The following is a 108,192-nucleotide window of genomic DNA, read 5'->3' on the forward strand; positions in this document are numbered from 1 at the left end:
TTGATTAGTCCCTATATCAGTAACCACGTACTGTATTACTGTTGATTAGTCCCTATATCAGTAACCACGTACTGTATTACTGTTGATTAGTCCCTATATCAGTAACCACGTACTGTATTACTGTTGATTAGTCCCTATATCAGTAACCACGTACTGTATTACTGTTGATTAGTCCCTATATCAGTAACCACGTACTGTATTACTGTTGATTAGTCCCTATATCAGTAACCACGTACTGTATTACTGTTGATTAGTCCCTATATCAGTAACCACGTACTGTATTACTGTTGATTAGTCCCTATATCAGTAACCACGTACTGTATTACTGTTGATTAGTCCCTATATCAGTAACCACGTACTGTATTACTGTTGATTAGTCCCTATATCAGTAACCACGTACTGTATTACTGTTGATTAGTCCCTATATCAGTAACCACGTACTGTATTACTGTTGATTAGTCCCTATATCAGTAACCACGTACTGTATTACTGTTGATTAGTCCCTATATCAGTAACCACGTACTGTATTACTGTTGATTAGTCCCTATATCAGTAACCACGTACTGTATTACTGTTGATTAGTCCCTATATCAGTAACCACGTACTGTATTACTGTTGATTAGTCCCTATATCAGTAACCACGTACTGTATTACTGTTGATTAGTCCCTATATCAGTAACCACGTACTGTATTACTGTTGATTAGTCCCTATATCAGTAACCACGTACTGTATTACTGTTGATTAGTCCCTATATCAGTAACCACGTACTGTATTACTGTTGATTAGTCCCTATATCAGTAACCACGTACTGTATTACTGTTGATTAGTCCCTATATCAGTAACCACGTACTGTATTACTGTTGATTAGTCCCTATATCAGTAGTCACGTACTGTATTACTGTTGATTAGTCCCTATATCAGTAACCACGTACTGTATTACTGTTGATTAGTCCCTATATCAGTAACCACGTACTGTATTACTGTTGATTAGTCCCTATATCAGTAACCACGTACTGTATTACTGTTCATTAGTCCCTATATCAGTAACCACGTACTGTATTACTGTTGATTAGTCCCTATATCAGTAACCACGTACTGTATTACTGTTGATTAGTCCCTATATCAGTAGTCACGTACTGTATTACTGTTGATTAGTCCCTATATCAGTAGTCACGTACTGTATTACTGTTGATTAGTCCCTATATCAGTAGTCACGTACTGTATTACTGTTGATTAGTCCCTATATCAGTAGTCACGTACTGTATTACTGTTGATTAGTCCCTATATCAGTAACCACGTACTGTATTACTGTTGATTAGTCCCTATATCAGTAGTCACGTACTGTAGTACTGTTGATTAGTCCCTATATCAGTAGTGACGTACTGTATTACTGTTGATTAGTCCCTATATCAGTAACCACGTACTGTATTACTGTTGATTAGTCCCTATATCAGTATAGTCCGGCAGAATGGTGCATATAACAGTAGAATTGTGGGTTTTGTAGTAAAAACATGAAACTTTGCATATAGGTAGGGCATTATGACTTGAATAAATTCAGATATGGGGCCAAGCTATTTTTTCCAAGATGGCCGCCAAAATCAAGATGGCTGCCAAATTCAATATGGCTGCCATATATATCTGGTAAATTTAAGATTTCGTCAAATCTATGCATACCTTTTACTTTTCTGACTACTAAATGAACAGAAATTAACAAACTTATTTCTTTATCAAACAATCATGTTAACAAGATAGCCACCAAATCCAAGATGGCCACCAAATTCAAGATGGCTGCCATATACCTGCCGAATGTTGAGTTTCATAAAGGGTATACAGATTTTGACCTTTTTTTTGTGAAACTCTTAGCTGTAATTAACAGAAAATTTGTAATGAAATAATCATGCTTACATTAAACCATATGGTATTTTAGGTATTATATAAGTGAAATATCATATACTAGGCACTATTTAAATCTTTAAAAAGAATTCATCAAATCAAAGTTAGACTGGAAAACATTAACACTTTTTCACAAAAACCCATTGTCCAAAAATCACATGGTAAAATGCCACGCTGAAGTTTACTTTTCATGGTCACATTCACCATCACACTTGCATAATGCAGTGCACTTGAGGTTGTTCCTTGCACATTTACAATGTCCTCTGCAGCCCCTGTCTGGGCTACATGCACATCGAATTAACTGGTGACAGGACTTCGATGCTTCAGGAAGTGTGGTCCATACAGGTTCCCATTCATGATCACGGTTTCTTGTCCATCCCCACTCACTAGGGCAGGGTAGGTCAGGCGAAGGTTTTAATGCTTGTCCCCAAACATATCCTGCTTGGTACACAGCTCTCTTTGTATGCTCCATCAGAGCTGCAGATGTTGGAGGCAAAACTTCCATTGTCCTGGCTTTCTTCGTAAATAAATCCTTGCGTGCTTCATTGATACACTGGCAGTTACTTTTGCGGTCATACATGAGGATAACAAACCGTTCGAGTACCTGTATGTTATCAGCTATTACATGCTCTCCTGGTGTGTCGCTTAATGCTAAAAATGTTGATGTTGCCTCGTCAAGCGCATTCCATATGTCCCATGCAGTTTTCTTTCCACAACCCAGCAGGAATGATGTTTGGTCACAACCTGTGAATGCATGGAAAACTGGTAATGCTGCTGATTTCTCCGGGCCCAATGATGAAGCTATCTGGTGTACTGGAATGTATCTGTAGTGTTTTCCTACCCCAAATGCTATCCAAAATTGCGTCAATTGTGGCATCTTTTGACACAAAGCAATGGCTATTGCTACTATATCAGTGTCAACAGTCCTCAAGAGCAGTCGTGTGTATCCTGCATGAACACAATCCGCTGCATGAAGCATCAAGCGGGTATCAGCTTCCTCTTGTGTGCAGGGAGAGAGCATTGTATTGTCATACTCAGTTGAGGACAACACATCTTCGTCACATGAAGTGATGATTATTTTATCACCATAGGATTTTTCAACTGACCGGTGAGCGAGGTATCGAAATAGCTCAGTTTTGTTGTCATCAATTCGAAGAAATGCCTCCCAATTGTTTGGTACCTTCGCTGAAGCTTCAACACGCCGTCTCACTCCTTTCCCTCTTTTACTCCTAGTACTCGATGTCAGACTATCATTGAGATACTTGTCCCACACGATGTCAATCCTATCTACATCGTCAAGTTGCTCTTGCATGTACTTCAAAAACACATCTCGTGAATATTCTTGAAATGTTGTTGCTACCCCAGGTTTTAGGATATTCACAATTGCAGCTCCATCGAACAACTTGGCATCAACATTTGGAAAGGTGTCATTTGATTTTCCATGCTTTTCAAGGCATGTGAGCAATGATGATTTAGAGCCTGACCGAATTGTACCATACTGGGATAACGCAGGGGGATAAGCCTGTTTTTCATGACAGAAGAATTCGTCGAGATCACATCCGCGTACCTGGCAGGAAACATATACATGTAGTTGTGAGAAAAGAGAGCAACTTTTCTTAAGAGAATTGATGTGTAGTTTGCTTTTATTAACATCTCGAGGTGGCGGGCATTTTAGTAATGCCAGTTTGTTTCTTTTTAAACAGGCAAAGATAGGTTCCGATTTTTGGATCAACCTCTTTTCTACAAACTCATCAAATTGTTCTTTTCCGAGCCTCTCAATGTTGCGCACCGTCGATACAACTTCTGCGTCTGCGATGTTTCTGCTATTCAGGATAACTAAGTCAGAACTTACTTCACAAAATGGGTTTCCCATTCTGCTCATTACATTCACGAGTGATGCCACTTGCTTTCGAAATGTGGTTTGAGCACATTTTGTTTGTTCATGATGACTAACAGATTCCAGATCCTGTGACCGCTGAGTCAATTCCTGTGACCTCTCAAATTCTTGTATAATTCTTGCAATCTCTGGTCCTGATACCATCCAGCGTAGCAGTTCCGATGTGTTTTCCGTAAGACCTACAGCACCACCATCACTTTTTACACATTTGTTGTTCTGTTCATGGGCCTGATCTAGTGCAATCGAGGAGAAGGCTTTCTGAGTTTTGCGTACGACAAATTTGCCGTCTTGGAATTCCCTTTCGATTGCTGGGTGCTTGATCGACAAAGACACCATGTCGCGAATATGGACGGGAAGCCATCGTGCATAATTGATGTGGTTCAGAGCAAAAAACCAAGGAGTGATTTTCATCAAAGCATCCTCGTATAACATAAAGTTTCCTGTACGTAAGGATTCAACAAATATCAGGATATACAACTCAAGCGCAAGGGTTATTTCCCAGTAATGAAATGTTGGGCTCTCAGAACTGCGCTTCACTCTCCAGGTTTCGAAGTCAAGATGACCCTCATCATTTTCTAGTTTGTACTCCATATATGCATTTTGCATCAGTATGTAAAGGCTACTTGCTGTTACCTGATGAGCATGACGTGTCCTGGACATGTGTGATGCCTTTAAGAATGATTCTGCAGTGCCAGCAGATGCCATCTCTGCTTCAACCAAAGCCTCAGTCCAGCCACTGTCCTCGAGCCAGTCTCCGATTTTCTTCAGAGCAGCCATCTCTATATGGAGGCCTCCAAACATGACCACAATTCTGTCTTCTCCGTGTGTGAGAGGGTAATTCCATTGGATTTTCTTGGCTAGAGTGAATAGAGGTTGGTCAAATGCTATAACAGGGGTCAAGCAGTTTAAATGATATGTTGAATCTTGAGCTATCAAATCACCCGAACTGAGCTTCCCCAGAATCCAGGTATCTTGTAATAAGGCAGCCGCCTGTCTAATGCGCTGGTCAACATTAAATGTTTCGACTTTATGTAAGTTCCCTGTTGATTCATCGCAGAAGAAACACTGTTTGTGTGATTTCTCTGTCGGCTTTGGAGATTCCGGTTTATGTAGTCTCCTCAGTTTCTGTGGGATGTTTTCCTTATCATTGTCATCACTGAATTCTCTTTCTTGCCGTATCCGTTGGAGCTTTGTGCCATTCAGCTGGTCCCTACATTTCTTATGGTATTTCGCACTGTGTATTGTTAAATTTCTTTCTATGCCATGTCCTGCCGCAAGCCTGTCAAAATTTATGTTTTCTGGCAAGGAGTTAAGTTCGTTGAATGCCTTCAAATGTTCTGCTATTGTCTTATATACATACCCAGTTTCAATGTCTTTTCTCTTTAGATTCAAAGGGCATCTTAGCGGCTCTTTTGTTGTTTGCTGACATAAACAGCATTTACCCCAGTCTATTTCCACTAATGATGATTGCTCAACTAATGCTGGAATCTCTCCTGGAAAAGAATCCACAGCTATTACCGATTTCCTTTTATCATTCATGTTTCATTTCCAGATGCTACGGATATACACAGCCCTGAAAAATAATGAAAAAATGCATGAAAAAACTTGGTTCGAAGTATAGCGGAACCTTTTAGTAGGATAGATTTTTGCCATGACACCAGAGAGGAGGGCAAAAGTTTTGAGAGAGGGAAATTTAAAGTTTATTCTACGTTTGAAATAAATTTTATGCATTATATATAATATATATGCACCATTTTTATACATTATACATGTAGATGTATTTTCAATCAATATCTGAAGGAATAGCTTTTTAAAATTATATAATTAAAATAAGGTACTTCAAATGTACTTGATGGTCAAAGTCTTCTTACTAGAAGCATTTCATTTCCATTTTCATATATTTTTTTTCTAGATACAAATACTTTTTGAAAAATATTGGATGATTTGTTTTAAGCATTAATTAAAGAGATTATAGAAAATAACTAGTTTAAATATTTGGTAATAATTACTTACTTCAAATAGATTTTCATCACGAACAGAATCTGGCTCATCATCCATTGTTTTCATCAATGTGTAGCATGAAAATAATGCCCGGTTATTTCTACCCTATCTCAAAATTGTTGTTTAACACACTATACTAATTCTTACCTTTTTTTTTCACTCTTCTTCTTTTCTTCTTCTTCTACTGGTTTATGGACAATATTTTTTAAATCACTCTGATGCAATTTATGTATTATTGTGCAATAGAACTATTTATATGGTGATAACTTCTATGGGAAAACACACTCGATATGTCATATTTGAAATGAAAAGATGACATTTAATACAAAATCTACAACAATAAGTAACAATGTGTACAAATATTTATTATGCATTTTTTTAGACATATACCATACATAACGAAGATGCAATAAGCAATATCTTACAGATTTATGAAAAATGGCGGCCATCTTGGATTTGGCGGCCATCTTGGATTTTTTTCATTGGCCCCATATCCAAAATCAATCAGTATATTACCGCTTACAATCATGCCAAGTTTCATGCTTTTACTGAAAATCCCACAATTATTTCACCATTCTGCTAGACTATATGTACTGTATTACTGTTGATTAGTCCCTATATCAGTAACCACGTACTGTATTACTGTTGATTAGTCCCTATATCAGTAGTCACGTACTGTATTACTGTTGATTAGTCCCTATATCAGTAACCACGTACTGTATTACTGTTGATTAGTCCCTATATCAGTAACCACGTACTGTATTACTGTTGATTAGTCCCTATATCAGTAACCACGTACTGTATTACTGTTGATTAGTCCCTATATCAGTAACCACGTACTGTATTACTGTTGATTAGTCCCTATATCAGTAACCACGTACTGTATTACTGTTGATTAGTCCCTATATCAGTAACCACGTACTGTATTACTGTTGATTAGTCCCTATATCAGTAACCACGTACTGTATTACTGTTGATTAGTCCCTATATCAGTAACCACGTACTGTATTACTGTTGATTAGTCCCTATATCAGTAACCACGTACTGTATTACTGTTGATTAGTCCCTATATCAGTAACCACGTACTGTATTACTGTTGATTAGTCCCTATATCAGTAACCACGTACTGTATTACTGTTGATTAGTCCCTATATCAGTAACCACGTACTGTATTACTGTTGATTAGTCCCTATATCAGTAACCACGTACTGTATTACTGTTGATTAGTCCCTATATCAGTAACCACGTACTGTATTACTGTTGATTAGTCCCTATATCAGTAACCACGTACTGTATTACTGTTGATTAGTCCCTATATCAGTAACCACGTACTGTATTACTGTTGATTAGTCCCTATATCAGTAGTCACGTACTGTATTACTGTTGATTAGTCCCTATATCAGTAACCACGTACTGTATTACTGTTGATTAGTCCCTATATCAGTAACCACGTACTGTATTACTGTTGATTAGTCCCTATATCAGTAACCACGTACTGTATTACTGTTGATTAGTCCCTATATCAGTAACCACGTACTGTATTACTGTTGATTAGTCCCTATATCAGTAACCACGTACTGTATTACTGTTGATTAGTCCCTATATCAGTAACCACGTACTGTATTACTGTTGATTAGTCCCTATATCAGTAACCACGTACTGTATTACTGTTGATTAGTCCCTATATCAGTAACCACGTACTGTATTACTGTTGATTAGTCCTTATATCAGTAAACCATACTGTATTACTGTTGATTAGTCCCTATATCAGTAACCACGTACTGTATTACTGTTGATTAGTCCCTATATCAGTAACCACGTACTGTATTACTGTTGATTAGTCCCTATATCAGTAACCACGTACTGTATTACTGTTGATTAGTCCCTATATCAGTAACACGTACTGTATTACTGTTGATTAGTCCCTATATCAGTAACCACGTACTGTATTACTGTTGATTAGTCCCTATATCAGTAACCACGTACTGTATTACTGTTGATTAGTCCCTATATCAGTAACCACGTACTGTATTACTGTTGATTAGTCCCTATATCAGTAACCACGTACTGTATTACTGTTGATTAGTCCCTATATCAGTAACCACGTACTGTATTACTGTTGATTAGTCCCTATATCAGTAACCACGTACTGTATTACTGTTGATTAGTCCCTATATCAGTAACCACGTACTGTATTACTGTTGATTAGTCCCTATATCAGTAACCACGTACTGTATTACTGTTGATTAGTCCCTATATCAGTAACCACGTACTGTATTACTGTTGATTAGTCCCTATATCAGTAACCACGTACTGTATTACTGTTGATTAGTCCCTATATCAGTAACCACGTACTGTATTACTGTTGATTAGTCCCTATATCAGTAACCACGTACTGTATTACTGTTGATTAGTCCCTATATCAGTAACCACGTACTGTATTACTGTTGATTAGTCCCTATATCAGTAACCACGTACTGTATTACTGTTGATTAGTCCCTATATCAGTAACCACGTACTGTATTACTGTTGATTAGTCCCTATATCAGTAACCACGTACTGTATTACTGTTGATTAGTCCCTATATCAGTAACCACGTACTGTATTACTGTTGATTAGTCCCTATATCAGTAACCACGTACTGTATTACTGTTGATTAGTCCCTATATCAGTAACCACGTACTGTATTACTGTTGATTAGTCCCTATATCAGTAACCACGTACTGTATTACTGTTGATTAGTCCCTATATCAGTAACCACGTACTGTATTACTGTTGATTAGTCCCTATATCAGTAACCACGTACTGTATTACTGTTGATTAGTCCCTATATCAGTAACCACGTACTGTATTACTGTTGATTAGTCCCTATATCAGTAACCACGTACTGTATTACTGTTGATTAGTCCCTATATCAGTAACCACGTACTGTATTACTGTTGATTAGTCCCTATATCAGTAACCACGTACTGTATTACTGTTGATTAGTCCCTATATCAGTAACCACGTACTGTATTACTGTTGATTAGTCCCTATATCAGTAACCACGTACTGTATTACTGTTGATTAGTCCCTATATCAGTAACCACGTACTGTATTACTGTTGATTAGTCCCTATATCAGTAACCACGTACTGTATTACTGTTGATTAGTCCCTATATCAGTAACCACGTACTGTATTACTGTTGATTAGTCCCTATATCAGTAACCACGTACTGTATTACTGTTGATTAGTCCCTATATCAGTAGCCACGTACTGTATTACTGTTGATTAGTCCCTATATCAGTAACACGTACTATATTACTGTTGATTAGTCCCTATATCAGTAACCACGTACTGTATTACTGTTGATTAGTCCCTATATCAGTAACCACGTACTGTATTACTGTTGATTAGTCCCTATATCAGTAACCACGTACTGTATTACTGTTGATTAGTCCCTATATCAGTAACCACGTACTGTATTACTGTTGATTAGTCCCTATATCAGTAACCACGTACTGTATTACTGTTGATTAGTCCCTATATCAGTAACCACGTACTGTATTACTGTTGATTAGTCCCTATATCAGTAACCACGTACTGTATTACTGTTGATTAGTCCCTATATCAGTAACCACGTACTGTATTACTGTTGATTAGTCCCTATATCAGTAACCACGTACTGTATTACTGTTGATTAGTCCCTATATCAGTAACCACGTACTGTATTACTGTTGATTAGTCCCTATATCAGTAACCACGTACTGTATTACTGTTGATTAGTCCCTATATCAGTAACCACGTACTGTATTACTGTTGATTAGTCCCTATATCAGTAACCACGTACTGTATTACTGTTGATTAGTCCCTATATCAGTAACACGTACTGTATTACTGTTGACTAGTCCCTATATCAGTAACCACGTACTGTATATTACTGTTAATTAGTCCCTATGATCAGTAAACCACGTACTGTATACTGTTGATTAGGTCCCTATATCATTAACCAAGTACGTTAATGTTGATTAGTCCCTCATCAGTAACCACCGTACTGTATACTGTTGATATTAATGAACATTTTAACGACTAATACTTAAAACAGTAAAAACGCTAAAACATAAGTCACCAAATATGAAAAATAAAATGGCAAGTCCATATACAATTAAAACTCGTAAGCACGCAGGTATAAACAACTAGTAAAGCTTTGTCTGACTCTGTGGCAGTATTTCTTACAGGTTAAACATAACTCAGCCTTACTATTGGGGTATGGAAGTCCCAGGAAACCAGTCGGACTTTCTCCAATCGTTGGTAGGATGTGACACAATTGTCTGTCCACAAACAGGAAATCGTCTTACCATGCTAAACTAGTATTAACCTTTGGAAAGTGCAGAATATTTAAATTTCTAAAGCAATTTGGAGAAGATCATTTGAAAACTCGAGCAGGACAACTAACATTTTATTTCTAGTTTACGCCGGAAAAAGTAGGTTTTGACCAATATAATAGGGTCGCCAGACGTTTTTTTTTGGTTTATACATAATTAAGCGTTGAGATCAGATTTCACGGTTTGAATCTCATTCTCTCACACGCTTAAACGGTATTCTAGAAGAAAAACTTACGTAGACTTTTATGACTTCTCTATGTTTTTATCTATGTACTCTGAAATGTATAGCCTGATTTGTTTGTTGTATTAACACGTATAAATAAAGATACTAAACATGGTGTGTCTATCCGGCCCCCGGGTGTGACTGAGTGGAGCCCATCAACATACCACCGTAGGATGAAATAAGGAACCACCATTAGCCGGAGGTTAGGTGCGTTTGAACAATGACTAACATGACACACTCGGAACTACTAAGGAGTTATGAGTCTTGATTGCTGACCGGTTCGCGACTTCCTTGTTTTTTTCTCGGGAAGTATTGACAATTTTTTTTCGGGAAGTATTGACAATTATTTTGACCGGTTCGCGACTTCCTTATTTTTTTGCTAGGGAAATATTGACAGTTATTTAATGTGTTTTTAGAAAGAGAACCAAACAACTTTGTGTGGAATAATATAAGCGACTTAATAAACATTGTAAAGAATTGCAAATATATTGGTTTACATATATATAAAGTATTGAATTATACAATATTGATGTTAATTTAGCAATGTTTGGAATATTACATTATATAAACTTGGTAAACAGTACAAAAGTGTTTATAAATATCAAACAATATACACAATAAACACACAGTGTACACAATTAACAAACAGTGTACACAATTAACAAACAGTGTACACAATTATCAAACAGTGTACACAATTATCAAACAGCGTAGACAGTTATCAAACAGCGTAGACAGTTATCAAACAGGGTAGACAGTTATCAAACAGTGTACACAATTATCAAACAGTGTACACAATTATCAAACAGTGTACACAATTATCAAACAGGGTACACAGTTATCAAACAGTGTACACAATTATCAAACAGTGTACACAATTATCAAACAGTGTACACAATTATCAAACAGTGTAAACAATTATCAAACAGTGTACACAATTATCAAACAGGGTACACAGTTATCAAACAGGGTAGACAGTTATCAAACAGTGTACACAATTATCAAACAGCGTAGACAGTTATCAAACAGTGTACACAATTATCAAACAGGGTACACAGTTATCAAACAGTGTACACAATTATCAAACAGTGTACACAATTATCAAACAGTGTAAACAATTATTAAACAGTGTACACAATTATCAAACAGGGTAGACAGTTATCAAACAGGGTAGACAGTTATCAAACAGGGTAGACAGTTATCAAACAGGGTAGACAGTTATCAAACAGCGTAGGCAGTTATCAAACAGGGTAGACAGTTATCAAACAGCGTAGGCAGTTATCAAACAGGGTAGACAGTTATCAAACAGGGTAGACAGTTATCAAACAGGGTAGACAGTTATCAAACAGCGTAGACAGTTATCAAACAGGGTACACAGTTATCAAACAGGGTACACAGTTATCAAACAGTGTACACAATTATCAAACAGGGTACACAGTTATCAAACAGCGTAGACAGTTATCAAACAGCGTAGGCAGTTATCAAACAGGGTACACAGTTATCAAACAGGGTACACAGTTATCAAACAGTGTACACAATTATCAAACAGGGTACACAGTTATCAAACAGCGTAGACAGTTATCAAACAGCGTAGGCAGTTATCAAACAGGGTACACAATTATCAAACAGGGTAGACAGTTATCAAACAGGGTAGACAGTTATCAAACAGCGTAGGCAGTTATCAAACAGTGTACACAATTATCAAACAGGGTACACAGTTATCAAACAGGGTAGACAGTTATCAAACAGCGTAGGCAGTTATCAAACAGGGTACACAGTTATCAAACAGTGTACACAATTATCAAACAGGGTACACAGTTATCAAACAGCGTAGACAGTTATCAAACAGGGTAGACAGTTATCAAACAGGGTAGACAGTTATCAAACAGCGTAGACAGTTATCAAACAGTGTACACAATTATCAAACAAAGTGTGAAATTATGTAGAATACATTTATACATCTACAAAACAATGTATACTCATACGTAACACAAATCTTACCTCGTATTATAGGTACGGTTGATATCAATTAAAATCGTTTTGCATAAAAATCACGAAAAAGTTTTCTTGAAACTACATTAACGGAAACAACAACTTTCCTACTATCCATAAAATACGTCCATTAAATCAGCATGTTGTATAATTTTCTAGCATAAATATATCAATAACAATATCAAAAACCTCATCCTTGTTACATAGAGAAACGACATAAATCACATACGGGGCAATGATTGTAATATTTCTTAACGTTCCACTAGTAGCCACAACCACTTAAGGCTGCAAACGGAAACTTAGATATCGACCCATGCTACATCCCTAGTAGCCAATGAAACCGATGAACGTTTTATAGTCTATAGCAAGATCTCGTCCCGTAACAATGTCTTCGATGTCCGTTGATATGCCTCGTGGTTGTATTGTCGCCATCCCGGTTCTCACGTTGAGAACGCGACATTAACTGGATTCGACCTGGAAACCCGATGAAGCAGAAGGCGTTTTTTTTTCTTCCGGAATGAACACTTGGAGGAAACAAAAGGCATATTTTAAATATGTTTCCTCGTGAAAGAGTCGGTGGGAAAATTGGTTTACAGTAAAAGTCTCTGGCAAGATAATTTGCGATAAAGTAAGGAAAAATATAATACAATACAAATTAATGTAAGTAAGCACGGTCTAGAAACCTATAATCTCCGAAAGTCTGGTTACCCTAACGACAAGTGTCTTGACTAAACTTCATCTGTATTCTGTCAATGATTATTCCCAAACAACACCGTAAGATATTGGCAGTATTATAAGTCATGTCGTGTTCCCAAACAATGTCAATACCATAAAATATTAGCTGTATATTGGCTGTGATTCCAACCAGTACTATGACATATCGGACGATGCTTTCCTCGGCACTGACGGACCGGACCATGTATTAATCTGATATTCTGAGAAAGTATTATCCCTGAAATGTTTGGTGATCCGAGATACATTTCGTTACCTATGTCACAGTTATAGTCCAATAGCACCATAAGTTAAACAGTATCCAAGGCAGACAGGATTTCCTAAGACCTGTTACTGTTGTCATTTCATGTCCGACAATACCATCTGGATGTGTTTTCAAGGTCAATCTGGTTCCACAAAGGCACGAATTAAACATACTACGACGAAACAACACCAGCATACGGAGTCCTGTTCGTGCTGGATTTTATTTGCACTCTCTACGTAAAATATGCTGGAGATCACGTGTAGAATCGGGATCACGTGTAGAATCGGGATCACGTGTAGAATCAAGATCATGTGTAGAATCGGGATCACGTGTAGAATCAAGTTCACGTGTAGAATCGGGATCACGTGTAGAATCAAGTTCACGTGTAGAATCAAGATCATGTGTAGAATCAGGATCATGTGTAGAATCAAGATCACGTGTAGAATCAGGACCACGTGTAGAATCGGCCATCATTTCCACTTCTGATCGAACATATATAATATACATATAGTTGGCAGCAGTGGATGTAATCACATTATCACAATATGCTGTTGAATATTTATAAACGTTAAGAGACTTCTCCAAGAGTTGGTCAGATAACAAAATCGTCGTCTTCTTCGATGTTAAGCAAGCGTACATGAAAGGGATGTGGGTCTGGACAACAAAATCTGAAACATATAGGTCTCTTGTTCTTCCTCCACATACAACAACAATATACACACGTGGAGAGGATGATAAAGAGAACTGCTGAGCTCACAATAATCACCGTCAGATAACGAAACGGCTGTGGACACGTGCATGAATAGTGCGCATCCTTACTATTGCAGTTCAGATTCGGTACGTTAGGTCCGTGACGGGACTGGACAACCCATACACTGTCCAGTGGCTGTCCATCTTTGACCTTCACTTGCTCGAAATAGAGATGGCTGGAATTGTACACGTGAAGACGTCCGAACGAATTTAGACTACCTTCGGCTGATGCAAAAGCTGACCATGGTCCTGTAATATCAAATTAACAGTGATTAGTGTATAGATTATGATATGTTTTATAACGCTTTCGTGGTAACGAAGATCGTACTCACTGGAGTAAAGAGTTTATGTTGCCATATCCTAAATTCACAGTATAACACAGATGTCGCAAACATTAATCATTGCCATTTTCATTGCTTACCTCTATCGCCCATAGGATCTGCTCCTTCGCCACTTCCGGCGGCACCGGAAATGATATGTACTGGGGCTTGTGGGTGATTGTAGTTCTTGGCAACCACTCTGTTCTTGTAAACGGGCCAAAGACGTTCATACGAATGCTCATGTGCTTGTAGTATTAGGTCAACGCCTTGTGCGTAAAACAGATCTTCAAGTCTGAAACAAGAAAATGAAATAGGTTACTTAATACGGCTAACACGAATTGTTATTAGTACAGGCCAAGAGCCTCTATTTCTACATCGATCACAATGTTACAGATACTTTACATACTGATATCACAATGTCCACTAGGTGTAATATCATGATAGACAATTTAAGGTTTTCTTCTAATCTGGGAGTTTCCTCTTCTTCTGCTGCAAGTTTCCATTTCAAACAAACCTGAAGTGACTCAGCCATCATATTCGTGATGTTGTATACTTGATTATCTCCCGTCATTCTTCGATACATCAGCGTGGGGAATTTACCGTTTAAACAGTTCAGTTTGGTTTGGTTTGGTTTATTTTGTTTAACGTTCTATTAACAGCTAAGGTCATTTAAGGACGACCTCCCGTGTGTGCGACATGCATGCGTGTTGTGAGTGCGTATGTGTGTTTTGGGAGGCTGCGGGATGTTCGTGTTAAGTCTCCTTGTGATAGGCCAGAACTTTCGCCGATTTATAGTGCTACCTCACTGAAGCATACTGCCGAAGGCGCCCAGCAGGACCCCCCACCCGGTCACATTATACTGACAACGGGCGAACCAGTCGTCCCACTCCTAATATGCTGAGCGCTAACTAACCCAAAGCCTTCCTCACAGGGGCGAACACTCAAATGAAGACCAAAAGTGAGGCATTGTCAAGGGAGACATTAGGAAGAAGAAAGTTGTTCAGAAAGAAGAGAAAAGATAAGATCCCAAATTTAGTCGCCTCTTACGATCATGCAATGGGGGCAGCAGGTACAATTCTTACGCCCTACCTGCAGGGCAGAAAAAAACAGTTCAGTATAAGTATTTTAAGCAGATAGAGCTTGTTCTGCGTTGGACATTTTTCATAGAAGATCTATACCATTTATTGGTTGGGGTTCCAGACAATGGCTGCGTTATCAGGTGTTGCCGGTCTACTGCTTTAAACAACATTTTAAACATGAATTCAATGTTCCTCTTATCAGACAAAGGTCGTAAAGTTCACATTATCCTTCTGAAATGATTACCACCGATTTTTCTCTCATCCAGATCCTGTCATATAGTTTCTTTTTTCGCCAGATTTCATAGAAGAACCTCGCACTTTGGTAGATGGAACATCAGTTACTATTTCTCTGACTCTTTGAAGCTTTTAGAAATCATTTTGAAGCATTGGTACAGCTTCATCGCTTCGTATATGATGGTATAATTTTGATATTTATCATATTTTGATAAGATGTTGTGATGTTTAAAAATTATCAAAATTATTTTTAGCACCTTCGTTTTAACTCGGATAAGAAACTGTCAGTTTTTACTAGGATGACGAATTGTTTGACCTATTCCAGTCTCAACTAAATTCTAACGTTTCTAAATTATTGACGCGGATATGTTCCTAACACGGAGTATGAGCACACGAACTCAAAATTATTTCAATTTACCGACGTAGAAAAGTACCCGGATGAAACCTGATCTCTGATGTGATTTAGATAATGTTTCACCATAACCTAAAAAAATAAATAAATTGTCTGTAACCTACCCATTTTTGACCAGATGACCGAATATCCGGCCAGTGCAATCGTCCACGTCGTGGTTTGAACAGTACATCGGTCTATGACCCATCGCGACTATCCATGGCTGTTTGTCTCTGTTTTGATTGGCTTTTATTAAATCCTCCAATAGCCAATAGAATTGCGTACACACATAGTAGGCGTTGTCAATGAAATAGACTTCCGAAGAGAAACTGGAACGAACAATATGGTCCATGTTATTCCTCACAATTTAGCATCACCTTTTTACGTATTATAACGTTTGAGTAAAACTTACATTACATTATTGGATAATCATATTTAAAATGTCCAGCAATAGAGTATCACTCATACACACTCCCACCCCTCTTAAACGATAAACATGACGTCATGCTCTAGAGTCGACTTACCTGATGAAATGGACAGGTCCTACATTGTAACTGTACCACAAACGGTCAAGGGGCATTGGCCAGCTGACACCCGGCATGGAGAATCGAGTCCGGTAGTGATGTAGACTATTGGTCAGTTCTGTATAGAACAATGGGAAAGATATAGTAAATAACGCCTATTCTAAGAGTTAGATTTTTTCTTATGTTTATTAAACATCTTAAATTTCTTTAAAAAGTCACCTTACACTCAGTTTAACCCCCTTACGGATGTCTATATGCCACACTCGGGCAGTTTGACCTCCTTTCGGTCTATAAGGAGGCCACACTCGGGCAGATTTACCTCCTGTCGGTCTATAAGGGGCCACACTCGGGCAGTTTGACCTCCTGTCGGTCTATAAGGAGGCCACACTCGGGCAGTTTGACCTCCTGTCGGTCTATAAGAAGGTCACGTTCGGACTGCGATCGTGATTCAGTTCCTCCTTTTATTTTTTTATAACCTAGAAAAATTCTTCAATAAAACACACAAATTATAATCTAAAACCGGTATGAAAAAAGATCCCTCCGATCATGTATGATTACTTTTAATATGATGTGTAAGTTTATGTTTCAACAAAATATCAGTAAGTTAATCATGACAATTTTTGACATTCACGTGTTTTAGAGATTTCGCCACACATTTCATTAACAGAATTCCATCCTAACTGGGAAGTAAAGACAGATCTATTGGCTACATGGGAGGTAACTCGGTAAGCCATGATGCCTTCTATTCTACTTGTCGATATAGGTGAGGGGACATAACCCATATTCTCGCTTCTTTATCGAAATATATATCGCTCATTCGATATCTATCCCCTAAAACTTCTCGCTGCTGTGTTACATTCTTTAAGCTGATGTTCGATAAATTCAATATAAATGAACTGCAAAGGATTTATTTGAAGAGCTATGCACCAGAAAAAGTGTGGATATCCATCATGAGCACGTATACTTTATAATATCGAGACATGATTTAGTTTTGTTATCCTTCGTACCGACAAAGAGGAGTCTCGTGTAATGCTCGTGTACTATTTAATTGTAATGTTGTTAAAGAAATTTACCGTGATTTCCGGGTGACGTCATGTATGGTACGCGAGCTGCTACTGGCTGGATCAGTTCCATGAAGTTGTCGCCATTCTACAAGAGAAAACATTTCCTGTGTGTTTATAAATGGAGACCAAATCCAGGATATAACCAGCCCAACTTTCGAGTTAGACTAAAATCGACTGTATCTGGAGGTACAACTATCGTCAAAATGACATGAAAGATTATTTCTGGAGGTACAATTATCGTCAAAATGACATCTAATATCTAATTCAAGAAATTTGAAAATTAAGATGCCCCGGGTCCTTGGGCGTGCCCCTTCGATATCTAACTAAGGGTGTTGATCCAGTGTCAGGACAGTAACACGAACTAGTTCACGAAACCTCCACAATAAAAGCTCTGAAAAATTAAAACACGACACACTTACCAAACCTCCGTCAGTCTCCATGTCGTAGGCAATATCACCTACGTGACAAATAGCGTCATATTTTTCTAATGCCACATCCTCTTTTAGAACTTCAACCGTTTTCCGGCCATGGTTGTACCCCATATCTCCGTAAACGAGGAACTTTACGGGTCGATCCTGTAGGCAAAGTAGGGAATCGATAATGAAACACAAAACAGAAGTCAGGGACAGGAATGGTCAATAATATATACAAAACGGAAGTCAGAGGCAAGAAAGGTCGTCAATAACATACAAAACAGAGGTCAGGGGCAAGAAAGGTCGTCAATAACATACAAACAGAAGTCAGAGGCAAGAAAGGGCGTCAATAGTGTACAAAACGGAAGTCAAGGGCAAGAAAAAGTGTCAATAATGTACAAAACGGAAGTCAGAGGCAAGAAAGGTCGTCAATAACATACAAAACAGAAGTCAGAGGCAAGAAAGGGCGTCAATAATGTACAAAACGAAGGTCAAGGATGAAAAGAGTGTCAATAGCATAAAAACGGAAGTCAGAGTAAAGAAAGGGCGTCAATAGTGTACAAAACGGAAGTCAAGGGCAAGAAAAAGTGTCAATAATGTACAAAACGGAAGTCGGGGTAAAGAAAGCGTGTTAATAATGTACAAAACGGAAGTCAGAGTAAAGAAAGCGTGTTAATAATGTACAAAACGGAATTCATGGACAAAAAAGAGTGTCAATAATGTACAAACCTAATTCCAAAGGCACAAAAAGGCGTCAATATTGTACAATGCGGAATTCAGAAAAAAAGGCAAGAGCGTCACTAATTTGCTGTACTAAGATCGGGTATTAATAAAAACAACACTTACAGGTGTCCGAGGTTGCGTCGTAAAGGTCCAATTCTCGCTCGTTTCGTTAGTACAGATCAGTTTATATGTGTAGCTTTGACGAGGTGACAGGCCCTGAAAAAAACACCAATTGATATCAAGTTCAAGTTCAAGTTCCATTTATTCCAGGGACCTATCGGCCCATAAGTGAAAATAACAACATGGTAATGCATAGATATACAATAAAACAGGTACATGGTCGGAGAGTGTTCAACATGATATTGTAAGCTTATACATCTCATTAGTTCAACAAAATAATATTTACCTATTAACTGTTTCTGTCCTTTTTCTAAAAGCTAAATGGATATCATTACTCAGACTGTCGTATTTGTCGGGGACCAAATAAACAAGGTCCATAGTGGTAAACCACATTTAAAAATAATTACGCGAAACAGACGAATGGATCATGATTATGGAAAGTATGTTCGTTTGTTTGATTTGATTTGAACATATTTTATTGTTTAGACACGATTGGATTGGGTACAAGTTTTTAATAACTAATAAAAGCCCTCTCCACAAATATGTACACGTATTACAAAATTTGTGATAGCGACACAATATACTTATGATGATTATAAAGAAAGGAAAGCAAAGAAGAATGACAGGGAGAAAGACAGATCTAGAGATCAAAGAATAAGATGAATGTTGGTACATTAGGATATACTTCAAATTAGGGTTCATAAACCATGAAAACAATATATATCTTTAAATACATTTAATTAAAACTAATCAAAATCTAACGCATGGCACATTCCAGCTACACATCCAATACACGTCACTTATCCATTGTCCACAAAAACACATTCCTTAAATCCTTCATCGGGTCACTCCTGAACTTTATAGGTTTCCTATTCATATACCATACATTAGAGGTTTATTATAAACTGTAAATGATATACGTAATATTAATATCAACAAAGTGTAGACATAGGTCAGATGTTTCTGGGTTATAGGACGGGATGGATATCCTGTCCCATTGTTAGTGTCCAGGTGATGTATACAGCTATGGTCGTAAGAGGATATGTGTTCAGGAGAACACCAACAGCCAGGGTTATTGGAGTACTGGCTGTATGTCCCCCCTGGACATTCGTACTCCAATAACCCTGGCTGTAGGTCTCCCCTGATGGACACCCGAGGGTTATTGGGGTACGGGTGTCAAGGGGAGACTTACAGTCAGGGTTATTGGAGTACGGGTGTCAAGGGGAGAACTACAGCCAGGGTTATTGGAGTACGGGTGTCAAGGGAAGACTTACAGTCAGGGTTATTGGGGTACGGGTGTCCAGAGGAGAACTACAGCCAGGGTTATTGGGGTACGGGTGTCAAGGGAAGACTTACAGTCAGGGTTATTGGAGTACGGGTGTCAAGGGGAGAACTACAGTCAGGGTTATTGGGGTACGGGTGTCCAGAGGAGAACTACAGCCAGGGTTATTGGGGTACGGGTGTCAAGGGAAGACTTACAGTCAGGGTTATTGGAGTACGGGTGTCAAGGGGAGAACTACAGCCAGGGTTATTGGAGTACGGGTGTCCAGGGGAGACCTACAGCCAGGGTTATTGGAGTACGGGTGTCCAGGGGTGACCTACAGCCAGGGTTATTGGAGTACGGGTGTCAAGGGAAGACTTACAGTCAGGGTTATTGGAGTACGGGTGTCAAGGGGAGAACTACAGCCAGGGTTATTGGAGTACGAGTGTCCAGGGGAGAACTACAGCCAGGGTTATTGGAGTACGGGTGTCCAGGGGAGACCTACAGCCAGGGTTATTGGAGAATGGACACTACCAGTACCATGGAAGGACGGGTGTCAAGGAGACACCTAAAGGTCAGTGCCATGGTAGACGGACGTCAATGACCTGAGTAAGGGGAGGACGGAACATACTCGCTCAAACGGAAAAGAGTTATTTCTCGATAACTCAATTGCGGATGTTGGTGACATGTCTTTAACGGAAGCTGGGATGAGTAGAAAGGATGTGATATTGGGGCTAGTTTCTGTTTCAAACATGTCAAACATCATATATGCTTGTGCTCTATATTGGTCAGTATAAAAAGTGTACATTAAGACGAACGAAAAAGAATGTTGTCTGTTATATATAAAAAAAACAACACCCAAACGACATTAATGGCTTAGAAACCTGACGAGGAACAAGTTCCAAACATCTGTGTTAAGTTTCATGACAATCTGAATTTATCGCGGTTACTAAAAAGGAATCGTTAGTCTAGGTTACAATCCAAGATCAATATACCTCGTGACCTTAATTTCTGAATTCCTGAAAGAACTTGATTAATATCGTCAAAATTCATCAAATTAAGTATTTTTCCTGATACAGATAAATGATGACGTATGAATTATGACACCGGAGTTCACAACGGAGTGCGTGTAACCGTGTCATTGACTAGGGTCATAAACATATTATCACCTATTCTACCATGTTTGCTATGCAACGCCAGTTTTGATTGGTTTAAAACCATGTATTATTTTCCAATAACCCACGCTCGTGCCAATAATACACGGTCGGGAGTCACGGCTGTAACAATTTTATATATCAAATATTCACCCATTTTATAAAAGGTTACCATAGCAGAGTGGGCTAATGGGTTAGTCTTACAATAAATTTTTATCACGACGCGAGTTCGAATCCTACGGAGGCCCCCCTTTCTTTTTCTTCTTTTTTCTTTCTTTTTTAATCCTTTTTTTATTTTCAAAATCAATGCTATATGATAGATGCTCTTGATCGTAGTACTGTATTGCCTGTATATTTCATCAACAAATAATGCAATACTCAAGAAATAAATTACAAGGTTTTCTCGGGGTTTCTTTGCTGTTTTTCTATTAGAAAGAGGTCGATCTCAGAACTAAACAGTACAGGGCAGAATAGAAATAATCAACTTTGACTCTTTTATTGTTGCAGGATATACAACGAGGACGAGGATATTTTGCAATTTTAATTAATAACTCAGGCCTGCGGCCTTCGTTATTAATTCAATTGCAAAATATCCTCGTCCTCGTTGTATATCCTGCAATAATACACGAATCATCGTTAATTATTTCTTAAATAACCAATAGAATGCTTAGTGTTCTGAGCTTGCATGCGAGGATTACTCCAGAAAGCTACTCACCAGCATTTCGGCCATGTGTATATATTTCATCGCTTTCCAATTGTCCGTAAGCAACTCTGATTGGCTGGCTTTTACGCGCATGCGTTCTTCATAAATTGCCCAATATTCCACATGACATACGACATCGTCATCGGTTGACCACGTGACTTTCATGACGTCAATCGTTGAGCCGAAGCTCAAGTGGATCTGAGAGATTTTCCCCAAAACGGGTCCAACTGTAAAATAGCAATAAAACATACCATTAGTAAGTTTCTCGGTTGAGGGTGGCTTTCTAAGAACTTATTTTCTTATATTTAATGTAAATACAATTATTTGAGTAATACCGACTTATATTTTCGTTGTTTTTTCACTTTGCTCTTACATCATAATTCCAATATTTTCTTAAAGTTTAGTTTTGCATATTTCTCAGGTTTCGTCAATGTTCCTTTATTCCTATGAATTAAAATCTCCTACAGTAAAGTATCACACAATTTAAGGAAAGACTCTTGGTAAGGAACCTTCTGAAAAACAGTGATGCATCTGTTATGTATCCTGATATTTAAACATGGCTTAATCAGTATCGACATCATAGACATCAGGAAAGTATAAATATATCTGTCATGGTGACGTAATCTTACAGAAAGTGAGTCACATGCCGCACCTTGACCATTTCCCTATTACTTCCGGGTCAGTTACAACTTAGCAGGTCAAGTGAGATGTTTGGAGAACGAAGTTTTAAACCGGTGTCTCAATCAACTTAAAACAAATGTGTGTTCGTCTGTACAAATGTTTAATAATTAAAAGCCTTTGTGATGTATAAAGGCATCGATTGCAATATGGCTCCCCTAGGTCTCCACGCCTATTTACCTTGCTGAAGATAATTATGAACAGGTTGCTTGCCATTGAACTGTTCTATCTCGTTGGTGACTTCACATATATGTATGTAAAACTATTGGTACGAGGCCATCTTATTTTCAAGTACTTGTGCTATATATACATTTTGTACTGTCATAAACCGGAACTACTTATTTTCTATAGCGGGACGACATCCGGAAGTGCGCGATGATTGACCTCTATATTCAATATCAACTTGAGTAGGTATTGTCCGCTGACTTACAATACTGATATATATATCAAAACGATCTATGCATAGATGTGCATAGCTATATAAACCTCTACTCAAACTTCGTGTACGACACCCGGCCTAACATTCGCGTGTAACAATACGTATACTAAGATTTCACGTTCATGTTGGTATATAGTTACTACTAGATCCATAGTCCCCGTCCACATTAGATTGGTGTTGCGATTCGCTCCTTTAGAAATAAACGGTTAAGATAAAAAAAAAAAAAAAAAAAAACACCTGCAGTTAAAACCATGAACAAGTTCATGTAATTTTGTATACAAAATTGAGGGCTTCATTTGAGCGCAATAAATCACCTTACACAGTCTTGTAATTTTTTCATGATGTTTGATTTATCGGAGAATTAAAGCAATCAATGTAAAACCTTTCTCGAATACTTCTCCGCGTTAGAGTATATAAAAAATCTAATTTTCAAGAGTTTAGCACAAATTTCAACAAGAATTTGATCTGAACTTTATAATGTACAACGAAAACATTCAAATCAGGGTAAACTATTTTTCTGTCCTAATTGTTTCATTTTTTTTATTTTAAAGAACTCATACATTTATATACACACACGTACATTGTCATACATGGTCGTGCACCAACATGCACAAACATTGTTGATGAAATACTATCGGAACGATTTCAATGTTATTCTATCATAACTATTACATTGTGATACTATCATAACTATTACATTGTGATACTATCATAACTATTACATTGTAATACTATCATAACTATTACATTGTGATACTGTCAGACTATTACATTGTGATACTATCATAACAATTACATTGTAATACTATCATAACTATTACATTGTAATACTATCATAACTATTACATTTTGATACTATCATAACTATTACATTATGATACTATCATAACTATTACATTGTTATTCTAAAAGAACTATTACATTGTTATTCTAACAGAACTATTACATTGTAATACTATCATAACTATTACATTGTGATACTATCATAACTATTACATTATGATACTATCATAACTATTACATTGTTATTTTAACAGAACTATTACAATGTAATACTATCATAACTATTACATTGTAATACTATCATAACTATTACATTGTGATACTATCATAACTATTACATTGTTATTCTAACAGAACTATTACATTGGAATACTATCATAACTATTACATTATGATACTATCATAACAATTACATTGTGATACTATCATATCTATTACATTGTGATACTATCATAACTATTACATTGTGATACTATCATAACTATTACATTGTGATACTGTCATAACTATTACATTGTAATACTATCATAACAATTACATTGTAATACTATCATAACAATTACATTGTAATACCATGACAACTATTACAATGTAATACCATGAGAACTATTACATTGTAATACTATCATAACTATTACATTGTAATACCATCAGAACTATAACATTGTAATTCCACCATAACAATTACATTGTAATACCATGAGAACTATCACATTGTAATACTATCATAACTATTACATTGTAATACCATCAGAACTATAACATTGTAATTCCACCATAACAATTACATTGTAATACCATGAGAACTATCACATTGTAATACTATCATAACTATTACATTGTAATACCATCAGAACTATAACATTGTAATTCCACCATAACAATTACATTGTAATACCACCAGTCCGAAGATAACCAAAAAATCTTTAAAATTTGAAAATGTAACTTCGACCCAAAGTGCGAAAATTAATTGCCGCAAACGACTATTAATACGAGCATGCACAGACAATTTAGTTCAAGAACAGAAACGAAAATGGCGCCCGCGGCTCCCGCGAAGGGTACCGGAATCGACCGAGGATAGCCAAATGCGAGTTAGCGATCAGCCAATGTGTCACTGAAATCGGAATCGGCGAGAAAGTGAGGACATGACAAGATAGCGAACGTCATAAAAGCTCGTATGAATATCGAACGAAGGAATGCCTCATTATAACGACATGAGTGACATTTGAACTAATCAGCCTATTTTGCTTTACGGTAAGATACATGTATATCTGTCGTTACCAAACGGTCACCTAAATGCACGTTTATACACAGCTATACATATTTGTCGGATTGAACTATTTCTAATCACAACTAAGACGTGATAAATATGGAAATATGTATTTATTTTCCAGCTAAAGGCAGTGGGAATGAATACTTGGATATTGATAAGATACCTTTGTGAGGGGAAAGCCATTTATTCCTGAATAGAATTATACTGCAGTCATGACGACAGGTTCACGACGAATGATGATATAAATACAACGTAAAGCCTCTCTAATTAAACCTTCTGGATTAATGAACACGAGTGTGCTTTTTAATGATGAAATTCATGATCCATGAAAGACTACGTATACTGTGAATACCGTATTGAACACCGATATAGACCGAAGATTCCTTTGAAACCGAAGCCATTAGAGGCCGAGTATATTGGTGTATACTAGGTATTTGGTCATTGACATGATATAATACATCATTGAATTATACATTGATTGGCCAGTACCCGATCACTGACGCGGATATGATAATAACGGCCGTCCTTGCTTGTTTTCTTTTGGCCGCAGTACAAGTCAATAAAATGTTTACCTATACAACGACAGTCGCGAACTCAATCACACTACTCCAATATAATATATAATTAAACAACGGGTTACTGGCAAATGGTGATGTGGTCCTATATTAAGGTTTGTTATTGATAGTAATTAGTGTTATAGGATCATAAATGACACCATCTGCTAAGACATGCATTATTAAGTATATTAAAATTCCATTAGTAAAATGAATGTTGTCACAAAATGAATCGTGACATCATTATAGTGGTCACATGATCTAATGGTGTTACAGTCCCACAACATCCATCTAATATTTAGGCCACGTATGCTGTTTTGAGTTTGTCAATAAAGTGCGCAGATTTGACTTGTTATTTAAGTTTCCTTCATTCGGTTTGTGCACGTGAAGTTCTTAGCACAGCTAAGGCAGTGTTGTCACAGTTAATTAAGTCGACGACGTCAAAACAGCGGTCACGTGTTCACAAGATGATATAACCTCATGACACATACTGTATCCTTCATGTGTTGAAATGTTCTAATTATAAATCAACATTGATTTTACGGACATGTTACCATAGAAAAGGGTTGTAAAAAGGACATACACGTGCATATATAGCACTTGAAAAATAATTAGTAATGGGCCTAGGTATAACTTCATCATACAGCTGATAATTAAATGACTTATTAAGCTCCAATGTGTGGACAGGCTGTATCCTTATGGCCGTACCTTGAGTAGATATACTGATGAAAGGGTACATCTTCACGGAATACAACACCTTTATAAAGGGAGGTAATGAAATGATGGATACGTTTTGACGCCAGGCTTGACATTCAAATGTCTTTGTCTGTATTTATATATGGCTTTGACAGAGCTACGGATACTCGTAGAGTATGTTACATATGGTAATATCCACTCGTACACCGGATATAGGTATCTCTGAGGAAAAATAAGGGCACACAGCTTGCAGCAGGTGGGGAAATCCCCAAATTACACATTTCTATTATGTGAAAACGAAACGTTACAACTTGGTTGCAATTGAATTCTATTGGTGTTCAACAAATAGATGTTGCACATTTGTTTTAAATTTATCAAACGAATTGTGCCCGATTCTTCGCAAATCAAAAGTAAGCACAGCCTTGTATCTTTCTATCTGAAAATGATCGTTTCACTAAAGCGTTTAATAACGTATTGGAAGATATATATTTGAAATACGTTTGAAAATTACTTATTCATAATCCTTTAATACACATTTACCCGGCTCACAGGTACACATATACAGCTATACATGGAAGTAACTATATCCGGTGTATGCGTGATTCACAATGATGTTCTTCCGGAATTAAGTCGAGTCAAGTAATTATTACTCATTGTCCGCTGATAAACATGCTAATAGACAATATATATTAAACCGATTGGTGTCCCTGCGTATTATACTCAGTGAACATCGAATATCCGGATTATGAGTGTTCACGGTTGAGATATGACTTTATCTCTTCCGGATGGAAGACATTGGGACAGCCATAAGAAGTAGAGGCATTTGTTAGAAAGTGAGACTATCGCGGCATGTTTAAGTAGTTGATACATTAAAAGGATATATGTATAACGGTATATCATGTGTAAAAAGTAGAGAGTTAAAAGGGATATATAGAGGATATCTAAGTGTCTTCAGTAATACAAAGTATATTTCACGAGTGGGGCTAATATTTTGATATTTTTTACGAGTGCGTATAACAAGTGAAAAATATCAAAATATTAGCCACATGAGTGAAATATTTTGGCATTACGGAAGATACTGTTAGATATTCTGTTTATTACATTATATAGCAAAATATACCGAGGCAGCTCAAGTCTCTTCCAGAATTCATTGCGGTCCCCTGTCAACGGCTCACAGATGTACGCCAAATCGTGACGTTATGTATTCTGTCTTGCATTATGACATCATATATCATAACATGACGGGGAGCTATATGCAAATCTTATTTTTTTGCAGTTGTCGTTTGTAAGCAGTGTTTTGATTGGTCAAATCAGAAAAAAGTGATATTTTTCACTAATGAAAAATATCAGAAAAAGTGATATTTTTCAATAGTGAAAAATATCATTTTTATAGAATGAATAATTTTCGATATTTCACTGGTACAAATGTGAAAAAAAACAACGATATGTCATGTGTAAGTATTAGAGTTAAAATGATATATAGAGGATATCTAACAGTGTCTTCAGTAATACCAAATATATTTCACGAGTGGGGCTAATATTTTGATATTTTTCACGAGTGCGCAGCATGAGTGAAAAATATCAAAATATTAGCCCCACGAGTGAAATATATTTGGTTTTACTGAAGACACTGTTAGATATTCTGTTTATTACATTTTGTATCAACAAAAACCCTACCCCGTATGCTAACTAGGACTACAGCGATAATTTGTAAACAAAAAAAGTAGTTTCCCCTGTCCAGGTGCTGACATATATGTCGGGCTTTCTGATTGGTCAATTATTTTGGTATTTTCTAATCATTAATTTGATTGGTCAAATCAGCAAAAGTGATATTTTTCACTAGTGAAAAATATGATATTCTTCACTAGTGAAAAATATCACTTTTATAGAATGAATAATTTTTGATATTTCACTGGTAAAAATGTAATAAATAACGGTATGTCATGCATGTCTGTCATTGGGAGATTGCACACGTTCAAATATTAAAAAAAAGTACATTGAAACGTCTTCTTTAGACAAACAAAACCTTTTAAACTGCATTTACTAACCTACTCTTTTTTCAATTCTATTATTAAATTTATGACCAAATTTATGATCTTTGTGTACAATAAAGACTCACCTTACGTCATTTTCAAATGTAAATTAAATGTCGCACGTTCAATTATGTCTAGATGATAATTGGTTTAGATATAAGTAGTTATGATAAACAACATTGGTATAAAATATCGGTAGTTGTTTATGACAACACAAATAAACATGGCATCACTAGAGAAATCTAACTACTGAAGGTTCGTGTGGTGTTCTATCTAATCTGAATATAGGTTGGTTATAATGAATGTCAACATTAAAATCATTAATACAGCTTATATTTACAGTAGGCTGATAAAAATCTGATGAACTGGTATAGAAAAACATAGATGTCAACAAAATATGACATATTGGGACCAATTTACTACTTAAAGGTGTCCTCGGGTCATGTCAGTCCGGCATACGGGTGTCCACTGTACATCACATAAGATAGATATGTATATAGAACCGGTATCAAATATCGCCCCCGGCCTGTGATCACCCAATCACCGACACATCTCATAAAATATATAGATGAACCAGGAAAAGGTGGGTCCAAAACGGTATTCAATGTAAATATTATTATATGATTTTATATGGGTATATCGAATGGTCATTTAAACCAAAACAGTTTACAAGGTTAACTATAAAAGTGGAATCTATTCAATATATTTCTGGAAGTTTTACTAAAAATAATTAAGACGCCCACTCTTCTTTGTTCCATCATACATGTTATAAAATTAATCAGTGTAAATACTGATCCTAAACCATGCAAGTATATAATGTAAGTAAATGTCGGGGTCGAACCCGAGAGAAGTGATGCATTGGGTTGAATTTAATTTCCAATTGACTTTCCGTAGAAAGACTGACCATCATTAGTTATACACGTAACGGGTGGTGAGATCCTATCAGGAAACAGTAGTTGATATATACCATCTAAACCAGAACCACCAAAGTACTGTTAATACTGTACAACACCACAGCAAGAAAAACAAGGCCCGGAATTAACCGGTATATTGAAATTTTCGGAATGTTAATAACATGTCTAAATACTGAGACCGATTCAGATACAAATATCACAGACTCACAAATTAGAAAAATAATGTTATCAACTGAAAGTAATATTATTATAATGGTACATATAGAACATGGTATTTTTAGTCTGCGCGTGTGTGTAGATGTCGATATGGTATATACATGTATGTATGTATGTCTGTACGTGAAACATATATATAACATAACCAGGATATATACATTTTGTGCCAATTTCAAGCACGTGTACCTTGGTATAATGTCACATTAATGACTTTTGCTAAACATGATAGATAAACCTACTTACCAGTACATACAAATAGAATCGTCACGATCGTCTCCTTCCTCATCGCTGTTTGTTATCTGCTTAACTGTCCTCGTATCCGGGTTTGCTGTATGATGTGGTCAGCGAAGGTGTGGGAGTGGTCACTCTGGACACCCCGGGGTCGCTCTCTATGCAGGCGACGTCTGTTGACGTGATATCACAGTGATGGCCAGACGATCAATCAAATACATAGTGATTACTTTTAAACGTATATGATGGAGTTATATAGTGGTCGGTCTAGTGGACAGGCAGGTGACAGTTCAACTCACCGTCACAAGGACATGATGAGGATTCTGTTGAATAATAAAAGACACCAGTTGGTGACTGACAGAGGGTCAGTGTTTTAATGAACACTGTACAGAATTCCAGAGTAAATCGATAACAGCAATCTTTTCACGTGTACGCTAATTAGCAGCTGTCATACACTGACCAGCGACCTGTCTCAGTCTCCTATAATACACAGTACGTGTACAGCGATAGATTCAGTTTCTAATTATCAGTCTCCAACCTTCACACAGTCATAACACACAGCACAATGATAATTCAGTCTCCAGCCTTCACACAGTCGTGACACACAGTTCAATGATAATTCACAGTCTCCAACCTTCACACAGTTGTAACACACAGTACAATGATAATTCACAGTCTCCAACCATCACAGTCGTAACACACAGTACAATGATAATTCACAGTCTCCAACCTTCACAGTCGTAACACACAATACAATGATAATTCACAGTCTCCAACCTTCACACAGTCATAACACACAGTACAATGATAATTCAGTCTCCAACCTTCACACAGTCATAACACACAGCACAATGATAATTCACAGTCTCCAACCTTCACAGTCGTAACACACAATACAATGATAATTCACAGTCTCCAACCTTCACACAGTCATAACACACAGTACAATGATAATTCACAGTCTCCAACCTTCACACAGTCATAACACACAGCACAATGATAATTCAGTCTCCAGCCTTCACACAGTCGTGACACACAGTACAATGATAATTCACAGTCTCCAACCTTCACAGTCGTAACACACAGTTCAATGATAATTCACAGTCTCCAACATTCACACAGTCGTAACACACAGTACAATGATAATTCACAGTCTCCAACCTTCACAGTCGTAACACACAGTACAATGATAATTCACAGTCTCCAACCTTCACACAGTCATAACACACAGTACAATGATAATTCACTGTCTCCAACTTTCACAGTCGTAACACACAATACAATGATAATTCACAGTCTCCAACCTTCACACAGTCGTAACACACAGTACAATGATAATTCACAGTCTCCAACCTTCACAGTCGTAACACACAGTACAATGATATTTCACAGTCCCCAACCTTCACACAGTCGTAACATACAGTACAGTGATAATTCACAGTCTCCAACCATCACAGACGTGACACACAGTACAATGATAATTCACAGTCTCCAACCTTCACAGTTATAATACTCAGTCCATTGACCATTCACAGTCTCTAGCTTCACACAGCCCAGTAACACAATATAATGATAATTCTCGTCCTCAAGTTTTAAAATATCAAATACGGTTATTTATAGTTACAGCTATCAGTATCCAAGAACACACAGTCTAATGAGGGTTGTTACGTTGTCCTTAGAGTTAGGTCCCCTCAACAGCGGGAAGTGAACGACTAATAGTTGTGTATAAAATAGACCTGATTAGGTGGAGGACGACTAACAGTTGTGTATAAAATAGATCTGACTAGGTGGAGGACGACTAACAGTTGTGTATAAAATAGACCTGACTAGGTGGAGGACGACTAATAGTTGTGTATAAAATAGACCTGACTAGGTGGAGGACGACTAATAGATGTGTATAAAATAGACCTGACTAGGTGGAGGACGACTAATAGATGTGTATAAAATAGACCTGACTAGGTGGAGGACGACTAACAGTTGTGTATAAAATAGACCTGACTAGGTGGAGGACGACTAATAGATGTGTATAAAATAGACCTGACTAGGTGGAGGACGACTAATAGATGTGTATAAAATAGACCTGACTAGGTGGAGGACGACTAATAGTTGTGTATAAAATAGACCTGACTAGGTGGAGGACTACTAACAGTTGTGTATAAAATAGACCTGACTCGGTGGAGGACGACTAATAGTTGTGTATAAAATAGACCTGACTAGGTGGAGGACGACTAATAGTTGTGTATAAAATAGACCTGACTCGGTGGAGGACGACTAACAGTTGTGTATAAAATAGACCTGACTAGGTGGAGGACGACTAACAGTTGTGTATAAAATAGACCTGACTAGGTGGAGGACGACTAATAGATGTGTATAAAATAGACCTGACTAGGTGGAGGACGACTAATAGTTGTGTATAAAATAGACCTGACTCGGTGGAGGACGACTAATAGTTGTGTATAAAATAGACCTGACTAGGTGGAGGACGACTAATAGTTGTGTATAAAATAGACCTGACTAGGTGGAGGACGACTAACAGTTGTGTATAAAATAGACCTGACTCGGTGGAGGACGACTAATAGTTGTGTATAAAATAGACCTGACTAGGTGGAGGACGACTAATAGTTGTGTATAAAATAGACCTGACTAGGTGGAGGACGACTAATAGTTGTGTATAAAATAGACCTGACTAGGTGGAGGACGACTAATAGTTGTGTATAAAATAGACGTGACTAGGTGGAGGACGACTAATAGATGTGTATAAAATAGACCTGACTAGGTGGAGGACGACTAATAGTTGTGTATAAAATAGACCTGACTAGGTGGAGGACGACTAATAGTTGTGTATAAAATAGACGTGACTAGGTGGAGGACGACTAATAGATGTGTATAAAATAGACCTGACTAGGTGGAGGACGACTAACAGTTGTGTATAAAATAGACGTGACTCGGTGGAGGACGACTAATAGATGTGTATAAAATAGACCTGACTAGGTGGAGGACGACTAATAGTTGTGTATAAAATAGACCTGACTAGGTGGAGGACGACTAATAGTTGTGTATAAAATAGACGTGACTAGGTGGAGGACGACTAACAGTTGTGTATAAAATAGACCTGACTAGGTGGAGGACGACTAACAGTTGTGTATAAAATAGACGTGACTAGGTGGAGGACGACTAATAGTTGTGTATAAAATAGACCTGACTAGGTGGAGGACGACTAATAGTTGTGTATAAAATAGACCTGACTAGGTGGAGGACGACTAACAGTTGTGTATAAAATAGACGTGACTAGGTGGAGGACGACTAATAGTTGTGTATAAAATAGACCTGACTAGGTGGAGGACGACTAATAGTTGTGTATAAAATAGACCTGACTAGGTGGAGGACGACTAATAGTTGTGTATAAAATAGACCTGACTAGGTGGAGGACGACTAACAGTTGTGTATAAAATAGACCTGACTAGGTGGAGGACGACTAATAGTTGTGTATAAAATAGACCTGACTAGGTGGAGGACGACTAATAGATGTGTATAAAATAGACCTGACTAGGTGGAGGACGACTAATAGTTGTGTATAAAATAGACCTGACTAGGTGGAGGACTACTAATAGTTGTGTATAAAATAGACCTGACTAGGTGGAGGACTATTGGTAATGTTGTTATCATAAACAAACGGGATTCAATAACTTATACTGTTATCTGGGATCTCACTCCGATAAACTGCTTTTTTACTTGCTAGGAAATGGAAGTCTAATCTCTGATATCTTACCGATATTGTTTGATACTTTTTTTCGGATTTAAAACTCTGTCCTGTTTATTATTTCCTTATTAAGTTCGCTTTAGAAACATACACTTAATCATTGGTATTGGAACGATTGCTTATGGTCGCAGACATTGTACCATATCTTTCAAAATAGAGATGTTTGCCACGTTCCAGTCATTTTAACATCTGTGTGTGATCTGTTTCTCCTGATCAAATGGTGACTTTCCAAAGATTGACAGATATATGTCCACGCAGAAATTGAATCATGAAACAATTAAAAAAAATTATAAGCGACTCTTGCTGAAAACAAAGTTGTATTTAATGGCAAAACGTATATTTACTGGTCTACAAGTCTACTAAGTATCCGTGTATATCATATATTATATATATTTACTAGTAAGTATCCGTGTATATTATATATGATAAATATTTACTAGTAAGTATCCGTGTATATTATCTATGATAAATATTTACTAGTAAATATCCGTGTATATTATATATGATAAATATTTACTAGTAAGTATCCGTGTATATTATATATGATAAATATTTACTAGTAAGTATCCGTGTATATTATCTATGATATATATTTACTACATGTAGTAAGTATCCGTGTATATTATCTATGATAAATATTTACTAGTAAGTATCCGTGTATATTATATATGATAGATATTTACTAGTATACTACTAAATATCCGTCTATATCATCTGTAATGTATATCTATAAATTGAAGCATACAAAGAATCCCTGACCTTTATAGACCAAGTCACTAAACACAAAACCATGAGGTCCTACATGGTACTAAAAAATATCATGAGGTCCTATATAATACCTCGAGGTACAACACAATACCATGGAGTCCTACACAATACTGCGAGATCCTGCACAATATCACAATATCCTACACAATACCGCGAGGTCCTACATAATACCGCGAGTCCTACATCATACTGCAATATCCTACACAATACCGCGAGTCCTACACAATACCGCAGAATCCCCTCAGAATAAAGCGAAGTCCTCCAAAATATCGCGATGCCCTACACAATACTGTATGGTCCTACACAACATCACAATACCGCGAGGCCCTAGACAACACATTAGGGTGGGGTCTTCCACCATACCGCGAGGTCCTGCACAATATCACAATATCCTACACAATACAACGAGGTCCTACACAATACCGCGGTGTCCTACACAATACCGCGAGGTCCTACACAATACCGCGGTGTCCTACACAATACCGCGGTGTCCTACACAATACCACGAGGTCCTACACGAGGTCCTACACAATACCGCGAGGTCCTACACAATACCGCGAGGTCCTACACAATACCGCGAGGTCCTACACAATACCGCGAGGTCCTACACAATACCACGAGGTCCTACACAATACCGCGGTGTCCTATACAATACCGCGAGGTCCTACACAATACCGCGAGGTCCTACACAATACCACGAGGTCCTACACAATACCGCGAGGTCCTACACAATACCACGAGGTCCTACACAATACCGCGAGGTCCTACACAATACCACGAGGTCCTACACAATACCGCGAGGTCCTACACAATACCGCGAGGTCCTACACAATACCACGAGTTCCTACACAATACCACGAGGTCCTACACAATACCACGAGGTCCTACACAATACCGCGAGGTCCTACACAATACCACGAGGTCCTACACAATACCGCGAGGTCCTACACAATACCGCGAGGTCCTACACAATACCACGATATTCTCCACCATACCGCGGTGTCCTACATAATACCGCGGTGTCCTACACAATACCGCGATGTCCTACACAGTATCGCGAGGTCCTACACAATACCGCGGTGTCCTACACAATATATCGATGTCCTACACAATACCGCGAGGTCCTTCACAGTACATGTATTGTGTTTTTCTTTTGATATTGATGTAGAAATTTTCTATAGAATTTGGTGATATAAAAAAAAAATTTGTGAATATTTTTGATTGATCATTTAAAAATAAATGCATTAATATGAAAATAAAAGTATATCAATTCAAATGGAATTACTCATAAGCATGCAAATAAAAGTTTACATGTTATATTGATGTTGAAATGAGCCTATATCAATAAAATACATGAAGACGCTGTCCACATCCATAGATTATCAGTACATAGGGTTGGGGTATTAAGGGACTTCGAATCCAACCGCAAAGGGTTCAAAACCACACCAACCACACGGAGGCTTTTTATTGGTCGAAATTGAGATAGTATTCGATTTGGATGAAAATTGGTATGTTGGGGTATTAGGTGAATAGGAATTTAACCGCAATGGTTCCATTGCAATAGCAACCACACAGAGACATCGGATTGGTCCAAATTTGTTGATATAAAGATATTTCAGTCATTAATATTGCCCTCGTGTTATTGTAATTAACGTTGCTGATTTGATGTTACTCGAGACTTTCTGATTTCAAAGAGATTGTACTATTCTTCAGGCACGTATTGTGTACAACAAGCTTAAGATAACAACAATAAATATTATATCACAATGCGCGGTTTATGTCGAAGACCCATACACGAATTTGATGACGGTGGTTGATTTTGGTTATGAATTCGATACAAAACACCTGCATTTGGTAGACCAGCCGTCATATTACACAGGGTTCAGATGTGTTGTATAATTCAGGACCAATTACATATAGCAATTAGCAGGGGATCATTAACGATGTCTCGTGCTGTACCGGAAGTATACTGTCTTGATTTATCGATCGACGAAGATTAGAAAAGTACACGATAATTAGCAATATTGATTAACGTGTGGACGACCATGTACATGGTGATACAGCCAGCTTGGTTACTTAGCTTTATCTACATTTACACGTGAGGTTATTACTTAGCTTTATCTACATTTACACGTGAGGTTATTACTTAGCTTTATCTACATTTACACGTGAAGTTATTACATGGATTAAAAAATAGTACTCATTAATATATAGTGTATGGAGACCTTGGTACAACTTCACTAGAAATTTCAGTAAAAACAAAAGTAATAACATATTGGTCACAGTTGACTCATTCTAGATTAAGTAAAATGAATATTAAACTGTATTAACTTCTTTGTTATTGTCATCATTTTGATGATAAACCTGTTCCTTACATAAGTTTTGTTAAACGTATTTTAAATAAATGTGGGATGAGTTACTTATGGGATATACAATATTCTTCTGAATGTAATCCAGTATGACTAAAACATGTTATTAATTATATATAAGTTAAGACTTTATGACCAGTACTTACAGAAATGGGAAAGTGTTGTACACAAGTCATCAAAAGCTATATGTTATAGAGATTTTTAAGGATAACTGTAATTTTGAAAATTATTTACATAGATACTTCAACTGATAAAGATTTTTTTGTTTTTTTGTCTGTTTTTTGTCTTTTTTGTTTTGTGTGTAAAATTCGTACAACTAATCAAAAATTCATTGTTAAAACTGGCAAATGGCACCAGATTGAGTATAAGGGAAGGAAATTGTACATTGTAATATATAGTCAACAAATTGGTGATGCATTTCATTATTTACTCGAATTATCTGCTCCAAGACCAAATATTAGTAAGTTTAACGAACTAATGAAAATGTGAACTTTTATCAGAATAATTAATAACATGATCTGTCCTCCTTGATAAAAATGAAAACGTTTTGTTTTGAAACAGTGCTGTGTATCAACTACGAACACTACTATAATTGTATAGAATATATTCGTAAATAGGGTTTTCTCCATACAGCATGTCAGTATGTGAAAAGAGAATAAATTAAAAGAATTTGAATTAGAATTTTGGTTGAGGTGCGACATGGATGTGTTTTAATACAGAAAATGAATAATGGCCATCTGTTGATAATGGGTATATATCCAAGATTACAACCAGCTTAAACTTTGACATTTTCTTATGTGTTTTCTGATATAATTTCAACTACAAACTTTGCTTCATATTGTTACGGTAAACTATATAAAGGTTCAGAGAGGGAAAATTATATGTCCTTGACCTTTTATCCGATTCCCTTATACATGTACAGGGTCATAGAGAGAAAATTTGTCCTTGACCTTTTACCCGATTCCTTTGACCTATGATTGTCATATTGTCAACAGAAACTGTTTACCTAATTAATATTACCCGATGGCCTGCACCTTTGGTCAAGCGACTCTGATAATGACCACGTTGCTAGCTTATATGATTTAGTTAGAGGGCTTCTTGTTTGGTTCCCAAAATCTTTATTTCAAAATAACATAACAAATTGTGTACCACATACTTGACCATGACCTTTGACTTGATGGCATGGCTAATCTTAACCTTGGCCTTTGACCCAAGCAGACGCAGACTTTCCACATCAAAATATTGAGTCTACGTCACGGATTGTTTTCGGCATAGCCGTCTAATTTTGTTTCAAATGACACATTAATAAAATCATATTCCTGATTCAAATGCAGTCTTATTATTACCAAAAATGATTCAAACTGATATAATTTTGTTATCGGTGCTTAAACGCATTAGTTCGTTGATTTATTTCACCAGCAGTATTACATTATAACCACCAGCATTAAAACTATGAGACTCTCTGTTTGCACTAGACTTAGTTCCTTTCACACGATGATGTTCCAGACAATCGCCATGTTTCCGGTTTTCAACATTTACATGTTTCCCCTTTGGATTCCGCAGCTCACTTCCTAAGGTTAACCCTCCCGCCACTCATAACGACACTTCATCACCTATAGTTGTTCTAAAATCTGTTTAATTAAACCTTTTGATCAATTTGAACTTTTTCGATGACTTATTATGTCAGACGGGGATTCGAACCTCCGAAATCAAGAAAGACTTTTAACCAACTAGATAAACTACCTAGCCGTCGGTTGTAACTTGGTCCAGTTCTTATATATACTGTAAATCACTTACATTTCGCGTGGTATTTATTTTCGTGTTAATAAGCGAGGAACGTCAATCGTGAATTCAAATCCTTCGCGATTATTTATACGACAATAACATGTGAACGGCGGCCAAGCTATCGGTTACCGATTAAGGAGGTTTTTTTTCAGATTCCATGACACTAATTGTTCAACATTCGCGATTTTAACATTATTTCGAGATCAGTGTTCGTGAAATTGTGTATTCGCGAATATGTCTGAAGAGGTAAGTTCGCGAAATCGAAGTGTTTTACAGTACATTTAAGGTCTTTGTTTAGGTATATCGTATGGTTATACTTACCTCCAAATACTGTTACATCACAAAATCAGTCACTACTAAAAACAATTAACACGTGTACAGTCAATTATCCATCTACACACGTGAGGTCATTATCAATAATCTCAATCAAGCAGGATTTCACCACTATACACAATACTCCACGAGAAAGCGTTAATATCTACACATATAGGTATACTATTGTTTCCGTCACTTGTCTGTGGAGTGTAGAAAACAAGCACAGCAGTCATATAATTCACGAATATTACAGCACCCTGTATAGGTATACACGTGTAAACTAATTATCAACAAGGCATACGAGTCCCCAGTCTCCCAGCGTTACACAACTCACGATCTTCACACTAAACCATACGGTTTCTCACGAATGAACATGTGACCGTACAAGACTGTTCTACTAAAACCATAATCGTGATGTATCAGTCAATTCAGAACAAATAACCATTTTAAAAATATTTTTTGATTTGCGTGAATCATATGATGTATGTACATTGTATATTTAAGGGCAGTGACGCAAACGATTTCTCACATACCTCTAGACATTTATAGTGATCGTAATGTATGCTACACATTATATTCAAATCCTGATTTATTATGGTAATGAAATAGAACACTTTTATAGTTAATAATCTAAAATTTAAACTTCCTGTGACGTCCGAATTTTTGGGAAATTGTAAATTTTTTTGGTAGAAAATATGTCAAATAATCAATTTATATCACATTTTGTTTGGATATATACTCCCCTCCTCGAATTTTCTTCAATGTAGTTTCATCTTTTGTTGAACTGGAATGCAGTTAATTGCCTTTGTGCTTATATTAAGAAGCTCTATCATTTCTGATGCAATACAATTTCGCCATCCTCATCGACTTCCTTTATAATGATAATACTTACCTTTTGGGATTTTTTTCGGTGTTATATTTTCTTCTTTCAATATATTTCCTCTTATTGATCCCTTTTGGCCCCGCCCCTCAGGCCCCCGGGGTTACGCCCTACCATTTGTACAATTTTGAATCGCCAGCTACAGAAATATATGAGCGATATCCATTGCTTGTTTACAGAGAAGAAGTCTTTTATATCAATTTAGCCAAATCAACACCCTTTTGGCCCCAACCCTAATGCCCCTGAGAGGTCAGCCCCACCATTTGTACAATTTTGAATCCCTACCATCCCAATATTGGATTCGCGCTTGCAACGGTTAATGGGACGGTTAAACAATTCCCAAACCAGACCATTGGGGGTGTTATGTTGTTGTTTTGTACTATCTCTCTGTAACCTTCTTTTAAATACAAATGGCGATATTTTTCTGTGTCATATCTACCAAGTTCAAAATTCGGTTATTTATGTAGCCTTTAGATTTTTAGTAAAGTGACAGCACCCAAATCCAAATCACCAAACAATCATTTTGTTCATTACAAATATTTCAAAAATAGAGGATGAAGACAGCAGATTAATTTATGGTTATACCAAAGTAGAACTAAAAATCCGAATTTTATAGTCCGAACCTCACTTATATTATATACAGATATTATAGAACAAAATTCCCTGGATTCAAAACTTTCTGTTAGTCACTTTAATCTGTGTAATTTATCGCGAGATTAGTTTCAAAAGCGTAAATCTACGGTCGGATTGATATACATCATATAATTATGTACTGTAGATACGGTAATGAAGTTCCGGCCTATAAACACACCATTATCACAGACACATTTTAATGTATATTTTCAAAGATGGCCTATTTTTTTAAAAGTCTATGTCTATTAGTTTTAGGCAAAATAAGAAACCGCTTGTTGCGTGTATTTAAATAGAACCCCATTACAGTTAAATGGTACCCAATCTAGAGTGATCATTGAGTGTACATCCTCTGGCCCGACGACAACCATATAGGGACTTGGAATAGATACCAATCGCATTATCTCGGGGAAATTTCCCCGAGACGTTGCGATTTGGGGGTTTCCTTGAAAAGCCATGACCTTTACCGTTGGAATGTGACACATGACAGCAACGACAGTGTCTAGTCATGGTACACATCATAGGCTAGTTCCGACCAAATCTCACACACACATAGAATTGAGCGGGGACACATCAGTGATGTTTCCCAACCCCACTCGGAACACCTCGGCCGAGTCATGTTAGATGACCGTAGAGAATCGGCCGAGGTGTTCCGAGTGTCCCAACCCCTCATAAATTATAATTATGGCCAATGAGTTAAGGAGATGCACCAACATTTTATTTTGAAAGTGGTTAAGTGCGACCTTTGACCTTGACCGATGACAAACAAAACCTGATCAGAATTCCATGAAGCTATATTATTTGTAAATATTATCAAAATATGTCCATGTTCAAAGGTGGCCAAATGTAACCTTTGACCAAGAAGTTTAGTCAAAACTCTGGATATAGTACTAGTATATTACTTCACAACAGTGCCTGATTGTTGTCATTCAATATCATGATGTGCAGAAACCAAGTAAGCTAATATCGAGAGACATTAAAACGTAATGTATATCAACTAACAGTTACGAAAAGTGGCGAGAATCCCGAAATAAATATTTACGTGGTGTTAACTGTGATTCATCTATTTTTGTGATGTTACAGTAACACATACTGAATCTCAGCATTTCGAAATTCCCTTTTTTAAATTTCATTTTTATTATAATCCCTATCGTATTACCGTTAACATATCTAACTACTCATCACCCCAGTCCTACATCATGTAACGTATTCAGGGTGTTAGTATTTGTCTGGTCAGTATTTTGGTACCTCAGTAATTTGTGACAGATTAGAACCAGAAGTTACAGCCAGATTTACGTCCTACAAATGTGTTGTTATGGAGACGAAACCAATGTAAATAATTTGGTGTTGTGAATGGCTCGTTCATCAACTAAATGTATCGCATTTTTAAAAGGTTTTGAGTAGACTGTTTTGATTACATCCAAATCCAGAATTATAATAATAGCTATCATAAATCACGTGTACACACTTTCTATCGTCCCAGTCGTGACTATATCTCGTCTTTAATGATTCGACGTTACTACCATACCAACACCTGGCCGGTAGTTGTTCAAATAAAAAGGCATAATCTACCTCTAAGGCCAGAAGTAACAAAGTATGCGCGATATGCTTGAGTGACGGCAAACAAATTTGTTCGATATTTGATATACATTTAACTTGATTTGTTAAATAATTATAAAACAATCCATATGATTGTATGAGCCCTCCCTTGTTGGCCAAGATGGGTTCGCTCAGATGTACTTGTTTCACGAAACTGCAATGTCCGGAGAAAACAGTATACGAATAACGCGACTATTAACGACGGTGTTACGACTAACAACGATGGCTCACGACGAATACAGTATACGAATAACGTGACTAGTAACGGCGGTGTTACGACTAACAACGGTGGCTCATGACGAATACAGTATACGAATAACGAGACTATTAACGACGGCGTTACGACTAACAACGACGGCTCATGACGAATACAGTATACGAATAACGTGACTATTAACGACGGCGTTACGACTAACAACGATGGCTCACGACGAATACAGTATACGAATAACGTGACTATTAACGGCGGTGTTACGACTAACAACGGTGGCTCATGACGAATACAGTATACGAATAACGAGACTATTAACGACGGCGTTACGACTAACAACGACGGCTCATGACGAATACAGTATACGAATAACGTGACTATTAACGACGGCGTTACGACTAACAACGATGGCTCATGACGAATACAGGATACGAATAACGTGACTATTAACGACGGCGTTACGACTAACAGCGACGGCTCATGACGAATACAGTATACGAATAACGTGACTATTAACGACGGTGTTACGACTAACAACGATGGCTCATGAGGAATAACGTGACTATTAACGACGGCGTTACGACTAACAACGATGGTTCACGACGAATACAGTATACGAATAACGTAACTATTAACGGCGGTCTTACGACTAACAACGGTGGCTCATGACGAATACAGTATACGAATAACGAGACTATTAACGACGGCGTTACGACTAACAACGACGGCTCATGACGAATACAGTATACGAATAACGTGACTATTAACGACGGCGTTACGACTAACTACGATGGCTCATGACGAATACAGGATACGAATAACGTGACTATTAACGACGGCGGTACGACTAACAGCGAAGGCTCATGACGAATACAGTATACGAATAACGTGACTATTAACGACGGTGTTACGACTAACAACGACGGCTCATGACGAATACAGGATACGAATAACGTGACTATTAACGAGGGCGTTACGACTAACAACGATGGCTCATGACGAATACAGGATACGAATAACGTGACTATTAACGAGGGCGTTACGACTAACAACGATGGCTCATGACGAATAACGTGACTATTAACGAGGGCGTTACGACTAACAACGATGGCTCATGACGAATAACGTGACTATTATCGAGGGCGTTACGACTAACAACGATGGCTCATGACGAATACAGTATACGAATAACACGACTATTAACGACGGCGTTACGACTAACAACGATGGCTCATGACGAATAACGTGACTATTAACGACGGCGTTACGACTAACAACGATGGCTCATGACGAATAACGTGACTATTAACGAGGGCGTTACGACTAACAACGATGGCTTATGACGAATAACGTGACTATTAACGAGGGCGTTACGACTAACAACGATGGCTCATGACGAATAACGTGACTATTAACGACGGCGTTACGACTAACAACGATGGCTCACGACGAATACAGTATACGAATAACGTGACTATTAACGGCGGTGTTACGACTAACAACGGTGGCTCATGACGAATACAGTATACGAATAACGAGACTATTAACGACGGCGTTACGACTAACAACGACGGCTCATGACGAATACAGTATACGAATAACGTGACTATTAACGACGGCGTTACGACTAACAACGATGGCTCATGACGAATACAGGATACGAATAACGTGACTATTAACGACGGCGTTACGACTAACAGCGACGGCTCATGACGAATACAGTATACGAATAACGTGACTATTAACGACGGTGTTACGACTAACAACGATGGCTCATGAGGAATAACGTGACTATTAACGACGGCGTTACGACTAACAACGATGGTTCACGACGAATACAGTATACGAATAACGTAACTATTAACGGCGGTCTTACGACTAACAACGGTGGCTCATGACGAATACAGTATACGAATAACGAGACTATTAACGACGGCGTTACGACTAACAACGACGGCTCATGACGAATACAGTATACGAATAACGTGACTATTAACGACGGCGTTACGACTAACTACGATGGCTCATGACGAATACAGGATACGAATAACGTGACTATTAACGACGGCGGTACGACTAACAGCGAAGGCTCATGACGAATACAGTATACGAATAACGTGACTATTAACGACGGTGTTACGACTAACAACGACGGCTCATGACGAATACAGGATACGAATAACGTGACTATTAACGAGGGCGTTACGACTAACAACGATGGCTCATGACGAATACAGGATACGAATAACGTGACTATTAACGACGGCGTTACGACTAACAACGACGGCTCATGACGAATAACGTGACTATTAACGAGGGCGTTACGACTAACAACGATGGCTCATGACGAATAACGTGACTATTATCGAGGGCGTTACGACTAACAACGATGGCTCATGACGAATACAGTATACGAATAACACGACTATTAACGACGGCGTTACGACTAACAACGATGGCTCATGACGAATAACGTGACTATTAACGACGGCGTTACGACTAACAACGATGGCTCATGACGAATAACGTGACTATTAACGAGGGCGTTACGACTAACAACGATGGCTTATGACGAATAACGTGACTATTAACGAGGGCGTTACGACTAACAACGATGGCTCATGACGAATAACGTGACTATTAACGAGGGCGTTACGACTAACAACGATGGCTAACGACGAATAACGTGACTATTAACGAGGGCGTTACGACTAACAACGATGGCTCATGACGAATAACGTGACTATTAACGAGGGCGTTACGACTAACAACGATGGCTCATGACGAATACAGTATACGAATAACACGACTATTAACGACGGTGTTACGACTAACAACGATGGCTCATGACGAATAACGTGACCATTAACGAGGGCGTTACGACTAACAACGACGGCTCATGACGAATAACGTGACTATTAACGAGGGCGTTACGACTAGCAACGATGGCTCATGACGAATAACGTGACTATTAACGAGGGCGTTACGACTAACAACGATGGCTAACGACGAATAACGTGACTATTAACGAGGGCGTTACGACTAACAACGATGGCTCATGACGAATAACGTGACTATTAACGAGGGCGTTACGACTAACAACGATGGCTCATGACGAATACAGTATACGAATAACACGACTATTAACGACGGTGTTACGACTAACAACGATGGCTCATGACGAATAACGTGACTATTAACGAGGGCGTTACGACTAACAACGACGGCTCATGACGAATACAGTATACGATTAACGAGACTATTAACGACGGCGTTGCGACTAACAACGATGGCTCATGACGAATACAGTATACGAATAACTTGACTATTAACGACGGTGTTACGACTAACAACGACGGCTCATGACGAATACAGGATACGAATAACGTGACTATTAACGAGGGCGTTACGACTAACAACGATGGCTCATGACGAATACAGGATACGAATAACGTGACTATTAACGAGGGCGTTACGACTAACAACGACGGCTCATGACGAATACAGTATACGATTAACGAGACTATTAACGACGGCGTTACGACTAACAACGATGGCTCATGACGAATACAGTATACGAATAACTTGACTATTAACGACGGTGTTACGACTAACAACGACGGCTCATGACGAATACAGGATACGAATAACGTGACTATTAACGAGGGCGTTACGACTAACAACGATGGCTCATGACGAATACAGTATACGAATAACACGACTATTAACGACGGTGTTACGACTAACAACGATGGCTGATGACGAATAACGTGACTATTAACGAGGGCGTTATGACTAACAACGATGGCTCATGACGAATACAGTATACGAATAACACGACTATTAACGACAGCGTTACGACTAACAACGATGGCTCATGACGAATAACGTGACTATTAACGACGGCGTTACGACTAACAACGACGGCTCATAACGAATAACGTGACTATTAACGAGGGCGTTACGACTAACAACGACGGCTCATGACGAATACCGTGACTATTAACGAGGGCGTTACGACTAACAACGATGGCTCTATGACGAATAACGTGACTATTAACGAGGGCGTTACGACTAACAACGATGGCTCATGACGAATAACGTGACTATTAACGAGGGCGTTACGACTAACAACGATGGCTCTTGACGAATACAGTATACGAATAACACGACTATTAACGACGGTGTTAAGACTAACAACGATGGCTCATGACGAATAACGTGACTATTAACGAGGGCGTTACGACTAACAACGACGGCTCATGACGAATACAGTATACGATTAACGAGACTATTAACGAGGGCGTTACGACTAACAACGATGGCTCATGACGAATACAGTATACGAATAACTTGACTATTAACGACGGTGTTACGACTAACAACGACGGCTCATGACGAATACAGGATACGAATAACGTGACTATTAACGAGGGCGTTACGACTAACAACGATGGCTCATGACGAATACAGTATACGAATAACACGACTATTAACGACGGTGTTACGACTAACAACGATGGCTGATGACGAATAACGTGACTATTAACGAGGGCGTTACGACTAACAACGATTGCTCATGACGAATACAGTATACGAAAAACGAGACTATTAACGACGGCGTTACGACTAACAACGACGGCTCATGACGAATACAGTATACGAATAACGTGACTATTAACGACGGTGTTACGACTAACAACGACGGCTCATGACGAATAACGTGACTAATAACGAGGGCGTTACGACTAACAACGACGGCTCATGACGAATAACGTGACTATTAACGAGGGCGTTACGACTAACAACGATGGCTCATGACGAATACAGTATACGAAAAACGAGACTATTAACGACGGCGTTACGACTAACAACGACGGCTCATGACGAATACAGTATACGAAAAACGTGACTATTAACGACGGTGTTACGACTAACAACGACGGCTCATGACGAATACAGTATACGAAAAACGTGACTATTAACGACGGTGTTACGACTAACAACGACGGCTCATGACGAATACAGTATACGAAAAACGTGACTATTAACGACGGCGTTACGACTAACAACGACGGCTCATGACGAATAACGTGACTATTAACGAGGGCGTTACGACTAACAACGATGGCTCATGACGAATAACGTGACTATTAACGAGGGCGTTACGACTAACAACGACGGCTCATGACGAATACAGTATACGAATAACGTGACTATTAACGACGGCGTTACGACTAACAACGACGGCTCATGACGAATAACGTGACTATTAACGAGGGCGTTACGACTAACAACGACAGCTCATGACGAATAACGTGACTATTAACGAGGGCGTTACGACTAACAACGATGGCTCATGACGAATAACGTGACTATTAACGAGGGCGTTACGACTAACAACGATGGCTCATGACGAATAACGTGACTATTAACGAGGGCGTTACGACTAACAACGATGGCTCATGACGAATAACGTGACTATTAACGAGGGCGTTACGACTAACAACGATGGCTCATGACGAATACAGTATACGAATAACACGACTATTAACGACGGTGTTACGACTAACAACGATGGCTCATGACGAATAACGTGACTATTAACGAGGGCGTTACGACTAACAACGATGGCTCATGACGAATACAGTATACGAAAAACGAGACTATTAACGACGGCGTTACGACTAACAACGACGGCTCATGACGAATGCAGTATACGATTAACGAGACTATTAACGACGGCGTTACGACCAACAACGATGGCTCATGACGAATACAGTATACGAAAAACGTGACTGTTAACGACGGTGTTACGACTAACAACGATGGCTCATGACGAATAACGTGACTATTAACGAGGGCGTTACGACTAACAACGATGGCTCATGACGAATACAGTATACGAAAAACGACACTATTAACGACGGCGTTACGACTAACAGCGACGGCTCATGACGAATACAGTACACAAATAACGCGACTATTAACGACGGCGTTACGACCAACAACGACGGCTCATGACGAATACAGTATACGAATAACGTGACTATTAACGAGGGCGTTACGACCAACAACGATGGCTCATGACGAATACAGGATACCAATAACGCGACTATTAACGACGGCGTTACGACTAACAACGACGGCTCATGACGAATAACGTGACTATTAACGAGGGCGTTACGACTAACAACGATGGCTAACGACGAATAACGTGACTATTAACGAGGGCGTTACGACTAACAACGATGGCTCATGACGAATAACGTGACTATTAACGAGGGCGTTACGACTAACAACGATGGCTCATGACGAATACAGTATACGAATAACACGACTATTAACGACGGTGTTACGACTAACAACGATGGCTCATGACGAATAACGTGACTATTAACGAGGGCGTTACGACTAACAACGACGGCTCATGACGAATACAGTATACGATTAACGAGACTATTAACGACGGCGTTGCGACTAACAACGATGGCTCATGACGAATACAGTATACGAATAACTTGACTATTAACGACGGTGTTACGACTAACAACGACGGCTCATGACGAATACAGGATACGAATAACGTGACTATTAACGAGGGCGTTACGACTAACAACGATGGCTCATGACGAATACAGGATACGAATAACGTGACTATTAACGAGGGCGTTACGACTAACAACGATGGCTCATGACGAATAACGTGACTATTAACGAGGGCGTTACGACTAACAACGACGGCTCATGACGAATAACGTGACTATTAACGAGGGCGTTACGACTAACAACGATGGCTCATGACGAATAACGTGACTATTAACGAGGGCGTTACGACTAACAACGATGGCTCATGACGAATACAGTATACGAATAACACGACTATTAACGACGGCGTTACGACTAACAACGATGGCTCATGACGAATAACGTGACTATTAACGACGGCGTTACGACTAACAACGACGGCTCATGACGAATAACGTGACTATTAACGAGGGCGTTACGACTAACAACGACGGCTCATGACGAATACCGTGACTATTAACGAGGGCGTTACGACTAACAACGATGGCTCATGACGAATAACGTGACTATTAACGAGGGCGTTACGACTAACAACGATGGCTCACGACGAATAACGTGACTATTAACGAGGGCGTTACGACTAACAACGATGGCTCATGACGAATAACGTGACTATTAACGAGGGCGTTACGACTAACAACGATGGCTCATGACGAATACAGTATACGAATAACACGACTATTAACGACGGTGTTACGACTAACAACGATGGCTCATGACGAATAACGTGACTATTAACGAGGGCGTTACGACTAACAACGACGGCTCATGACGAATACAGTATACGATTAACGAGACTATTAACGACGGCGTTACGACTAACAACGATGGCTCATGACGAATACAGTATACGAATAACTTGACTATTAACGACGGTGTTACGACTAACAACGACGGCTCATGACGAATACAGGATACGAATAACGTGACTATTAACGAGGGCGTTACGACTAACAACGATGGCTCATGACGAATACAGTATACGAATAATACGACTATTAACGACGGTGTTACGACTAACAACGATGGCTGATGACGAATAACGTGACTATTAACGAGGGCGTTACGACTAACAACGATGGCTCATGACGAATACAGTATACGAATAACACGACTATTAACGACAGCGTTACGACTAACAACGATGGCTCATGACGAATAACGTGACTATTAACGACGGCGTTACGACTAACAACGACGGCTCATGACGAATAACGTGACTATTAACGAGGGCGTTACGACTAACAACGACGGCTCATGACGAATACCGTGACTATTAACGAGGGCGTTACGACTAACAACGATGGCTCTATGACGAATAACGTGACTATTAACGAGGGCGTTACGACTAACAACGATGGCTCATGACGAATAACGTGACTATTAACGAGGGCGTTACGACTAACAACGATGGCTCTTGACGAATACAGTATACGAATAACACGACTATTAACGACGGTGTTAAGACTAACAACGATGGCTCATGACGAATAACGTGACTATTAACGAGGGCGTTACGACTAACAACGACGGCTCATGACGAATACAGTATACGATTAACGAGACTATTAACGAGGGCGTTACGACTAACAACGATGGCTCATGACGAATACAGTATACGAATAACTTGACTATTAACGACGGTGTTACGACTAACAACGACGGCTCATGACGAATACAGGATACGAATAACGTGACTATTAACGAGGGCGTTACGACTAACAACGATGGCTCATGACGAATACAGTATACGAATAACACGACTATTAACGACGGTGTTACGACTAACAACGATGGCTGATGACGAATAACGTGACTATTAACGAGGGCGTTACGACTAACAACGATTGCTCATGACGAATACAGTATACGAAAAACGAGACTATTAACGACGGCGTTACGACTAACAACGACGGCTCATGACGAATACAGTATACGAATAACGTGACTATTAACGACGGTGTTACGACTAACAACGATGGCTCATGACGAATACAGGATACGAATAACGTGACTATTAACGACGGCGTTACGACTAACAACGACGGCTCATGACGAATAACGTGACTAATAACGAGGGCGTTACGACTAACAACGACGGCTCATGACGAATAACGTGACTATTAACGAGGGCGTTACGACTAACAACGATGGCTCATGACGAATACAGTATACGAAAAACGAGACTATTAACGACGGCGTTACGACTAACAACGACGGCTCATGACGAATACAGTATACGAAAAACGTGACTATTAACGACGGTGTTACGACTAACAACGACGGCTCATGACGAATACAGTATACGAAAAACGTGACTATTAACGACGGTGTTACGACTAACAACGACGGCTCATGACGAATACAGTATACGAAAAACGTGACTATTAACGACGGCGTTACGACTAACAACGACGGCTCATGACGAATAACGTGACTATTAACGAGGGCGTTACGACTAACAACGATGGCTCATGACGAATAACGTGACTATTAACGAGGGCGTTACGACTAACAACGACGGCTCATGACGAATACAGTATACGAATAACGTGACTATTAACGACGGCGTTACGACTAACAACGACGGCTCATGACGAATAACGTGACTATTAACGAGGGCGTTACGACTAACAACGACAGCTCATGACGAATAACGTGACTATTAACGAGGGCGTTACGACTAACAACGATGGCTCATGACGAATAACGTGACTATTAACGAGGGCGTTACGACTAACAACGATGGCTCATGACGAATAACGTGACTATTAACGAGGGCGTTACGACTAACAACGATGGCTCATGACGAATACAGTATACGAATAACACGACTATTAACGACGGTGTTACGACTAACAACGACGGCTCATGACGAATACAGGATACGAATAACGTGACTATTAACGAGGGCGTTACGACTAACAACGATGGCTCATGACGAATACAGTATACGAATAACTTGACTATTAACGACGGTGTTACGACTAACAACGACGGCTCATGACGAATACAGGATACGAATAACGTGACTATTAACGAGGGCGTTACGACTAACAACGATGGCTCATGACGAATACAGTATACGAATAACACGACTATTAACGACGGTGTTACGACTAACAACGATGGCTGATGACGAATAACGTGACTATTAACGAGGGCGTTACGACTAACAACGATTGCTCATGACGAATACAGTATACGAAAAACGAGACTATTAACGACGGCGTTACGACTAACAACGACGGCTCATGACGAATACAGTATACGAATAACGTGACTATTAACGACGGTGTTACGACTAACAACGATGGCTCATGACGAATACAGGATACGAATAACGTGACTATTAACGACGGCGTTACGACTAACAACGACGGCTCATGACGAATAACGTGACTAATAACGAGGGCGTTACGACTAACAACGACGGCTCATGACGAATAACGTGACTATTAACGAGGGCGTTACGACTAACAACGATGGCTCATGACGAATACAGTATACGAAAAACGAGACTATTAACGACGGCGTTACGACTAACAACGACGGCTCATGACGAATACAGTATACGAAAAACGTGACTATTAACGACGGTGTTACGACTAACAACGACGGCTCATGACGAATACAGTATACGAAAAACGTGACTATTAACGACGGTGTTACGACTAACAACGACGGCTCATGACGAATACAGTATACGAAAAACGTGACTATTAACGACGGCGTTACGACTAACAACGACGGCTCATGACGAATAACGTGACTATTAACGAGGGCGTTACGACTAACAACGATGGCTCATGACGAATAACGTGACTATTAACGAGGGCGTTACGACTAACAACGACGGCTCATGACGAATACAGTATACGAATAACGTGACTATTAACGACGGCGTTACGACTAACAACGACGGCTCATGACGAATAACGTGACTATTAACGAGGGCGTTACGACTAACAACGACAGCTCATGACGAATAACGTGACTATTAACGAGGGCGTTACGACTAACAACGATGGCTCATGACGAATAACGTGACTATTAACGAGGGCGTTACGACTAACAACGATGGCTCATGACGAATAACGTGACTATTAACGAGGGCGTTACGACTAACAACGACGGCTCATGACGAATAACGTGACTATTAACGAGGGCGTTACGACTAACAACGATGGCTCATGACGAATACAGTATACGAATAACACGACTATTAACGACGGTGTTACGACTAACAACGATGGCTCATGACGAATAACGTGACTATTAACGAGGGCGTTACGACTAACAACGATGGCTCATGACGAATACAGTATACGAAAAACGAGACTATTAACGACGGCGTTACGACTAACAACGACGGCTCATGACGAATGCAGTATACGATTAACGAGACTATTAACGACGGCGTTACGACCAACAACGATGGCTCATGACGAATACAGTATACGAAAAACGTGACTGTTAACGACGGTGTTACGACTAACAACGATGGCTCATGACGAATAACGTGACTATTAACGAGGGCGTTACGACTAACAACGATGGCTCATGACGAATACAGTATACGAAAAACGACACTATTAACGACGGCGTTACGACTAACAGCGACGGCTCATGACGAATACAGTACACAAATAACGCGACTATTAACGACGGCGTTACGACCAACAACGACGGCTCATGACGAATACAGTATACGAATAACGTGACTATTAACGAGGGCGTTACGACCAACAACGATGGCTCATGACGAATACAGGATACCAATAACGCGACTATTAACGACGGCGTTACGACTAACAACGACGGCTCATGACGAATAACGTGACTATTAACGAGGGCGTTACGACTGACAACGACGGCTCATGACGAATAACGTGACTATTAACGAGGGCGTTACGACTAACAACGATGGCTCATGACGAATAACGTGACTATTAACGAGGGCGTTACGACTAACAACGATGGCTCATGACGAATAACGTGACTATTAACGGGGCGTTACGACTAACAACGATGGCTCATGACGAATACAGTATACGAATAACACGACTATTAACGACGGTGTTACGACTAACAACGATGGCTCATGACGAATAACGTGACTATTAACGAGGGCGTTACGACTAACAACGATGGCTCATGACGAATACAGTATACGAAAAACGACACTATTAACGACGGCGTTACGACTAACAACGACGGCTCATGACGAATACAGTATACGATTAACGAGACTATTAACGACGGCGTTACGACTAACAACGATGGCTCATGACGAATACAGTATACGAGAAACGAGACTATTAACGACGGCGTTACGACTAACAGCGACGGCTCATGACGAATACAGTATACGAATAACGAGACTATTAACGAGGGCGTTACGACTAACAGCGACGGCTCATGACGAATACAGTACACAAATAACGCGACTATTAACGACGGCGTTACGACCAACAACGACGGCTCATGACGAATACAGTATACGAATAACGTGACTATTAACGAGGGCGTTACGACCAACAACGATGGCTCATGACGAATACAGGATACCAATAACCCGACTATTAACGAGGGCGTTACGACCAACAACGATGGCTCATGACGAATACAGGATACCAATAACGCGACTATTAACGACGGCGTTACGATCAACCAGGATGGTTCACGGCGTTTTATCATATCGAGCGGAATATACTTGATAAGTGGACCAAAAACTTCCAATGTCATTCATTTTTACATAAATCCCGTTCAACATATGCGGCTTATCCAAAACTACATTTAACAACATCACGAAACTGCGGAAAACAATATATATGTGGCTGTCCCGAAGAAGTGACCGATAAGATCGTCTTACCGGAAATGTTGATGCCGATGTTGCTCTACAACTGAGCACAGAGTGATCAGGACGAACACTGCATCACCTGCTGAAAACTATTTACCATAATCACACTCTTACGTACATCGTGGATAGCTGTCGTTAGAAATCGCAACATTGGGAGCAAGGTGGCGCTCACGTCCCTGTCGTAGTCTGATCGTGCATATGCTGTATTGGAATCCTTGACCTTCGTCACATAATTTAAATAAGCGGGCTGAAGTTAGCAGCGGATTCGTTATTCGTTATTGGGGATTCGAATAACGAATCCGCTGCCAGTTATTCGTTATTCGAATCCCCAATCACATATTAAAAGAAAAATACTTATATGTAACTGAATCTCTAATCCACGGCTGAACCGGATTTGTTATTTGAATCCAATCGTCAAAACGTCATAAAAAAGAAACATCATTTAAACATAAAAAACTGAATCCCCAATCCGCTGCTGGCAGCGGGTTCGTTATTCGATATCCCCAATCACATATAATAAGAAAAATACTTATATGTAACTGAATCTCTAATCCACGGCTGAAACGGATTTGTTATTTTTAATCCAATCGTCAAAACGTCAATAAAAAGAAACATCATTTAAACATAAAAAAAAACTGAATCCCCAATCCGCTGCTGGCAGCGGATTCGTTATTCGAATCCCCAATAACGAATAACGAATCCGCTGCTAACTTCAGCCCGCTATTTAAATATAGAGTATGGCAGAAAACATAATGTTCCTAGGGCTAACAGATTGTGCGCTTGTTGTAATTTAGAGGAAATTGAAGACGAGTATCATTTTTACTACAATGTCCATTTTACTCTGATCTTCGTCAAAAATATATTAAAAATTATTATTACAGAAAGTGTTTTCAAATTAGTCAAATTATTAAGTGTGAATAATGTAAAAGAACTAAATAAAACTGGTAAATTTATCCATTTAGCTTTTAGAAAAAGTTAAGTTAAATATTATTTTGTTAAACTAATGAGATGTATAAGCTTACAATATCATGTTGAACACTCTCCGACCATGTAACTGTTTTATTGTATATTTATGCGTTATCATGTTGTTATTTTCACTTATGGGCCGATAGGTCCCTGGAATAAATTGAACTTGAACTTGATAACGTACTGTTATTGTAGACCTTTGTAGACCGACCACTGAAGTCGCGCACTTACCGTAATAAATGAAATCAGGGATTTACACAACAAAATAACAAACGATGTAAGATAAATTTACAGTATTTATTAAAAAGTTTGCAGATAAGGGGTGCATATCACCTTAGCAGTTACCTCCCTTGGACCGGGTGGGGTATAGCCGTGGGCTATTTGAACCCCGTAATGCTGAAGAGCATGGTGCTGAAAAGCTATGGCCAACAACCCGTTGAGAACATGACTTGGAGGTATGGCTGACCTGAAGCTCATGGGTACCATAGCCTGGTCGCTCAAGTGTCCAGGAGTCGGCAAGAGTTGGGAGTTACATCACTTAGGCTTGGGGTTCGACTTGCTGTCTTACCCTGGGCCAGATAGAGTTGATGTATGCAGTCCAGCTAACCCTTGGTTCTGGGGTTGGATTGACCGATTTGTGGTGTATAGCAGTAGTCTGGCATCATTAATAGTCCATGTTATTATGTTATTACATGGTGTCAGTTTACTGCCATAGGCCCAAAGGTTGAAACCGATAAAGTCACAAGCAACCAATTAGATAAAGGTGGCGGTGGGGAGGTGGATGGTATGACTGTTTGTTCCAGCAGTTAGAACAACAATGGCAATTTGGATAGAATTTCTGAGGAGAAATTGACATTAGCCATGTGACCGAGCGTGGTCTTCTGATTGGATCTCTTGACATCCTTACCTTGTTAGTAAGGGGCTGTTTAATTAGAATATGTAAATTAGGTGCAGGAGTGAAACCTCCCTTCATAGATAACCGTAGGGTCAGGGAGGTCATGGATAGAGCCAGACTGGTCAAGACTGAGTGATAAGGGTAATTAGATTCCCCAAGATAACATCTGCATGCAAGTCTTATCTGTGCCCATTACATTCAGACTGGGAAGTTGCTTTGATAAGGTTTTTTTATCTGAGAGACAGAGAACATAAAGACTAGCAGGTGCTTTGAGTATATATTTGCACATGTGTGCAGTTGACAAGCAGACATGAGATGTCCTTTGATACAGTTTATTTAGCCTTGGCATGACCTGTACTGGTCAGCAAGGAGGAGCATAAATCTCCAAAAGCTTCAAGTGAAGCCATGCAGTGTGTTAAATTGACTGTGTTTGGATGACAGGCAGGCCCCATATCTGCTGTGTAAACCTGCCTAATATTTAATATTAGACTTTAATTTACACAACAAAATAACAAACGATGTAAGATAAATTTACAGTATTTATTAAAAAGTTTGCAGATAAGGGGTGCATACCACCTTAGCAGTTACCTCCCTTGGACCGGGTGGGGTATAGCCGTGGGCTATTTGAACCCCGTAATGCTGAAGAGCATGGTGCTGAAAAGCTATGGCCAACAACCCGTTGAGAACATGACTTGGAGGTATGGCTGACCTGAAGCTCATGGGTACCATAGCCTGGTCGTTCAAGTGTCCAGGAGTCGGCAAGAGTTGGGAGTTACATCACTTAGGCTTGGGGTTCGACTTGCTGTCTTACCCTGGGCCAGATAGAGTTGATGTATGCAGTCCAGCTAACCCTTGGTTCTGGGGTTGGATTGACCGATTTGTGGTGTATAGCAGTAGTCTGGCATCATTAATAGTCCATGTTATTATGTTATTACATGGTGTCAGTTTACTGCCATAGGCCCAAAGGAGTATGAGAGACATGGTTTATAAGCATGTGATGATACGAGGACCCCAAAGAGGGAATGTAGGGTATGAGACACCTTTATCCCCGGCGCCACCGGGAGAATATGACATAATTGGGAAGATATACAGCAAGTCATAGACAAATTCTGGCAGAATGCCTCAGTATTGAATATAGTTATTGTCCTAAGAGGTACTTAGGTGTAAAAGAAAACAGGGTACTAATGTCAATGACTAGTAAACCTTAGTTCGGTTCTGTATCCCAATTCGGAATGTCCAGATGTAATCCTTACAAGAATGCTGGCCTGCATGGCTACAGAATGTGTTCTGTTACCTTCGTTTCTGTTAGTTGTTGAGTATGAGGGCCGTAATAGTACCGTTTAGATATACTCGCCCTAAACGAATACACACATATATCCAATCTGAATGGTGACAGATAAGCACATTTACACACATATAAATCCAATGGAATATGCACATATATCCTGTGTGAATGATGACAGATTAGCACATCAATATACTTGTTAATCCAGTAGAATATATAGTACTCATTATAGATATACTCGCCCTATAAAGAGTACACACTTAGACACTCCTGAACACAGAAGGCAGCCACTAGGCTACTAAGTATCAGGTGAAATCTTGCACATTTCTGCTTGAGCTTTCCGGAGAATATGATGAGGGGTGCGGATGTATCGACAGTAGCTATCCGATTGCCAGCGTCCGAGCACTTTGATGAGGTGATCGGGGACATCTGACTGGGTGGCAGTAGTTGCGGTTCCTATTCTGAAGGAATGTCCTGTGTATAGTGAATGATTTAGACCTAGTCGGATCAAGGTCTGTCTTAGTTTGTTGATGAAAACATGTCGAGTCAAGGCAGCAGAATGAATGGAAAATAGGGGGTCCGAAGGACGACAACCATTCGTAAATCTTTCTGTCAGCAGTCTGATGACAGTGGCTACAGCACATACATGGTGATGGGTGCGGAACAGGTGAATAGTGACTCCTTGTCGAAAGGGGTCGGTTTTGGACGCCTAGAGGCGCAATGACATGCTGTTACTGGTGCTACTTGTATGTCACTGATACACAAGTGAATTGAAGAATCAAATATGTTAGTGGTGCATGTGAATTCTCCACACCGTAAGAACGAGAAGAAGGCCACACAGCAGGCAGCCTCCATAGTAGTGTCTGTGGCAGGATCGAAAACACCCTGTCGAAATGCTGAGCATAACTTAGACAATATGTTGAAAGTTATGGGGAGTCTAGGTTTTACCGGAGTTCCCTGTAGTTTCTTTAATCCCCGTAATATGGTCTGGAGTCGGTAAAGTGGTAACCCATGAGTATTCACAAGCGGGTTGCTGAGCCCCTGCATAGTACAATGGAACTTAATTCCGTATAGATGCAGCTTAATTGTAGAATATTTCAATCTGAGGTTATGATAACAATGCGTCACGAAGAGTATTAATAATTCTTCTGTAACGTTGGTAAACACACTTGCTTGGTTGTTTATACCATTCATGAGGATGATTTAGTTCTTGAAACAGGAAACACCTGATGTGTAGGTAGTTCTAGTCGAATGAGCCAATGCAGCATTCCATAGGTCACGCACTGCTGGTTCTAGTATAGAGGCACATTGTCGTAATCTGGAATGGGATTTTTGGCTCTTCTCTGCTGCTGGTGCCAAGTCGTGGAACTGGTCCATTTGGAAATGAGATAAGGCATCGGCAATATTATTCTGTTTTCCAGGGATATGCATGGCTGTGAGAACGAAGTTGTGGATAAAAGTACACCAAGTTAAACGTCGCATAAATGGCATGATATAAGCGCATTTAGAACGCCCTTTCCTGATGATATCAACAGTTGCTTGATTGTCACAGTGTAGTCTAATTCTGAGACCTGACCACTTGTGTCCCCATATCATACAGGCCAGTACGATAGGATATAGTTCCATGAAAGCAATTGACATTTCAGAACTGTCCAAGGATATTTGATGTGGCCAGTGACCGTGGAACCACTGACCGTCATAAAAAGCACCAAATTGCCATTGTTCGTTCAGCTACCACATTTGGTCAGTCGATTGTAAGAAAGTCATCCAGGTAGTGAGTTATGTATTCTATCTGATAGTTATTTGATAAAATCCAACAGAGAGCGGTTGATAAAAGGTCAAAGATCTTAGGACTGGTACGACACCCAAAAGTGAGTTTGGTATAAAAATAGTATTGTTGTTTCCAGCATATATACCGTAGAAAGGCCAGAGTTTTGTAGAAACAGGTATAAGTTTAAAGGCATCTGTTATTATGTCCAGTTTACACAGCTTGGAGTGTCTTCATGTATGCTGGATTTGATTTATGGCATCCTCAACACTAATGTACGACAATGAGTATTCCTCTTTAGCGATTAATTCATTGATGCTGTTACCTTTGGAGTCATGGGGGGCAGAAAGGTCCGCGATTAGGCGTTTCTTGTCAGAGTACTTCCCTGACGTTATTCCAATTGGGTTGATCCTGTATATATCAAAAAGTGGTTCTGTATAAGGGCCAGTTAAGAATTTCTTGTTAACTTCGTTAGTTATAAGTTCATCGACAATGTCTGGTTCAGAAGTGGCACTTTTTAAGTTCTTGCAGATTAGAGATGTGTCTGGTAGTGCAGACATTCCCGTGTCAAAGCCGTCTGATAATCCAGAAATCAAAGACTGCACAAAGTTCTTATCAGGGTGGTTTTTTAGGTCTCTCTCTAGTGCTGCTATATTGATAGGAGTTGACGCCTTGAAATCCTGGAGGTTGGCCTTTTGTCATTGTTTAGCTGATTCGTTTGTTTTATGTGTTTTAGTTGATTTAATTGAAGATTTCTTGATATGAAGGTAGGGGCAATTGTCACGGTTACAGCCACCTTGGTCGTTGTAATTGTTGCAGACCTCTTTACCATGGTGAATGACCCTGGTCCTTCCTTTACTGTCCGTGTTGCTGTCCCCATTCCTATTGTTTCCTTTATGGTTTTTTTTTTTTTTTGCTGATGATTCTAGGCCATTCAAAATGAGAGGACAGAAGTCTTCGGTATGATTCATGTTGTTGCACAGTTTGCAGCTGTTACTCCTAAATCCGGAACATATCGTGGTGTAAAGTTGATTGTCCCGAATCGCCCAGTTGACCTTAATGCCACACTGGTGTAAAAGTGCTGCGGCCCTAGTGGCGAAAGCTTTATGGTATTAATAGAATACAGGACCAGGATATGTTGTGGCTAGTTCTACTATGTCTCCTGTCTGCGATTAGGGTAATATTCACACATGATGCTCCTATAGATTTACATGGACATGGGTCTGTTTGGAGCGGGACAGTACGCACACCAACTTCAGTGAATCGATTGTAGTGTGTGCAATCATAGTTATAAGATGGCAGTAATAGTAGAGCTAAGTTGACGTCCTTACCTTCTATTATCTGCTGGCGTATGGCTTGAGGTATGACTTCTATTGAGATTCTGATGAAATTCCTGTCTGTTGTAGAAGGACATCAGGCTGAGGCACATAATTGTTTGGTATGCCTCCTGCTACAGCTGGGGGCTCTAAGGTCGGTGAGGTTGGTGAGGTCATTGAGGTCGCAGTCAGGACATGACCTGGTACAGCTGGGGACTGTCCCGCTGCTACTGTATTTTGGCAGTATTAATTGCTCCAGCCTGGTTACATGTGCTTGTAGAGCCTTCATTGCCTCATTTGATGAGGGATTCCTGCTGTGGTAGCCAGGCTGTGTAAGGTCATTCTCTGTAGGTGGCGTCACATCACTGTTACCATTACTAACACTGGTATTATTTTCTTTGTACAGTTTGACCAGCATAGTTTTGGTAAAACCACTTGATGGTCTGATGTTCTGCTCCAGCAGTCGTGTCCTTATTTCACCTATAGTCCAGTTTTCTGGCTTATTAGAGTCCCAGTTGCTGACATTACCACCTGTCGTACTGACAGCAGAATAGAGAGTATCGTTACTGTCTTCACGAGGTTGACCTTTTCCACGTCCTGACATATCTATAACTGATGAGTGTTTTGGAAGAATGTCTTGCTGAGGATGTGTCTGTTAAGTTGTGACAAGTTCGGTGAATGGATGAAGTTGTAGCAGTCTCTGATGAGAGGCCAACAAAACACAGAGTTTTGGAATATGACTGTTTGTTCCAGCAGTTAGAACAACAATGGCAATTCGGATAGAATTTCTGAGGAGAAATTGACATTAGCCATGTGACCGAGCGTGGTCTTCTGATTGGATCTCTTGACATCCTTACCTTGTTAGTAAGGGGCTGTTTAATTAGAATATGTAAATTAGGTGCAGGAGTGAAACCTCCCTTCATAGATAACCGTAGGGTCAGGGAGGTCATGGATAGAGCCAGACTGGTCAAGACTGAGTGATAAGGGTAATTGGATTCCCCAAGATAACATCTGCATGCAAGTCTTATCTGTGCCCATTACATTCAGACTGGGAAGTTGCTTTGATAAGGTTTGTTTATCTGAGAGACAGAGAACATAAAGACTAGCAGGTGCTTTGAGTATATATTTGCACATGTGTGCAGTTGACAAGCAGACATGAGATGTCCTTTGATACAGTTTATTTAGCCTTGGCATGACCTGTACTGGTCAGCAAGGAGGAGCATAAATCTCCAAAAGCTTCAAGTGAAGCCATGCAGTGTGTTAAATTGACTGTGTTTGGATGACAGGCAGGCCCCATATCTGCTGTGTAAACCTGCCTAATATTTAATATTAGACTTTAACTTATAGATTCCGACACCCCTAATTGTATAATTAGATCAGCAGTCGTAAACCTGATCTATTGTATTCAATGATGTCCAGTAAAACTATATTTTGTTAAAGGCTAACTTGGCACGTATCACCCACCTGTCCAGCAGGTTATTCAAATTTGAGTACATTTTTAAAAAATCCTTTCCATGGACTTTCTAGGTTGCTATACGCATTAAATGAGTATACCACCTTAGTATAATTTCTTTCCAGTAGGTTATATCAAATATCGTAATACTGAGCAGCAATATAACTAACGAAGAAATTATTTTGGAGATTTTATCACACACGACCCCTATGACCTTGAAAATTAGCATACTTCTGGCCAGAATAATATAAGGAATCTCGGTTATTAGGAATCTGTTATTTATCAGATTCAGAGGTCTTATAAGATTTAAACACAATTCATCACCATGACCTTGAAAGTTAGTAGAGAAAGGTCATTTATTTGAACAAACTTGTCTATTTCAGTAGTTTTAAAATGCCCATGGAATTGAAAGTTGGTCCAAGATTAATTCTATTTGCAAACTTTGTGGGTTTCATATCAGGTAGCTACTACCTAAATATTGCAACTCTTTGAAGCTTTTTCCTTAAATCAGATGTTGGGGTTCAAGCTTTTAGCCAAATAACAATAGTCTGTCATACATGTATATATTTCAATACGGGCCAAGCTAATTTACATGTATATTCACAAACTTTGGCTTCATCCCGAAAGCTACCTGCCTTATATCAAAACGTTCTTGGAATATGAGCTTTTTGAAGAAAGAGGTTCATGACTAGCAGACGACAGAAGCTGCACTATGACATATAAGTTAACATAAACTTTAGACAGGCGAGGTAAAAAAAAAACATAAGACACAAGGATCAGTATGTAGTTGTCAGTGTATTCAACAAAAGGTGACAGAGAATAACTATACAATAAATTCTCACATACAGGATCATTAACGACCAACACGTCTCACAAACATGACAGTGTAGTTATCATTAACGACCAACACGTCTCACAAACATGATAGTGTAGTTATCATTAACGACCGACACGTCTCACATACATGATAGTGTAGTTATCATTAACGACCGACACGTCTCACATACATGATAGTGTAGTTATCATTAACGACCAACACGTCTCACATACATGATAGTGTAGTTATCATTAACGACCAACACGTCTCACATACATGATAGTGTAGTTATCATTAACGACCGACACGTCTCACATACATGATAGTGTAGTTATCATTAACTCTCATATACATGATAGTGTAGTTATCATTAACGACCGACACGTCTCACATACATGATAGTGTAGTTATCATTAACTCTCATATACATGATAGTGTAGTTATCATTAACGACCAACACGTCTCACATACATGATAGTGTAGTTATCATTAACGACCGACACGTCTCACATACATGATAGTGTAGTTATCATTAACGACCGACACGTCTCACAAACATGATAGTGTAGTTATCATTAACGACCAACACGTCTCACATACATGATAGTGTAGTTATCATTAACGACCAACACATCTCACAAACATGATAGTGTAATTATCATTAACGACTGACACGTCTCACATACATGATAGTGTAGTTATCATTAACGACCGACACATCTCACAAACATGATAGTGTAGTTATCATTAACGACCAACATGTCTCACATACATGATAGTGTAGTTATTATTAACGACCAACACATCTCACATACATGATAGTGTAGTTATCATTAACGACCGACACATCTCACATACATGATAGTGTAGTTATCATTAACGACCGACACATCTCACATACATGATAGTGTAATTATCATTAACGACCAACACATCTCACAGACATGATAGTGTAGTTATCATTAACGACCAACACGTCTCACATACATGATAGTGTAATTATCATTAACGACCAACACGTCTCACATACATGATAGTGTAATTATCATTAACGACCAACACGTCTCACATACATGATAGTGTAATTATCATTAACGACCAACACGTCTCACATACATGATAGTGTAGTTATCATTAACGACCAACACGTCTCACAAACATGATAGTGTAGTTATCATTAACTCTCATATACATGATAGTGTAGTTATCATTAACGACCAACACATCTCACATACATGATAGTGTAGTTATCATTAACGACCAACACATCTCTCATTAAAGACACGTTTTATAGGTAAATATCTTATTATATTCAACAACAGTACTATGGTCAGTACATAAAATGCCAAATAGTATAAAGAGTTATACAACACCAAGTTATCACTTCATGGAGTTAGAAAGTGATGAGATTCTGAGGAAACTATCAATCAATGTCTCTGAAGGAATCAGATCCGAATATCTTAGATATTTGATGGAATGGCATGGTAAGTAAGCAAACTCTAATTATCATCTGTATGGCGAGTACCTATGAAGTAGGAAGACAGTAATCATCCAATCAGATGAGGTGATTACGAGGTGATTACCTTTGATTGAGAGGACCTGTTCAGTGAACTGGGTACAGTGTGTCTAAAGATCTTTTACTAAACTGTTAAAAATTTTGTTAAAAGATTATGTCATTGTGAAATTTTGGAGTAGAAACAATCAGCCGAGCTGATTATGGAGTCAGTTATGAATGACCTTTTAGCTGAGTGAGTTAATAAGGATGGGATCCTTTCTAACTACTAAAACATCCTTCTACAACCCTTGCATAAAGACAGTTGAATCTTAATCTACTTTCTTCTATTTACCGGTAGTCATATTTATCATAAAGATACTGATTTCTTCAACATCCAGTGAGTATCTTTCAAAATAATCCATGACCATGTAAAATTGAGTAGTAGTTTCTCCTTAGACTGTAGATATTAACAATGATCTAATGTGTTTACATTGATTTACACCAGATTTACAAATATTTTGTTAGCCAATGTTCTTCCAAACAGCATCTGACTACAGCAAATATGATACTGGGATTGCTTCCCAAAAAGTGTAAAAGGTACCTGTTCTACCAGCAAGACCATGAATTATTTGTTAATTATACTCGATGTCTGATGTTTTCTGACAGTTTACAGTAAATCAACCTATCACTTTGTCTCCAGGAATGTGCACACAGTTACTTCCTCTTCCATCAGAGCTAACTGCATTGTGTAATAACTGAAACATGGTGACCTATTTTCCCCGTTTAAATCCACCACCTCCTCGACCCTTCTTTTTTGATGATCCTTTTTGTTCATCCATCTGTAATAAAAGTACAATTTGAGTTCAATTATATCAAGGTAAACTTGATCTCATCTAGTTTTTTTAATCTGACCCGTAATCTTGATATCATTTTTCAATTTTGCTTTTACTGTATTGAATAAAATTGAAATGATTAACGTTGTTAAAATCCTGTTGATAAATATAGAAAAGATAAAATGTCCTCTCACCACAGTGTTGGAGGAGGGAAAATGTCTAAGACATTAATGCCCCCACTACCACTTGACACCCCAAAACCCAGTTTGGTGAGGATCACATCAGCACTTCATGAGATTAGCTAGTTGCATTGCATTTGGGGCATAAAAAGTGTTTGCCACTCATATTTTTTCATTAATAAGGTTGAGAAACAAGCATTAAACTTTCCATGTCCAATGACATCTGATGCAAACCATCAAGAATATACATATAAATGTATACCAATATCAGCTGATCTGCTGGAGCATCTTGTACACTTCTCTCAAGGAACAACTTACTTTTCGTTTTTTCGTTGATGATGTTGTTGATGACACAACAGAGAAAAAAGAGTCTAGTCGACCCTGAGTGGTCCCTTGACGGGCCTTTGTTAGCTTCTTCATTCCATTTCTCATTCTGTCCTCGCTGAAACAGGTGACATTCCAATTTACACAGCTGTGTTAGACTACTTTATCATACACAACATAGTGGGACACAGCTTATCAAATATGGTAATGTTCTAAATCCTATTTCACAATATCTGAAATTGTATAGTGCATTTTAATATATATATATATACATTTATATATTGTATAAAAAATTATCACAGTCCAAAAACTGTATCAGAAACAATTTGTGAAATTTTCTACAAAATCAAAGTACTGGAAGTACTGTAAACGAACATTATTGTTTAATGCAAAATCAGTAATCTTCTAAGTTTAAAGTTGATAAATTTACTGATATTGGTTTAGGAATTAATTGCAAATAATTTGAAATGTTTGCAGCTGTTCTAATATGATTGAACACATGCATGTTTCTGTGGATGAAAATAAAATATGTCTTCTTTCTTTCGGGAAGGCATCATCAGTTATAATACAGCCAGGACTCTGTGACCTTATTGATGCCAACTTCTAATATGCACTAAATTTAGGCTAGTTCCATCGTTAGTTTAGCATATTTCAACTTAATATGATGAAACACACATAAAGAACTACTGAAAACCAAAACCAGAGCTGCTAATCAAGGCCCGCATTAGGAATGTATCCTATTGAAACTGTACTCAAGCAGGTATGGTACTTCAAAACAAAAAACTTGACTCCTTTTGTTCAGGAATCATTTGATGTTAATAAATCTTTATATGAATAGATATACTTCTGGTATAATTACAGTATTGTACACAATGTGATAAAGAATAACAACCATATAAAGACTATCTTCATCAAATAATTCAGCAAACAGGAAAAGAAAACTTCAAGCTTCATTTTCAACTTCAAAGCTGATAAAGGTTACAGTCCATTCGATGGGATGACACATTCCCTATTTATTGTCCCTTTCCAATGTTGATCATCCAATCATAGTGAACCACACAGTTCAGCAATGTAATTGCACAAATCACATCCTTTATGTGGAGAGAACTTTTTATGGGGTGTTATAAGATTCCATAACTGTATGCAAATTTGTGAATCATTCCATATCTATATCTATATATATACCGTACGTGTATATATTTACACATATCAAAATTGGAATGACACAGGAGATTTGCAAGTTTAAGTTCACCATCAGTCATGGGAGGTTTATGTAAAATGTTGTATTTACCGGGGTAATTAGTAATTTTGATAATATATTTATGAAGCTCTATTCTGTACTTTCTACCAGTGCTTATATTAGAGAATGGACACAATTATATGTTCTCCAATGTCAAAATTAATCATATGTAAAATATTAGGGGTTTATTTGACCGAGACGTATTTAAATTTTTTGTAATCATTCGCCATTCGAGGCCTGATTGCCGTCATAGTTGAATTACCAAAATGGACCTGAAATCAATATTTTTAAAAGAGAATGATCTGTGACTTGAATATTTCATAAAAATAATTTAATACATTGTTTATTAACTTCATTCAGATCTTCAGACACCACATAATTTGTGAAGTCATATATAGAAATATATGAACCATTTTGTTATTGATTAATTTATAGTTCATACAAGTAAGCACTAGATGTAAGCAGTAAGTATATGTACCGCTATCTACTGGCATGACTTTGAGTACAGTAGACTACACTCGCTTTGTGGATATTGACAGGATAACATATATTTACATACTAATTCAATCTTAGAATTGTAACTGAAATCTTGTAACAGCATGGCACAAATAGTCATCTGAACATTTGTTGTATATTGAAAAAATACTTAAGGTAAATATTAACTCATTTGCTTGACTTCAATTTTCAGTTTATCAATTCATTGATTTCTCCGTGTTTGAAGTATGGTGTAGTGAGAATTTCAAGTCTTGATCATGACTTGATGAAAATTCTAAATTAACAAATTATTAAAATGAATTTGTTTGAAAAATAACACAAGTTCCACAGCAATATTATATAGAGTATCAATCACAATATATCTGAAGTTATAAAACTACAGATAACAATTAACGGCTGAATATCAAATTAAGTGAATATCACAAGTATTTTTGCATTTGTTTTTTAGATAATCCGGATTTCCGTCTTTAAAAAAAATTACCTAGTAGACGTAGTGCATAGTAAACGTAGCCATGTAACAGCTGATTTTTATCAGATTGACTTAACATGAACTTAACACCGTCTCAGTAGTTCGTCACAATCGAAAATTTGGTCGTGAATTCGGTATTTTTCAAATTATTTCAAAATACTTCCAGGTAAATGAAAAAAAAATTCTCGTAAAAATATCGATTTTGGGTCCACTATCGGCCATTTCGGTAATACAACTCTAACGACAATCGGGCCGCGATTCGCAAATGAATAATTAATTTAAAATTCGGTCAAATAAACCTCTAATATTTTATATATGATACAATTAGGCATTGAAGAACATATATATTGGTCAATCCTCTGAAAATAATGCCAATTTATATTATAATTAAGCCCCATTTTTCTTCGTTTTGGTATTTCCAAGTCCGCTTCACGTGTGGTCCGTTTCAGTAAATATTCTCGTCTGTGCCGAAATAAAAACAAGCTATATAATTGTTCATTTTAAACATGACAACTGCCAACCACACGTATCCAAAAATGTTATTGTTGATATCATCTGAATATTGCCGTAAGAAATCTGTCACTTCGATTGTAAACCCCCTGCCAAAGTCGTGGAAGAATCGACCAATCAAATTGGTTTAACTTTTGATTTCCGTAATCTTGCAGTTACCTCCCTTACAACAGTAAATATGTTCCAAGTATCGCCTACAACAAGCAATCCCGTGCACATAAAAAGATATTATCATTTGTATTTGATTTATTGGTCATTTTCGTCAAAGGAAATTGGTATATGGAAATCGATGACAACGTTAACGCTATGACCAGTCACCCTGACCACAAATGCCACCTAATTGTAAGTCTGTACATATGTACAGTTCTTTCTCGCAAACACCGTTAACACGTACAGTAACCTATAGTATAATACAATGTATCGTCTCGTATGCCGTTATTGATATATTTCTTTCTCTAAATTATAGAAATACACACCTAGTTGATAATGATGTAACATTCTAGAATATACATATTACACATTTAAGTAAATCGCGGACATATTTGCAGACCTATGCTATAATGTCAGCCGTTTTGGAATGAACACGGAAGAGCAAAACTTTCTAAACATCCGGAGACGAATGCGCCTGCACAATAGTTGTTTACATAAATATATTGACCTGGAGTTATTCGCAAAGTTCAGGTTCATTTAGTCTTAACATTTCGCTAGCGTTATGCATTTCTCAAATCGTGTGCATCTTCAAAACATCTACTGAATATATTTCCACATTTTCGGTAAAACTACTATATAAAACGAAGATGTTTTTGCAGGTAAATTATTTGAAGCGTAAGGCAATGGGGGCAGCCATATTTCATTGAAACAGACAGTAGATGGCGTATTGGTGAATGTGGTTACCAAATATGGTCATATTTCTCAGTCTAGTTCTTGATTGCAATAACCGAACATTAATGTTCGTTTAAAAACTAAAGAACAACTAGAACTGTCGCCAGGATGGCTGACTAATACCCCCGCAATCTGCACGAGTCAATGGTGAATTGGAACTATTAATTAGAGGCTAACTAAGATAACCCAGTAATATAGTTACCAGTTGCCATAACAACCATAATTTTGAGAAAAAGAAAGTGGCATGCACATCTACCCATGGTCCTCTATATTTGTGTGAGACAAGCATAAAGTTATGGCTCTTATCGGAAAACCTGTTTATAGTGATCAGTTGCCATAGCAACCATAATTTTGAAAAAAAAAAAAAGTGGCATGCACATCTACGTATGGTCCTCTATATTTGTGTGAAGTTTCATTGAAATCGGCCCTTCAGTTTAGAAGGAGTTGTCCGGACAAACTTAAAGTTATGGTTCTTTTCAGAAAACCTGTTTATAGTGACAAGTTGCCATAGCAACCATAATTTTGAGAAAAATAAAGTGGCATGCACATCTACACATGGTCCTCTTTATTTGTGTGAAGTTTCATTGAAATTGCCCATTAAGTTTAGGAGGAGTTGTCCGGACAAACTTAAAGTTATGGTTCTTATTGGAAAACCTGTTTATAGTGACCAGTTGCCTTAGCAACCATCATTTTGAGAAAAATAAAGTGGCATGCACATCTACACATGGTCCTCTATATTTGTGTGAAGTTTCATTGAAATCCGCCCTTCGGTTTAGGAGTTGTCCGGACAAACTTAAAGTTATGGTTCTTATCAGAAAACCTGTTTATAGTGACCAGTTGCCATAGCAACCATAATTTTGAGAAAAATAAAGTGGCATGCACATCTACACATGATCATTAATATTTGTGTCATCGGAATTAGCCCATCGGTTTAGGAGGAGTTGTCCGGACAAAATGCGTCTACAGACAGACGGACGGACGGACGGAGGGACGGACAGACAACCTGATTCCAGTATACCCCCCCTAACTTCGTTGCGGGGGTATAAAAATAATCAGAGGTCAGGATCGATTAAATCACAAAACAGGATTGATTAAATCACAGGTCAGGATCGATTAAATCGCAGGACAGGATCCATTAAATAACAGGTTAGGATCGATTAAATCACAAGTCAGGATCGATTAAATCACAGGTCAGGATCGATTAAATCACAGGTTAGGATCGATCAAATCACAGGGCAGGATCGATTAAATAACAGGTTAGGATCGATTAAATCACAGGTCAGGATCGAGTAAACCAGAGGTCAGGATGGATTAAATCACAAGTCAGGATCGATTAAATCACAGGTTAGGATCGATTAAATCACAGGTCAGGATCGATTAAATAACTGGTTAGGATCGATTAAATCACAGGTCAGGATAGAGTAAACCAGAGGTCAGGATGGATTAAATCACAGGTCAGGATCGATTAAATCACAGGACAGGATCGATCAAATCACAGGTCAGGATTGATTAAATCAGGTCAGGATCGATTAAACCACAGGTCACAATCAATTAAATCACAGGTCAGGATCGAGTAAACCACAAGTCAGGATAGATTAAATCAAAGATCAGGATCAATTAAACCACAGGTCAGGATTGATTAAATCACAGGTCAGGATAGATTAAATCACAGGTCAGGATCGAGTAAACCACAGGTCAGGATAGATTAAATCACAGGTCAGGATCGATTTAAATCACAGGTCAGGATCAATTAAACCACAGGTCAGGATTGATTAAATCATAGGTCAGGATAGATTAAATCACAAGTCAGGATCGATTAAATCACAGGTCAGGATCGATTAAATCACAGATCAGGATCGATTAAATCACAGGACAGGATCGATTAAATCACAGGTCAGGATGGATTAAATCACAGGTCAGGATCGATTAAATCATAGGTCAGGATCGATTAAATCACAGGTCAGGATCGATTAAATCATAGGTCAGGATCGATTAAATCACAGGTCAGGATCGATTAAATCACAGGTCAGGATCGATTAAATCCAGGTCAGGATCGATTAAATCACAGGTCAGGATTGATTAAATCACAGGTCAGGATCGATCAATTCATACCTGAAATTCTTCTCCTCACACATAAACTTTATTAAACCATCCTCATCTGGCTCTGACCATTTGAGCTGAAAAATAACAAAATATCACTGAACACATCAAAATACCAACAAGGGAGTTATACAAGAATACACATCAGTAGATGTAACATAGTATTACACATAAAAATCTCTTAAAGTAAATTAACCAGTTGGAAAAATCTCTTAAAGTAAATTAACCAGTTGGAAAAATCCCTTAAAGTAAATTAACCAGTTGGATATCCAATCAGTTTCAATTGATAGACCAACTGATCAGTACATTGATGAGATTATTTGTTGCCCGGTTCAGGTTTTTTTAAAGGGCTTTTTGGGGCCGTTAATGGGCCCCATTCTCAATGGAAATTATTTCATATTTAACCTGAATTCCCAAAATTTTTTTTTCCCAATTCACCAATTGTTTTCCCAAAATGAGACAAAAAGGCCGCTTCACAAACCAGTGAGAAAAAGCCCTGCGGTTACAAAAGCCTTATTTTCACAGTTAATATTCATAACTAAAGATACATACATCTATATCATCAGGTTCTGCCACATCTGGCTCCTGGAATAACCGTCGTGCTTCCTGCAAGATAATGTATTTAATATTTTAACTTGTCTGCTTCAGATCTTTAAACAATTGGCACTGATCATGATTTCCCCTTAAGAGGGATGAAAAATCAAATACTAGTTTAACAACTCCTACAGTGCCTGGTTTATAAAATCAACCACTGTACATTCTAATCATCTAATCATATTTTCTGGAAATGTGATTTTTGCATTACTACCAATACAAATAATATTATAAATGTTAATGAAAATGGTTTTTACAGTCAAGTTATTAATGAATTTGAGGGTAGACTACCTTTATCATAAAACAAAGTAAAATTTCCAGGGAAGGATAAATCAAGGTTAATCTAATTAAGAGGAGAGGAATAATCACAACATACTCAGTAAGTGGATTATATTTTCGGTCCTATCACAGAGTCTTCATCAGGACAATTTTTTTGAGAAAGCAATCCCCCTGAAGAAGTCTTCAGGATGATAACTTTTGATTAATTATTACATCATCTTATACAATTTTAACAAGTTTACACTTTAACCCGAAAATACCTTGAACATCCAGTCTTCTGGAACTGTGTATTTCTGTAAGAAAATGGAAAGGAAACTAAAAGCCATTTAACTTAATATAAACATTGTTACAAAGCTGTTTACTGAAGTGTTGGGTTCCAACTGTGTTACAATGCACAACATGATATTCATAAAATGTTCTCTATATTGTCAATGTTTGTGCTTAATTCTTCCTTTATTGCCATTATCGAAAATAGGTAGACAAATATCATATTCTAGCACTATTAAAGCTCATACAAACCTTTGTGTCTAAATGTTTCAGTATTTCTTCAATGCTTTTGTGCTGTTTGATCAGATCAATCGCTCGTTTAGGTCCAATACCACGAATTGACTCGCAGTAGTCACAGCCTAACAGTATGCATAAATCGATGAACTGTAACAGATTTATGAATCATTTCAATATTTTTGCACTGTAGATGATTTTATAAAAGATTTGTTGTAGATTTTATTATACTGGTTGAGTTTGGAGGTATTCATTAAACTAAATACTTGTCTCAAAGGGTCTTTTTCTGTATGTGATGCTGTCCAACTCAAATGGTGAGCTAAACTGGAGTGCCATAACATAAAAATACAAAGGACTTTTTACCTAATGAACTTGGACAGATGAACAGATACATCTACATATCTGAGAACCATTGTGTAATATATCAGCAATGTTAACCACCTGGATTCACAGAAATGAAAGTGCTGACAGACTGATATCCTACTACAACTTGAACAATGATGAGCATTCAGGTTTCTGCTGCTTGTGTCATGCTAACGTTTAATAGTTATATTGGAATCATCAAAATCACAATACCAAAATACGCCTAATCCAAAGAGCGACATCAAAAATATCAGGTACATTTAATACTCACTTCATCCTTATTTAATCCAATTTCTTCTAAAATTTTACTGTAATAATATTCTTTAATTGGCAATTTCCTGAAAAGAGAAATTTACAATTAACACCAGTTTCAAATAAATAATGGTATATTCAATATCCTTAGATCATTTTTCAATCCCTGTTGTATTCATATTACTTAATATATTCATGTTATGGGAAATTGATGGTGGAATGGAATTATGATCTACCTGGCCTCACTGACGGTAAGGTTCCTCAGAAGCACATTGGTACCAAATGTGAGGGCGTCCATATCTTCTGTACTGGTGGCGAAAACTTTTCCTGCTTTCACCAAAGCTGCACACTGGGCCTCTGCCTCACCAGGAGCCTAAAGATCAAAGTCGGTTTGTTCTTAGTTTTATGTTCGTGGCAATGGACACATAATCATTCAAAACAAGCATACTAACGAAACACATGTCCCCTACGACCCACTAGTGTTGGGAATCGGTTGAAATTTTCTGATCGATCATCACTTGTGTGAAACCAATCGATGATCAATTAAAATCGATTAATTTCCAAATGTATTTTTTGTATTAATGTCTCTATATTTTGTGAAATGCTTTCAACAACAATTTCAGTAACTAATAAACTGTTATACATACATGTATACCATCTTCCTGTGTGTTTATTTGTTTATTACTCAGAAAAAAATAAACCAAAATTGTTTTTTTTAAATAATTTTATTCAACACAGAAAAAAACAACAAAAGGATTGTTCATTGGAGTATTAAGCTAACTGGAAATTTTGGCATGGGCTGTAAAATGCTTTAATCCATCCGTTATCGAAAGTCTAATATACTTTGAAAACGAAAGTAGAACTGTGACTAACCATTGAAGGAATACGACTTTCTGCACATTTTACAGATAGTTTTCGTCATATTTAAAGTATATCTACTTAACGAACTTCTGCTTCTGGTTTTCATTAAAAACCAAAATGTTTCCATACAATAGACCCTGTCCGTTTACCGGGAAGAAAGATTGTATACGTTAACGTTGCTTCCATGGCTAGTCGCTTATGATCTTACAAACAAAATCTTAGTCATCTGTACGTTTACATTCCTCCTACTATTAAAACACTGTACCAGTTATTGCGACGCTTGATTTTGTATGATACAAGCATAACCATTTCCCGCAAGCGATTGTGTTGTAGACACTGTCAAGCTGAATTTGCGTATGTTTATCTGAAACTTGGCTAATATATTTTCATAAAACCTGATGTAGGGCACTTCCGACGAAACTCGATTACAGATTTCTTACTCGATTAATTGATCAAACGTCTCAAACAAGTGATACTCGACGAACTCGATTAATCGGAACATCACTACCGCCCACGCTAAAAATAGTAACCATGACCTTGACCCATAAACTTGTCTGATATATTATGGTCCTTTATTATAATTGTGTGAAGTTTGATTAAAAAAGGTTTCCTACATACATACATACAAGATGGATGGAGAGGGAACCTTCTATAACAGTTCCCCTTGTTTCACTGGTATAACGTAATCAGAAGCCGTGGCCAGCGAAGATGCCGGTAGGGGACTAATAATGGTATCAGTAGAACTTGGTATATATGGAAGCTGGGAACAGAAAATACCAGGGTCTTCCCTTTGGACATTCTGGCATTATTTCAAATAACTAGTGATGGGACATCGGTTGAAAATCTGTTTCGATTATCGGATCGCATCGGATAGGACAACCGATGTAGTCAACCGATTAATAATCGGTTAAATCACAAGTGTTTTGTTTCAGTTATTAATCATCATTTTGTTATGTAATGTGTACCAATAATTATCTTTTGTAAGTGTAATTATTCCTATTCATTAGTTGATGGTGCACATGAATGTATGATTGAATGATTAAGACAGTTACAACTGTACTTTTGGTCAACAGCTATGACTTAAAAAATAGATATTAATGATCCAAGAAGAATGAAGTCCAGTAAAAGTATCTGGATTTCACAGATATGTTTATAAAACATGAAATTGTCCATGATTATATACTTTTGTTAATAAAGTGACATTTTCATTTTCTACATGGTCTTTGTAACTTTTGTTCGTTGAATTTTAGATGCAAAAGTAGTAGAATACAATATGAGCAGGTACACATATAAAATCAAGAATTACAAAAGAGCAATGATGCGATGCCATAGAGCTTATTAATTATATCCCATTGAATATGCATTGATGGATATTGCCATTATTTGCAATGGATATTTACATTGTAATTGTACCAGACTACCAGTGTTGTTTTTTTTTGTTTTTTTTTATTAATCATGCATGAAAATGCAATTATTAGCGCTTTTAATTTGTCTACCAATGGCCAAATAGTTGGGACTTCCAAAACTGACGAATAAAGTTTCAGAAACCTATTTATGAGAAAAAATATTATAACTAGCAAAGTTTTATTCAACAGATTAAGTAACAACTGATTAAAAAATCCACTTTCTTTGATTTAACAAAAATATAAATTGGAAACATAACGTAACAGTTCAGTGAATAAATGTTAATTTCAAATATTGTGGTAAACCATAAATTCATCTATTAATATTACAGTATGCAATTACAAAAAAATGTGCTTCTTTGTAGAATGTAGATTGTGTATTGCCTATTGCGAGATTATATAAGTATGCAGGGATTGAGCAATGTGGCTGGACTGTTTCCCTTATACCTAGCAGAAACATACCTCATTACTCAGCTAATATATATAAAATATGCTAAAACTTATCATTAAGAAACCAAATGATTCCTCCAGGGCTACTTATTATCGAAAATAATAAACAGATGGAGTCATTTTATAAGTCTTTCACTATCTAATACTATCAAATACCGAAATGTAGCTACTTGTATTTTTGTAACATTTCTTACAAAGGCGGCAAACAGCAACCGTCATGTCAAGGTTTTTTCTAGAAGGACCCCATTCTTTTTTTTATTTTGCGGAATGCATATATATTCCAAACTTTTGACTTTGCCTTTCAAACCCCGGGTGGTCGAATTATAAGCTCTGTATCAGTATCCGTTGTAGTGGCAATTGCAACGGAGTCGTCGACGACGAGGCAGCCGTCCGCCATCTTTATTCTAAGGTTATAACATTAGAGTGACTTCCCTTGATTCGGGCGCGTTCGATGATCGATTCTTGAAAAACGGAAATAGATGGTCGAAATCGAAGGTGCATTCGATTCGTCAACCGATTATAATCGATGATCGGCGCACCACTACAAATAACCAAGTTGGACATGTAGGAAATTACCTTAAATACACATGTCAATATTTTGTGGTTCAGGTAAAAAAGTGACAGCAGATTTCATCTACAGACATGTAAAATATTGCCAGGAATTTTAAGATGTTTTTGAACTAAATTTCAAATCTGGAAGATAATTTTAAGACAAAAAAAAAGGTAAAATTTATTGGAAATGATATGCAATTATTAAATGGGTTTCAATTTCACACTCTTAAAATGTCCTGTCTTTGTGATGCTCTAGCTGCACAATTATTTTAACAAATCAAAATCATAAGGTTGTGGGGAAGTCCGTTTGTCAAGAAGGAATCTGTGCAGACCTAAAAACAAAGCTGATAATTCTTGTATTTACCTCAATGTAAGGGATCCCCATGTGTGTTAGAAGAACTTTACAGTCATCTATATGTCCTTTGTTCATCTTCACCAATCTTTTGCTGAATTTTTCAATGTTTTCTACATCACCTGAAATTACAATGTTTAAAAAATCTTGTTGAAAATAAGTGTTTGTTTTTCATTGTTGATAGACAGGGTACAATATTTTCGTTTGAGTTTTTACTTTGTTTGCACCCGACACCAATATGGAGCTAAGTGGACTGACTGAGCAAATACTTAATACGCTAGAATAGTGGGGCATAAAACAAGTGCAACCAATGACTGCAAAGCTCATCGGAAGCAGAAATCACACTATGCAATCATTTTTTATGTATATACGTATATGCATGATATTTTGAAATTGCATGTCACATAACATCACTCCTAGACCTCTAATGATGTATAAAACAAGTTAAAAGGGTGCGAGGTGTATACTTTTGAACTTCCAAAAATTTATCCCAAAAACTTAAGTCTTAAGGTGGGACGCCGACGCCAGGAGTACAGCATTAACTCACCGTTACTCATAACCGGTGAGCTAACAAGGCTAATCACTGTATTAAAGTTCTGTTTTTAATTGTTATTTCACTCACCTTTTTCCTCAGCTTCAGCTAAAGCTTTCTGTGCCTCATCACGTTTTTCTTTTCTCTTGGCCAGCTGTCAACCATAAATTTTACTATAACAATAATGTAAAGAAAGGAATAATCGCCAAATATATTTGATAGTTTATTCACTTGAATCGCCTCTGAGGTATTCATACTCAGTGAAGTTCCACAGGTAAGCTCAATAAACTTTTGTCCGACATTGGCTCCAACCCCTCCAAAGATTACTTATTACAACAAGAGGCCCATGGGGCCTGTATCGCTCACCTGGTTGGATTTGACCAAATGTCAAAATAATGTACATGTTCAATTTGTCAATACATATACAAAAATGTACTCTCTGAAAGACCATATGGATTATTTTTTACACCATAATGGTGTTTAAAGAAACTAAGTCCCTTAGGGTGGGGAAAACCCTTTGGCCTATTTTTACATAAAAATTGTGTTTATCCCTTAATGCCCAGCGATACTATACATAGTTATGGGATTGAGGGTCACAGTAACCATTTATGCAAAATCTGTTCCCCCATCACCAGGGATGTTTCTGACCAAATTGGGTTCAAATCCATTTAAAACTCAAATCTCTATTTCCCCTATTTGGCCCCTCCCTTCAGGCCCCTTGGGGGTCAGAGTCAATATTTATATAAACTCCCTTTCCCCCTTCCCCTAAGGATATTCCAGACCAAATTTGGTTCAAATCCATTCATAACTTTATGAAAATAACGATTTAAAGGAGTAACCCCTATTTCCCTATTTGGCCCAGCCCCTCAGGCCCCTCAATATTTATACAAACTCTTCTCCCCCCCCCCCCCCCCCCCCCCCCTTCCTCTCTGGATGTTCCTGACCAAATTTAGTTAAAATCCATTCGTAACTTAATAATTAATAGCGATTTTAAAGGATTAACCCCTATTTTCCCTATCAGACCCCACTCCTCAGTCCCCTGGAGATTCAGAGTAAAACATTATACCAACTCGGTTCCCCTTCTCCAATGAATATTCCTGACCATATTTGGTTTAAGTCCATTTAAAACTTTATGACTAGTAGCAATTAAAAGACTAATCTCTATTTCCCCTACTTGGCCCCGCCCCTTAGGCCCCTAGGGGTACAGAGTAAAAATTCATATAAACTCTGTTCCCCCTCCCCTCAAGGATGTTCCTGACCAAATTTGGTGAAAAGCTATTCAATACTTCAGGAGTAGTAGCGATTTAAAGGAGTGACCCTATTTCCCCCCGCCCCTCAGGCCCCTGGGGGTTGAGAATAAAGATTTAAACAAACTCTGTTCCTCTTCCTCCAAGGATGTTCCTGACCAAATCTGGTTCAAATTCATTAATAACTTTATGACTAGTAATGATTTAAAGGATTAACCCTATTTCTCCTATTTGGCCCTGCCCCTCAGGCCCCTGGGGGTTCAAAGTAAAAATTTATACAAACTCTGTTTCCTTTCTGCCAAGGATGTTACTGACCAAATTTGGTTCAAATTCATTCATAACTTTATGACTAGTAACGATTTAAAGGATTAACCCTATTTCCCCTATTTGGCCCTGCCCCTCAGGCCCCTGGGGGTTCAAAGTAAAAATTTATACAAAATCTGTTCCCCTTCTGCCAAGGATGTTCCTGACCAAATTTGGTTCAAATTCATTCATAACTTTATGACTATAGTTGCAATTTAAAGGAGTAACTCTATTTCCCCTACTTGGCCCCGCCCCTCAGGCCCCTGGGGGTTCAAAGTAAAAATTTATACAAACTCTGCTCCCCTTCTGCCAAGAATATTCCTGACTAAATCTGGTTCAAATTCATTCATAACTTTATGACTAGTAGCGATTTAAAGGATTTACCCTATTTCCCCTATTTGGCCCCGCCCCTCAGGCCCCTGGGGGTTCAGAGTAAAAATTTATACAAACTCTGTTCCCCTTCTGCCAAGGATGTTCCTGACCAAATCTGGTTCAAATTCATTCATAACTTTATGACTAGTAGCGATTTAAAGGAGTAACCCTATTTCCCCTATTTGGCCCCGCCCCTCAGGCCCCTGGGGGTTCAGAGTAAAAATTTATACAAACTCTGTTCCCCTTCTGCCAAGGATGTTCCTGACCAAATTTTGTTCAAATTCATTAATAACTTTATGACTAGTAGCGATTTAAAGGATTAACCCTATTTCCCCTATTTGGCCCCGCCCCTCAGGCCCCTGGGGGTTCAGAGTAAAAATTTATACAAACTCTGTTCCCCTTCTGCCAAGGATATTCCTGACCAAATTTTGTTCCCCTTCTGCCAAGGATATTCCTGACCAAATTTGGTTCAAATTCATTCATAACTTTATGACTAGTAGCGATTTAAAGGATTAACCCTATTTCCCCTATTTGGCCCCGCCCCTCAGGCCCCTGGGGGTTCAGAGTAAAAATGTATACAAACTCTGTTCCCCTTCCCCCAAGGATGTTCCTGACCAAATTTTGTGAAAATCCATTCAATACTTTAGGACTAGTAGCAATTTAAAGAAAAAGTTGACGGACGCCGGACGCCGGACGCTGCACCATGGCATAAGCTCACCGGCCCTTCGGGCCAGGTGAGCTAATAATGATGATAACAAATGCTATGTAATTATAATCCACTAAACCTGTATGTTGGCCCCAGTTTATTTCAAAATAAATATGGTAAAAAAAACTCTTTCTTGTTTTTTCCACAAAAGAAATCTTAGTTATTAAACCAATGCCTGCTATCGGATACAGGGGAATTGGAATTTATAAACTGATAGACATTTACGAAAGAGTGATCTATTGTTGATTATATTTCAGAAACTTCAAAGATTGTATTTGCATGAAAACAATTACAAACAATTAAACTTACCTCCCCTGATTTCATGTCTGGTGGCTTTCCATCAAATACGTAGACTGGCTTGATACCATTCTCAACCATGCGGATTGTCCGGTAAAACATTCCCATCAAATGGCTTCAAATACAAAATACATGTACATATATATTGTCATATGACTACAGATAAAATACTATTATCATCACTACTAGTATTAAACATCAACGGATAGTCCTATGTACTATTGTATTTAAACATTTTAAAGTATTTTTCTGCAAAACAAAAGCTTAAACTTTAATAAGTTTACAGTTATTTTTTCTAGTCCTAATACATGGCTAATTAGTAATTCTATCCCGAAGAAGTAACAATATGGATTACTCAAAGCAACATATTTTTGCCATTAACAATTTGTACATGCAAAATATATAAATGCTATACCACCACCAGGTCTGCCAATTACAAAACTTTCAAATGTTCTTTCAATCAAAGGAAAATATGTTGATCCTAGTTTTAATATATACTACACAGCACTTTTCAAAGGAATATGAGCAAATTCTACAATTTCCAAGATATGCTTATTTTAATTAAATATTGTTGAATTTGTATGAAAATTTCATTCTCTAAAATAAAATATTTTCCCTACCTACCCAAACTTGAAGCATTTGGTCTGACTTTAACATTTGCATTTTATTGATTATCATAGTTCATGTTCATTAATTAATGAAACGGTGCATGTGAACATTTTCTACGTCCATATAAAGAAGCAATTGGTACATGGATATACCTGGTAGTTTCACCATCCTCGGACATTAACTGATTTCCATCCTGACGCACAGCAATAAGAAACTGATAGATGCACATAGAACCATCAATAGCAACCTTTCGACCTGCAAAATTTAATGTCTTACATGGTACAACAATTTCTATGTGTATAAACTTTAATTAAACCAATAGATCTTCAATAATTTCTGGATCCGAGTTGTAATGGTTTACAACTTCAAATGTTTGTTTGTTAGTCTGGCATTTACATGTAATTTGTCGTCAAGTTATTCAGCATTAGTAAGATTTATTAGCCCGACAATACAGGTTTACAAAATGAAGAAAAACAAATGTGGGCATGCAGTGAAGTAAACTTTTGTTGTAGGTTCTATTGTAGACGTTTGGCTTGTTTTATTTGTATGGGTGAAGTGTTTATTGATTTGTGTTAACCCTGTATGTGAGCATATGATCATGACAAGTACATAAATAACATGATGTGTTTAGATTGTTGTGCGAGAGTTGTGTCAGGAATTGTGTGAATGGTTTGGTTTATTTTGTTTAACGTCCTATTAACAGCCAGGATCATTTAAGGACGTGCCAGGTTTCGAGGTGGAGGAAAGTCGGAGTACCCGGAGAAAAAAAAAGGCTTTCGGTCAGTACCTGGCAACTGCCCCACATAGGTTTCGAACTTGCAACCCAGAGGTTGGGCTAGTGATAAAGTGTCGGGACACCTTAACCACTCGTCCACCACGGCCCCTGTGTGAATGTATTATTGGAAGTACATGTATACATATGTGAATGTTAAATATGCTGTTCATCATTTTAGGGCTTAAATTGTGTGATGCTGCTGCCAGTTGGACTTCCAAACTCTTACTCATGCTGTACATTCCGTCTTCTCTAGACTACTTCAAAAACTCTACAATAAAAAAGTTTACGTAATGCTGCATGATTGTACAGCAACTATATGTCTCCTTTTCCATTGATTAACTTATTCTGTCCATTATTGATAAAGTTTTACTAAAACACTGCAACATACGTCGTGCAATTGTTTATCATATTCAATTATCACTTTCTTCACTGTTCCTTCTCTTTAATGGCAATGGGTCAAATTAATCTATACGTGGGTGCCTGATTAAACTATTGGTGGGTGCCTGAACATTAAATGTATTAAAATTAAAGTTTTGTGTAATTGTACATGTCCTGGCCATGTAAATTGTCTGAGCAGTGACCTGTAGATATAATCTATCATGTTTGCATGTTTGTCGACTTCTACTTCAAAGGTTTTTTTATGTTTCATCGGCCCCTAGTTTAAAAATATGGCCAGCTGTATCATGGTGTTTTTTTTTTTTTGGTCAATTCAAGCAGAAATCTTTGGACAACTGATCTAGTCAGAATGGGATGCTTGAACACCAAAACACTCCAAGAAATCGTCATTATTGACGGGAGGGAGATATCATAAGAAGAAGAAAAAGGATTATCGATTGCACTGAATTAGTCTTTTTGCACCTTAACCATTGAATACCATATCCCCAGTTTGTACCCAAATTACAATTTGGTACCTTTTTTTTTCACTATTTTGTACCATAGGTAGACAATATAAATGTACCATATATATAAATGTAACCATTTCATAAATTTCTTTAGGTACTACCAAATGGAAAATGTACGAAATGGTTTTTGTGATGGTACTAACTGGATGGTACGTACGAAAAGGTTATATCGTGGTACGAAACGACATTATTATTGCCGCTCGATTATGAAAGACATGTCATCAAGACACAGAGTAAAAATCGTGATAGGGCACCGATTATTTACCAAAATAATTCTTAATTTCATTTTCTTTCATAGATGATGGAGCGTAGTCTCCTAAAAGCTTGGATAAACCAAGAATTCCCATATTCTCTCCTGTCTTGTTCGGTCGACTAAATTAAGCTGACAGAGCAGTTCTCCCGCCAAAATATGTCAACAAAGAGCTTTCTAATTACTTTCGTATTTTATCAATCTTGCAAAATTATTTATCTATATAAGCAAGTATTATGAATTCAATTGCCTATTTCATTAATATTTCATTTTTTATTGTCATTAGGAGTTTACTTATATGATACAGTATACAAGCTGGCATACCAGCGGCGTATTCGAAAATAAGCTATTGCAGAACAAACGTCCGAAAAGGATTAGTAAGTAAACCGCTGACGACAACAACCCAGTTAGATGTCTATATATATATATGCAATATTACTTTTATTTGTCCAATACGGTAAACGAAGACGAAATCCTATTATAAGCAACAGAAGCATGTTATGCACACAATACATTAAATAGTTCATACAATATCTGATCGACATGATCATACGTCTTCGTTGTAATACCAGGGAGATAACTCCCATAAAAATACTGTAAAAGTGGAGAGTTGTTTGCCTGGAGAGCGAGAGGTCATTTCTCTTGGATAATTTTGTGAAATATTGTCTATGAAAAAGAAAATTCAGTAGTAATTAGCCTAGTATAGTTCCTTCCACATTCATCGAAGTTGTTAAATATAGTACCATATATATTTAAGTGTTTTTTTATTATTATTATTTGTTTAATTTTCACTCCGTTGATAAATAAAACATTCCTTAGAGTGGAAAGAAAACGGAAACAGAACAAAATAAAATGAAAAAAAAAATCCCGTTTCAATTGCAAGCAAGTAGCTATAGTGATGCCAGCAACTGTTCCGTTGTCCTAGTATGGCAAGCCATTTTGGTTTTACCCGTTTGATACAGATATCTATATTTTAAATACATATTTCTGTAATCATGGAATAAATTGAGCTAGCTTTATTAAAATACAGATATCTCTATTTATTCAATAGTTAGAAATATCTTTAAATATCTATATCTATTTACGTAATACAGATATCGCTATTTAAATTACAGATATCTGTATTTGAAATAGAGATATCTTTAATCTAAAAACAGATATCTGTATTTTGACAAAAAGGAAATGTATATCTAATTTAAATTAAGATGTCTGAAATAAATGAAAAACCAACAAACGACTTGCCATGTCCTAGACTGGGTTATAACCGGAACAAGGACGTTAACAAGCTAGTCACTGTTCCTGGCCTCTGTTACTCTAACGTAGCTTGATAACAGAACATATAAGAATTTCAGAAAATTTCCTTTAATAAGATTTAAAATTTCCTCATAAATTCAATAAGGACTTCTTATAGAAAAATAAGTTTAATAATTTCCTTTAAATAAGGAACGTTGAAAAATCCAAAATGACCTTGGTACAGAAATAGTCCAACCGTTCAAAAGTATCGTGTTTCCACCTTGTTATCATTCATTAAACACACGGTTTTGGACCAGGTTAGAAACAGGCCTTCGCTTCCCCATTTTCTCAAGATCGCAATCTATTTTGGTGTTTTGATGAAAAGAAAACTTGATATTTTACATGTATACGAAGTCAATAAATAAATAAATAAATAAATAAATAAATAAATAAATAATCAATCAATCAATGCATATTGTGACAATTTTAATAAACGCAGTGGAAAATATTCTGAATAAAGTTGTGGAAGTCCAACAGAATTTGACTATCATTTCTTATTTATATTAATTATGACATCGGTATAGGATGTACAAGTATTCTACATTCCATCGTAAATTAAAGGGAAATTTAGTCAAGTTTTTTTGTTTTTTGTTTGTTTTTGTTTTATTTTGATTAAGGTAAATATATAGTTTAGAGGGGACTTTGTAATTGAGTATAATTTTGTCCCTTCGCTTTCACGAATCAATACACTAATATGCCGGCTATATTCTGCTTCTGATTATTATGAGAGGCGACTGATGCGGTCATCTCTGATTTTTTTCCTGCTAAACATCAAAACAAATCTGCTGCCTCCTTTATGAAGTTTGAGACATGGATTCTTTCCTATATCGCAGTAACAAATGGACTTTATCAGTTAGCACTTCGGCGCCTGTCTTCATAACAATACAGTCACTTAAAAAGAAAAGTATGCTGGATTCAACGAGTTAAAGTTTGAAGTAAACATGAAAAGTGAGAAAATAAGACCCAGACAGGTGAACATGCTGTAATAACCGTACTGATTGTTGATAATTTACTTCATTAGTACCACATCTACAACTACATCTACATCAGTACCACATATACATCAGTACCACATCTACATCTACATCAGTACCACATCTACATCAGTACCAAATCTACATCTACATCAGTACCACATCTACATCAGTACCACATCTACATCTACATCAGTACCACATCTACATCTACATCAGTACCACATCTACATCTACATCAGTACCACATCTACATCAGTACCCTATCTACATCTACATCAGTACCACATCTACATCTACATCAGTACCACATCTACATCTACATCAGTACCACATCAACATCTACATCAGTACCACATCTACATCTACATCAGTACCAGATATACATCAGTACCACATCTACATCAGTATCACATCTACATCTACATCAGTACCAAATCTACAACTACATCTACATCAGTACCACATATACATCTACATCAGTACCACATCTACAACTACATCCACATCAGTACCACATCTACATCTACATCATTATCACATCTACATCAATGCCAAGTATACATCTACATCAATACCACAACTACATCAGTACCACATCTACATCAACATCAGTACCATATCTACATCAGTATCACACATCTACATCTACATCAGTACCACATCTACATCAGTACCACATCTACATCTACATCAGTACCACATCTACATCTACATCAATATCACATCTACATCAACATCAGTACCATATCTACATCAGTATCACACATCTACATCTACATCAGTACCACATCTACATCAGTACCACATCTACATCTACATCAGTACTAAATCTACAGCAATACCACATCTACATCAGTACCAGATATACATCTACATCAGTACCACATCTTCATCAGTACCACATCTACATCTACATCAGTACCACACCTACATCAGTACCACATCTACATCAGTACCACGTCTACATCAGTACCACGTCTACATCAGTACCACATCTACATCAATACCACATCTACATCAGTACCACATCTACATCAATACCACATCTACATCAGTACCACATCTACATCTACATCAGTACCACATCTACAACTACATCTACATCAATACCACATCTACATCTACATCAGTAACACATTTACATCAATTCCACGTCTACATCTACATCAGTACCACATCTACATCAGTACCACATCTACATCTACATCAATATCACATCCACATCAGTACCACATCTACATCTACACCAGTACCACATCTACATCAGTACCACATCTACATCTACATCAATATCACATCCACATCAGTACCACATCTACATCTACATCAGTATCACATCTACACCAGTACCACATCTACATCAGTACCACATCTACATCTACATCAGTAGCACATCTACATCTACATCAATACCACAACTACATCAGTACCACATCTACATTTACATCAGTATCACATATACATCTACATCAGTACCACATCTACATCACTACCACATCTACATCAGTACCACATCTACATCAGTACCACATCTACATCAGTACCACATCTACATCAGTACCACATCTACATTTACATCAGTACTACATCTACATCATTACTACATCTACATATACATCAGTACCACATCTACACCTACATCAATACCACATCTACATCAATACCACATCTACATCTACATCAATACCACATCTACATCAGTACCACATCTACATTTACATCAGTATCACATATACATCTACATCAGTACCACATCTACATCACTACCACATCTACATCAGTACCACATCTACATCAGTACCACATCTACATCAGTACCACATCTACATCAGTACCACATCTACATTTACATCAGTACTACATCTACATCATTACTACATCTACATATACATCAGTACCACATCTACACCTACATCAATACCACATCTACATCAATACCACATCTACATCTACATCAATACCACATCTACATCAGTACCACATCTATATCTACATCAGTACCACATCTACATCAGTATCACATCTACATCTACATCAGTACCACATCTACATCACTACCACATCTACATCACTACCATATCTACATCAGTACAGTACCACATCTACATCAGTACCACATCTACATCATTACCATATCTACATCAGTAGATACATGATACTGGATGTAAAGCATCAACCTAGCATGATTCTGTATACAGTTATAAAAGGAAAACTTAACCTTCGAAAGATCATCACGGTCCACATGTGTTACTATCAAATATGTAACTGGTTTGCATATACAGTATCTAAAAACATTAAAATTCAGGTCAAAGGCAAGGTCTCGGTTTCCAAACAAAAGTGTAGCCAAATTGAAATCAACATTTATTAAAGAATTATTTTTTATAACAGTTTTTAAAAACGACGACATTATATATGTATATCAATAATAAGACATAATTCCGCACGTGTAAACATCTCGCGCAAAACGAAGATTTAAACACAGGAAGGGATAGAGGCAGAGGGAAAGGACAAATGATTATATATAAAGTTCATACAGATTTATAAGTTAAAATATATACGCGTAGTTATAGTAGCCCCGATTCGGACTGGTTGTTACGGGGACGTTGAACATCTAAATAGACTCAATTAGCACTATAACAGCATTTTTATTAGATATTTGGAAACCTGACATATTCTGTAAGAAATCCGCAGACTGTCAAAGAATCTTACGATGGCATGACGCAGAGTGCAAACCGTTTATTTTCCTGGAATCAATATTTATGTACCTGTCTTTTAAAGAAATATAATTGTGATATATGACACGCAAACAATTTGTATTGTGTATTGCATTCATTTGATCTCTCGTTGTTTTCATTTTTTCGAAATCAATGAAAAGTTCAGTTTGGTTAATTGAACTATTTTCTGAATGTTAGACCTGTATACTACGATTAGTCTAATTCGGTTTTTACAATTTGATGAATTGATTTAGATATATTTTGTAGGTTTCTGTGCTATCTCACTTACTCTCCGAGGGACTCAATCCGTCTGTCTTTAGAAGAAAGACAAGTAAAACGCTTCATAGATTACAGACGAAGTCATGGAGTACCTGTAACATAAGACAATGCTCTAAGTGGTGACAGGATAAAGGATATGGTCTGATATGGCGTGTAACATACAAGTACAAATTATCAAACTTACAGGAAAACGGAAATCATCGCTTAAGGACGATACGTGAATGTAGATATACTAAGGAGTTTGATACATCAGTATAAGCCCTTGAACGTGACCAGCTGTTGATTGTATCAAAAGTGTCTGAACATGTAGCATTAAATCCCTATAAAGATGGTCTGATATTTCTTAGGTGATTTTACATATATGTAGACTGGTTCATATTTGAGGCAATCCGTCCGTTTTTTCAGGATACCGGTTTTCAGTATATACGTTTGAATTTTTATTTGAGGACGATCGGTTTTCAGGGTATGTTAAATTTGTATTTCCGGATATACAAGAAAACACTTTATAGCAAAAATAAAATAAAAACTAAAATCAGACATAAATAAAGTTATATTTTTGCTGAATTCCGAGGAATTATTTAATCAGAGTATAAAAAAGAAACGTTTTTTTTCAATTGATTACGTCAAAAACCGTGTTTTTAATTAAAAAGAGAAGGAATTGAGAATTGATTGCTAATTGTTAGCATTTATTAGGTCTGAAGTTGCGTTGTGTAATGGTGTGAAATGTTCTGTTAAGCAGGCGCAGATCCAGGAGTTTGAAAAGGGGGGAGGTTGCAGTAATTTAGTGGTAATGACTTTTTATCTAATTATTTTAATTGTCAAATAGGTTTTTTAGAGGAGAAAAAATAACCCTGTTATTATTATCGGATGTTAATGATTTGCGCGAGAAGTAATTTTAATTGACACTGACTATCCGCCGATAGAAATTCAGTGTTTAAACTTGTTCTTGGTGTTGTACGATGATATAGAGGTTTTCGTCCGAAACACCACTGGGACATGTACAGTTAAGTTGACTTCCAAGTTTGACGCATAAAAATTGGATCTAATCTAAGTCAACACAAAAATGCCTGTATACTTTGGTCGAGAAAAAATACGAATTACACAAACTGATATCAAGGTGTTTTTAATGATGTTCCTGTAAAAAAAAACATATTAAAAATATTTTTTTTGATTATTTATTCATTTTTTTGTTGAGAATGTAGGAAACTTTGAATATGTGTTGCCTAAATGAAATGATTTGTGTATTTGTAATTAAAATCATTATTCTCAGAATGATTAGAATAGGCAATGCGACCGTAGATAAGCTATGAACACAACCAATGCAAGTTACCTCCCTTTTAAAGTATCTCCTCCATGAAAAACACAGAAATATTTCCTGTTGTTTTGGTGGTATCTGCCGATCAAATTGCACATTTCTAGGACGTTGGATCAAGATTTGTTTCGGTAAGTGTCGAGGGCTTGGAATTGATGAGATCAAGAATGTATTTTGTAATATAACACATTATTTGAACGTCATGCAAAGTTCTTGTTTTGAACACAAGTTTGTAACTCGGTAGATGACGGGCTGTGGGCGGGTCGAAGACCCGACTACAGAAACATTAGTCTTACGAGAAAACTTGTGGCCATGAATCACGGCTAATCATAGCATATATGTATATTTCACCTGGTGTATCGTCTGCATAAATCTGTTGATCTTCTCAAACTGTGATGACCCTATGCTAATTGAGACATCAGTGAGTTTATAATTAATGTGAAATTATTGATTTTATGGAATAATACGGTATATCGTGTGGTCTGATCAGTAAGAAGTAAGATGAAGTATAGTGGACTGGTCTGGTTTAATGACATATAGACTATATCCGTTATCAATATCAGTGGCTCGATATCGTGTTTCTATCTAAATGATATGTTGGATATAATTTTCCAACATAAAAACAGTGACCAGTACATGTATCCAGAGTTTCCTTTGGTCATGACACCAGACTTGGGCATTGAATGTCAAAAATCTATCTGTCAGAATGTCTAAGTAAGTCTGGTATGAGGCCCAGACGAAACTCTATGTATATGTAGATGTTCGTCAATGGTATCAGATCTGCTCCTCAGCTTTTTAGGTGATGAGAATTATCAAGCAAATGCATTTGTACCAGATCTAGTTCAATCCAATTTATGTAAACATATAAATTTTCCTATTAATTCATACACTATATAAAATCTGCCATACTAAATACTACTTTGTATAATTTCTTCCTTTTACAATATGTTGATCCAAATTAAGATGTTCCACCTCAAAATAAAGAGGATGTAATGCTTTTTGGGGGGTGATATGATATGGATAGTGCTTTAATGAAACAAATTTTGGCCAAAATATGGCATGGTGCAAATGTCTTAACAGTTTTGAGTGGGGTGAGTGAAACGTCTGACACCCATTTATAATAAAACAGTGATTTGTGTTGGGGTGGGGGTGGAGATTATATGGTCTGATGTCTATTCATCATCTATCTATAATACATGAATGTACCAACATTGCTTCGGGAACCTTAAGCTTCCTGCCACCACAAATGAAAAAGGGCAGCATTATATATATATAACTATAACTAGCCAGTCATCAGGTAGCCTGAGTTTCCTATGGCCCTGACACCAGACATGGTGGCAGGGCCAGAGGAAACTCTGGCTAGTCATCAGGTTTAATAATGTAAATGGGATAAATAACATAGTACAGACATGATGGGAATTCAAACTTGAACTGACTCAATAGCTGCATGTGTGGTCCTGAGGCAAGATGTCAACAAAAGCCACAAGGTCATGATTTTAGCAGGCGATAGAGAACCCAACTGTATTTGATAATTTCGTTGTTGACAAAGATCCCTCTCTGACATATACCTATCTGATTTTTATCTAAATATATTTGACATGCAGAAAAAACAGCCTTTATGGAAGATATATATGTGTGACTGTCGAAACAGACCACATTTGTAGCATTCTCGTGCATACACATTTACAAATGTACATGTATGTAAAGGAGAAATCAATATTTACGGAACACCTAGGTATGAGAAAACACCATATATCATATATGTATTTGCAATTGTCTGTTGAAGATTTCAGAAGATAATTCTTTGTCTCTGAACAATCATTAGTCAAGTGAAAATGTCACAGACTTGGATCATTGATAGTCTGTGGTAATGTAGCACAATAACATTATGGTATTATGAAACATTTTCTCCTTGTTAAGCATGTATTTGAAGACTTTATGTACTTGTATCACAACTATAAATGATCAAATAGTGACATGTATATGAAAGTTCGTCTCACAATAGCTGAAGGTGTACGGCTGAATGTTTCCTCAGGCTTCAACTAGCAGTTGTATCGTTTTTCACAACGTTTGAAGACCCATGTTGCCATTTTCTGTCTTCTTACATACTGTTTTACAGACTAAATTATTATTATATATGGTTATAGATAGTTGCATTGTTAATTTTATTCCACAGATGTTCTGTATAGATTACTTTTTTCCTGAATCCACTACTTATATTAGTTAAATTATAATTTATATAGCAAAATCTGAAGGTTTTGACCTGTAACCAGGGATATTTCTGGGTCATTGATGTAAGGGTAGAATTTTGGGGGATTTGGAGAAAAAGGATGAGATTTTCCTATTTTGTATATACATGTATTCTATCACAAACTGAGAATTTCAATGGGATTTTCAGCAGAAACATGGGTAAAGATCCCTAAATCTCAGTCCAAGAGCGTCTTATACACTGTAACATATATCTGGCCTTGGATTTTGTTGAAAATTAAGTCTGTCCAGGCCGTATTATTAGGTAGAATGTGTTAAAGATCATTGCCTAAATTAAACTTATAACCCTGAGCATGGATGTGAGCTATAGGCCTATAGCCTTATTCTATATGAAAAATCAAACATTCTTACAAATATTTTTTCTCTATCCATATATATATGTGCATATGACAGCTTGATTTTAGTGACTATACACATCCTTTACATATATGATATCATAATGATGTTTTAGCATATTTGATTTATTGTGCATGTGCCATATTATTCTGATAATCTTTTCAGCAGCATAAAGTTTTTAGTTAACAAAGGCATTAAAATAACCAATGAAATACTGAAATATTCATTAGTAGACAACAGTACACAAACACACACAATTCTACACTGGTAGTTACAAACCATTGTGTGTATTGTGTCGGCACATTTATGTGTAGTGTCAAATTAAACCTGCAATAAAACATTCTACACATGTATCATATATATGCCTGTACACATACCATTGTATGTGTACTGTATTTGTGGAGCAGTATGTGACGTCTCTGCATGGCTAGGCATAGTGCCTGAAGTCTGAAGTTTGCTAATGTCAGCAGCTATAAAGCAGGTTTACTGAAAGGGAATGTTACATTTACGAGTAGAAGCTAATTGTAATAAATGTAGTAATAATTTTACTGAAGAGTGGCCATGTAGCTGTACAGATGTTACCTAACAGGACAGATCGGGAGTCTGTTTTGAAATGTTCCGACAGGTCGTATTAATATTCTGCCTCTGATGAACTAAAGACAGACAGCATTCTGTTTATGACAGGTACATCATAGATGTAGTGTTAGTAGATGATAAACAAAACAAAGACATACCGTGGTAACTGTATCTATCCTGAGGAACATTATTGTATAGCTGACTTACATGATAACTCTAAAGTTATGCTGCACCTGAACAGGTGTTGTGATAATGCATTGTTGATATATTAAACTGCTGACATATTGTTCCTGCTATTTTCCTGTATGCATTTGGCATTCATATTGGCTATAAACTGCACTAGAAAGTAATTCATATACAACCTGAAAAAATGCTTTGTTCTAAATTAAGGACTAGAGGACTGTTTTAAATATCAGGAAGTCAACTTTTACTGAAAGTGCTGCATGGTTATACATGTATGTATACAGCTTATTAATGCCATGCTTGACAACTTATTACAATTTGTATTGGGAGGTTATAATTTCACATGTTTTAATGTTCATGCCTAGGAAAAGTGTGCATTGATTTAAGATCTGCTGTTGACAAACTAATACCTTACACACCTATACATATTTTAAGCTGACTCTTGCGTTTAGCTCCCTAAAATATTAAGTCCGAAGGAGCTATTCATTGCTATACCCGTGACGTCTGCAGTCACTTCTGTAGACAGCTTGGTTAAGATACTCATAAAACAGTGTTGGGTCATACAAGACCTTTCCATTGGTATAACAATAATGCAGACCTGCTGAAAAAAATGTACCTGAAAACTCTTGCTGATATGATTAACTGTAAGGGAAGTTTTGCTGATGATTTAAATCGTAAGTTGGGGTCCAAAGTCTGATGTCTCTAGATCTAGGGTCCAAATATAAAGTCGATTGTCTCTAGATCTAGGGTCCAAAGTCGGGTGTCTCTAGATCTTGGGTCCAAAATCGGGTGTCTCTAGATCTATGGTCCGAAGTCAGGTGTCTCTAGATCTTGAGTCCAAAGTCGGGTGTCTCTAGATCTACCTGGCTCCAATGTCGATTGTCTCTAGATATATGGTCCGAAGTCAGATGTCTCTAGATCTACCTGGGTCCAAAGTTGGGTGTCTCTAGATCTAGGGTCTGAAGTCAGGTGTCTCTAGATCTAGGGTCCAAAGTCAGGTGTCTCTTTATATATTGTTCCCTGGCCACTGAACATTAGTTATCAGTTCACAAGTTTAATAGATATAGCAACCCAAACAATTTGAGCATACATCATGTGAATTTGTGCCTAAATTCAAAATCATGTGAATTTGTGCCTAAATTCAACAGATTGAAGAAATTGAAAATTATATTATACATTCGTTCACTGACCAGTTTCTATAGCTAGTACAGGTCTGTATATAATGTTAGTGCGTGTGTGTGATCAAGGCCTAAGGCTAGCATGTCACACATAGTTAGAACAGTCTTCAAAGTTATGCATACTTTCCTGGGGGATACATATACTGGACACTAAACATGTTTAAAGTATACATACAGTCACACCCTTGGGGATTCTAAATCATTATATACATACAGTATACAGTCACACCCTTGGAGATTCTACATCATTATATACATACAGTATACAGTCACACATTGGAGCTATTTATATCATTATATACATACAGTATACAGTCACACCCTTGGAGCTCCTATATCATAATATACATACAGTATACAGTCACACCCTTGGAGATTCTATATCATTGTATCATACATGTACAGAATAGAACTACATAATTTATAGACCATCATCACCTTGTATGTTAGTACAATGTACTTCAGTGTGTAGCAGTTTTCATAACTTTTTTTCATGATGAAACAATTACATGTAACCTGAAATGGAGAGCTATATATACAATTTCCGTAGAGTTAGCACGAATGGACATCTGGAGACAAAATCTGTTTATGTGTTAAATTATGTTTGATGGGATGAGTATTGATAACCATTTATAGATTGACAGGATCTGGCCTACCTATCAATCTAAATTACAGAATTACAAATAGAAGGTGACCGTGTACTACAGATGATGTTTGTAGATATGTGTGTAAATTGGGAGAGAACGAGTCAGTACAAAGACTCACTTTATATGTATGTAGTGAAACTCAGATCTTATCTCAGGGATTATACATGACAGCTCCCTATGGTCTACTGGACAGCTCCAGGATTGTGATATATGCATGTATATACAGAACTAGATGTGCTCCTTGACTACCTCCGACCCCTGAACCTCATCTCTTTACCTGTGTGGGAGGAAATGCTATCCATTTCATCAGAGATGAATGGCCGTGCTGGATTTACAGGGAAACCTTTTGCCAGTCTTCAACATTTTGTCATTTGCCCTGAAAGAAGATTGTATCCTGCACGATAACCATGCATTTCCTCATTTGCGTTAGCAACTTAGCAACAGGGGGTGAGGGATGGATGGTGATTTGATTCTTTTGATAAACTACACCCTGGTACTTACCTTTTGATATGCTTACAGAGAATGACTTCTATTATTTGTGGAATTTCTAGTTATATTTATTTCTTTGAAAATAAATATTAATCCTATTGTGGTTTATGTAGATTAATATCTTCAAGTCTCCAGATTGTAGCACATTATACATACGTTGTTGCTGTGGGCTTTTCAAGAGAATTACAATGACCCCTTAAGGTACTAATCCTGGTATAGGGGATATATACAGTTAGATCTGCTGGAGATCTTCAATTTAAACAAACAGGAGTGCATTTTCTCAAATTTTCAAATTCATTGTTACAGACCATTTCTTAATACACATGCCACATTTAATTTTACTGGGTTCAAATTCCTTTAAGGTGCCTGGTTTCCTCAGACATTGGACGATATATATACCTACCTTTATTAGTATACCAGAGTAGTTTCGTACTCTGGGCATTCTCGTCAGCAGTGGATGATCTACCTTCATAATTTTTTCTTGGCTTTTCAATGACATGTTATCATCTTGAAAGTGGTCCCAAAATATATACAGTCAAACCTCGATGATTCGAACTTCGTTGATTCGAATTTCTCGCTGTATCGAACTTTTTGCTTGGTCCCGAATTTCCTCACTATATAACGCTACTAACGAACCTATGCATGATTCAAATTTTTATAAATCGAAGTTTTTCGATGTATCGAACTTTTTTCATGGTCCGTTAGCTATGATGTTATAGGTAATTGACATCTCATGATTCGAACAAAAAGTTTACCTGTACTGACCACTGGACAGGTGTTTGTCGTGACCCCCGCGGCAAGAGTTCACACCCCTCCCAAAAATGTCCTGACTGACAATAGGGATAACGATAGCGTGCGTTGTCACTCCCGATCATGGGGTTAATTAATAATCAGACTAAATTGATAGATAAATGGAATATTTAGAAGCCATGGCATTTAATCACTCCAGTAAACCATACCGGTAGTCGTCTCCGCCGCTATTGAAATCAGCGGTCGGTGAGTAAATTTTACGGAACTATAAAACAAGCGGATCAATTTTAAACACAAACAATTGGCGATGTCTTCACTCATATTCAAAGTGTCACGTTTCAAACTTATACATAAATATCCAAGAAAATTGATTATTTATCATTCAATCATGCATTCTCACACCGATCGGCAATGTACTTTTGTTTTATCTATAAGCCGGGATATAAGTGCTTTGTAACATATACATAGTTTGTTTAATTAAAAAATGCTAAGGTATAATTAATGAAAAGTATTTTTATTTTGTTGGGTTTGGGGTAAATTAACTAAACATTTCGATGTGAGCTTGACAGGCAACGATCAACACGAAGACACTGAGGACATATAACGTTAACAGATATGGTCATTATCAAGAAAACATTGATCTATTGTCAACCATGAATAATTCGAAGTCCCGCTGTTTCGAAGTTTTTCTGTTAGTCCCCTGAACTTCGAAACATCGAAGTTTGACTGTATATCAAAAATTTAGCTTGGTTAAACTGTTTCTGGTACCTGCCCAGAGAATTCTCATTATGAGGGCCATTTTCAGGATACAGACACACAGAGGGTATAAAATGCTAGAGGAGAGATAGAAGAAGGGTGAGACAGAGATAAAGGGGAATGGAAAGGGAAAAGTGCACCTATTGTGTTATGTGTTAAAAAAAGTCCCACACACAGCTTTCTTTCTGCCGTGACCCTGCACGACGGGTTTTAGTTCACTTTATTAAAAAAAAAAGAATTGGGATCACCAAGTAATAGTTATTTTTGTTAGGAAAACAATTAAAAACAAAATATAAGTGGGGATTTTTTTTTTTTTTTTACGCATGGTCAACCTCCAAGCCTGAGTGAAATTGAATATCCGAATTCGTCGAAAGAATAAATAACTTTTTGTTGGTGACCACCCCAAATACACTTGTCACCTCTTTCTCTTTGCATAAAAACAATATTTATTGTGTTTATTTGAGAGGAATTTAGGATTTTTTTTTGTCGTGAGAAATATCATTCAGTAATTATAATGGAAATTATTGACATTTTGGTGTTACAACGGTTAATTGATGCCTTGCATCTTTTCTTCAAAACTGTCTTTATGACAAATGCTTTATAGATCTTGTAACATTGGCCTGTCGACATATAAACACATATATTGTCATCTTGTTACAGATCTAGATCAGTTCAATAAGAGATCAGTATGACGGATTACAGCGCCCCAGCACCAGGTCAGTACGCAGTGACCACAGAGACTACAACAAGCTCGGCACCACAGTCACAACCTTCCATCGGCCTGGACAAGGAATGGCTAAAGAGCATGCCATCGTACCTCAAGATCGCAGAAATGGTGAGAATCCAATACAGGCATGTTGCTACCTTTTCTATAAAAATATTTTCTGGGCACGGTAAAAGTGAAAAATGAGTCCTATCAATATGTATGTTAGGATAAAAACGGCCAGTGCCAAAAATGTTGCCAAAATATATAATGTTTCAATACTTCTTAACCTTGTGTAATGGCATAATGTATAGGCACATTAAGCCCTTCGTAATAACACAATGTTAAGGTGCTGTAAGCACTTAATAAAGACACAGTATTCAGGTGCAGTAAGCACTTCGTAACAACACAATGTTCAGGTGCTGTAAGCCCTTCATAATGACACAATGTTCAGGTGCTGTAAGCCTTTCATAATGACACAACACTCAGGTGCTGTAAGCCCTTCATAACTACACAATGTTCAAATGCTGTAAGCCCCTCACAATGACACAATGTTCAGATATGGTAAGCCTTTCGTAAAGATACAATATTTAGGTGCAGTAAGCACTTCTTAACAACACTAGTACTATGTTCAGATGCTGTAAGCCCTTCATGACTACCCAATGTTCAAGTGCTGTAAGCCCCTCATAATGACACAAAGTTCAGATACTGTAAGCCCTTCATAATGACACAAAGTTCAGATACTGTAAGCCCTTCATAATGACACAATGCTCATGTGCTGTAAGCCGATAATGGCACAATGTTCATGTGCTGTAATTAAGCCCTTCAATATAATACAACATTCAGTTGATATAAGCCCTTGGTAAAAACAATAGTCAGGTGCTGTAATTATAAGCCCTTCATAACTACACAATGTTCAAGTGCTGTAAGTCCATCATAATGACACAATGTTCAACTGCTGTAAGCCCTTTTGTATTGACATATGACACAAAGGTCAAGTGTTGTAAGCCCTTTATAATGACACAATGTTCAGATGCTGTAATATAAGCCCATAACAACACCATCTTTAGATGCTGTAAGCCCTTCATAATGACACAATATTCAGGTACTGTGATCATGAGCCCTAAGTAGTAACACTTACATAATATACATGTATAATTATGTGCTATCAACCCTTTGTGATGGCACAATTTTAGTGGTGCTAAGATCCCTCTGGGATCCCTTGTTAATTCTACCATGCTGTATACCATACGTAATTATACTGTAACTGTAACCCCTTATACAATGTACAGTAAACTCTCCTGTTCTACCATTTAAAGTCATCCGAGTCCATTATGTCTCAAATGTCTCTGTTTTATTATATAATTATTATAGGGAAAACAATCATTGGAACTGATTTCAATAAATTCTATATTATATTGAGACTGAATGTAAGATCTGTTTAATGATACATTAGGCATGGTAATGTAATAAGTCCTATATACCCGGTAAGGATATATGGTAAATAATAGCATGCTTTAAAGTTGTGTAATGATTATTTTAACTGTAAACCCTCTATATATCTTTTGTGTTACAGGTATTAGATTTGATCCTGTTTATCTGTGCTAGTGCCAACATCTACTTCTCCAACTCTGGCGGGGGCTGGGTCCAGTTTGTGGCAATTTCTGCCCTCATTACAACACTGCTATTCTTCCTCTTCCATCTCCTCAGAGTTATCGGCCGACTGCCTGGTCCCTGGGGTATGATTGTAAGTACACATGTATGTCTAGAAATGGTTCGGTTTTATTCAGGAGACAGGTTATTTTCGTATACCCTACTGCCAAGTTCTGGTCAGTTATTTCCCAGCTTATGTGTGAGGGCTACCTCCCTTATCATAATCAACATTGATATTGTTTGGTAAACAAACATTGAAAATGATACTATCCTACTTTACCTGCTTTGTTGTTAACAATGGTTTACTATATTGTGTATTGTGTTACCATTTATTGGCCTTAATGAATTTATGGGTCGTTGATAATATGATAAAACTAAATTTAAAGTTGGTTTACCTTTAGGATATAACAATGATAATGTTTGTTTACATTAAGAATATAAAAATGATAACGTTTGTTTAAGGATATAACAATGATAATGTTTGTTTACATTAAGGATATAACAATGATAATGTTTGTTTAAGGATATAACAATGATTATGTTTGTTTACATTAAGGATATAACAATGATAATGTTTGTTTAAGGATATAACAATGATAATGTTTGTTTAAGGATATAACAATGATTATGTTTGTTTAAGGATATAACAATGATAATGTTTGTTTACATTAAGGATATAACAATGATAATGTTTGTTTACATTAAGGATATAACAATGATAATGTTTGTTTAAGGATATAACAATGATAATGTTTGTTTAAGGATATAACAATGATAATGTTTGTTTACATTAAGGATATAACAATGATAATGTTTGTTTACATTGAGGATATAACAATGATAATGTTTGTTTAAGGATATAACAACGATAATGTTTGTTTACATTAAGGATATAACAATGATAATGTTTGTTTAAGGATATAACAATGATAATGTTTGTTTACATTAAGGATATAACAATGATAATGTTTGTTTAAGGATATAACAATGATAATGTTTGTTTAAGGATATAACAATGATAATTTTTGTTTACATTAAGGATATAACAATGATAATGTTTGTTTACATTAAGGATATAACAATGATAATGTTTGTTTAAGGATATAACAATGATAATGTTTGTTTACATTAAGGATATAACAATGATTATGTTTGTTTACATTAAGGATATAACAATGATAATGTTTGTTTAAGGATATATATATAACAATGATTATGTTTGTTTACATTAAGGATATAACAATGATAATGTTTGTTTACATTAAGGATATAACAATGATAATGTTTGTTTACAGGAGTTCATCTACTACATTGTATATGATGTATTAATATTGATTGCGGCCATCGTAGCAGCTGCTCTCACCGGAACTACGAATCCTAACGGCAACGGTGCTATTATAGCATCTGCTGTAAGTATACTGAAATCATGTTATAATGCCTTGTCACGTCATCTTCTCTGTTATACTGGTTCTTTCCCGCGAGGTTCAGAGATATTCCAGAAATCAAGCCAAATCAATGATAATGAGCTTTTCGCATTGGTTGGCTAAGCTTACAAATAACTTCCATGATAAGACAGTCCTTGACAGTTAAAAAAGTATTTGTTCCTTAACTGCAGTTAAAAAAGTGTTTGTTACTAAGTTAAGTAATTGCTCATTTCATTCTTCTTTAGCTTTCAAAATGTAAGCAAAAGTTTAAAGTCAAAGGAAATGTAAAGTCTGTGTCTTTCTTTAGACTTTTTTTTCAGAAATTATGAAAAAGAACATAGTTTATTACTTAAACTAAACTAAATTAAACTAAATTAAACTAATTTCAATTTTTTATAATATTAATCTACCCTCAGAAATGGCAAAAAACAATAAATCTTTTAATACAATTACAACAACCTTCGCAGTACCAAAGCTAGCATGTCGTACATGTATTTGTTTTTTCATGAAATTTAGATAAAAATTATAAATGATCTGTCTGATTTGCAAATGCCAGCATGAGTAATCTCTGTAGAATATTTTATTATACCAAGCACTAAGGAAGGATAAATGCCTCAATCCTTTATGTCAGTACCTTTAGGTATCAATCTATACTAAAACGCCTGCATCAGTGGGAGACACCTCATTAACCCCTCAAAGGATTTAGTGTCACACCACAGTATTGGAACATACTGCAACTACTTAGGTTTTAGTGGACGTCAGTCAAGGTTAAAAAAGGTCAAAGGTCACACCACTTTGTGAAATAAAATCATGTAGTTAAGATATATTGTAAACCCTCTCATTAATGACGATTTAGTTCTGTAAGATGTATAGGTACTTCAGCCTTCCGTGACACTTCGTGCTGTCTATAATTTTTTCACAATGGTTGATGTTTCATTTTGATGACTTGTATTCGATGTCTATTTATTGCCTTTATTTAGTTTTTTACCAAAGTGTGAATATTTCAGTGTTTTTAGTGCTACCCTCAAAACAGTAAATAGCTCTGTCCTGTAATTAAAATATAAATGGGTTTATTGCCCAGTGAACAGCAGGGTCTTCTTGTAGTAGTCGGTGACTACTTCATTGAACAACATACTGGATGCCCGTCGCATAGCATCCAGAGCAATTAGGGTAAAGTGTCTTGCCTACGAAAGCAACCACAACATGATAGACTGGTCCGTTATTCAGCTTTCCAAGAAACACAAACCGTCACGTATAGGGAGCATCAAACTAATCACCTTGGATCTTCATCTCAGGTTAATTGGCCGGGTTCAAATTGACTGAGCTATCATGGCCCCTGGCCGGGATGGAAGGATACAGGGGACTTACTGTGGGAAGAAACTGGAGTACCAGGGAAACCCCACATTGTCTGGCTGGTGACCCCATAATATACCTTTTCACATCCAAACAAGGCCTTTAGGTGAAGTGTGTTACCACTGTGCAACACAACCACCCTGTAATTGATAACTGTACTGTTAAATGATGATCTGTTATGATACTTGTATGTTATTAAGAATGATTAACATTTTTATTTGCAGCTGTTTGGCTTTGTAACACTGATAGTGTACCTTGTAGACACATTCTTTATGTACCGGGCCTGGAAGGCTGGTACGCTGACAGCTGGAAGTGGTAATACCACAATGCATACCACCACTACATCTTCAACCACGTACGAAACACGCACCCAGTACTAGGCCAGACACCACGTCCTGCAGCCAGAAAGTACGACAGTATATCTAGGCTCATCAGGACGCCATGAAAAATGTATTGCTGAAGATTTGCTTCATGTTTTTCTAGGTTACATCAAAACACTTCTACTTCATTGATGTGTTGATTACTGTTACAGATATCTAAACAATGTAGTGAATACAGTGGTTCTATGGACGAATGTCCGGGCTTTACATTAACCAATATTCAAATTTTGCTTATTTTTTTCAAAATTGCTGCATTGTAGGTATGTTCTTTTCACAAGCAGTGAAATATTTGTTTCCACTAAAAAGACAGTTTGTAACTTTTTTCTGATATATGCTATAAAAAAAATTTAAACATAAAAAAAACTGAATAAGCCGAATTCATAACAGTCATAATCACCTAAGTAAGTATATAGTGTCACGAGTTGTGATGGGATGTGATAAATGTTGATAAAATGTGTAGAGTTATTTCCCTTTGATCACTGGCTGTTGAGTGTTGAGAGCAGATAAACTTTGTGTCACTGGTAACGTATTTTACCTCAGGTAATTCATGAGACCTAGTCGTTAGGCTGAAACAAGCTCTAGATATAGTATATCATGTGACTGTTTACCCAGTACTCACCAGAAACAAGCTCTAGATATAGTATACCATGTGACTGTTTACCTAGTACTCACCAGAAACAAGACCTAGATATAGTATATCATATGACTGTTTACCTAGTACTCACCAGAAACAAGCTCTAGATATAGTATACCATGTGACTGTTTACCTAGTACTCACCAGAAACAAGCTCTAGATATAGTATATCATATGACTGTTTACCTAGTACTCACCAGAAACAAGCTCTAGATATAGTATATCATATGACTGTTTACCTAGTACTCACCAGAAACAAGCTCTAGATATAGTATATCATATGACTGTTTACCTAGTACTCACCAGAAACAAGCTCTAGATATAGTATATCATATGACTGTTTACCTAGTACTCACCAGAAACAAGCTCTAGATATAGTATATCATGTGACTGTTTACCTAGTACTCACCAGAAACAAGCTCTAGATATAGTATATCATATGACTGTTTACCCAGTACTCACCAGAAACAAGATCTAGATATAGTATATAATGTGACTGTTTACCTAGTACTCACCAGAAACAGGTGTCTGTAAACGTGTTGTACCTACGTGGGGTTTTTGTAGTTATCGCTGTTAAAATATATAGACGCTATGTGGGGATTGGAACTAGTGTAGAATTTAGCATTTATTGATGCACCCTTTTCTCACTGTACTGTGGTGTACGATATCTGAGACTACAGCATATACAAAACATGCAATGATAGAAGTAGTTCAGTGAAGTTTTTTGTTTGTGAGTGTATATCATGTTTGCTATTTAACAAATCTGGTTGTGTATGGATGATTTTGTTTTTTCCTAGTTCAGAACTAATATTTCAAAAATGCTGTCAAAAGTTTCAAACTTGTCAAAAGATAATTTGTGATCACAATTAGTATGTGTACCACCAACTTTAAAAACTTTTGTGAAACTATTAAAGCATTTGTTCCAATTTGTGTGAATGTACTTGATTAAGAAAATAATTTTAATCTAGCTCTATGCAAGTGTCTTTTTTGTGAAAAGGCAGTACTCATCCTTTGGTTATTACTAGAAATATTTTATTTCACAGAATATGTTTCTAAATTTTAGCATAATATTAAGATTCAAGTAAACATAAATCTATTTTTTGGCATGCGCATGTCAATTTATATATTAAACTATATACATGTACTAAAATTACCAAATTAAAGCATTTATTTTTATTTTTGAAGAAAAACTATATCTGAGAATTTTCATTTAGCAAGGTTTGGAACACTTATATATCCTTTATAATTTGGCTATTGATTATGTACATATAATTGTTATTTTGAGGATATGTGAACAATGGTCATTTAACAAAGAATACTCTAATTAGTCATTAATGCTGGAAAAAATGATCTTACAGTGATATTACTCTGTTTAATGTCAAATCTCCGTAATGACTTACTGTTTAGCCCTGGGACATTCTTATGAAGTGATGTCTCAGTTTTAAAACCAGATGTATATGATATGTTGAGATCTATGTTGTTATTGTGGTATATTAGGATGTGGGTCTGATGAAGATGATGTACCAGTAGTATGCTGGGATATCTGTATCTGTAACAAGTTGTCTAGGATAAATTGTATAAAATACCGGGTATTTTTGTCTGTATGAAATTGCAAATATTTATATGAAATTTGAAATAGCTGTTTTTAATATGGAAACAAAATTCTTTGATTCTTTATTTGTATAAAGATCTGTACATGTACATTGTTTATTGTAAAAGCTGAAGGTCACTCAGGTGATCAAGCTGAAGGTCACTCAGGTGATCGAGATGAAGGTCACTCAGGTGATCAAGATGAAGGTTTCTTTACATTTATGTTACTGTGACATTTACATCACACAGGTAAAATGTTATTACTGTATTCTCCTGTACAGTTATTTTGGTGAGGACGGTATTTCTCTGATTCATTAGGGATTTAAATGATCGCAAAAATTCAGCTGTGAAATAAACGCACATGCATAAGTATTATGCACATTTTCTATTGATCTAATTGGTCTTCATCCTGTGGTTGTTGTCACTACCAAAGCTTTGTCTAAAATGATCTAATGTTGTTTCGACAATTATTTTAAAAAAATTGATAATTATTATTGAATCTTTGGTGTTATAAACGATATATTTTAGCAATGTTAAACAAGAGATGCTGAAACAAAACCGTACTAGAAATACTAGATTTAATCTGTTGATTTCTGCAGTGTAAACAAACTTTTTTCTAAACAAATCAAGTTTATAATTGAATACTGTGCAACCTTTTCTGAATGGTGATTCAGTTCAGATAGCAGTTCTGGGATATGAGAAATAGGCGACAACCATTTTGTTTGTAGTGTCTTTGTGCCATGACCTAGTGTACTATCTACAGTATATATATAATGTATATAACTGGATCACCTGTATTTATGGCAGCTTTGTGTTGTGATGGTAGTATAGAGCTGTGTCACAGTCTGTTAGCATTGTATAACGGTTGTTAATATCCCTCCTTAGCTCAATTTCATTCTGATATGTGAATTAAAAAAAAATTAAAGATCAAATATTAGTGATTCATATTGAAATCTGATGCCTTTGAAGGCTGTTCTATTTAATGAACGTGTACAAAATTCTGTTCTTTCATAATTTATTGATTTCAATTCAATAACAGATTTGATATCTTTTTCAGATCAGTGAATACATGAGGTGTATATAATATATACAACAGTGAACAGTGCTAATAAATAAGTTTGAGGCCTTACTATATTCTTAAAACTGTTTCTCTGCTAATTGTGGTGATGTGTGCTGATGGAAGTATCTTCATTCTAATCATCTCTCATGGTACAAACATGTGTACATAATACATCCTATTTAATAGGTCACTGTGGTTAATGAGCTTAAAATAGAACAGATACAAACTGACCACCTTATCCATGTCTTGAATTCATCCATGTGATGTTTGTGTGTTGTCGCTTTCAATAACACACGGTGACCTCTGTATTCAGACATTAGACATGATGATTCAATAAACAGAATTAAAAATGGCAACCTTAAAGATTGTACAATAACCTCAGACTATATATTGTTTTTTATGATCAGTAGACACATAATTTTGTTTCTTTTCAAATTTTTAGCCCACCATCATCAGATGGTGGGCTATTCAAATCGCCCTGCGTCCGTGGTCCGTCGTCCGTCCGTCCGTCCGTCCGTCCGTCCGTCCCTCCCTCCGTCCGTCCGTCCCTCCGTCCGTCCGTAAACAATTCTTGTTATCGCTAATCCTCAGAAAGTACTGAAGGGAACTTTCTCAAATTTCATATGTGGGTTCCCCTTGGTGCCTAGTTATGCATATTGCATTTTGAGACCAATCGTAAAACAACATGGCCGACAGGCAGCCATCTTGGATTTTGACAATTGAAGTTTGTTATCGCTATTTCTGAGAAAGTACTGAAGGGATCTTTCTCAAATTTCATCTGTAGATTCCCCTTGGTGCCTAGTTATGCATATTGCATTTTGAGACCAATCGGAAAACAACATGGCCGACAGGCAGCCATCTTGGATTTTGACAATTGAAGTTTGTTATCGCTATTTCTGAGAAAGTACTGAAGGGATCTTTCTCAAATTTCATATGTAGGTTTCCCTTGGTGCCTAGTTATGCATATTGCATTTTGAGACCTATCGGAAAACAACATGGCCGACAGGCAGCCATCTTGGATTTTGACAATTGAAGTTTGTTATCGCTATTTCTGAGGAAGAACTGAAGGGATCTTTCTCAAATTTCATATGTAGATTCCCCTTGGTGCCTAGTTATGCATATTGCATTTTGAGATCAATCGGAAAACAACATGGCCGACAGGCAGCCATCTTGGATTTTGACAATTGAAGTTTGTTATCGCTATTTCTGAGAAAGTAATGAAGGGATCTTTCTCAAATTTCATATGTAGGTTTCCCTTGGTGCCTAGTTATGCATATTGCATTTTGAGACCAATCGGAAAACAACATGGCCGATAGGCAGCCATCTTGGATTTTGACAATTGAAGTTTGTTATCGCTATTTCTAAGAAAGAACTGAAGGGATCTTTCTCAAATTTCATATGTAGGTTTCCCTTGGTGCCTAGTTATGCATATTGCATTTTGAGACCAATCGGAAAACAACATGGCCCACAGGTAGCCATCTTGGATTTTGTCAATTGAAGTTTGTTATCGCTATTTCTGAGAAAGAACTGAAGGGATCTTTCTCAAATTTCATATGTAGGTTTCCCTTGGTGCCTAGTTATGCATATTGCATTTTGAGACCAATCAGAAAACAACATGGCCGACAGGCAGCCATTTTGGATTTTGACAATTGAAGTTTGTTATCGCTATTTCTGAGAAAGTACTGAAGGGATCTTTCTCAAATTTCATATGTAGGTTTTTCTTGGTGCCTAGTTATGCATATTGCATTTTGAGACCTATCAGAAAACAACATGGCCGACAGGCAGCCATCTTGGATTTTGACAATTGAAGTTTGTTATCGCTATTTCTCAGAAAGTGCTGAAGGGATCTTTCTCAAATTTCATATATAGGTTCCCCTTGGTGCCTAGTTATGCATATTACATTTTAAGACCTATCAGAAAACAACATGGCCGACAGGCAGCCATCTTAGATTTTGACAATTGAAGTTTGTTATCGCTATTTCACAGAAAGTAATGAAGGGATCTTTCTCAAATTTCATATTTAGGTTCCCCTCGGTGCCTAGTTATGCATATTACATTTTAAGACCTATCAGAAAACAACATGGCCGACAGGCAGCCATCTTAGATTTTGACAATTGAAGTTTGTTATCGCTATTTCACAGAAAGTAATGAAGGGATCTTTCTCAAATTTCATATTTAGGTTCCCCTCGGTGCCTAGTTATGCATATTGCATTTTGAGACTAATCGTAAAACAACATGGCCGACAGGCAGCCATCTTAGATTTTGGCAATTGAAACTTATTATCGCTATTTTTCAGAAAGTACTGAAGGGATCTTTCTCAAACATTTTTATAAGTCCCCCT

The 108,192-nt window shown here is 37.2% G+C and overlaps 3 protein-coding genes and 1 long non-coding RNA gene across 6 annotated transcripts; 2 read left to right on the forward strand and 2 right to left on the reverse strand.

The window, feature by feature from the left end:
• Nucleotides 1-9,840: 9,840 nt before the first annotated feature.
• LOC117337967 (acid phosphatase type 7-like) lies at nt 9,841-30,379 on the reverse strand. The gene is made up of 9 exons (XM_033899127.1): nt 29,914-30,379; nt 22,097-22,311; nt 18,970-19,062; nt 18,130-18,285; nt 17,720-17,795; nt 16,647-16,764; nt 16,248-16,451; nt 14,520-14,710; nt 9,841-14,347 (listed from the first exon to the last, which is right to left on the reverse strand). Exons 1-9 carry the CDS (start codon nt 29,954-29,956, stop codon nt 13,941-13,943), a joined length of 1,503 nt encoding a protein of 500 aa, XP_033755018.1. The 5' UTR covers nt 29,957-30,379; the 3' UTR covers nt 9,841-13,940.
• LOC117337968 lies at nt 25,030-26,159 on the forward strand. The gene is made up of 2 exons (XR_004534927.1): nt 25,030-25,238; nt 25,379-26,159. It is a non-coding gene; the product is annotated as an uncharacterized LOC117337968 (long non-coding RNA).
• Nucleotides 30,380-63,127: 32,748 nt separating the features above from the next.
• On the reverse strand, nt 63,128-88,761 carry LOC117338402 (flap endonuclease 1-like). Of its 2 annotated transcripts, none has more exons than XM_033899754.1 (13): nt 88,570-88,761; nt 81,522-81,624; nt 80,773-80,875; nt 77,926-77,989; nt 77,316-77,425; nt 73,922-74,058; nt 73,705-73,771; nt 73,089-73,220; nt 72,830-72,862; nt 72,249-72,302; nt 71,709-71,773; nt 65,995-66,118; nt 63,128-65,503 (listed from the first exon to the last, which is right to left on the reverse strand). In XM_033899754.1, exons 2-13 carry the CDS (start codon nt 81,596-81,598, stop codon nt 65,435-65,437), a joined length of 1,035 nt encoding a protein of 344 aa, XP_033755645.1. In that variant the 5' UTR covers nt 81,599-81,624; nt 88,570-88,761; the 3' UTR covers nt 63,128-65,434. The 2 variants fall into 2 exon arrangements, with proteins under 2 accessions (XP_033755645.1, XP_033755644.1); XM_033899753.1 differs by lacking the exon at nt 88,570-88,761 and adding an exon at nt 83,312-83,448.
• A 1,144-nt stretch (nt 88,762-89,905) lies between these two features.
• On the forward strand, nt 89,906-105,844 carry LOC117338403 (CKLF-like MARVEL transmembrane domain-containing protein 8). Of its 2 annotated transcripts, none has more exons than XM_033899755.1 (5): nt 89,906-90,002; nt 97,715-97,889; nt 99,334-99,504; nt 100,706-100,819; nt 102,412-105,844. In XM_033899755.1, exons 2-5 carry the CDS (start codon nt 97,743-97,745, stop codon nt 102,565-102,567), a joined length of 588 nt encoding a protein of 195 aa, XP_033755646.1. In that variant the 5' UTR covers nt 89,906-90,002; nt 97,715-97,742; the 3' UTR covers nt 102,568-105,844. The 2 variants fall into 2 exon arrangements, with proteins under 2 accessions (XP_033755646.1, XP_033755647.1); XM_033899756.1 differs by lacking the exon at nt 89,906-90,002 and adding an exon at nt 93,139-93,159.
• Nucleotides 105,845-108,192: the final 2,348 nt, after the last annotated feature.

This window comes from Pecten maximus, chromosome 11 (genome assembly GCF_902652985.1).
Source record: "Pecten maximus chromosome 11, xPecMax1.1, whole genome shotgun sequence".
Lineage (NCBI taxonomy): Eukaryota > Metazoa > Mollusca > Bivalvia > Pectinida > Pectinidae > Pecten > Pecten maximus.

Coding starts and splice junctions, on each gene's coding strand:
- LOC117338403 (XM_033899755.1), top strand. CDS start 97,743: ATGACGGATTACAGCGCCCCAGCACCAGGTCAGTACGCAGTGACCACA. Junction 97,890..99,333: donor ACCTCAAGATCGCAGAAATG/GTGAGAATCCAA, acceptor TTTGTGTTACAG/GTATTAGATTTGATCCTGTT. Junction 99,505..100,705: donor CTGGTCCCTGGGGTATGATT/GTAAGTACACAT, acceptor GTTTGTTTACAG/GAGTTCATCTACTACATTGT.
- LOC117337967 (XM_033899127.1), bottom strand. CDS start 29,956: ATGAGGAAGGAGACGATCGTGACGATTCTATTTGTATGTACTG. Junction 17,796..18,129: donor TGGAGACTGACGGAGGTTTG/GTAAGTGTGTCG, acceptor TTTCTCTTGTAG/AATGGCGACAACTTCATGGA. Junction 16,765..17,719: donor GACGTCACCCGGAAATCACG/GTAAATTTCTTT, acceptor TGTTCTATACAG/AACTGACCAATAGTCTACAT.
- LOC117338402 (XM_033899753.1), bottom strand. CDS start 83,393: ATGGGAATTCTTGGTTTATCCAAGCTTTTAGGAGACTACGCTCCATCA. Junction 81,625..83,311: donor TGAAATTAAGAATTATTTTG/GTAAATAATCGG, acceptor TAAATTTTGCAG/GTCGAAAGGTTGCTATTGAT. Junction 80,876..81,521: donor GAGGATGGTGAAACTACCAG/GTATATCCATGT, acceptor TTGTATTTGAAG/CCATTTGATGGGAATGTTTT.